The sequence below is a fragment of the Boleophthalmus pectinirostris genome, unplaced genomic scaffold, assembly GCF_026225935.1.
Source record: "Boleophthalmus pectinirostris isolate CB_2022bp ecotype Guang Dong unplaced genomic scaffold, ASM2622593v1 HiC_scaffold_16, whole genome shotgun sequence".
Classification (NCBI taxonomy): Eukaryota; Metazoa; Chordata; class Actinopteri; order Gobiiformes; family Gobiidae; genus Boleophthalmus; species Boleophthalmus pectinirostris.
In genome coordinates, this window is record NW_026571095.1 from 17,533,361 (window position 1) to 17,675,158 (window position 141,798).

A 141,798-nucleotide genomic window follows, 5' to 3' on the forward strand; every position below is an offset into this window, starting at 1 on the left:
TCAATTTGATATGAACAGCTCAATATTTCATGGGGCTTTGATGAAAGATGTTTGCAATCATCATTCAAACTAAGAATGAAACAAATGCTCACTCGATCCATTAAGTATCTGGCGAAGTGCACAGTTCTAAATGGTCACTGATTACATCACTTTCAACACGCCATTGTTATAGTGGCTACCAAACATCCCTGCTGTGTTTAGCAGTGATCTAAATTTGAACCAAAGCAGAATGAGAACAGGGATAATTGTTTTGTAGCTGATATCACAGTCTATATAAATCAGAGGAAGCATGTGCCAGAAGAGCTAGTGAATGTAGTCCAGAGCAGTGTATCATCAGCACAGCCAACAGTGTCTCCTGGACTGGCTCAGCAACAGTTCAGTGGTACCAAAGTTTTCTAATTACAGCCCTACCCTGTCCTATGGGGGTGTCTGACTTACAATAAGCAAGGGTAAATAATGAAGAACATACTGAAATCACTATTATTATAACTTTGACATAATCAGATAAAGCTGCAAGTTCCACCACAAGAGGAACTGCTTAACAAGAGAAGTATGACCTCTTACCTTTTTAACAGGTCACATCCAGATGAAGGTGATAAAACCTGGTCTGGCATCAGGTTGAGCCATCAAACAGCAAGATCCAGATCCATATTTATAAACCCTGAAATAATTTTTAAAAAGGCTTTAATTATTTGTACAATTAAGCACTTACACACCAAACTCGTTTATAATGATGTTTCCCCAAAGACTGTATGCGTGCCGCCTTAGATAAAGACCTACTCCAGTCAGTCATTTTATATCTTATGTAGAATTCATTATCCTAAATGACATGAAAGAGCAAGAAGATTTCCTTTTTTATTAATTAATTACAATTACAAAAAGTATAACTAATATTATTATATTTTTTTATTTTTTTATTTGTTTATTTTATGCGAACTTTTAACTACGGTAAAACAACATGGCACGTTAACTCACCAAGTTAAGTGTGATGGGCTTGTGCATAGTTGGTGCAAGGTTTCAAGGCCCAGCGAAGTTTAACAATTCGCCAAGGATTTTGAGCGGTGTAGTAGGTGTAAATCTTACATTAGATAGGCTCTGGCTACTCTAAACACGTGGAAGCGCCAAAGATACGGTCAGGAATTGGGTTGTTTACTTCTGGTTACTTTTGGTGCGTAAAGAGTTTTGCTCTTTGTCAAATGCCTGCAGAGAAATTAATCAACTAAAGTAATTGTTGGCTAACTCTTACATGCGCCTAACCTTGCCTACTGAATCCAAAAGGAAACGTGTTCTATATTGCAATTAGGCTATTTATCTTTACATATGGTCATGCTTATTACATAATGAGAGCAGAGCATCTGTTTCAACAGCATGGGACTTCTACAGTATTAAATCATATTGCCATTAACCTCGTTTTATAATAGGAGGGCTCGGCTCATCCCTTATTAATGTCTGCTCCACTGTATTTACTCTATTGGCCAATTGTTAAAGGAATCCATTCTTTAAAAAAAAAAAAAGGCAGGTTTATTACGCTCTGCTCTGGGATGTAGGCTATTTGTGAACCAGTACACACTGCTGCTATAAAAATCTATATTGTTCTTAAAAAGACTAACTCATGTAGATGGAAATTGACCCAGCAGTGGGACACTGACTTTAATTATCTTCCAAGATTGAATAATCACTTTCATGTCTTAAGTGTGCATTGTGTACATAAGTGCATTGAATGCAGTTCTTAATGAAAACGTGTTTCATAACATATCTTTAGATGTGTTGGAGAAGCCATTACTTTTTAAGTCTAATAAAGAAGAATGATGGGTTCTTCCAGCACAGACAGTTACTAGAAACATGGAAAAGTGGCTTGTTGGACAATTATTAAAAACAAAATATGTATGGTCTCCACAGAACAGAGCCCTGAAAGGTTATGGAAATGCCACATGTGTAAGCGCTGTAATAAATCACAATATGAGGCTGTGGAGAGCAGTGCGCCTTCATTAGAGGGACCCAGGCAGCAGCCCACAGAGAACAGGCTCTTTACGGATGAACTAGAGTCACAGATGCACTGTCCCAGGTGAGTCTATAATGGACACATGGGATAAAATATAGATGTAATATTGTGTTTTTATGTGTTTTTGTCTGTATTTATTTGCTATATATTACATTGTTATTAATCTGGCATAATCAAACAGGTCAGTATACTTCAGAACTTTGGGGGGCAGGAGTGCTACTTGGATATACAGAAATTGTGCTTTCGGTGCAAACCTTTGCCCTGATGAAGGCTGAAGGGCCGAAACCTGTTGGCATGATTTTTAACTTTATCTGCCATGTGGTACTGAAGGCTTTTAATTATTTTGTACTTTTTGAGTGTCTCAGTTTTTTCAGCTTTGTAGGTCAGCATTCTTTTCATTATTCCCTAATAGAAAAAAACATATAACATGTTGTATCTATATTGCACAATTAGCAAGGTTATTTGACTCTAATTACACTGGACTAAAATACTTTGGATGGCAAAATACTTTAATTTGACATGGCAGAGATATTAAGAAATATTAGCTACTATGATTTGTAATATACCTCTAAATTAAATCCTCACCAATCTTCCTTGAGTTTAAAGTGCTTCTTCTTTTGTGCTTCTTCAAGTCAAAAATTACAAGTGACAAGTTCTGTTATTTTTCAAGTGTGCAGTGGTTTCAAGTGCTTCTTGAAGTTGTTTATATCTTGGTTTGTACTCAGAGCATCTCCATGCACTGTTGCAATGGCCTATATTTGAAATGCATTTGCTTTGTAATAGATTTGACTGTTGAGACATCTTCTAAACAATATACCTTTCTACCTAATATTGGTGCTATCTACTTTTTTGAGTGGACGCTACTACAAGACCATCTGCACGTATGCCTTTATGTAAGTAATTGTTTCATTTGGTGTTACCTATTGATACTTTGCAATGATATCATGCTGGGGGGTACAGCATATATGTCTATGGTGGAATGTTTAGCAGCTACCAAGCTGTACACAATGCACACATTAGCAAACATTACCAAAAAGTTTTAAGAAAAAATATACAAAATGGATAAAAACAACACATTTTCAGAAGGAGTGTTTAGAAACTCATTTAGGTGTTAGATTGAGTGACTAACGCTGAAAAACATTTGGCTTGTGTGACTATAATGTCACACAAGCCAAATACTCTTAATTGTAAAAGGTGAGAGTTAATTTACTGTATATATGAAACCTGTCCAAAACCTGTAATTAAAATATGTTTGCTCATATGCATTCTTAAAGTGATTATATTTGGATAATAAGCAGCACAGGGTTATGCTCACACGGAGGACATGTGAGAGCATCTCAATTACATCTGGCCAAAAAGAGCCCTTATCTCCAAATGTCCCATATATGCAATCTCCAAAACTCATTTGGTTATGCAACTAATAACTGTTTAAAAACTGCAGTTCAGGGCACAAAAGTCGTCAACTTTGGAAATAATATATTCTGTTTGTGAATACAAGCTATCACGGTGCAGCCAGACAGGCTTTGAAATGAGCGGGCCAGGCTGGAAGTCATAAATGAGTCTGGGAAACAAATGAGAACAAATAGAAGATGTATGGAGGTGCTGCAAAAGGCAATTGTTGCTCTGAGCACATTTGTCATTATTTGGAGGTGCTCTGCCGCCACACAACACAGTGATTTGAATACTTAATGAAATTAGATTTTTTTACTGTATTACAGAGATCATGTCTGTTTCTATAAATGAATGATTTGTACCTAGATATAAAGATTAAATTGTACAGTGTACCATTTGAACTACTCAAATTAATTATATATAGGTTTGTGGAAATGCAAGCCTGATCAGAGTGGTGCCTGTTTTTCATACCAAAAAACAGCACCCTATTTTTTTGGTTAAAAAGTTACATACTTTGACTTTAATATAAAATGTAAACAGTATAGTTACCTTCCATGTCTTGGCAGATTGCTGTAGCATTTGGATTTGAAAATATGATCCATCTTGTACATAACACAGCTGGTTGTCCATCTGCTTATGGGACACCAAATTAAAATGTACTAAACCAATCATACCATGTCAAACATTAACCACCTGCAACTGTCAGTCCGTGAGTATAGGCTATTATCAACATGTGAAGGTTTATTGAGAATAGAAATGTTTGGCTGACATTGCAGTGACACTGGATTTTGTGTGTTAAAATAGACACCAGTGTTTCCATTTATCAAGCATTGGACAAGGACAACCGCAGTGGTCACTTTGACGTGGTTTGGCTCTTGGGGTGGGGGGTCAATAAAATGGACAGGACAAAAACCCCAAAACAGTGCACATTTGAGGTAAAGAAAACACCAAAGGGCTGCCTACTAGACAGATAGGGCTACACTGGTGAATTGTCTAGAGAATTTAGGATAATTAAAGAGTGAGGAGGGTCAGAACAGTGAGTATATAACTGGTGGCAATGGCGTGAAACACAGTAAGGTCTTTTGGTTCAACGGAGACTATAAATACATGTGTGACAGTGACAGCCATAAATATCTCATGACAGGTAATCAGCGCGGTTACCCACTCCCCTCCAAGGACAGCAGACATGTACCTATACCAACCCAGTCTGATGGATGAGCTGGAGTCCCCCCAGAGAGAGCGCCAACAACCAACAAAAGATGGGGTGACCTGTAACCTCTTGGTATGGGCCACAAGAGATCGAAGTCCTGAAATGATGGGTATTATCAATATAGTGTTGCAAAAGTATCGTGAAATATGGCACAGAGCAGATGAAGTCTATCAGAGGTAGAGGATTGATGGAGCAATGTTTGAATCCCCTGAGCAAAGTCTAAACTAACATGGTTAAATGGTAGGCCTATCTGGGCAGTGTTAGTGACTGATATAGGTATATTTTCTGACACTTGAGATACGTGATCTGGAAGCAGCCGATAAAGTTGATAGGTGAAAATTATGATTGATTTTAAGGGAGCAGTTAGTTATTTTTTGGCTCTATCTGGTGGTTACAAGGCAGATTGCAAAGTGGAGTGTTGGAATAAAACACACAAAGTTGTTTGATGAGTAGCAAACTCATCTCAGCCCATTTAGGATAAGATAAATTACTAATTTGATTATGTGCTTTCAAACCTATCCCCAAATGGAAAGGAACGTCATAAATCACATAATACAAAGTAGTGAAGCCGGTCCTTATTAGTTTCCTACCTGATCAGTGATGAGGGTGTAATAATTGGCAGACACTGCTCTAATTAACTTGAGAATAACTTAAATCAATCCGGGATCACTGAGTATGAGAATTTATCTCTATGAAACCAGACATGATCAAAAGAATTGTTACTGCTTTACTTAAAATATACACTGGCTGCTTTGTTGCAACGTACTGATATTGTTGTGAATATTCCAAATAGACTATTATAGTTGTATGCAAATAAAATATATTGTATTGCAGGTGTTAGATATAAAGACAAACACACAGGTCAATGAAAAGGTTTGGTGATAGTCACTGCAGTTTAGTGGCTCACCATCACCACCTGGTGGACAACCATGAATTTAGTTTAAGGCTAAAGAACTGGGACTCCCATTACAATGCCATCTCTCACCACAGCATTCTGCACACATTTTTTTCTATTAATAATTAAATTCAGGTCAAACAGGCAGTGTGGTATAATATTTATTCTCATATTTAATGGAATACAAAGCCCCCAATTGTTTCCCCTTCCCTCCCCAAAGTGTGCAGACAGCAAAAAGAAGAGCAGAGACTTAAGTGTATGAGTCAAATTTATATAAAAGCCTATCCCTAGTCGTACAGTTCAATAAATGGTTTCGGCCTATAAAGCTGAATTAATTATGTAAATCAAACAATAAGTCAATATTTTATTTTAGCTACAGTCTTTTCATCGATCTTTTGCATTCTGACTACGAGGACGTAATCAAGGTGTGCAACAATAATTCAAATGACTGCAAACTCAGTCACTTCTTTGAGAATCTCAGACAATCTCTTTCAAAGCTGCGCAAATGGAATGAAATTGATCTCCAATTTTCCTTGGAGAAAACAAAACAAAATGCGTGGATTAAGGTACATTGCTTTAAAACCAATATAACCTTATTTGTACTAACCAATGTAGGTCCAATGATGCTGAAGATTTGTAAAGTGGATTAAATATGACTAATCAAGACGCATTGTACAATTCAAGCACCAATGCAAAAATCTGATCTATGAGATTAACTAAAATATGTAAAACAAGTCTAGCCAAAGGCCTGCAATAATCTCGTGTGAAACACTTTAGAATAACCAATGATAAGTGAAGTGAGTAAAAAAAATATTAGTAACAATACTAGCATTCAACCAGTCCATTTCAATGCAAAACTTTGCACAGGTGTCCAAATTGCTCACGAGATGGTCCAGAAATCTTTTATGACAACTACACATCAAAACACACCAGAAAACAGGTAAACCCAGTACAATACACACGCAGTCCACGGTCCAAATGTATTCTGAAAAAACCCTTCAGGTCCACTGTATTCACTGGTAAAAATCCTCATGTCTCAATTCATGTGACAGGCAGTAGAAAAATGAACTTAAAATAAACAAAAATCTACAGGTTTAATGGGCTTTACTGTTCTGCATTGGGCTGAACAGGTTGTAGTCCGTACTTTGAGATCACTCTGATGCCTTTATCATAGCTCACATCTTCAGACCATAAAGGAGTTCTGGTTCTTAAGCTTCTCAAGCTCTTTGCTCTGTTGCCGTAGAAACAAAACTCTGAAAGAAAAATTATAGTTAAGTATATTATAAATGCATGAACTGTACTTTGTTTTAAAACCAAGGTGACTAACCTCTGTTCTCTGAGTGTAGCCTGGATTTCACACACACGAACTAGTGAGCGCAGGTTTTTCATCTCTGTGCACAGCTCAGACATATACAGACTGCCCATGTTGTACATGTCCTCCCGCAACCGTGACGCCTAACAAGAAAAATGTAAACTCTGCATTAGAGCTCACACCAAAGACGTGCATGCATTAAAAACTCTTACATGAAATATTTTAATCCATCAATAGTAATGCATACCTGTTTCTCTGTGTTCTCTGAAGGCCATCCTTGGATATGTTTGATAAGGTTCTCATCAAAATGAGTTGCCAGTGTGGGGGTGTAGGTGGAGGGGGCGTCAGCCTGGGACTGACCAGATGGAATGTGTGGTGATGCAGCAGTGGAAACATTTGATCCTGAGCCCTGAACATCTTGGCTGGGAGGGGACAGAACAAAAGTTAGTGTCACCCAGCATTTTTACAATTTTACAAACATCAAATGACAACACACCTCCTTTGTTGGAAAGTTCTGGGATCCTCAGGACGTTTGTCTCCTAACTGTGACATAGCTGAACCTGGTTTTCCTGAAGACAAAGTGCCCTGAAAATAGACAATAAGATTTTGTAGGTCACTAAAAATAAAAACAAGTTGAAAACATCTCCAGTTGGTGTCTTACTCTGCTTTGTGTAGCTGTAAGCGTGCCGGCAGGTGGGCCCATGGCAGATTTCTGGCTGCTCTGTGGAGTGCCATTACGAGGCGAGACGTAAGTCTGCGGTGAAGAGGCCTCAGATGTTAGAGAAACTGGGGACTGACCGGAGTGCTGAGCTGAAACTGGACAAGAGGACAAACATCATATTACATGTATCCAGCATCTTTAATGTACTGGCCATTTTCCACAAATGTTTATAAAAAGACTTGTCCTGACAGAAGTACAATAAAAATGAAAAAAAAAAAAACTTTACCAGCTTTAAGAGGTTTGTGTATTTTTTTTATCTGATTTAATTTAATCTGATCTAAATCACAACAGTGTCAACCCCATCAGTGTAACATTGTCAGACACAACACCTCCATCTGTCCAATTGTAAAAGCAAGAACTAAAACTCAGCTATCAATGTGTGTATGCATTTGCATCTGACACAAACTGCCACAACAATAATACATACAGTTGTCAAGATGTCATGCCATAGGTGTTACCAGAGAATATTATGTAGCACACAAATAACATTACAACATTACAACAACAGTATTAGTATATTTATGTACAAATTTGGATCGTCAAGACTAATTTATTCTTCTCTATGTTATTAGGGTTAGGGTTAGTATTTGCTCTTGTAGTTGTTGAACTGTAGGCATCACAGTAGCTCTGCTTTACTGAAAGGTTTTTTTTTTTCCCCCAGAGAAGTATGCATACGTGATGTCTGTGGGCATAGCCTCATATGCCAACTGTATCTATGCCACTTATTAATAGTGAATAAATCAGGTATGGAGAAACACTTTTGACCACTGGCAAGTCCACTGCATAACAAAGCCAACACAGACCAGATGTTTTTGTGTCAAAAGTGATTAGAATTAGATACATTAGTACAAATAACAATCTTTACACCCGGCCTTAAAAAGTAAAGTAAATTTCTAAATTTCAAACAGAGGCAGAAATCGCTAAATTTCAAACAGAGGCAGAAGCTCATTAGGCTCAGCAACTCCATGTGGGCCTTCAGACATATGCACTTGTAAATAAAGGACACAAGTGTCCTTTTGTAGTATTTTAGTACTTGTTGGCACAGTAGTAGTCACAGCAGGGTGAGAGACAGTGAGGAGGCCGTACCTGGGTTGGAGTGCTGAGCGGCTGAGAGCAGAGCAGTGATGTTGAAAGCAGGTCCAGCAGCGAGGAGCTTATGAAGCACAGACCGCAAGGAAGCTTGGGTGACGGCAGCTGCCAAGACTGAAGGGGAGAGCGAGAGGGGAATGGATTCACAAACAACATAGATGATCGGGCAAAGGCACACAATGGTGAGTGCACAAGCACACAGACATAAGTCAGAGCACTGGATGGAAAGACTATCATAGCCAAATTATTTCAATGAAAAAAGTTGCATTACTTATTACTACTACAACCACTACTTTCATTAAGTTTGAAAACAGACAAAATACCACACAGAAACTTAACACCAGTGGCCTAACAATTACAGCTGCACTAACACTACATTTAAGCACAAATCCATTCCAATTTAGTTACACACATTAACCAAAGAATATTACTTAGAACTGAGGTTGCTTTAAGGTAACAGTTTAAGATTAAGTAACAACACACAACTGTACACTATATGTAGAAATATATATTTTAAAAATGGCCAGCATTATATTTGAGTAGTGCCTCGTGTCAGTGCCACTGGATTATGTGACTAACAGTATAGCTTCAAAATGGCTTATTTTTGATATCATTTAAATAGAAGGTTTAACTTTAACAGACTGAATAGTGAGTTAGGTGTATGGCTTACTCTCATTGAGCTTTGCCCTGTCCATCCCCCCATTGTTCATCTGCAGGAGGAGCTGATGGAGAAGAGCTGGGTCCTGGAGAAGAGCCTGGGACTGAGCCAACTGCACCGCGGACAGAGACGAGGAAGAGGACGAGGACAGTGCAGCAGTAGCAGCGTTCACACTCTGACCAGAGGAGGAATGTCCAGAGTTGGATGGTGTGGACTGGTCTCCTGAAGGCTCTGCAGAAAAAGTATTTCATATGCAAGAGTGTTGAATAAAGTGAATATGATCTACAATAAATATTTTGTATTCTGCACAAGGTTAAGTAAAGATAAGGCATAAGAAATGGTGAATTTATTTTGGGGTCAAAGCTTATTAATATAAAATTATTAAAATCTGCTCAAAAGTTTATAGTACTCAAAACAAATTGGAAAACAGTTTTTACTGACATCTCTGGACAGAACAACCAGCCAAGCCTAACTCAGATTAACAATCAATTGAATTAGCTTTCATGATTGATCCATTTACTTTTGCAATACTTACTTGAAGTAGCTTTGTCCTGCAAAGCTTCTTGTCTGTAGTCCATGTCTCTGGGAAAACTGTTTGCCACAGCCTTGTCTTTTTGTCGTTGTTCCCTACGGTACAAGATTTAGTTACACAACTGTTACAAAATACAAGTGCATTCTACATAAAATGGTGAAGATTAACATGCTTCTTATAAAATATTCAGATCATCCTTGCCTCTCCAGCAGGTCTTTGGGCTTCTCCCACTGAGAGACCTCAGTCCTACAGTTGTAATAGTATTTTTTTCCAGAAGAACTGATGTGTTCTGTCCAGTCATCTGCTGGGTCCTGATGGTGTTCCAGAAAATAATTACATGATTTAAATACAAAGTATTATTGCAATAACAACCTAAATACTTCTAATCTAATATGAATATATTTAATCTATTTTGGTCATAAAAATAATCATGCAAATGTTTTAAACAGACATAAGAAAATAAGCGTTGCCTAATAAGACCAATAGATCATAAATGTCACACTGATCATAATTGTCTTACTCTTTCTGTGGGCTTGTTCTGAGTGACATGTGACTCAGAACTGTGATGGAAACTGTTGTGAGAATTCTCCTGAGGAGAGCCACTGGTTCCTTTCACAAAGACATGCACAATCTTTAGTAAGAAATGCTGTGGTACAAATTAAAATCTGAGAAGACAGAAAAAAGGTTTTCCCACCATTTTTTCCTCTAACTGCGTGGGAGAGTTTAGCCTTGTTATGGGCTGTGTTGTCCCCATGTCTACTAACAGGACTCTCGTCTGACCTGCGCAGCACCTTGTATGGAGGTGTGGGGTCTGATGAGCCATCACGTGTCTTGTCATAGCGGTGAAGGCTGCTGGATTGGCTCTTTGGCTGAGATTTGTGGGTCTAAAAACATTAAAGAAAAAATATGAATTTGGGGAATATTATAGCAATGCACTTCTGGTCAAAGATACTTACCACTATATCAGAAATAACAAGTATTTATTGGTAAAAAAGTAGCCTATATCTTGTGATGCTATGGCTCAACACATTGTGAACACTATTTCATAACCTAAACAGTTGACGTTTGTAAATAAAAATGTGGATTATGTCCTTTTTTTAATAATTAAGACGTAGCTCACTGCGCTTAATAATATTCTGACTCTTACCTGGTAGGATTGCGAATCCCTTCTGTCATTGCACCTGAAAATATATGACGACATTATGGTTAATACTTTATAATGTTCTGTCTGAGAAATAAAACGTATTTATAGCAACTAGCTTCCGGTGGCTACGATAGCTTTTCTGTCAACGAGCTGATTGTTTACTTTGCAGGTTATATGAGATCGTAAGTCAGCCAACTTCGGGTGAGCAAGAAGTAGCAGTTATCAGATTTCAGTTTTTTGGTGTTTCAGTTCGAGCTGTTGTTTTAACGTCGTGATGTGGTTTAAAAGACGCATATGGAAAAATGGCTAAATTGAAGCCAACTGTTAGCCGCTAGTGTTCGAAGCTAACAGCTAGCATACGGCATAACGAAACAGATCGCAAAGTGCAAATCTTGCTAGACAGCAGGTTCTATAAACTTAATTAACAGAGAGATTTACCCATCGCCGACTCTTATCGCTTTCCTTGCATACATCACCATGAAGGCCGCGGTGATGTGAGTATGTGTTTGGAAACCGTGGCCTCCTGTCTGCTCTGCAGTCGTCTAGCTTCCTCTTATTCACTTTCTCTACCCTCACAAACAGACACCTACACGCCTAGAATTAACGAGAAGCAATGCATAGCGGGTGGTCTTTACAAAAGCCACCCTCACAGCATCATCTGACATATAGATGTTCTAGTCGCTGGACTTGGCCGATGTAGGTCAAGAAAACGCAGCAGACTCGCAGAAGCGGAGACAGACAGGAGGAAGTGGATCTGGCTCATGTTCAGAGAGAGGAAACGACACTTCCGGTAACACTTCAAAGTAATATTCTTTAGTCTTTTGGTCTTCAAAATAATGGTGGACTACACCATGAGACTACACTCATGCATCTGTAATAAACTTCCATGACTAAACTAACATTACATTACTGTACAATTTCGGCACTATATACTACTGGCATACTAGTTAGGCCTAAATCGTATGAAATCGTCCTGGCTAAGGTAATTATTTCCTATTCTTCAAACTACCATTAGCTATTATTAAGGAACGCAGGGGTTTTACTCAAATGTCACGAAACAAAAACATTCAGCACTGATAAGTTTGGGTCTCTGTTTTTTCATTGATTCTGTCAGGAGGATGTATTCCGTTAACCTCAAATTGCTATTGATCACTCACTGGCTTGATTGAGGTCAGAGCTGACACATATTGACTAATTTATAGGCAGTTGTTGTTGTTTTTTTTTAAATCTCTTTTACAGTTCCGCCTTCATCCACTCTACACAAGTGGATGCTCAAATGCTGTTCATCCATTATTCTCTGGTAAGTGCAATCTTTTATTTTTATTGTTTAACATTAGAGTGTGGCTGGATTATAATAATAAGTATTATAATAAGTATTTTATTATTTTCTCTAAAAATAATTTTGAAACAATAAGTAAACATCAAGGAAGCAAATAATTTATCTAAAATACAAAATATTCCCTAAAGTCTGCCTTAGGGAGTAGTATAAGCTTGGCACATATAATAATTGCAATGCTCACAATCTGTTCTAGACCACGGAATGACCAGGCAGTAAAAGGGATATGATCTCCTCCATTTGTGTGTACATGTACATCACTCTGTTTTTAAATGTCAGGTTTAATCATGCTGTCGTCAGGCCTGGAGGCTCACCCTGACCAGGAGGAGGACTACAGGTTCCTCCACAGCATGCTGAGGGAGAAGAAGATTCACCTGCTCTTCAAGGTTACATTTATGTGACATAATCATGCTTCAAATGCCTTGTCATCTCTCTGCCCTTTGTATTAATACTAATTGCTAACCATTTAATTTCAAAACATTTCTTAAACACATTTTAAATATTAATCAATATTTCTCTCTTTAGATGTGCATCTTGTCTGTTATAATGTAACACATAGGTTTTAATCTGTGTACATACTAAACATATGCAATTTTTTAAACTAAGAACCAACATTTGATGCTATATTCTTACCTGACAGATCCATGAGCGATTGAAGCTTTTTGAGAAGAAAAGACCCATCCCAGTCCAGGAGCACGCAACAGACCTGGCTTCTAAAGTGAGTATCACTCCAAACATCTTTCACAGACTGACAGCTTAACAGCACAGGGAGCAGCAGCACCTCTGCACTGCTCTGTTTCCTCACAGATGTAGACAACTCTTTCTGTCACACAGAAGCAGGAAGAGAATGTGGCTATCTTTTTTAAATTTTATTTTTCAAATTCAGAAGGAAACTGTTTTAAAGAGAATATGATTTTATGAAAATTTGCCAGGGATAAGTTCATAAAGGACACAGTGGAGCAGCAGACTGCTAAAACTATTCTCAATTTGCTCTTGAATTTCAAGTTGAAACAGTGCACATTGTTTTAAAAAAGAAATGGACAGAATAAGATACTATTCACCATAATGCATCAAGTCTTTCTAATTTTTCCTCTCACCAAAGATTCAGAAGTGTATATATAAATGTAGATTTTTATGAATATCTTGTTCTGTGGCAAATGAAAACCATGCAGTTTTAAGTTTTGAGTTTCAAAAATGAATTAAGCTATGGTTTAGACTCTACTTAACATTACTTGCTAATTGACTGTCGTGTGTAAGGAATAGTTTCTGTGCCAGTCCCAAATCCAGATTAATTGCTCATATTGCGCTAGGAGATCTACCACACAATGAAAACCATGTTAAATCAATGTTCAAATCAGTGCATGTTGTTTTGACTCTAGAAATCTCCCTGCTCCTGTATGTTCTTTGTACAATGATATTGTATATCCTGATATGTTTCCATACTGTCCCCATGCGCTCCTCAGCACTCCCCTCCTTCACCGCCTCTACAGTAGATTTGGTGGGACAGCCACTCTTCGTCTGGCTTAAATCATCAAGACCTACTGCACGGGCCAAGCCTTGGTCTGCTTCCCTTCAGCCAGGCTTCTGTTTGCTCACAGTGGAAACTAATGACCTTCATGCATTGTGTCTCTGGAGTGTGGCTCGACATCTTGAAGCAGTACAAGTCATTACAGTAATATGCTTGACAAGACGACAACTGCTGCTCTGTCTGACAACGGTCAAGGCTGCACCCATTTAGCTGTCGCCACACTTGTCACATAGCTTTGAACTTTACAGAGTTTTTATCAATACCGGCTTAAAGAACTAAATTAAAAACAGCAAAAGAAACACCACAATAATATCCATAAAGTTAAGATATTAAATATGGATTTTTCTGTTTCAGTTGATGGAGGAACTGTTGCATCAAGGCTGCAGAGATGAAGTCACAGAGCTGGTGGCAATTTTGTCCAAACCCCACCTCAAGGTCTGCAAAATCTTTATAATGTTTATTTCTAAATATGTTCATCATTACTGCCCAACAACTGGAGAGAAAAAAGAGAACATTTTAGCATTGGATTTTGATTGATTGCTCTATCAAAAGTTGATCAGAGCTTTTGACTGTTACCTCCTTCTTATTCTATCCTCTGTATTCTTTAGTCTCACTATGTGTCTTATTTTATTTCACCCATTCTGTGGCCCTAAGTATTTTACTAGGTCAAATTTAAGTCCACAAGCAAAAGTTTAAAAAGAATATTTTTGTTTTCTGGTGACAATGGGGCTCCCAAAGTTTGTCTTTGGTAGATAGACCCACGTTTTAGTCACCCAAGTTTCTATGTCCAGTGTACATTTTTTGCCAATCTGTCCACGTCTTTCTAATTTAATGGCATAAAAACATAGACTGTTGCTTTTATTATTAAACCATGCACATTGTATAGTTGACTCCCAGTGTAGAAGTGGTGAGTCCTCTTAATGAGCAGGGGAGCAGCAGACTTGTTTAAAGAGTCTTAATGACCTGTTTGCTCTTGGCTCAAAGGCAGAGCCTCACACATACTTACCATAGGCAGTGTGGAATAGTCTGTGTTTATTTCTGTAAAATTATGATCCTAATTTAGCCAGACACTTACTACTCTGAGCAGGTCCTGGTGAACACATGGCTAACATTCCAACAAACAGACAGATTGAGGTAAAATTAACTTAATATGATCAAATTATCAAATGTCTCTCTAATAGATATGTAGGATTTTCTCACTGCCAACAAATACAGAGAATCCAAATGACCAGTCAAGTGTGTCTAGTTGTGGAATATCTGGCAACATAAATCACATCTATTACTTGACTGATGTTTTTGTAATTCAGGGCCAAAGACACCAAGATTATAAAGTTCTTACATGACACATTTTGTTCAGAACAGACTAACACTAACTCTTTGAACATATTTTTTTTCTTGCAAACACACAAGTTGTCACTGGTAAAGATCACATAATAACTCTTGGTTAAGGTAAATACAGATAATAAAAATAAAAGAATACAAATTTAAATTTAGCCATACTTGAGTATTTAACGTTCAGATTATATCGTTACCATGCAAAAGCTAAGTATGTCTAAGTAATATTAACCTTCATTCTAGAGCCTCCTGGCTGTTCATGATGCTGTGGCTCAAAGAGACTACGAGCCTATGTTGCTCCCTGTACCTGACGACTTTGTGGCAGATGAGGAAGATTCTGTCAAGATTGTCAGCATGGTAAAAACCAAAGAACCCTTAGTAAGTGTGATTTTATATTTATAATGTGCTAGATTCACATTTTCTTCTTTTATTTGGTAATAAATTAGGTCCATACTTATGAACCCCATTTGACCCCATTTGACCATATTAATGTAAACTTTGTAATATTTGTGTTGCTTGTGCATGTGCACTTGCTATGATCATGCTCAGTAAACTAAACTAAATTTAACTAACAAAACTGCTTACTTTTTCTTTGGTCCAGCCAAAGAGGTCAAAGGGCGCAGAGTTCAGCTTCCTCACCTCCTTTTCCATAATTATATAGTTTCAGGATAATTATGGTCATTCAGCTATCACCCACAGCAGACTTTCACTATTATTATAGGTGTCCAAATCTCCTGTTCTCATTAATTTCAGCCTGAAAGAAGTGGAATAATTCAGCTCTTTATGTAAATCAGCAGGTTAACCCGTGAGTACTATTTCCTGATATTGTCATTATTCCATGCTTTATTTTACATTTTCAGCTCATCACCTAAAAATTTCCTGGATCAAATCTCCTGAAAAAGTAATGAAACTACAAATGCATCAATCCTTCGCCAAGGACGCGAAATCCTCTAAAACTGTTATTTTAAATATTAAAAACATTTTTACATCTGGATCTAGTTCTTTCATTAAATACATTTCATGATGGACAGTAATAGGCTTGTGTGCCACATCATTTCCAGTAAGTGCGTCCAGTAGTCTTTTGGTCGCGTGCTTAAAAGTCTTACAACATAAAACAAGCAATTGAATCAGTATTAAACGCAAATGAAAATGTCGTCATTAATTTAGTGGTCAACTGTGGCCTCAGTGTTAAATGACAAACAAAGAACCATTACAACTGTACTCTGTGCAAATCATACATAGTTTCATATTTCTCCATAGATCACAGGATACAATATGGTTATACTTACACTGATTAGGGTCATTGTTATACTGTTTTGGTATTACAGCTTCAGTAATGGGGAACATGTTTTATTATTGATCCTAACACAACCCTGGCAATTACTGACCTTTTTCTGACACTGTCTCTGTCTTTGATGAAGCCAATATGCTCCATTTTTCCACAGCTACAGACCACTGTCTGATTGTAAGAACGCTACAGTACACGCTCATTTCAACGCAATTTGCTCCTCTGTGACATCTGGTCAAAATAATGCTGATTTGAGTGACCTTTGCCAGCTCTATTGTGTGTTAAGAAAGCAATATGATGCTTTGTCTAGACAAAGTTATTTTCTATGTTTATATCAGCTTTATGTTTATCTAAGGGTGCAACTATCAAAAGGGATGAATCCACTGGGGCCATTGTTGTTGCAAGGATAATGAAGGGAGGTGCTGCAGATAAAAGTGGTAAGTACGTATGTGTATAGAATTAAACAGTACTGTTTTATACTAACGGGTGTATTATGTAGTAGTATTCGTCTACCATGTTTGCAGTACAAAAGAAAGTATTTTTGTTCTTACCTGTTAATCTTCTTACCAATTAAAACAATTAAAAATGTACCACTATTTCACTTCTTTTGGCAATTTAATCCCAACCACAGTTTGTGTGTATCCCTATCCATGTCTTCTAACTAATCTATTTCTCATAATCTGTTATAATCTATATTCTATATTGAAGAGAGGGTATAACAGATCATGTCTCTAAATGTGTGAGTGAAGGCCTGATCCATGAAGGCGATGAGCTGAAGGAGGTGAACGGTGTCTCCATGGAGCACAGGAAACCAAAGGAAATTCTTCCTCTCCTGGTGTGTGTCTGCGCTGGCTCCTGATTGGCTGTTCTCAACTCTATCTGACTATATTGACCTTTCACAGGCTCGATCAAAAGGTGAGGTGACGTTTAAGATCATCCCTGCTTTCTACAAAGAAGAAGTGTCATCTCAGCGAAAGCAGGTACCGATGTAAGCAGTATGTGAAGAAGCACATCAAATCCACTGTAAAATAGCACCTGGTTTTAGTAAAACAAAATGAAGTCACAAATCTTGTATTTTTGCCACAGAATTGTCAAATTTAAAGTCAGACAGATAGGGAAGGCAATCAAATGCTATCAGACTTGGACGCACTGTATCATCTGGTTGTTTTTTTTATCATTTCATGCAAGTCACTTCTTCTGAGCCATAACTGTGCTTGATGGTATAATGACATTTAGACAAAGTGGAAAATTTGAGTCTGTGTTAAATAAGTTGCTCGAGTAAAGTCTATATAAAAATGAAGTCAGTGTCGAAGCTGGAAACTGTTAGTGAGCCCACCATTTGTGAGAGATTAATACAAATTATTGTCAGAGATTTTTGTAATTTCTCACAAATGACAAATGTGGACTCGTCACTGCCAGGAAGTGGAGACGGTTCACCAGTGTTAAAACTGACAGGTGTATTTTTCTTTGTCATGATTTGAAAGTTTAAATCCTAAAATAAATTTCCTCCCCAGCTATTTGTGAGGGCATTATTTGATTATAACCCTGAAGAAGACCCAACTGTCCCCTGTAAGGAGGCTGCTGTGGGTTTCAGAAGAGGGGACATATTACAGATTGTCAGTTTGGAGGACGAGACTTGGTGGCAGGCCCGTCACCATGGAGATGGACAGTCCCGCGCCGGACTCATCCCATCACAGCAGCTTCATGAGAGGTACATTTGTGCAGGGGCTTTCAACTTGTTCTTGTTCAGAAAATAGTTATAATGTGATCTGTGATTTGGTAATTCTTTTTACCTTGGATGCCATTCATATTGTTGAGTGGACATTGGGGTTAAGTGTCTTCTTCTTACCTAAGGACAACAGGAGTATGTAAAGTTTTAGTAATACACAGTAAAACAATGAACATGTGATAACAAAAAACATGAATTGAAACATGAATAATAACCTAAAAAATTGAATAATAAATAAATGCATTAATAAATTAATTAATTACAAATATTTACATATCTTAAGTTGATTGTGAATAGCTTTTTTTAACCTCTGTTCATTCTTTTTCATCTTGTGTTTCCTTCAGGAGGGTGGCCCTGCAGCGACCAAGAGCCCTGTTCAAGCCTCGCACACCCAAAGCACCAGGTGACCTTCAACATGTGTCTATAAACGCCCCAAACAGACCTCCCCTTTAACACTTTCCATTGTGCATGTTTGAGCAGTGTTTGGCGCTGCATCCCCACACCACACACCCAGAGGTGAAAGGTCATGGTCAAGAACAGTGCTGTGTCTAACTTCTTTCTTTACTCCACATGCTCTACAGATGAAGCGCAAGGTATGAACTTTTGATTTTTAAGACATTGTCTTAACATGGATACCATCTATTTTGGTTTGGTTTGTGGTTATACCAAAATAATAGACACAGTGATGTCAGTGACAGTCTAAACCGTATAAAAACTGTAGTGGTTTCCAGGGCCCACTTTGAAAGGGTGGTTATTAACATATTATGGTTGAACATTTTGGAATTAGTTTGTGTGTTCAAATGAAATATTGGTGCAGGTGGGTCAGAACCAGTAGTTGAAAGTAACTTTCAACTTTAAAACATATATTCCGTTAAACTGTAGGAGTTAATTGAAATGGCATAATATTATAACAATAAATTTGATATCTATATGTGAACATTATAGTTATAGCATAAGTAACCTTCCATAGCCCCATAGCAATAGTATTTTGAAAGCCCTAGTTTGATGATACCTACTCTCCACCCTTAGCATAACATAATAATTTTAATGTCCAGTGGTAAAGTTTGGGTAAAATTTGATACAACAACTTTTATCACAACCACTTGGGTGGAAAAAGTTTTCTTCTTCTTTCTTCTTTTCCAGTCTTGGAGGATGTGGACTACCGAGCCATAACTGGCTTTCATATTGGTAAGAGCACTGGAAAAATATGATACAATACAAATGTTTTATTTTATCATGACTTCTCAAATGAAGAGACATCAATTTACTTGTAGAACAAAGAAAACTGCCTTTGGTATAGTTCAAATCTGCTCATGAGATGATGTAGCTTTGTGGTTTGGACATTTTGGGCAAAGGACTTAAACAGGGCCATGGCTTTGGGCTTCAGTTTATCCCATTTGTCTTTATCTGGTGAATTGGAAACGATGTTCTTATGCCTTAAGGCAGTGGATCATAAAAAGGCCCTTATGTCTGGACAAAACAAGTTAATGATTAGATATGTTGTATTTCAACAGAGTCATATGTGTTTAATACAGTACATTTTCATCTTATCTTTGGCCAGATACCTGAGGACAATGTTTGAACTCTGGGTTTCTTCAAATTGTGACATGTAAACTTGCAAAAGGGAAGGGCAACATGCATAAGTGTTTACCTCTTCACGTGTAGACAGATATAATCAATACTCAAAGAAAATGAATTTAAGGCCACCTGGATGCACCGGAAAATATTGGGCAATAGGTTATGCGCACTGATAGGTGATGCAACCCAGATTATTTTTATGTTTGCTAGTGGATGCAATGTTTTGTTATAAGTGAACTTTTTAACGTGTGGAAATTTGGAACCATGAGTGCTTAGTTTACATGCACACCAAAATCCAATTATTATCTGATTCCTGGACCTTTAAGATTATTTAAATGATAAACAAACCTCAAAATTAGTTGTGAGTAACTAGAGGAACCATGATGAGAAAGAAATCAGATTATTTTGCCATTTATTTTAGTAGTCCTATAAATCAAAATATCGAATAATAAACAGAGCCATATATTGATTACTAGACAACTATCAGTCAGCTTTATGTTTCCAAAGAAAAAGTATACCACCAAGATTACTGGCATTTTAATGTGTTTTCAGACTTAAGTATGGTTTTTGCATTGGCCTCTCCTAAATCACTGAATGTCAAGAACATCTTTAATGGCAAATGTCTCTGTCATCTGTTTTGATGATGATATTTTCTGACTTTGTCTTTTGAGTGACAGGGCAGATGTAAAACTCTTTTATATGTCGCTCTAAAGAACTGACTATTTGAAAATGTATTACATTACTTAAGAATTTGATTTAGGTCATATGAACATAATTTCCACTCAAGTAAACATTTACAGTCTCCAGTACAAGGTGAAAAGCTGCGGTAGCAATAGCAATCTGCCAGTATGAATTGTATAAATATTAGCAATATATTTGGCAACATGTTTGAGGTTATATCAGTAACTGTTGTGACAATTCAAAATATGTCCTTTACAAATCTTTGCATTCAAACAATGTAACTTTCACTAGTATTCTTCTTTAGTTTATAATTTAAGCACCTAAAAACTATTTAATACTTTTAATGAAGAACATATTCTGAGCATTTCTTCTGCTGGTGTGTAAAGGTAGACTTTTTCAGCAGAAAGTGTTCTCATTTCTCTGTATTATGTCAAGCTTTGGCAGCACAACATTGAGTTCATATCGTCCCACTCATCTTAATGGGGACACCACAGACTGGGCTCACAACATGTGTTCCACTGCATCAGTCCTCTCTGTCCGAATCTTATCTCCGCTTTCACTAAAGACTCTCAAGAAAAGTGGAAAAAAACTTGTGCCAAAAATATTCCCAACTTTTACGACTGAGTGCATAAAGCTGACAATTACAGCATGTTTCCTTTCAGACCTAACCTGATTGTAGCAAATGCGATTTTCTCATTCATTTATGTATATGTTTGTTTTTGCACATGCATAACTCCCTTTTACACATTACTGCACATTGGTGAGTGAAGTCATCAGTTTGAACAGAAGCGTGCCAGTTTCCTTGTGTCTACGGAGAGGAAATGGACTGATTTGCTTACATGCTGAAATGATGGCTGACGTCAAAAAGGCCTGGCACCATCACTTAGCAGCAGTTAACATCATGAAAGAGCAAGAGTTAGCCTTGTGAGCTTTGCCAAACCACAGGCGCATGGCAGACAGTGGCTCTCAGACAGACAACAAACCATGCGTGACTGCGCTATTCTCAGATACTCATGTCTTTAATGTAACGCAGGGCATAAATCTGTTTTGTCAGTGGAGCTGTTGACATCCCGCTGGGTGGTGGCTGTGATGACCACCAGGGCTGTTGGTTCAACTGTGTTGGTTTGAATATATTTACGTTTGACTCATGGACCATGGTCTGCTTCAGCTGGGCAAACAATTTAGTCAAATGTTCTCCAAAACTGGTGCTCTTGAGTCATTTCCCAATTGCAGTAGTGTACATCTAAAGTGATCTGAGGGAGCAAGTGTAGTGAATGCTAGTGAAATTAATAGTTTCTGATCTCCATGAAGATCTTTTTGCCTATTTAGAATGTTCCAATTTAAACGTATCTATCTCCATTGAGACAGGCAAGTTACATGTCAGATCTGTGTTTTTTCAAGTTATTTGTGCATGAAAAGTTAGTTAGTTAGTAAAAGTTAGTGTACCTAGTGCTGGTGAATGGAAGGTGTTAAAATTCATTATACATCACATTGTTAATAATATAAATGATCACCAATTATAGATAGGAGGGTCTGATTAATAAACCCTTTAATCGTCTAACATTTTTCAGTGCATCTCTCGTTCTGTCCCAGCTGGTTTAAGAAGAAGTTTCCGTCTCGGGAGGAAAGGCAGTGTGGCCCGAGAAACAGCCCGCTCACGGAGGTGGAGTGCTGGGGTACATGGCACCATCAGGCCCCCTACCTACGTGGAGGTCTTCCCCTATCACAGACTCTCAACAGACAGGCACAGGCTGGTGGTCCTGGTTGGTATGTATTATGATGAGATATCAATGAATAGGTGAATTGATGCATCTTACTTGTAAAAATACTGAAAGATAAGTGTGTCAGCCATTGCAGACCTAAAGTTGCTAGTGATTTATGTCTATAAAGCTAAAAAAAAAAAAAAAAAAGCATACATTCCTTAACCCAGGTCAGCCGAGAGACATAGTCCCTCCAGCGCGTCCTGGGTCTTCCCCAGGGCCTCCTCCCATTGGGACATGCCCGGAACACCTCCCGAGGGAGGCGCCCAGGAGCTATCCGGAACAGATGCCCGAGCCACCTCAACTGGCTCCTCTTGATGTGGAGGAGCAGCGGCTCTTCTCCGAGCTCCTCCCGTGTGACTGAGCTCCTCATCCTATCTCTAAGGGACCTCCCAGCCACCCTGCGAAGGAAACTCATTTCGAGCGCTTGTATCCGTGATCTCGTCCTTTCGGTCATTACCCAGAGCTCATGACCATAGGTGAGAGTAGGAACGAAGACTGACCGGTAAATCGAGAGTTTCGCCTTTTGGCTCAGCTCCCTCTTCACCGCGACAGTCCGATACAGTGACTGCATCACTCGTGAACAAGACCCCGAGATACTTGAACTCCTCCACATGAGGCAAGGATTCTCCACCCACCTGGAGAGGGCAAGCCACCTTTTTCTGGTTGAGAACCATGGCCTCAGACTTAGAAGCACCCCCACAGGACATCACGAGGGACAAGGTCGAATGCCTTATCCAGATCCACAAAGCACATGTGGACTGGTCGGGCAAACTCCTATGAACCCTCGAGCACCTGATGGAGTTTGTAGAGCTGGTCCAGTGTTCCATGGCCAGGACGAAAACCACACTGCTCCTCCTGAATCCGAGGTTCGACTATTGGCCGGATTCTCCTCTCCAGTACCCTGGCATAGACCTTACCGGGAAGGCTGAGTAGTGTGATTCCCCTGTAATTGGAACACACCCTCCAGTCCCCCTTCTTATACAGAGGGACCACCACCCCGGTTTGCCAGTCCAGAGGAATTGTCCCCGACCGCCACACGATGTTGAAGACGCATGTCAGCCAAGACAGCCCCACAACATCCAGAGACTTAAGGTATTCAGGACGGATCTCATCCACCCTCGGAGCCTTGCCACCAAGGAGCTTGCCAACCACCTCAGTGATTTCAGCCAGGGTGATGGATGAGTCCGCCTCTGAGTCCCCAGCCTCGGTTTCCTCCTCAGAAGACATGACGGTGGGATTGAGGAGATCCTCAAAGTATTCCTTCCACCGCCGGACAACGTCCCCAGTTGAGGTCAACAGCTCTCCCCCTGCACTGTAAACAGTGTTGGTGAAGAACTGCTTCCCCCGCCTGAGGCGCTGGACAGTTTGCCAGAATCTCTTTGAGGCTGTCCGATAGTCCTCCTCTATGGCCTCCCCGAACTCCTCCCAGCTCTGAGTTTTTGCCTCTGCAACCGCACGGGCTGCAGCATGCTTGGCCCGCCGATACCCGTCAGCTGCCTTGGGAGTCCCACACGCCAACAAGGCCCGAAAGGACTCCTTTTTCAGCCTGATGGCATTCCTTACTTCCGGTGTCCACCACCAGGTTCGGGGATTACCACCGCGACAGGCACCACAGATTTTATGCCCACAGCTACAAGCGGCAATTGAGGCTGAGAACAAAGCCCACTCGGACTCCATGTCTCCAGCCTCCCCCGGAATCTTGGAGAAGTCCTCCCGGAGGTGCGAGTTGAAAGTCCCACTGACAGAGGGCTCTGCCAGACGTTCCCAACAGACCCTCACTACACGCTTGGGCCTGCCAGGTCTTTCCGGCTTCCTCCTCCGCCAGCGAACCCAACTCACAACCAGGTGGTGATCAGTTGACAGCTCAGCCCCTCTCTTCACCTGAGTGTCCAAGACACGCAGCCGGATGTCAGAGGACACGACTACAAAGTCGATCATCCGGCTTAGGGCGTCTTTGCTGCCACGTGCAGTTATGGACACCCTTGTGCTCAAACATGTTGTTTGTTATGGACAAACTGTGACTAGCACAGAAGTCCAGTAACAGAACACCGCTCGGGTTCAGATTATGAGGCCGTTCCTCTTAATCACCTCTCGCCAAGTGTCACTTGTCATTGCCCACATAAGCGTCGAAGTCCCCCCAGTACAACAACGGAGTCCCTAGTCAGTGTACTGGGGTGGCAGTAGCTCAGTTGGTAGAGCATTCGCCCACTGATCTGAAGGTTGGCAGTTCGATTCCAGCTCTTGACATAAAAAAAAAAAACATCACAGGTTGAGCAGTCAGATCCACTGACCCACAGGTTGGCTGGTGTGATTCCAGCTCCCACAGATGAATGCTGTCGTTGTGTCCTTGGGCAAGACACTTAACCCACCTTGCCCACAGTGTCTGCGTACACTGGTGTGTGAATGTGTATGTGTATGTGAATGGGTGAGTGGTTCCTTGTTGTAAAGCGCTTTGAGTGCCTTGAAGGTGGAAAAGCACTATAGAAAAATTTGACCGTTTAGTACCCTTCCCAAGGACTCCAAAAAGGCTGGGTACTCTGCACTGCTGTTTGCCTGTAGGCCAACACCACAGTGAGAGACCTGTCCCCAGAGCTAGTCTCCGTGTCCAGAGATCCAGTCGTCGAGCCACCGCCCAGATCTCCTTGCATCGGCCTCATATGGATCCTCCCACAGGTGGTGGGCCCACGGAAGGGCGGCCCCACGTCAGTCCTTCGGGCTGTGCCCGGCCGGGCCCCGTAGGGGAACGCCACCAGGCGCTTGCCGTCGAGTACCCACCCCAGGCCAGGGTGGGGCCCTGGTGACACCAATCCGGGCAACGTATTTGGACTCATTGGTGTACTCAGCATAGGGGCTTCTGAACCGTTCTTCATCTGACCCGTCCCCCAGGACCTGTTTGCCTTGGGTGACCCTACCAGGGGCATGAAGCCCCCGACAACATAGCTCCCAGGATCACCCTCCACCATAATAAGGTTCAAGGAGGGGATAATGATAATTCCATCCATCCATTTTCTTCCACTTATCCAGGGCCGGGTCGGGTTTTATAATGAAAATTTAAAAAATAAATTAATAATCATAATATATATGTTATTATAGGTACAGGAATTGATCCTTTGAAATGTCATAGAATGATTTTTATAAACAATAAAACTTCGCCACTGTAACAGGTCACTTTTATATTTCAATGTCTTCCCCCTAAAAATAAAACAAGCTGTCACACCCAAACAATATTTCAACAAGTACTTTTTCCATCATTCTTGCATTGTGGTATATTAACCGTGGTACTAGATATAGAGATCTGGTTTATGCCAAAATTACCTAAATCACTGCTAATCAAAAGAAAATGTAACGCACTGATGAAGATCTATGTTCATTCTGGTAAGTTCAGGTATAATCTTTTTCAAACACATGTAAACACAGTCAGAATAAATGGTGCTCTTCTGAATCACCTCGGAGCACTGGCCCTGCCTCTGCCAGCGCTGCAGGCCTGCTCTGTGTACTGGATTGGATTGTACTGTGGGGAATTGTAGTTCAGACCACGCCAAAAGTCTTTTTAATGTCGTCTCACAACAGGAGCGGAGGCCCTGTGCATTTAACAAATGAACACAATAAAGCACAAGTCAAAGTTTCAAAGTATCCATTGATAATTTGGATACTTAAATATAATTGTATCTAAGCCTCAATTTAATATCTAGTTGTAGTTGTACTTTTAGCAGTGATGGTGATAGTAAAGTAGAGTAGCACAAGAAGTAGTATTATTTATCAAAGTTTATTTTTAACATTCAAACTTTGTAATACATCTAAGTACATTTATTGGTATTATTTTGTCTTTTATGAGTATTAATATAAATTTTCAGTATGTTCTGTATATGGACAAGGTTCAAAACAGGGATGCCAGTAGATAACAGTGCACACATTGACAACTGTCAAGTGTCCCCGTTCTGTTTTTTAAAACTGTCCTGGAGCAGATGCAACAGCTTGAATTTGGATTTCTTTAATTGTCCCTTATGTGATTCAACTCAATTTTACTGTCCACTCTTCTCTGACCAGTGCTCATCATTAAGAATAAGGTTTATTGGCATTGTGGTTTGTAGACAGGAAAACCACAACCTGGATGGCTATAACAGCAGCAGACAGATCACCATGGACCCTATGTTATCTGTATTACTGTTTATGTTATAGGGTTTAATGGAAAGAGCATTTACTCCCTTATTTGGAAGGATTTTGAATCTGCGTCGATATCTTAACCATTCACTCGAACCTGTCCGAAACTATAGCACAGTAAAGTTTGCTTTCAGTGAAACAATAGCCATTCTTTCTCCAGAAAGTTGGTGAATGTTACAGAAAGAGAACACGCATGCATGTTTTTCTTATTTATTCCATCACTGGGGCCTCTGTAAAAGGCATCAGTTGTGCGTACATAAACCCAATATTTTGTAACGTATCAATCTCGTGCAACGCTGTGATGGAAATGGCAGCTATGTAAGGAATCCCTCTTTCATTGCTCCATTTGCGTCTGATGCAATCTGGACAATCCTACTCTGGAAGCAAAACCCAGATGCGACAGTTTTATGTACGTGCCCACCATCCTGTGCTTCCTACTCTATAGCGATACCGATACTGCTATGTCTTTTCCAGAGGGCATTTGAGCATTAAACATTTGATACTAAGACAAAATTTTTAAAAAGGGGCTTTTGGAGAATCACTTTTAGATGAAAAAACTGAATGAAATCAAAGCCCGTTCTGTCTGACTCCTTGTAGGTTTTGTAATGATAAAGACAGATGTGTCACCAGATCGCTGCACTCATTTGATGTTGGATGTTTTTCCCCAGGGCCAAGCGGCGTTGGCGTCAGCGAGCTGAAGAAGAGGCTGCTGATCTCCGACCCGGACCGCTATGCTGTCACTGTGCCCTGTGAGAGTCAATGAACGTCTTCTGTCATTCTATTAACAGAGTTAGGGCTAAGAGCTATTGTTTCTGTTATAGATACGACACGGGAGAGAAGGCAGCAAGAGACAGATGCAGTGGACTATCACTATGTGCCACTTCACAAGTTTGAGGAGGACATTCTCCATCACAGGTGAAGAATACAGGCCCTTCTAAAGACACAGTTTTACCTCTGAATAGACATCCGACATCTTTTTATGTGTGTGTAGGTTTATTGAATATGGACGCTACAAGGGCTATTACTATGGCTCAAGTCTAGAGTCAGTCAACAGAGTCCTGGCAGACGGCAAAGTGTGTCTTCTGGATATGCACCCAAGTGTATGTGTTTACAGTAGTAATAAATTTAAGGGATGGGTCACTAAAGGCAGCGGTGTAATGCAGGGGTGTCAAACTAATTTTGGTCCAGGGGCCGTATCCAAACTACTTTGATCCCAAAGGGGCCGGATCAGAAAACTCATGGCATATATATATATATATATATATATATATATATATATATACATACACAAATCTATACAGAAATCTTTTTTAATTGATGAACCTTTTCTTTTACAAAATATTATAATATTATGAACAACCTGAAACTTTAAGAAAAATGCAATTTCAACACAATGTTTTAATATTAACTTGTATGCAAATAGGAATAAGTCAATTTTTTGGAAAATCCTGCACTCGTGTCCACTTTTCTCATTTTTGACATTTTGCTGATGAGGGCATCACGGTCAACAGTCAAAACGGTAGTCCTTTAAGAGCATTTGGAAAGAGGCAAGTCTTCATTTGTGCCTGCTTTGGTGGGAGGCGTCCATGCAGAGGGGCGCTGGAGACGATGCTATGCTAAGTGGTGCAGAAAATTACCAATATTTTAATAGAAAATATAATTAAAATATTTTAGTGGAAAATCTGCTGAGGGACAGATTAAAGGTCTTGGAGGGCCGGATCCGGCCCCTGGGCCGTATGTTTGACACCCCTGGGGTAATGTCTGAAGGCTTTGTAGAGTATGACTTGTACAGTTTAGGTATACAGTACTGTTACATTCTTGATATCATTACAGAACATAAAGCGTGTGTACACAAGAGAGTACAGACCATTTGTGGTGTTTGTGAAGCCCCCGAGGATCGAGGAGCTGCGCCTGACCCGCCGCAGAGCCAAGTTCATCTGTGAAGAGGAGCACAAGAACCCAGTCCGCACATTTACAGTAAGGCACACGGTCCCACAGTATGCACATGTACATACATACCCAGAGCACAGGTGCCTGTCCATGCACACGTATGCATGAGAGGGGTCAGGTCAAATGCTCACACCCTGCTTTACATTCAGGGGTCAACTTCTGTCTGAGTTTAGGAGACATTTAAGAGAAAACAGGGTCATATGTCCTGGTGGGTGGTTTTAACAGAATACATAAGCTTAACTAATCAGGTTAAAGGATTCGTGTTGTTAAAAATTGATTCATATTGCATTAGAAAAAAAAAAAAAACACTTAGACTGACTGAATGAAAAGTCATAAATTATGAATTAATATATCAATATCAATAGAGCAAACAATAATTGCTGCTTTTGTAGGTAATTGCTGATTTTGATATGAATCCTAAATTATCAGCTACATTAAACATCAGAAGATGACTCTGCAATGATCCTGGGATGAGTGCAAAACATGAGGAGAAATAGCCCTGGTACATGTAGAAAAGAAAGATGCTGCACTGCCTCCATCTGCACCCCCTGTGCCCCCTCCATGTTTGAGCTCTGCCCTTATAAAACCCTCGAGGTCACACACCTGCACACCGGTCGACCCAGTCCCAAACATCACTTTACTGGGTTGTGTGAAAAGCACTCTTATACTTTCCTCTCTCACCATGTAATGACCGGTCGTGCTTTAGTCAGTCACTTTATAGTTTTCACATGTATGCTACAATATAATAGAAGTCCTAATTAACCTAATTGTAGGCCTATCACGATAACAGATTTCGCAGTACGATACATTTCTTAAGAAAATATAGACGATAAATGATATTACTGTATTGAAACTAATTTATGCCACTCACAAATAACTTTAAGGTAAAGGTATTCCCAAAAGAACTATTCTAAACATAAAATAGGCTAAAAAAAAAAAAAAAAAAAAACATGCAGAATGAAATACTTTTGTAGTTAGTTTGTATTTGTAATGACTGTAATAAAGTGATTTATTCAATCCTTTAAAGTTCCAATGTAATTGTAGTACTGGAAAAATAACAAGAAACTCCTCACTAATACAAAGAATAGTACACACACACAAATATTGACTCCCAAAAATTGTTTTTCTATCTAACATATATTGAAAGTCAATATATGTCAATATATAAGTAAGTCAGTATTTATCGTGACAGGCCTACTTGATCGGACTATGAATGCTACACTCCCTGCATACACGTCATAACAATATCATTTGGAAATAGGAGGAAGATTTTGAGGAGATGCTTGACTCGTGTGAGTCCATGGAGCGGGAGTATGGGCACCTGTTTGAGAAGGTGTTGGTGAACGGGGATATTGCGGTGGCGTTCCGAGAGCTGAAGTCTGTCGTGCTGCGGATGACTGAGGCAGAGGTGCAGTGGGTCCCGACAGAGTGGGTTTGTCCATCGCCAACAACTGCACGGAGGAGCTGCAGTCACTTGACAGGCTGGATCTGAACTCAAAGCATTCTTTCCACTTCAAGTTCAATCTTCACTGTTCTTTCACACAATCAAATATTTCAAAGACATAGATTTAGCTTTTAGAATGACCTGGGACCTTTTGTGAGGCCATTTGTGATTATGTTATTTTTTATCTTTTCTTTTTTATATAGTTTGGTTTGACTGAAAGTTTGGTGACATTTAAAATAAGTAATGTATGAAGTATGAAGAAAGGCTTGATTCATAATTAACCAAATAGTTTACTAATTATGATTTGGGCTTAGTAACGACTTAATTAATACCCCACCCTAACTTCTAACCCTTATTGATGCACAAGGGAAATAATGTGGACACAGTAGCTCATACATCACAATATTTTGGACAAACAAAGAGCAGAAATATAAATTGTAAAAGTTAACATAAGTAGCAAAAATAAACTAGACTGGTGTCAAATGCATAATTATATAAATGTTATGTACAACTAAAATAATACTATATAGTACATACTAAGATTGAATAATTTTTAATAAACAATTTGTTCTTTATAAATTAAGTATCATGCTTTATTCAGTTGTAAATGGTGCAAATGTTACAGTTATGTTACAGTTTTTCCCTTACATGATTTTGTTTATAAGACAACCAGACCATTGTTGCTCATTTTTACCTTTAAGGCACTGTCCCTTAGTGTTTTGCTAATTAGACGAAAAGAAACAATCCCTTTTTTGCTGTCTTAGTTCCAGTTTCTTTGTTGGCTCTTGGCAGAGAAAAAAAATGTCTCACAGACTGAAAGTTAAAAAAAAAAAAAAAAAAGCGGAAACTCTCCAGCGCTTGTGGTCAAACGTAATCCTTCTCTGCCAAGTCACAAACATCGCCATGTAATTATTCTGACAGCTGCTGCACTTCAATTAAGTGTAATGCACACCAGAGCAGTAATATTAGCAGCAGTCGCTAATGTCTCACAAAATGGGGACACAAGTATGATAACAGTCTGTTAAAAGCCCTGGGTGAACTATATTGAAAATGGCAGCATATTTGGAAAAGTTATTATAGACTATTGACATTGTAGGTCATAAACTAGACCTATATATCCCCTATATTGCTTTGGTCTACTGTTTCGCCACTATAAGAGTCATATTTTTCAGTGACTACATTCTTTCACATTCTTGGGGTTTCCATCTTCTTGAGTTGCTGAGCTCAATTGGGTGTGAAGGAGTGTTAATGTGTCAATCATGTGAAGTTTAGAGGAAGCCTGAGCAGAGCGTTGTGCTTGTACAAGGATAATAATGGCTTTCAGGGGACCCAGGTCTTCACAGAGGTACACAGGCCGAGTTATGACTGCACATAAAAGTTACAGTAAAAGCTCACTAAATAGGCCTTGTTATGTGGGATGTATTTGACTGGGAAATAGACTTCTAAGCAGATGTGGTAATCAAATATATGCCATATACCATAACATGACATCTTAAGGTGGAACAGAGCATTTTGAGCTTTGGAGGTGTAGACAGACCAATATTGCATGATTACTCAAACATGTGTGAATGAAACAAAACACAACTCCAGGTTTGTTTTTGAACATTATAACATGACTTAAACGTCAGTATAATATTCACAGTATCCACAGTATAATAAACAGCTCTACCTTACATTTATTAAATTACATTACTCTGATCTGACCTATAATTTGATATGGTTAGTCTCCATGAAGATAAATGGGTCTAATATCATACTGTGAAACATTCATGACAAAGCAATAATATCTCCATGAAGTGTAGTACACAGTGGAAGCCCACACAGACACGCAGACACCATGCCAACTAATGCACTAATTTCATCCACCTCATCTCATTTCAAAGACAATAAACTAGTTGGAGATGCGTTAGTGAGAAACTATTTTGTCAGGTGTCAATCCAAAAGTCGCAGTGTTTACTCTGGTGCCAGACCCGGATCCCGCCCTAGTCCAGGGGCTGCACTTTAACTTCATGTTGCCTCTGAGAATCTGCAGGCTCTCTGAGATCATAATGATGCCTTTAAAGACACCTCTGCCGTCCAGTAAAAACAAGAACTCTGCTGCTCCCACTTCAAACATCACTCTGAAAAATGACGTCTATTGGTAACGGATAATTTGGCTCAATCATGTACCTGTTTATATAGTACATTAAAATAAATATGCCCACCTATTTTAATGCATTTCCATAGAGTAAAATATACAGTATATTTGGGCCATTTTAAAGTCAATTTTTGGTAATGAGCTAAAAGCAATTAACTTAAATCAAAATAGAAATGGCCAAAAATGTCTTATCTTGTTGAACAGAGGTTAAAGGGGTTGTAGTGATGCAATACAAAAATAGAACAAAAATATTTAATCTGCTTTTACTGCTGACATATACTTGAGCAGTATTTTGAACAGTGAAAAATGACAGTATATCTCACACTGACACACTTGCTCTGTAAGTACTATTTAGTGTCATGAATACTTCCTTCTTTCAAGAGGCATTAACAAAAATTAGGAGAAAAGTTAGCTTTGGTTTTAGCCCAACACTAACATTTGTGGTTTTATGTCCTGAGTGGGGACTTCCAGGTAGTATGTTCCATGCCCAGAAAATACAGTTATCCCACTATACTTACTTTTTCCACTATATTACTTTAATACTTTAAAATCGTATTTTGATCCAAATATTTTAGTGATTTAACAATGACTAATTTACCTTGGGGATTCCCCGTTTTGACATTGCAAACCACCTACATCCTACTTTGCATATTTGTTTATGATTTTTGTTTTATTGCTGACTTACTGTATATTGTTTTTTTTTTTTTTTTTCTTGGCCCATGGGGCATTTTATTTTAAGATGGTGGTGATATTAGACATAAGATCATCACATGTCATTACTGTTAGTTCAATCTACCAATAGATTTTAATCAAAAAGACAGAGTATTATGCACTGTTTTTTGTGTGTTTGTTTGTTTTGTTTTTTTTGTTTCATTTTGTTTAGTTTAGTTTTTTTTATTAAAGGGTTTGCCTCCTCATCTGATAAAAGTTTGGAATAAAGAGCCAACAAACCAAGATAACTTGATAAATGATAAATAAGCTTTGGATTTAGCTCGAACATAATTGCTTTGTGTCATATTATAATTTTGGGTATAGTCAAGAGTATATAGCATACATATCAAACTACCAACTACATATGTCTGTTTGGCTTCTTTAACATGTCCCCTGGCTGTCAGGGTGACTGTGTCTCTGTAGTGTCAACAGTGCAGACGGTGAGCTCTGGGACAGGGTTAAATGGTGTGTGTTAGCATGTAGCATTCTCCAACCTCTCCTTCAGGAATGTGCGCCAGGAATTTATGGCACCTGAAGGGGACGCATGTGTTTTTCAGCTCCCAAACTCAACCTCCCCACTGATATCTGTAAATTATGTACAGGGGTGAGACTTATGGGCTCTTTAATATGTTTAACAGTTGAACACGATCAGCAATCGCGGTCTAAATGAGAGCTAAAGGGACATTTTATCAGACGTTTGGTGTCCCTGAAGATGATAAAGAGACTGGATATGAAAAAGTTATTATTGTACAATATCTGCAGATTTACAGAAGAAAATATGGATAGACAAAAGAGACACATATTCAAATGTGGCCCTATCTTGTAACATTGAAGAGGCAACACACAGATCGGTGATTAGACTGCATGGTTAAATATTTTATTGATGGATTACTGAGAATTTTTTTTTCCTTTTACTGCGGTGGATGGAGTTCTATTTATTTTAGCCATATATATTTCTATATTGGATAAGTATGGTGTTTTGATATTTCTTTAAGTGTTCTCAAAACAGTAGCAAGCTGAAACAGATGTTTATTTAATCAGACCATGTCACGCCGAGTATTTCAGCTTAATACACATGTATAGAAAATAGTGCTGATATACTGTATGTTTAACTAGACAGGCAAGCTGTATCAACTTTTGGGTTATTTGACTGGAAAAGAAAAAGCTTCTGTTCAATTTAAGGGAGGGTTCATGCTTGATCTGGTTTGGTCCTGGTTTGAGCCCAGCTGAATCCTGATGGAGACATGGTTTGAGCCTGTTCAAGTTCCGGGTTCAGGCCTGGTTTAGTCCAAGTTTAGTTCCAGGTTTATTATTCTAATCCCAGGTGTGTGTTGAGGTGGTGTGTGTGCAATTGTGTTATTTCATAAATACTCTAATGCGTAGGCTACTGAATGCAGACAAGAAATAAGAGTTCTAGCTTATATTACACTATGTTTATACCTGGACTTGTTTCATTTCATTCACACATTTTGAGTAGCCCTACCATCTACATCTCTCAAGCTCGAAATGCTCTGTTTCATCTTGTGATTTTATGTGGTGGTAGTTTTCAAATTAACAGCTACCTTTTACCTTGCATTGAGTAGAGATTGGCAATTCAAGGGATGAAATTATCCAAATGATTGTAGTCAAAGTGTATGAAGTTTAATAACACAATGTAACACAGTGGAGTGTTTTCTTTTTGAGAGAAGAATACAGCCTAAATATGCAGGGTTTGTGTGTTAAACATGTGCAAAGGAAACAAAACACAACTACAGGTATGTCTGTGATGAGGAAAATCATTATAAAATAGATCAGAAAATAGTGTAATATGGGCCCTTTAATCTGACCTGTATATCTGTACCTATCTTTATTATTTGACAAATTTTCTTACATTGCGATTTGGATTTCTCTCACAATGACAAATGAATATGATCATAGTTAACTCAAATCTGGTCCCAGTTTTGTCTGTCTTTATATTTTTTGATTTTTGTCAGTGTAAAAATGTTATAATATTTTCCAGATTTAAAAGACTTCCAAACATCTGTGAATTTATTCCATCTTCAGACCGTCTCTGTTATCCACCAATTTGTATGGAGATCAGCCCGAGCCCTGGAGGATTCTCTTCTGTCTAGCACTGGGCACCATTCTGTGGTTTTCCCGATTATTAGGCCCTCTGTAATTACACCATCCATTTCCAAAGTCCCCACTAAAACATGTATTATTATTTGCTGACACGATTTTTGGTTCAAACCTCAACATCCACAAAATCTGTCGACCTCATGTTGAAAAAATGTGAGTGTGGTGAATTGCTTAGCGTTGGCAGCAGTCACATCAGGCCAAATGTTACTTGTAAATCCTCTGACCGCATTTGCTGATATACATGTGTTATAGTTTTCATATTGCGGGGTGCTACTGCTGCTCCACAAGCTTGCACGTGATTGGATGGTGGGAGGGCCAATCGGCAGAAGTGCAGAAGTTTAGGTGGGCTCTCCTCACTCTAGACTCACAATATCTTTGGACCTTTTCAAACACAACTAACTGAAGCTGCTGGGAGTATCATCTTTTTGACCAAGATACAATTTTTCTCTCCTTTTTCCCTTTTTTACAAGTATGGAAACATATTTTTTTCTTATTTGAGGACATTTTGGTATGCACCTGTTGACGCTGGAAAGAATGGACAAACTTGACATAAAATCTACAGTGCTAGAATTTGGAGACAGAAGAGGAGAGGCAAGTAGACTGAACAGTGAAGACACATCTCCAGGTTGTTTAAGTGAGATGTCAAGAGGCCACTTCAAATGGATCACCAAAATATAGGAAATATGGGTATGTACAGGTTTGCATATGTAAATAAACTATTCAGATTTAGTTTGTAGTTTAAAATGAATTTTGTGATTCTGTCTCCCTTAGGTCTCGTCTTGGTGGGGTCAAAGTTCGCCATAAGAGGCAGGTGTTGCAGGATATGGCAAGGCCACTCAAGCACTGGCTTTACAAACACCGGGACAACCCTTATCCCACCAAAACTGAGAAGGTTCTATTGGCTCTGGGATCACACATGACACTAGTGCAGGTGAGAGTGGGTTTTAAAACACTACAATAACTATTTTTTAAATTATTATTTTAAAGCTTTTATTTAGTTTGAGAAGATTTTTGAAAACTTGCTTTTTGATGACCAAACAGATTTGTGAGTTTGACAAAATAAAATCAAATATGAAAAATGTATGGTAAATATTAAAATATATTATACTATAGCAGTTATAAAATGGCTTATCAACCCACTGTTGTAAAAGGAATAAAATCACTGTTGGGAACTATTACTGTTTACTTTGAGCTTGTCTACTGTAATGATTATGTTACCTTGTGTCAAATGTGAGCATGTTTCTTTCAAGGAAAAAGACTGGATTTTCAGGTGCTTATTTTTTACAACTCTAAATGTGCACAGGTTTCAAACTGGTTTGCCAATGCCCGGCGGAGGCTGAAGAACACAGTGAGGCAGCCTGACCTGAGCTGGGCCCTGAGGATCAAACTGTACAACCAGTACATCCAGGGCAACGCCGAGAGACTGAGTGTGTGCAGCGATGATACAGACACAGACACAGGTAAGAGCTTTAAACACACCTGCATCTATTGTTGGCTTCTTGTGTCACACCAATCTCATTTCCACAGACGAATGCCCACTACAGGCCCAGATTCGACCCTCAGATTTTGGCAGGATGTCCTCCCACCAGAGCACCCTACAATCCCAGAGCAGAGTCCTCTCCAGCGGGGATGATGGGGTGTCAGGCCCCTCCAAATACAAGAGCAGTTTACTGAACCGCTACCTGAACGACACGCTGCGTCACATGATGGGGGCGGAGCGAGTGGCGGGCACAGGCAGGAAGCGGAGGAGCCACTCCGAGTCCTTCAGCTCCAACGACTGTGAGCGGGATGTGGCGTCGCCAGCATCATCATACAGCACAGAGGCCAACTACGTCTACCACATGGGTGAGAGAGCTTTCTGCAAACTTACAAGAGAACAAAAAATGCAAGCAGGAGTTGGTGGTTTTCAGACTGTAGAATGCGGTGATGTCATGCTTCCTGATTCCTGATGTGATTACATTGTACTTTCCTATGAAATATCCAAAAGGCAAATTCACATATGTTGTACCTGATCATTTCCATCAGTGACTAGACCCTAGAACTTGCTATATTACAACATAATTCTCAATTTTATCAATATTCATTTAAGCTGTCCCCATCTCTGTTAAATATTAGGTCCTATGGATGTTTTTTTTAATGTAGTCTGAAACCCAACAAAAAGAGGGTATTATTGGTTTTCTTTTGCACTGCAGACTTATCCCACAAACAAACACATGTGTTGGCTCGACTTGTGTATCTTGCTTCTGTTGACCAAATGTAAAAGTTTTTGTCATTTACTGTCAGTCCTGTCTTGCATATACCACATCTAAGGCCCACATGTTGAAGTATTAGGAACAACCGAATGAATAGATGATCTAAATGTTACAGTAAAAGTAACTTCAGTCAATTAGTCTGTCTTCAGTTTATATAGTTGTCATATGTCATAGATTGATGCAATGAGAGAATCTGTGCCAGGACTACTCACTTACTTATGCATTAATTCTGGATTTATGCTGAATATGTGTTAAGATGACAGTTTAACTATGCTCTTTTCCTTACTTTAATATTTACTACACCATCGTGTACAGTAAAACTAGAACTGAGTGAACCAAAACTTCCATGCAAGTCCTCAGAGAACCTAGACATCAATAAATCCCTGGCATTCCCTGTAAGCAAGCAGCTAAACTTAATTCAGTTTGAAAGTTACTACAAAAAGTGTGTACATTTGTGTGCCCTATCAGACCTTCAGTGGCTTGCATACTATGACAAGCTCAAAATCCAGATCAATCTGAGAGCCAAATCTTTTACAAACATATCTAATAAAGACTCAGACAAACGACAAAATCCCTGGTTTTATAAACTGGAAGGCCTCAGTTACTGCACACCACAAATATCATTTCCATATATTTGAATGTGCCGTTTGTTCCGCTGCAGCCGCTTTGCCATGGACGTGGAAATGTCCCGTCCAGTCTCGAGGACAATTACAGCATGTCTGAGACTTTATACATCCCAGGGTGACAAGAGCACAGCCCAGCCAAACATAGTTAAGGGGATGGTCAGTTAAAGAGCTACTGTATGACATATAGGTTTGCTTTTAATAGATCTGATGCTTCCAAATACACATTTTGATTAAAAGTTGATAGGATATTTTTCAGTTACTATTATTTAATTTTTATTGTTTCCTCTAAATAAACTGCAGTGGTTAGATTTGCAGTCATATATCAGTAATTATCAGTTAATAAATATATATATATATATATATATATATATATATATATATATATATATATATATATATATATATATATATATATATCACATTTTCGTGAATTCCCCTCCAAAAATGTTGAAGATTTATGATAGAAAATATTTGTTTCACTATAACACAGACAAGGGCCTTTCCCACTTGGGCTGCCAAACATTAGACATTATATGTCCTTAGGCAGTGGACATTTCATACACAGTGCTGTATTACTTTTTATATAATTTATAGACATAGAAAGTTATATATAGTTTGGTATGATATTTTGTCAAATCAGGGACTTTTCAAAAAAAAAAAAAAAAAAAAATGTTAAAATGTATGTTAAATGTATGGTCTGAAACAGGTCTATCACTTCACATTGCTAATAATAAACTAAAGAATTAACTTTTTGGGTTATTTTCACATTTTTAGAATAAAAAATGCCCTTCTATCTGGCCTGGTAAAGGTTACTCTCAGTGCACTTTTTTTTTATATATATATAATTTAAATGCATTACTTTTAAAATAGTAAAGATGTATATATGGTGATTTTTAGTCAAACTGTGTAACCTTGTTAAATGTTTGTCCAAGCACCTAACATGCTTCTGTAGGTCGTATTTGTGGAGGAGGTAAAGTGGAAAGAGTCAGTGCCAGATCCATGATGTGCTCTCAGCTCATTAACACCTCAGTACTTGTCCCTAGAGACGCCTAAAGCACCTCTGAACTGCACTGATGGGCTCATAACCCACAACACACTGTCCCACATTCACCAAATATGTCCATTTATGTCCTAATAAAATGCTATGTTATTTGCTGACTGTTAGCGTGGCTTTTACTGTTAGCTTTGGTTCTTAAATCAGGTGCAGTGTTTCCCAGAGAAAGTTTAGAGAGCTATAAAAGTGACTCCAGTTGTGTTTTATTGGGCACATTTAAAGTGAAAACATAACCACTACAAACATACCTGGACCAATGTTGCATTTTCATCCCATTTTATAACAAATGAAAACAGTGGTGCTGAGTGGGGACTGCTCACGAGGATATAAAGTATTGGTATTTTCTGAGCACTTAGTTGTTTTCCAGAGAACATTACAATGGCACACCTGTTTGACTGGAGCAGAGCATTGTGGGAAAAACACGATGCGTAGGGGAAGAACACCCAAGGTATAAATCCACTCGTAATGTTGGCTCTATGAATCAGAAATGGGAAAGCTCCAGTCCATAATAAATACATAAAGACTCCCCATAGGCGACCCAAGGGACCCTTGAGTGAGTCATTTGCATGGGTAGGTTTATATAGGATGCCCTTCCTAAAACAACTATCCCTTCATTTATTCTGGCCTGTGGCATATATAAGGGACTGGAGTCCATCAGTTCATCCCATCTGTAAATCCTAGCCCCTTGACATAGCACACATGTTTCAAGAGAATAAAATACAGAGCTGAGAACAGTTATTGGCAAACAATGTGAAGCTGAAGTGGATACTCAGTAGCAAAGAGTATAAAATATCTGAATGATTTACTATCAGTGAGTAGTTGCTTTTGGCTGGAGCATGGCTCAGGGAACCAGAGACGGAGATGTTTCGGGCTGTTAGCACCAAAGGACTGTGTTGCACAGCGGGCCTCTAATTTCCCTGTCTATTGCTCTGAGCTTCAGCCAAAATCTCTGATATCTCCAAAACAGCAATATTCCCAAACTGAAATGGAAACGTGTTGTGCACATAATACATGCTTTAGCAGACCACTGTCGAGCAGTATGGCATTACTGCCTTATTTTGGGAAGAATGACTCTGCAACTGATTATTGTTCAGATGTTGTGGACAAAGAGAAATGAAAATATAGAACATGGGAAGGTAAAGTGGTACAACACACAGACCAGTTACTGTCTGTTCCTCCATTATAAACAAAATGAGAACAACAGTTTCTCTGACATAAAATACAGTTTGGGGTGCACTCCTTTGTACTGCGGTGTCTTCTCTTTTTTGTTTTTTAATTTAGATAATGTTGGTGAGAAAACCAAATATCTCTTATCATTTTGCCTTTGTATTTTATTACAGACCCTGTCGACTACACCTCTACTAAGTCTGGCAGGTCAGTTAGAATGCACATATTAATATCAGACAAGACTGTACAAGCACAGTCAGTCATAATAGTGAATGTTGTCTCTTCAGTGAGCCACAGCATGGAGGCGACCCTGGCTGGAGAGAGTTGCACGCTGCAGTGGCCCTGACCAGCCTGGCCCAGGGACAGAGCAGTGGAGTGTCCAGAGAGCCCCTTGCTGTCTGCAGGACCCCTCCTTTGGACAGACCGTGTGCCAAACCCCACCCCTCTTGCCCCGCCCTCACCAGCCGCATCATCCAGAAGTCCTCTCACATCGCTGAAGTCCAGACTGTCAGGGTGGCTCTGGCAAACTGTGTGTAGGCATTAGCACATTATTCCATATGGGGATACCAGATGCTAAAATAGCCAGTGCCCTGTTATGTCTGTAAAACTCAATGTTATGTTTCACTTATGATTAACTCTGACATCTGAAAAAGCACCAAACACTAATGTATATTGTGTAACTTTTCATTTTGATGTTATTGACTTACCATTGCCTTCTGTTCTTCTAAGTTATATTAACTTTCATGAGACTGGATTGTCGTCCAATGTTTTGAGTCTGACAGCAGCTATTTGAATAAACCCAATGTGAAATCTTCTGGCCTGTGCCATTCCTTAAATCACTGCTTGGAATGTCATGAGCAGTGTTTGACTGTAATGTAGTTAGTGGTATATTTCATGTAGTGATTGTTCCTAAATTATTGTCAAATCTTTTCAAATGTCTTATTCAATGGTTGTAGTCTGGGCAGGACTGTGGTATTAGCACAGCTACAATTTGTCCACGTGATTAGTCAATAGTCCTCAAGGTTTCTGAAACTGTCTTCCCTATTTTCAGTCGACCTGTCAAAAGTTGGTAAAATTGAGCGCATTATAAGCGTTAGCAGTGCGTTGACTGCTGTTCCACTCATTGGAGATTTGTGGGGAGCGTCTTGTTCCATGTGGGGACATCCTGACACCAAACATAAGCTTGTAATCATAGCCTCGCTTCAGGCGCTATTCTGCAAAACATGATTAACTAGATCTTTCCACTCGCCTTTTGGTCGGCTTTCTGACATTTTCTTCGAACTATACTTCAGTTTTGCGTGTGTAGCAAAGTCAACATTAGTTACATTTTATGGAAAGAGCACCTCACGCAGGGTTTCCATTGTAAACCTGTTTTTGATTAGTTGGGCTGTGAGACAACACGGAAAGTTAATGGCACGTCTCAAATAGCAATTAAACAACAGTTAGTGACAGATCGAGGTTGTCCTTTATTTAAGATTGCAACAAAACAACACAGGAATTGTAGTCAGTTTACATTAAGGCAGATTTCATTTTTAACTATTGCTTAAAATGACGCAGACAGATGCACATCAAAAAACAAGGATAAAATGGCCAAGGACAATGATAAGGGCATCAGAAAAAGATAGAGCGCAACAAATAAAAACTATTGCATATTAACGATATAGAAATGTTCAGGAATGTCCTCAGACCATTATGTTCGATTATTGTCTTCATTGGCCAAAACAGCACACAGGTAGAGCAACTATGAGGAAATGTATAATCTACTTCAAAATCTACATACTGTATTGTAAACGCCGCCACCATTGTAACTTAACAAGATATGGTCCAACCTAGAAAAACTTAATAAAGACATATATTTATTCATTAATATACGTTGGAAGTGAGGTCTCCACATTCTGTATAGGTACTAATTGTTTTAAAGATTAAATAAAAGATAAATATATTGGAACCAATTAACTTCTTTGGGGATATTTGCTGTGATCTTACACATGAAATCTAATAAAATAGTTTTATACACTAAATCAACAATGTGTACTGGTTATACTTAGTTACATAGAGTGACGGATTTTTAAATAAAGCAAAACCAGAACTTGCGCCTGGAAGCACTGGATTTAAGAGACATCTGTTCTGATTATGACTGATCATCGACAATACAATTTGACAAGCTACGCATGTGCTGTAACCAACAAACTGGTTCAAGTTATAGGCACTACTCCATTAACCTGATTCGATCATGTACAGCTGGATCTCTCTCACCAAAATAATTAATTCAAACCAGATGTACATTCAGGGTTCGTTAGGTCAAATACTATATCTCCTTTCTCTCAAAAGGGGGTCTACTTTTCATAATGCTCTCATTCATGTTTTTAAAGAAAGTAGTGAACTGATGGTGGCTTAAGAGAAGTGTGCAAACAGCAAAGTCCACTCGGCCAACAGAAGTTTAACCTAAACCGTAGTGTCTGTCTGTGGTCTGTAGCCATTGGGTCAGATTGCACTGAGGTGTCCTTTTCATGGTATGGAGCAGTAGCCTCCACATGCACCGCCCTGGCTTTGCTCCTGCACCCCTAGGGTCACCTTCTGACCCTGGTGGTCACTCTCCCACAGGCCTGGAGTCTGCAGGATCTTCTCCACCAGCTCCTCGAAGGCACACTGGACTCCGTCTTTGGTTTTTGCACTGGCCTCTGAACAAAGAGGAGGGACACCAAGATTTATGAGATCAGTGAAAATATAGAGACCTGTCCAAAATGTTACAAAACTGAAAAACAATGAGACACACAGGGTTACAAATTTAAAACAGAGTCTTTCTCCAAAGTAATGAAGGAGGGTTTAAAATAACTTTGACTTGACAAAGATGACATACAAATGGAGTACAAGATAACTTCATTACTTTAAGACAGGAGGATGAAGATGTCCTTGCAGTGGATAAACTTCATGACATCTTCTACCCAACCCTTTTTAAAATGCCTTAAATTTGCCATTTAAGATGGAAACTTTACAAAATACTAACCTAATTTCAAGAGAGGAGCAAGTGAAGATGAGAATCAAAAACATGTGCAGACGTGGACTCGATAAATGAAATCCCAGATTTTAATCATAATGTATTTCTGCTGCGGAGGCTGCATCTTTCAACAGAGGTTTAGCCTGCTCAAGTGGTATACACTAGGCTACAGAGCTTAACTCCATATAGTGGTTTGTGACGCAATGTCTTGATCATCACCAACTATGAAATAAGTATTCTGATGTTCAAGTCCACCATGTTTAGTTTTCAAGACCACAACTTCCTTCAGGATATTTCACATCAAACAGCATACAAACCAATAAACAGCATGGAGTGTTTTCTTGCAAATTTCAGTCCTTCATTTCTGTCCACTTCATGATCTTCCTGCAAAAATTGTTAAATTATTAAAAAGTTTTGATGCAATTTTCTATTTTTAAATCTACAACATATAGAATAAGAACAGGAATTATACCAACTCACTCTGTCAATTTTATTCCCAACAAGCATTTTCACAATGTCATTCCGTGTTGTGTAGGTCTCCAGTTCATTCAACCAGTTGTCAAGTCTTGTAAAAGTGTCACGCTTGGTGACATCATACACTGTAAAAACGATAATAATAATATTCAATAAATAAAGAAGGAATGGTGTAGATATTGTAAATACATTAAATTAATTGACAGTTTTAAATGAATAATACCTAAAATGACACCCTGTGCACCACGGTAGTAGCTGGGAGTCAGGGTCCGAAATCTTTCCTGTCCCGCTGTGTCCTGGTTAAGACAAGACACACTTCACTTAAGTCGCCAAACCAAAATCACATTCTAATGTAATGAGTGAAGGTTTTCTAAAACATCTCAGACATAAGGAACATTTGATGTTTGATGGTGATGTTTTAATGAACGATGTCGCCCCCATCTGGACAAACAGTGATCTACATTATATTTTTAACACAAAGCATAAGTACACAATGATCTACTGTGTATTCTTACCCATATAGCGAGTTTGGCTCTGTTTCCATCTATGGCAATAGTCTTTACTTTAAAGTCCACACCTGTGAGTGAAAGGAGAAGGACGTACTCAGGTGTGTTTGGGCTTTACAGTGGATAGGCTGTGTTATTGTGTACAGTGGACACTACAAACCTATTGTGGCAGTCTGCTCTGGATCAAAAGTGTCATCTGTGAACCTCAGAAGAAGGCTGTAAAATATACAAACATATTCAGAGCATGTCTGAATAGCAGCGATGAGGAAAGACTAAAATACACTTGAAATAAGATCAGATTAACAAGACAATAATAAACTTAATAAACACAATAGCACATAAAGTTTAAAAAAAAAAATGTCCCTGTGGTGCTGTACGTTTAGTTATGCTTTCCATCATACAATAACACTAATAAAAGATGAGTTAATTTGAGAGAACAAAATGGACCTCCAAGGCTCAGCACCTAAGCAGCAATAAACTTACATAACAAACAAGAATGTCAACATTACAACAGGCTAGCTACAGGCTCCGCTAATGCAAAAATCCACAAACCTGGACTTTCCGACCCCACTTTCACCGATTATCAATAGTTTCAGAGTCGTCAACACGTCTTCATCCATATCCCTGTGATAATAGTCCGGATCTTGACTTGTGGATGTCTATGGAAATGTTTAACTTGTTTTTAGAGCCGTAGCAGCAGCAGTAGCACCTAGCAGGCTCCGCTGACAGTTTGTTCAGCTCGCGCAACTTCCGCACCGTGAGTGACGTCACCAGTAAATAATGTAATGGTCATTTTTTATGTTTTATTTTTAATGTTATTTTTAATGTTTTATTACTTTGACCCCCAAATACAGAGGTGGGTAAAGTACAATGCATGCATATAGACTATGGTTTAGCCAAGATCTCCACTCAAATAAAAGTAATAATAATAATTTAATGTTACTCAAGTAGGAATAAAAAAAAGTCCAAAATAGGACTCAAGTAGCCTAAGTAAAAAAAAAAAAAAAAGAAGAAGAAGAAGTTTAGGTTAAAAAGAATATAAACCTATGTGACTGATGTGTGACAGGACATAAAGTGTAATTAAAATCCGAACAGTGGGTAGAGTAACAAGTACATTTAGTAAGCGTAGCCTCTTGTGGAGAAGTCAGAAAACTTCTATGAAAAATACAATTTCTTCAAAAAAGTCTATCCGTTTATGTAACAGCTACCCACATCTGCCAAAATATAATCCTTTAAAAACATAACAAATTTCAAAAGGTGACTGTTTATGTAGCCTACTAGTTGAAAGGATAGACTATAGAGTGTGTTGTTACAGTAAAAGCCAATTTATTTAATTTTGTGTTTAATTTAATTTATATGTTTTATTTGGACTGTATTGAGAATTTTTATGGTGTATCTCCCAAAGCCAGGTTACAGAACAATAGCACTAGGCATCTTTGTGTGTGTTACCTCAACCATAAAAAGCACTTGGTGCTAAACTTAAAGAGGTAACTATTCTTAAATAACAATTAAGATACAACTAGCCTCTGTCTGTTAAGTCAGAGTCTGTAATCATGCAAATTTGAGCTCAGGAGGGAACCCTTATAAAGACAGGTAACTAGATGTCAGCAACTAGTCCATAACTCTGAGTGACCGGCTTCAGTTTTGGGCAGTCTTTTGATTCTATAATGGGCAGCTTCTATACAGACTGCATTGAGAGAAACTTCAGAGCAGGTTATAAATCCTTGGGATACTTCATTGGCAGACATCCTTGGTGGTTCTTGTTCACTCCAATCTTTTTTTCCATTGGTCTCGGAAGTGGGTTTTACTTTCTCAAGACCCGGACATCAAACAATATTGAAGAGCAATTTACACCTTTAAATGGACATGCTAAGATGGAGAGAAAATACATGCAAGAAACTTTTCCAAGAAACAGCACAGGGTTTTCAAGTTTGAGAATGACCACAGATGGAACCTATGCTACTTTTATTGCTGCAACTGATACTAATATTTTGTCAATTAAATCACTAGAGGAAGTAATTGAGTTGGACTTTCAAATTAAAAGCATGAAGGTGCAATTGGCCAATGGCACTTCTGATTATTCTGATGTTTGTGCTCTCGTAAATGGACGTTGCAGTTCAAACAATATCCTAGAGCTTATCAACTACAATGCCCATAATATAGACTCAGTTAACTTGACTTTTCCATGGTACAACTCTGAAAATGGAAGTCTACCTTTGTTTACAATTCTGGGAAATGTAGACTTAAACATAAATAGCTCGATAGTTCAAAGTGCTGAAGCAATACACCTGATTTACTATTTAGAAACTGACAAAGCAACAGCTGATATCTGGTTGGAAAATTTTCTAACTTTACTCTCAAATCAGTCAACCTCTGTCCAGGTAAGCTTTTTTTTCATACAAACCTTTTCAATTTTGTTTTGCATATAATGTATTAATAGTCTGATTCTGTTTTAGGTATCTTACGCTACTTCCATGTCAATGCAATGGGAATTCGAGAAATCCTCAGATTCAGTCATCTTTCTGTTCTCTATCACGTACACCATAGCCATCATCTTTTCAACTGGATCTTGCTGGAGGTAAGTATTAACAGTTTTCACAATATAATCCTACCAGTATCTCATCATATCTTACTGCAGATTGGATAATGTCAGGACAAAGGTGTGGGTGGCCCTCTGTGGGGTACTCTCCACTGGTCTGGCCATCCTCAGCGGGTTTGGGGCACTGCTGTTACTGGGACAACCATTTGTGATGACAGCTGCATCCTGTCCTTTCATGTTATTAGGTATGGCTGAACATTTTATGGCTGGACATTTGGTTTTGTTTTATGTCTTGCATTACTTACATTTACATAACTTTAGTATCTAGGTCCTTCTTAAATGTACTCTATGTGGCTTTTCTGATAGCAAAATAGAAGTTATTTATTGTTTAGCAATAAAAGTAACACCTGTGGACCTCTGGTCCTTCCCTCTTCCCCATGCAGGTACTGGCCTTGATGATATGTTCATCATGACCTCGTGCTGGCAGAGGACGCGTGTTTTAGACAGTGTCCCTAGACGATTATCCCAAACCTACAGTGAAGCAGCAGTGTCCATAACCATAACCTCCATCACCGACGCTCTGGCTCTCTTTCTTGGCTACACCTCTCCGTTTGGCTCAGTCCAGTCCTTCTGCCTGTACGCTGGGGTCTCTGTCGTATTCTGCTACCTGTACAGCATCACATTTTTAGGGGCATGCATGGCTTTGAATGGCCAAAGGGAAGCAGGCAATAGACACTGGTTTACCTGTATGAAAGTGCCTGAAGATCTGCCGTCAAGTAGTTCAAAAGTATTTAGTCTTTGCTGCATTGGAGGAGGTTATAATCGGATGACTGAAAAGGAACCAGGAGAGCCCGTGAGTTCTTTCTTTCAGAGATTTTATGGGCCATTTTTGACCCACAAGTTCATAAAAGCATTTGTTTTTGTCATCTATGCTGCCTATTTAGCTGTAAGTGTGTTTGGATGCCTGACCATTAAAGAAGGACTAGACATAAGGAATCTCGCATTAGATAACTCTTACATTTTAGATTTCTACCAAAGCCAAAAAGAGTACTTTTCAGATTATAGCTGTAATGTCATGGTAGCTGTGAAGCAGCCTTTTCCATACTGGGATGAAGAGGAATATGAAAAACTCCACAGTTGTATTTTGACATTTGAAAACCTACCTTATGTCAATAGTACTCAGGCATGGTTCCTTGCATTTCAAGAATACGCAAATGAAACTAATCTGAACCTAACCACCCATGAGTTTTATAAAAGCAGCTTAAGCCAATTCTTGGACCTATATCCTGAGTTTAAACAAGACATCAACTTGACAGAAAACTATGAAATTCAAGCATCTCGTTTCTTCATACAGACTCTAGATAGAACAATAGTGAAAGATGCAATGGTTGGACTAAGGACAACAGCAGACACATGTCCTATTGAGCTACTAGTCTACCACCCTTTATTTATCTATTATGACCAGTACACAGTGGTAACAGACAATGCAATTCAAACCATAATGATAGCAGTAGTAGCAATGCTGGTTATAGCATTTCTCTTCATCCCTAACCTGATTTGTTGCATTTGGGTAGCTTTTGCCATTGGCTCAGTAGTAGTTGGTGTGGCTGGTTTTATGTCACTATGGGGTGTAAGTCTAGACTCAATATCTCTCATTAACCTAGTCATGTGCATTGGATTTTCTGTGGACTTTTCAACACATATTACTTATGCCTTTGTCTCCAGCCCCAAGTCGGATGCCAATAAGAAAGCTATTGACTCTTTGGCCCATTTAGGTTTTCCAATATTACAAGGAGCACTGTCCACCATCTTAGGAGTGGTCGTGCTGTCCATGTCTGGGAGTTACATATTTAGGACCTTCTTTAAAATTGTATTTCTTGTCATCTCATTTGGTCTGGTGCATGGTCTGGTGTTCTTACCTGTGTTTCTCTCTCTTGTGGGGTCACTGGCTTAAATTTTAAAATAATTTACAATATTAGATGTGTGTTTTTTTGCATAGTAAAATAAAAAAAATATACATAATAATACAATTCTTGTCATTATCTTCTGAAAAATTCACTGCATTTATTTCTAAATAAAATACAAATGAGGAATACGTTTTTTTCTATACTATCCTACCTCCTGAATCCTTGAAGAGAACTTGTTTTATATAAAGTATGATCCATCAACACACCCTTTATGTTTTCATCAAATTTATTCACACTTGACCCAGTTTAAACATTACCATAAAAATGATAAAGCCGTAGCCACATCATGAAGGAAATACACAGCTTCAGTTCACCAACCATCATCTCTCCTACAATAATTCACATATTGTCAGCAATTTTGACAACAAAGTATAGGGCTCTAAATGTGAGAATCCATTTCTTTTGTACTGTTTTGAGGAGCCAAATTGACAATTGAACAGTTTTGAGTCTGGGTAACATTTTAATTAACAAATATCTGTACACACAACTTTAAAATACACTATTGACATTAGAGTGCATAAGTGCATATCCACAAACATTTCCCACATCTGATGCAGACAGCAGTTTATCCATTTTGTGGCTACTTAATAAAATTAAGTACGAGTTCAATGCAGCAAGATTTGGAATTTGAACAGCGAGAATGTAAGATTTTTGTGACATCCAGTTGGACACCTGTTCTGATGTCAATAAGCACCTACATGTCACAACTGGATTCCACAGACCCAAACTTAACATTTGTGTAAATGTACATTCACTATTTTCTAACACTTACTAAGTGACCTGAGAAAGACAGAAGAATATTCTTTCATCTTCAGTGACAGCATTAAATAGTTTGAGCACTGACTGACTTGAGATGGTGTGTGGTATTGTTTTCTGCTGTCCCATCAGTAGTGTCTGGTCTTATCTGCTCTCCAGAGCCTTGCCGTCCAAGACCATTTTAATTTCTTTGGCATCTAGTGTCTCATACATGAGCAGGGCATCTGCCAGACTTTTGTGCTCTTTAGTGCGAGATTTCAAAAGAGCTTTGGCACGTTCATAAGATTCCTAAAAATAACAAAAACAATATAAAATGTGCATGCATGTACATGTCTTTCTCTCATATGTAAATATACAGGACACAGACCTTCAGAAGCTGTCTGACTTCTTGCTCCACAGCAGCCTGTGTCTCTGGGCTTTGCTCCGTCATGTCTCTATAGGTCATTACTCCCAACTGAAAAAGAGGCAGAAAGTCTGTATGAACAAACTAGGGTATGCACTTGTATAGTTAAGCTTTTTTTCTGTTTGCTAACCTTGTCACACATTCCATATCTGGTCACCATCATCCTTGCAATCCTGGTGGCAGCATCAAAGTCACTAGATGCTCCTGAAATTAAGACACATTTTTACATTACATTTTTTTAAGACCAACTAAGACACCTGTTGTATTGCTCGTCATAGTCTTTCTAACCTGTTGTGATGTTTTCTGGTCCAAACTGCATCTCCTCTGCCACACGCCCACCCATACTCACATCCATCTGGGCCAACAGCTGGGAGCGGGTCTCACTCCAGCGGTCATTCTCAGGGAGCATGGACACCTAAATAATCCACATTAACTCATAATACATTGTGATGTAAAGGGTCATACTGAATTCTGACCGTGGGATTTCTTACATGTCCCAGGCTGGGTCCTCTTGGCATGATGGTAGCCTTATTGATTGGCATAGCATCTTTGGTGTAATATGCTACAATTGCATGGCCTGATTCGTGATATGCAGTTATTTCCTTGTTTTTCTTGTCAATTTCTGCACTCCTTCTTTCAGGACCTAAAATATATATGCAGTAAGCATACACATCAGGGTTGTTGTAACTTGTACAGTAAAACATGAACAAGACAATGATCGCTTTGTGTTTTGTCCCACACTTTTAGCTCACCCATGAGAATTTTGTCTTTAGCAAACTCCAGCTCTTTCAATGTAACCATATCTTTCTCATCAACAGCTGCCTTCAGGGCTGCCTGGTTCACCAGATTTTCCAGGTCAGCACCTGAGAAGCCCACTGTGCCTCGGGCAATAATACTGGCCTCAATGGCTGTGAAAACAATGCACAATATAGCCTGTATCCTGTAACACTGAGGTAAACAATAGCAAAATATATGTTTGGGTCATTACCTGGGTCCACTTTAATCTTTTTGAGATACCAGTTGAGGATTTCTGTGCGACCTTTGACATCTGGTTTGGGAACAGTCACTTGCATATCAAAGCGTCCTGGTCTGATCAGGGCACTAAAAATAGATGACAAATGTTGTTAGAATAGTCATTTAACAATAACCAACAATGAAACAACACAGTTTTATAAAGCTAAACTTACTTATCCAAAGCCTCAGGAAAGTTTGTAGCTCCAATGATAATCACACCTTCATTTGTTTTGAATCTTCAATAACACAAACAGTATTTGACATTAGCAACAGCTGATCACATTGTACATTTCCTTAAGTTATCTAATTTAGGCTATTACCCATCCATTTCAGCAAGTAGTTGGTTGATTGTCTGTCTGGAATATGGGTGCATAGGAGATTCAATCCTTTTCCCTCCAACACTGTCCAACTCATCAATAAATATCACACAGGGTGCATTGGCTTTGGCCTCCCCTAGAAAATAAACATGTTTTTAAAAGTGTTTTTTTTTTTTTTTTTTTTTAAGCTTTAACTACCATATTATTAAAACATTTAAAATACACACTGAAAAGATTCCTGATGCGACTGGCTCCCACTCCAACAAACATTTCATCAAACTCTGACCCAGAAGCATAATAGAATGGCACCTCAGCCTCTCCAGCTACTGCTCTGGCCAAGAGAGTCTTTCCTGTCCCCGGGGGTCCAACAAGCAGCACACCTGAAGGCACGCAAAAGCACATGTATGATTTAAATACAATTGTTTTTATGCCACTATATTGAGTGAATTATCAGTGAGGCCCACCTTTAGGAAGTTTTCCTCCCAGTGCTGTGAACTTCTGCGGGTTTTTCAGGAACTCCACCACTTCCTGAAGTTCGTTTTTAGCTTCCTCGACTCCTTTAACATGTTCAAAGGTCACATTTTTCATCTGCACTGGGTCCACAGCAGAGTCCAGTCCTGATGTGGTTCGGAACCGTACTGTCAAGAATGGTTAGATTACAGTTCGAAATCACACCACACAATGCAATCACTTGTAATCACTACAGGCCTCTTTTAATTTGCATTTCATAAACACACACAAAGATATAAAAGGAAAGGAGCCTTTACCCGATAAAAATGGTGTCTTTGAGATGCCATAAATCCCAACAAGAAGCAGCACCAGTAAGATGAGGCGAGTCCTCCTTAAAGAATCTACACGTTTGCATACAAAAGACAAAACACTGACTGCTGGGCAAATGAAAACACTATTCGACTAGCTACGCAAGATAAAGTGTATAAAGTATACAGTCCCTGACAAAAGTCTTGTCGCTTATCCATTTTGTACAAACAAAAGCTTATAACCTGACTTTAAATTAATCGATTGGTTTTAGAAATGTCTCATATGAAAGCTAAAACCCTCCCAAATTATGCTCAATATACTAAAATAAATTTGCTTCACTGAAGAAAGATTGATCATTTAATGAACACAGAAAGGTCAGATTTTGGCAAGACAAAAGTTTTGTCGCCTACAGAAAATTTAACAAATAATTTACTTCAAATACGAAAATATGTTGCATAACGTCAGTGAATTAAGTAGTGGTGCTGTGAGATCCATATTTAATATCTTGTATGACTTCCATGAGCTTGAAGGACTGCATCCATGCGGTTCGACCATGATTCATACAATTTGTTGATGAAGTCATCAGGAATAGCAAAGAAAGCAGTCTTACATGCCTCCCAGAGTTCATCAAGATTCTTTGGTTTTGCCTTCCATGCTTCCTCTTTCATTCTACCCCAGACATGCTCAATGATGTTCATGTCTGGTGACTGGACTGGCCAGTCCTGGAGCACCTTGATCTTCTTCGCCTTGAGAAACTTTGATGTCGAGATAGAAGTATGCGATGGAGCACCATCCTGCTGCAAAATTTGACCCCTTTTATGGTTGGGAATGTAAGAGGTAGTTAATACTTCTTGATATTTTAGGCTATTATCCACACCCCCATACTGGATGTAACACCCAGACCATGATTTTTCCACCACCAAACTTAACTGTTTTCTGGGTGAATCTTGGATCCATGCGGGCTCCAGTATGTCTCCTGCAATATTTGCGGCGGCTGTGATGTAATTAAACCAAGGATTCATCTGAGAAATCCACCTTCTGTCACTTTTCCAGTGTCCATCCTTTTAGCAGGCTGTGGGCCTTGGCAAATGCCACACATTTTTTTAATTGCCTTTTGTTTAGTGCTGGTTTCTGTGCACTGATTTGACCATGGAGGCCATTTCGAGACAGAATTCTACAAACTGTTTTGGTTGACACAGGGACTTGAGGTGACCAGGCCTGGTGGAGCTCTGCTGCAGTGGAAAAGGGGCTGGCCTTGGATTTTCGAATCAACAAACAGTCCTCCCGAGCAGTTGTCTTGCGGGGTCTGCCGGATCTGGGCTTGTCAAAAACATCTCCAGTCATTTCAGATCTTTTTCTTATTCTTTGTACTTGATGCTGAGACACATTGAAGGTGTCAGACACCTCAGCAGTGTATCTGTTCTTCAGCCTCTTGATAATTAACGCTTTGGTCTCAGGGTGGATCTTAGGCATGTTGTCAGAGGTCAAGTTGCAGTTGATGTGAAGGTCTGGTGTGCTGGGGTTCTTTTTATACACACCCACTAATTGCTTGATCAGTAACTGATCACAGGTGAGGCTGTAATCTAGGATTGGGTGCATCATATGACAAGGCAACAAGACTTTTGTCTTGCCAAAATCTGACCTTTCTGTGTTCATTAAATTATCAATCTTTCTTCAGTGAAGCAAATTTATTTTAGTATATTGAGCATAATTTGGGAGGGTTTTAGCTTTCATATGAGACATTTCCAAAACCAATCGATTAATTTAAAGTCAGGTTATAAGCTTTTGTTTCTACAAAATGGATAAGTGACAAGACTTTTGTCAGGGACTGTAATTGAAAAAATACTGCAGCCTGCCTTGGGTGCGCTGTGTTAGGGCTTGTGCTTTGAGGAACCCTTCGGCAAACCCCCTTTTGAAAGAATCCTGCTGCCCATCTGGGATGTTCTTGTTCTTTAACAGGCTGTCCAGACTCTCCACATCTGCCACTTTATCCCGGGTTAGGAAGCCCTGCAGAACAACATAATCGTTAAATACTCAAATAAAATAAAAAAAAAATTCATTAGTTGTAGTTGCGTCAGTATTTTGTGAAAGAGAGCACTGACCTTCATAAAAGATGGGGTAAATCCCTCTGGCTCAATTGGTCGATCCAGACTGGACTGCAGTCGTCTGGTTTTGTTCCTTAAGGTCTTAAAGCCTCTGTTCTGGACCCATACTTGAATGAAACAAGCATTAAAAACACACATTAGTCAGCCATACTGCATCTGATATATTAAACCTTTTTTTTTTTACCTGGCCAGTTCTCTTAGCTCTAACTGAAAAGGAGAGGAATGCTTGGCAAAAAATGACATTGATCCAGGAACATGTGGAAAGCCTGGTACGAGAGAAGACACACATACTGAAGCAAAGTTAAAAAAGATTAGCTTATTTGATCTACCCAAGCTTACCGTGCTTATTGTGGTAAAAGGAGTGTGTTGAGAGATGAGAGGTCCTCCATGCACTTTGACCCATGTGACCTAAGGACAGAGACCCTTCTTGGGGTCTAATGTGTGGAAAAACGCCATTCACCAATTCATCCAATTGCTGCTTCCCAAGATCTGACAAGCCCAAGTCACGCAGGTTCCACAGTGGCTATAATTCCAAATATGTGTCAATAGGGGTCTTAAATATAGAACAGGGACATTATGTAATTTTATTAAGCAAATACCTCTTTATGGGGCTGCTCTGTGTCTTTAGCATACTCTGTGTTATTTATTGTTTTACTTGTAGCAAATGTGCGGGTACCCACTGAGCCGTTCAACGACTGGAGAACATTTATCAAGTGGCTGAGGGGTACAGTCACCTGCAAAACACAGGAGTGGATATGATTAAATGCACTATTGAAAAAACGAAAATACAATATAAATATAATAATGAACATTTATAATATATAGGACATTCAATAGCATACAAAGGGGCAAAACGGCTTCGCATTAACTACATGTCATCAGTCACCACAAATGTGAGTGACGCAGTAAACGCCAAAGGTTACACAAACTGATCTGAGCCTTGTCTCCATCAATTTTATAAAAGATAGTAACTAAGGTAGGAGCAAATATAAGTTCTACTGTTATAATGCAAAATGTATAATGGTTGAACTTGCAATAGATGAAACCAAAACAAGAAGCGTGGGGCCTTCGTGTAGATTCCTACCTGTGGTTGAACGGACATTAACAAGGAAAACATAACGGGTCACTGCGATAATACGGTGTTAGTTGTGGCTTAAAGATCTTGATTAGGTTTATTTCATCCTTATATCGCTGATATAACACGCTATGCGAACTTGCATTGAAATTACTGCAACAGCTGACCCAAACCGGAAATAACATTGACGTAATTGCAGGACTCACAGTGAAATATGTCCCCATTTGCAAATACCGTAATTCGTTCCGCTTTACGTTCTGTTGTTCCTTTTGTTGACTTCGTTCTCAAATTTTACTCAAATCATATCTGATTTGCAAATAAATAAATAAATAAATAATAATAATAATAAAAACTTATAACAGCAGTGATGTTTTTAAGGTAACTAAAAATACAATAGTCCACCTTGGTCAGTTATAGGTCACAAAATTGTTTATTCCATCCTAATGAGAAATGTAGCATTGAATGTTATTTGCAATACACATGTAAATAGTAAAGACACACACAATAGTATGTAAGCTTTAATAGAAGTAAACTATAAGATAAGCTAAATGTTCTACATAAATAGTCTGTACCTATGCATTTCTGCCCCTTTATTATTCTTTTTAAAGAATATTTTCTGTCCTGAGTTCTTAATTGTTTCTGCGTCCCCACAAACTGGACTGATCTTTTTTTCAGCAGACAGATGCTATAATACTTTTTCTGTTTCTTTTCTTTGGAACTTCATCTTAGGTTTATAACGCCATCTAGGTTGTTTGTTTTAACATTTATTCCTCATGGTGCAAGTAGAAGGTCACATCACATAATTCTCCTGAAGAGATAATATGTGCAAGTTATTATTAGAGGAAACCCATCTTGAAACAATCATATTGGTGTTGACCTCACCTCCTTCTCTGCAAGTACAAAATGACAAGCCAGTGTGCAAACACAGGCCAGATCACAGTGAAAAACACAGTGAAAGAAAAGGACTGTGAAGGCCACCAAGACGGTTTGATGAACTGTAAAATTTAAACAAAAGAAAATGCATTTACATGAAAATATGTATTTATATATTTACCACTTTTATTTAGATGAAATACCTTTAGGGCAGCAGCCAGGGGATGTTGGTCTGGTGTAGGTGATGGTGGCTAAAATGTCAAATATACAAATGAAATAACACCTTTGATGAAAACATCATTGATCTCTGGTCATTGTATTTCACCTGTGATGTTTGGAGGACCTCTAGAGTATGCAGTTTGCGCAGCACATTCTCCATGTCTTGATGGAGTCTTAGCAGAGCGGAAGCTATGTGTTCATTCATGTTTTCCCTTGAATTACACATAGACTGTGTGCTCTGTGACACACAACAACATGCCACACTGACATTTTGACCTGACTGGGTGCCATAGGTTGGTCCAAAAGTCTCTAAAATGTTACATTTGTCAAAAGAATTATCCAATTATTAAAGAATCTATTCAATTTAAAAATGCTTCATTTTACCCATACCTCTTCTTGACATGGCACTTTTGAAGTCAGACGTTCTTATCCCATCTGTAAGACCAGGTTGATTTTCACTGTGTAGAGCTAGAAAGCCATTGAACCTTGGGTCATTATGCCTTTTAGAGAGGGATCTTGATTCATGTAACTGCAAATTTGAGGTGGAAACACTAAATACAGGCATCATAATAATAATAACTTTTGTAGTAGCATAATACGCTTGTACCTCATCAATTGCAAGATGTTCCATTGAATCACAGAATTCTTCATTATCTGAATCTGTAGATCTAACATTGATTACAGCAGGCACATTGTGATCTATGTAAAGCATGGACGATTAGCAAACTACTCCAAAGGTTTACATGTCATTATAATTTATTACACATTAGTATCTTACCACTCAGGTGTCCATTGTATATATAGGGATTGCATTGGATAGCTGGGTCTAATGAAAATGCTAGCTCTTCTTCTTCTACCTCACTGTTGAGAGAACTGTGTGTCCCATTGGTGAAAGAAGACACACTTGGCTCCATGCTGCTGTGGTTAGACCCCTGAAAGTCCGATCTCCATCTCTTGTTCTCAACCATCAAATGCATTTGGTCTGAATCCCATTCTTAAACATATAAATTGCATGTATATAGATCAGAAATAGATTTGAGATGTGATACTTTCCAAAGCACAATACATCTTAAAGGAATACACAGTATGCACTTATTTCAAGCTAATATGTTTTTTTTGTAATTTCATGGACACATGATGGATTTTTAAAAGTAGCTGTAATTGTGTATGAACATGTTTGTGTTTGTTGTATTATATTGTATCGTCATTAACATTCAGTATAATATTATGTAATGTACTATAAAATACTTGTAATACTTGTATTCATTCGGACAAAAAAAATCTGTAAATATTGTAAACTAAAGGCGAAAGTCAATTTTCTGTCATAAGCTTGAAATAAAATCAATGACAACATCAGGCACATAACATAAGTTAAGTTGTACCTCTTTCCTCCATCTCCTCTTCTTCCTTGTATTCACCATCAGAAATGTCCTCTGCACCATTTGCCTCATCTTCACTGGGTTTATGTTCACAATTGAGTCTGAAGCTCTTAGAATCCTCACTATTCACACTTTGGTCAACCACAATGCCATCATTTTCAGTTTCTGGAAGATTCTGTATATCAGCCCAAAAATCTCCAAAGCCTGAAAAATGACACAAATACTTATTATTATAATCGTCATACAGTTGATATCATCAAAGAACAAATAGCATGGACCTGTCTACATGTATTTATTTTTATTATTAGTGGTTTTAGACAAAACAATTAAATACTTGCCTTGAACAGTGGGTTTCATGGCTTGCTCATCTAGTAACAAAAGGACATCAATAATAATCTATTGGAAACGTTATCTGTGCCTACAGTTTGAAATTCTAGTTTACTATACCTGTATGGTTTGCAAATGGTCTTGTAAAATGTCTTTTGTCTATTTCATTTTCTTCAGCATCTTCATTATTGCTTTCCACCTCTGTAAAGAAGTTACCAAGCTTTTGTACCAAGTCAGTCACTTCTGTGGAAATTGGGATGGCTTCCAAGATCTAGAAGTAAACAACACAAAATCAGAGGTTTGTTAAAGTACCAGCACTGTATGATTGTATTTTGTCATAAAAGACTATTGCATCCATGGGTAGATCTTTAAGCTATATGAATATTCTGCATGCATTGGGCTTTCAATTTTGTGAATGGCCTACCAGCTGGATGTCTTCAACATAATTTTTCATCGCTTCTTCCCTTGTCATATTTCCCAAAGCACTCCATGCATCCCTGGAAACACAAATGGTCCAGCACAGACACTTCACATAAGCCCACAATAATGTTATTAAACCATAAATTCATTCTAAATCCAAATTTATTATAAAAAAAAATAAAAAAATACCATTTAGCTTTCCCCCTTGTGTCCCAGAAGCCAGTTGGTCGAGCGACGTTGCAGGGCCCTAATGTTGCCTGTTTGTAGTAACTGTAGAACATCAACATCATGTCATCTGATGGTTGGAAAGGGCCTGAAAACCCAGAAAAGGTAATATAAGAAGGACTAGAATCCAAACATTCTTTACAGTACCAACTCAAGTGTTATCTCAGTGCATTAAGTAGGTTACAGGAAATTTCTGTAAATCAAATCAGAACAAAATTACCAATATTATCATTCATGTAAAGGAAGTAGCCTAACCTACACAACATCCAATTCACAGCTAGTACACTAGCTCCAGCTTCATCTTTACTGCAGCTGTATCATTGCAGGTTCAGCCAAGAGTTGCAACTCTTCAGAGCTGAATGTAGGTCAATCACCGTCTGTTTACTCATGAGCAGGTCTAAGCCTAGACTGACTTACCATCCTCTGGCAAAGTCCAGATCACTTTTACTGCAGCATCAAATTTTTCCTCTAGGCTGTATTCGTCCTCCTCTTCTGGTGTCATGTTAATTATCAGCAAGGATGACAATAGACAAGAATTTAAATTAGGCATCTATGCTGATGAAAAAGAATTTCATTCACTGAAGGACAGTCTTTCTGATCAGAGAGGTTTGCTGGCAAATTGTAGCCTTTCCTGTCAAAACTATTTAGTTGCCATAGAACATTTTCATTCGTTTATTTTACATCTGTCCATACAGAAATAATTTAAGCTAATTATGCCTCTCTGCAGTGTAACTAAAGCCAATCTGGTCTCTGATAAAGGACGAGCAAGGGATGAGTCCAGACGGCAACGGCCGACTTGTTCTGGTTTTGGGAAACGTAGTTTTTTGTCGGCTCAAACCGCGGCAAACGCTCAGCAAGCGTCCACAGCTCCGTGCAGCAGTTCTCCTTCAAATCCCACAAACGCCTTGGAGAAGGGGATTTAAACCGAAGTGGCGTATGGGAAGTGTAGTCTTGTACTGTTCAGTCATTTTAAAGTAAATTCAAATGAGCTTTATTTAGGATTTACATTTATAAATAAAAATCCATTAAATGACAGTCTTTGGTGGGTAAATCAATGAGTTAAAGACAATTAATTATATGTTTTAGTTACATTATAATCTACCATTAACAATAAATTACAACGGCTTGTGCCATGATTTGATGAATATTTATTGTCCCATATCGCGCTTACATTTTACTGTAACATAATGAAGTCTTGACATGATTGGTTAACCACTCTGGGGAGCCAATGAGCGTTCAGTGTTTTTCGCGTAGATTTGTCACGGGCTGTTGTGAATCGGAGGCCTACCGCCCCACAAAGCCAGGCGGGGGAGCCCCTTTCACAGCTACCCAGCGCAGCAGCATCACCGCCTCGCTCCGCTGAAAAGGACAGAGAGGAGAGAAATGCAAAGGGATGTAAGATGGCAGAGCTACAAATGCTACTAGAGGAGGAAATCCCCGCTGGCAAACGAGCGCTTGTGGAGAGCTACCAGAACCTTTCCCGTGTCGCTGAATACTGCGAAAACAATTATGTTCAGGTAAGAAAAACGTGATCGAAAGGCGCTTTGATTCAGACTATTTGGCCGCTATCTTCCGTCGTGTCTGCGGAGTGAAACCACAGGGCAGGAAACGCTGGTTTGACCGAAACAGATCCTTAAACCGCTATTTCCTCCCAGATAAACCATCCCTCCACCGATCGGTTCCGTGGCTGGCTCGGCTGTGACGGGTTATATCGAGTTTATGCGCCCGGCCCGGTGAACCAGAGCCGGGGTAGCAGTCATAAGCTACACTCGCCCTGCTGAAATAGCCTCTGGGAGTGTTTAGAGAGGGTGTGTCGTGCTACGGCCAAGTGGTTTGTCAATGATTGAATCCGTTTTGTGAGAAGGCTCTGGCAGTGCAAAATGCTCCATTTATGAAAAACACTTCAGTAGGAGCCAGATCAGAGAATTGAAATTCAAAGCTTGCAACTCTACCGACCACAGTAGCCTATGACTTACTGACGGTTCATAATGGGAATATGGCATGTTTTCATCATATATTCTAACAGGGATTAAAGAAAGCGTTTGTATTAATGGTCAATAGTTGAGGCGATTTGTCTCAAATTAATTGCCTGATTCATGAATCATGTAGTTCCTGTAAATTAAGCCCTTTATAAAATAAAGAAATAGCCATACACGTACAAGTCCAGTTCATTACATCATGTGCAATATGAAGTTCCATGTACCATTTGCTTGTTGTTTAATTACATTGTCATTGCAAATCACTTGAAGTCCAGCTCCAGTATATACTAACATGTGGTCAAAATTACTTTCTATTTCTATTTCTTTCTGATAAAAGAAAAAATAATAATAATAACTGACCACTGACTATTCTGACACATAATGAACTGAAAATTGGACTCCCCATGTGCTTTTGGGGGTCACATGATGCGTTGTGAAATCATAGCTCCTCAGATAATGACTCATGGGGTTCAGTCTGATATTACACAAATCATACCCATAAGGTTGTGTTTGTTATAATGTTGTGTCCTCATCAAAAACATACCCAGAGTTTGGTTTTGTTTCATTCACACATGTTTACAACTCAAGCCCTGCATATTAAGGCTGACTTTCTCAAACAGAAAACCAGCTTGTGAGGTTGTGTAGTAATACATTACGTGCTCCACTGCGTTTTGAAACTCCATCCAACCTTACTAAAATAATTTCTTTGACAATGTGAAACAGCATTTTGAGTTTTGGAGTTGTGGACAGACTAATAATAAAGGGTTACTCAAACATGTGTGAATGAACCAAAATGCAACTCCAGGTATGCTTTGATTAGGTAACATCAGTCTTAATAAGGCTTAAAGCTCACCAGAGTCAATTTTTGCATAATATAGGACCTTTAAGGCCCGTATAGTAAAAATTACAGTCTGCAGTGAAAACATTTATAAATTGTTGGTGACCAATTCATTAAAGTTGTTAATAGTAATGAGCACGTCCTCTCGTGCATGCATTGTAGTTGGTCTGTTTAGGCCCAGTGAGTACAAAAAAATCCCCGAAAAAACAAACAAACACTAAACACTATGCAACAAATACTGCAAAGTTAGATAGCAGAACATATTTAGCATGGTTATAAGCAGTGCACAACCATATCAAAGGCAAGCAAAAACTCTTAACCCCTAAATATAAACATAACCACAATAATATTAAATATTAGCCTAATTACTGTCAGAGGCATTTGACTATATAATTATTACATTTAAATGCATCAGCATAAGGGAGCAAAATCTCCACTGTACGAGTCATTTATTTGTTTTTGGTGCTGCTATATTTCATGAATAATTCAGATGAATTACTATGGCTTGGTTTGGGGATATCAACAATTTATTGCACAGCACTCATACATGTTACATGTTATAACTGTTATTGTTTTGCTTGTATTTTGTTTTGTTTTGCCCATCTACTTATTTTACTATAGTTGATGAGAAGTACACTCCATCACAATAATGTTAGACTTTTTATACAGGTTTTGATGTTAAACTATAAATAAGCCTATCCGGAGCAGTCACTATTTAAAGGCTTCCAGAAACAGATGGTTTGCCAGCCGGTGGAGAGTTGGGATCATACAAAGTGTCTTGGCATTCCTATTCACTGGTCGTCTATCCCACAAGCACCTGTCCTACTGCCATGTTCATCCAACACAGCTATTGTTGTCCTCTGGTTCACTGCCCTCCAAGGCTGCTGTCCTTTACTCAAAATTGTGGATTCAGTTAGCTGAAAAATGTCATGTTTACACAATTTCTTGTAAATGAGCACTGAAATTGCTTGTTTCCTCTTTTAGTTTTTCTACCTTACTTCCTTTTGCCAACTTCTGTGTCTCCTCCTCCACATCCTGTGCTGATTTGACTGACCCTGTCTTTGCTTTTCTGCCAGGCTCAAGATAAGAAAAAGGCCCTGGAGGAGACTAAAGCCTACACCACTCAGTCTCTGGCCAGCGTAGCCTATCAGATCAATGCCTTAGCCAACAATGTGCTGCAGCTACTGGACATCCAGGCCTCGCAACTGCGCCGCATGGAGTCTTCAATTAACCACATTTCTCAGGTATAAATCTACAATTCAGTTATGGGAAACCTTCTTATGCTGTTCATCAAATCAAATGTATGCTTTGTGGCTCTTTGGATAGAGCTGCATGGTGGGTATCATTTCACCCAAACTCTTTTTCCAGGTATCATGCTGCTAGTTCCTAAGCACAAAGCCAGGACCTGAAAATAAAAAGAAAATAGAAATAAAGAAATAATCCTTGTACTTGTAGTTTCAGAAATTGTATTCAAAAGACAGTTTGTGTGTCCTAAGATAACTATCATAATAAATTGATGGTGAAGAGAGCCCATTGCCAATTCCCCAAGCCCATGGCACATTAGCTGCAATATTTTGTTCCTAAATTTTGCTGATATTTTTCATCTTTTCAACAAAAAAATGTTGTCTTACAGTATGTTCCCAGCTCACCAGTGTTCCCAGTATTAAAACTGACACGTGACATTTGGCTCCATGGACCTGGCAGCCCTCACAGTGCTCTGATGACACCTCATGCTTCATCAGCAGTCCTCTTATTCCCCTCTGTCCCGTGTTGTTCTGTTCTTGCCCGGGCCACCCTGTCTGTCAGCCTCTGACTGTCCCAGTCCCCTCGCTGTGCGCTTCATTAAACCTGTCAGGATCAACTCCAGCTCTGACGCCTGCACCCTCCACTGTGTGGCTCTTTAGAGTTTAGACTTTACACCAACGGCCGCTGGAAAAACCTCTATTAATGTTGGCTTAATGAAGATCAAGTTAACTCCTTTTACTCCTTTTAAATTATCACCTGCTTTTTAAAATATTTTATTCCTTCGCCGAAATGATCCACAGTATTGCATTTCATATTTAAATTAATTTAATTGTGAGTGTTTTCAATGCCAAATACCTTGAAAAACATGCATTTCACCATGAGCAGGGTCACCCTTCCATAGATCTGATGTCAGACTAGAGGTGTTGCTTGCTTGTTTCTATGAAGATGGGTTAGTTTAATCAAATTGTGAAACAGGAAAAGCAATGATGATGACATGGAGACAAGGAAATAGGGTAAACTGCATAAGCAAAGTTACCTAGGGCACCTTTAATTTAGCTTGTTTAAAGAATTATAATCATTGTTATTATTGTCAAATAATAGTCTGGAGGGTCTCTTATATGTTTACATTTCTTGTGCCTGGTCCAGATAAAAGTATTTTAGCAAAATCAGTTCCTCATGCTTTTCTATTTGCTGCTCCTCTGTTGCTGTAAGTTGTAAACCTGGCATTTTTCCAAGAATCCATCAATCCATGAAAGTTAAACTTTAAATGACGACTTACCTTTTTGGTATTATGTAATTTTGAAGAGAATAGCTGTTAAATCTGCATAAATTACGTAAACGCAATGTATTTATTCAAAGAAGAACTGTGCCAAACTCTTCCCTATCTGTCTGTGTTTGTTTTAATTATGTGCCCCGAACACAACAACGATAATGGTAATTCTGTTGTGCTGTAGAAAATTAAGGGCTTTGAAAACCTTTCAGCCATTATTTGTGTAATTTGCCTCAAGATCTTATTATTATTTATCTATATGTTTAACAATACTGTCTACTGCCACAGCTCTTTTATTTTTATAATATTTTACTTAACTGAATATGAAAGTTAGTTGTAGATTTTTGACTGTGTTGCATTGTGTTGCACTGCTGTGAGTCGTCATGGCGATAGCACAGAATTATTAGGCTGAGTGTACATCCGACTGTGCTCTCTACAGCTGTGCCATCTGTGAGAATGGGGCGACAGAGCTGCACCGTGTCCACATGTTTATTAAGGATTACAAACTAAATGAGATCAGACATGTGCACAGCAAGGCCACACACAGGTCTGCTGTCAGTGATTAGGTAATAGGTAATACAAAATGTTAAATTATTTCACCATTACTTTGTAACATCTGCCAGTGGTCTAAGTGCTGTACTCCAACAAATGACTCAATTTGTCCCATGCAGATGGCTCACACATTTGACTTTTGGAGCAAAGATATTCAAAAATGGTCACAATCAGTGAAATAAAACAGATTTTCTTATCTTTACCTGCTTATTTGTGTTAGGTGTTCAGTAGATTCAAACTGAAACTACTAGAAATTAAGCAAGTATAGGATTTGATGTAGTTCTGATCTGATCATCTGAATATCTACTGCACTCATTATTGAGATTCAAAGAGATTCCACAACCTCTTTTTGATATCCGGGTCAAGAAGCAGCACTACATTTACAACACATATTATACACAAGAAATGATAATAAGGAAGAAGTGTTTTCAGTTCGGATATAAAGGCATTTCTACGTATTTATTATTCTCTACTGAAATGTGCTCTCAGTTGTTGCTTGCTTGTCAGTAACAGGAAAAAGGCGGGGATCTCTTCTTACTTCCAGTTGAAATGGGGTGTCACCCTTTAGCTTCCTCTCCTAAAGATGGCACTATAAATATCTCAGCTTCAGCCAAATGCAGAAATACACAGTTAAACCTGACAAGGGACTGCCGTTAACTCCACAAAACCATTGACTCCCATCAGACTTCAGTTTCTCTGTGTCATCTGTATCTTTAGACTCAGAGGGAGACAGATGCAGCAGTGGAGCTGTCAAGGCGGATGTCTGACTGGTGACCTTGTACTTTAGTGCTTTCTGATTATTGCATTGGCTGTAGGTTTAACTGAAAGCAAATAAAAAACAATTCTATAGTCATTTTTATTACCTGTTTGAATTATATTCTCTACATGGACAGTCACATCACTTGGCTTGAAATAGGAATATATATCTTGAAACAGACTAAACAGGCTAAACAAATTTAACTAGGAACTTACTGAAACACTATTTAAATTAATACTGAATCCAATTCATTTGATGTAATTTATTGTTTGTAGTGCACTGATACTGATGCTTACATAAAATTGTCAGTACATTAACAGACCTATTACAAATACATAATTACCATTTCATTAAACAATTTTCTCTTTCTTGCAACATTTTGCTGAACTTTTTATTACACTGTTAATTTCAAAATACTCTCTCTAGGATTTCTATCAAGAGATTTATTTAAGTATATGTAAATATTGCTATTCAAGCTATTGTAACCTACATATGACTCAAATTAGTGCCCCAAACCATCTTAAATGTATAAGCACCATTGATTCTCCATCCATCCTTATTGTGCTTTACCTTGCCCTGTCTTCGCATTGACTTGTCCCATTTCATTCATCATTCATAAACTATAGTGGGGGTTTAGGCCTGCTGTGTAGGTGCTGAGAGCCATAGTGACTTTAATTAAGAAGTAGGAGACCACTGTTACACGAGATGCACGTCAAATATGCTCATCAAATATGTGTGAGGGTGGAGTAGTATAAGATGGACACTGAAGAGTGCATCATAGTATTCCAAAAGCCTGCCATGGTCTTTTTTTCACTAACTGCTTTACTGGAAAATAATATGAATTTATTTTCTTGGCTTTTGGTTCTAGTAATACAGCTATTGCATAGTACCTGTGTCCTGTGTTATTTTGATGTAATTACTCCACTGTCTGATTACATTTGCAATTAATCTACTAGTTGTTTTATCAGTTGTCCATATGATTACAAATGGAAGCCCTTTATAATGAAAAATGCACATTCTAAAGATTAAAGATCTAGTGGATAGAATTGAAAGGTGTCTTTAAATATAATCAGTGGAAAAGGCACTTTCTTGGAGAAGGTCAGGTGATAAAAGTCTACCCTAATATTACGATAAGAAGTAGATTTTATTCATTTATTCATTGAAAGCTGGAATTTTCTTGCAATCTAATTAATATTATATGCCATTCTCTCTCTCTCATCTGTTCCATTCTTTTTATTGATAATGCAGACTGTGGACATTCACAAGGAGAAGGTGGCTCGCCGAGAGATTGGGATCCTGACCACAAACAAAAACACGTCCCGCACCCACAAAATCATCGCCCCAGGCAACATGGAGCGGCCTGTGCGTTACATTCGAAAGCCCATCGACTACACTCTGTTGGACGACGTGGGACATGGGGTCAAAGTGAGAAGAACACCATTACATTTTCTATTTGAAAACTCAATCAAAGTACAGAACTCTTTGAAGACACTGTAAAACACTATGTTATATCCTCCCCACAATCAAAACTATCTCAAGTCATTATTTTGATACATGATCCCGATTGCACGGTTAATCGATTTTTCAGGACAGGAAAAGTGATTTTAGTGGAGTTCACACCTCTCCCATGTAACTGCCTGCTCTCATATATCACTTACACTGATGCACACTCACACTTCTGCCAGTCGATACTGTGGCCTTTTAAGTAATCACTCCCCATCACATGCATGGAAATGTTACATTGACTTGTACATGGAGGATTCTTCATGGCTTATGGCAAAACCTTCCCATATAAAACCAAATAGCACTTAGGAAGTGGCTGTTGCACGGCTGCCTTAGCTGAACCAAGTATTCTCCTCGCTCTGCTTAATTTTAGTGTTTTCTCCTCTCTGCATGATCCATCCGCTTTCCCACAGCCTTTGATTCACTAAACCACTGTGCGTTTGAATGTGTGTGAGGCTTTCATTGTATTACAGTATTCTGTATTTCTGCACCAGTCTCTTCTCTCCTCTTTTTGTTAAGACAGAGGCTGTCTGTCGATTTCAGACATGCACTGATTCAAATTCAAAAGCTGGTGTTTCCTTCTCAGAGGAGCATCTCACACAGATTTGGCACAGCCCTCTATGCAAATGCAGCTACAGATGCAGAGATGAATGATGGCTGCTCACAAACACATAATAGATGGACCCTGCACTTGGCTACACCACTAAGACTGCATTCAGAGCAGCTAAAATCAGATATTTTGCTCACATTTGACCCAAATCCAAAAAGCACAATTTTATATATGACAGCGCTTTTAGTTATTTATGAACAAAGTTTAGTGAGAATACAAAACTGTAGGACAAATTGTCTGTTTTTATTACCCATTCATATGTTTACTGGTTTAAGGGAGAGCTAGTCTGAGTAGTACTTCATATACAGACAGAGCTGAGCTCCAATAACCTCCAGAGGCCTAACTGGCAGTACGGCAGTAGTTAACACAGTCACAGAACAGCAGTTATTTATGACCTCTCTTTATGGCCCGTTTGTTTAAAGCTACAAGCCTTGTTTATTATTTCTATATGTGAGTTAAAGTGGATGTGATCATGATTGTAGCATCAGCATCAACATAAGGTCTAGATTCATGCAACACAATGTGCACCAACACTCTCTTTCTCTCTTTCTCTCTGTTTCTCTCAAACAGAGCTTTAGATGTTTTCTCTGAAATGTTATAAATAGCACTCACTGGCTATGTTTAAAATTGCACATTCTTGATTCGTTTACTAATACATAATTTTCTAAAATTAGATTCGCATAAACTGTTTATAGGCACAGTCGCACATATTTGCAGGTTAGACTCTATATAGATATTTCTGTAATAACTAAAATGTCACTGACTGTCACTGTCACCTGTCATCACCTTAACCTGAACCTGTATTCTCTGTCCTGTTTTTTGCTGCTTTTTCTCAGTGGCTTAAAGCCAAGGTAAGACACAATAGTGTTTTTGTAAAGTTTTTATTTTTAAAATACAAGTGCATGAAACGTTTGAAAGACAGTTTAAGAGAAGACAATCGGTAAAATAGTCTTTTGTATTTTTAAATGATGGAAGGCCATGGAAATGTTTAGCTGAAAACTCACTACCTAATAAAGACTGGATTACTCTTAAATCTTAATGTCATTTTCTTAAGGAAACACCATTGTCAGGCAATTTAGTGCAAACAAAGCAGTGTGTTCATTTATCTTTGCTTCTCCAGCAACATGGAAACAATGCAGCAGGACGAGGAGGAGGTACACTGTCTCGGACCAATCCCCCGACACAGAAACCTCCAAGCCCCCCCATGGCGGGCCGTGGCACACTAGGGTAAAGTCATATACATGAAAAATATTACAAACCTTCAGTTTTGAACAAAAGATGTCACTTCTAAAACTAACTATAACTTACTATAAACAGACGTAATACTCCATATAAGACACTGGAACCAGTGAAGCCTCCAGTGGTGCCTAACGACTACATGACGAGCCCTGCCCGCCTCGGCAACCAGCACAGCCCTGCACGCACTGCCTCCCTCAACCAGAGACCCAGGACTCACAGGTACAGCCTTTACTAGTACATTTATGTAATGACATTTTATGCACTCTTCAGATGTCCCATTTAAAATAAATTATATTTAATTATATTAAATAGCAATTTCATTTCTTCCAGCAATTACTGTTAATTTTACAGAATATCATGTAGAAAACGTCAAAAGCCTGAAATGTTTATGTGAGGGCTGGTAGATGCTACAGTTTTCGCACACGTCTGTTGCTGTAGAGATGCAGCGATGACAGGGCAGATGTAATAATGGGTTGTCAAACACAGTCGTCTAATTATACTGTGTGTGGCTCATCCTGTGGCCACACTCTCATGCTTTTTTTCTTCTCTTCCTCTTTTGTCTGCAGTGGGAGTAGTGGTGGAAGTGGGGGCAGAGAAAACAGTGGCAGTAGTGGAGTGGGGATGCCTCTGGCCGTTCCTACCCCATCCCCTCCTAGTATGGGCCAAGGTGAGCAGACATACAACAAAGAGGAGACTGATTTTTGTAAGTTGAAGGACGTGAGAGTATATAGGCTCCCATCTTTGCAACAACATTTATAAGAGTTTACCCACCACTGGCCTGTGGATTAACTACCCTATTTGTAATGAGCCATGTCACTCTATACAATCCCACTTCTCACAGTGATATTTTCCCTGTAACAGTTGCCACCTCTGCTGCCTCAGTGCCACAGGGCCCAGGTTTGGGTCCGATCCCCATGTCACAGTTTGGCACCATTTCGCGGCAGATTTCCCGCCACAACTCGTCAACCACATCGTCCGCCTCAATGGTGTCAGCTACTGGCACTTACCGCCGCGCGCCCTCTGTCTCCTCCCAACAGCCACACATCAACGGAGGACCAGGCTACCAACAGAACTCAGGTAATTGTTGTGGTACTCAGATGTGAATATACTAATTTTAATGTTCTCATCTTTAGGTTTGAAATTATCACACTACTTCAGTGTTTTTCGTTTTGTGCATATATCCCATGTGACACAATCTACTTACTTTTTACAATTTTACTCTTTTAACTTTTTAATTATTGTATTTTATTTTATTTTTTTTTACAAAACTAGAAGTAGTTAATTCGTAGTGGTCCAAAGGTATTGTCATGGTAAATATAACAATTAACATGCTAATGCCTGATTATCAGACAATATAACGCTTCATAAATTAATCAAGACAGGCAGTGGACATATTCTGACCTCAAGAGCTGCTTATACAATATAGCTTTACTGGAGCAAGACAAATTCTGCTAAAATACATGAGTAACAGGTATATATTGTATTTTGTATATGTAGTGCTCCAATAGATAAACCACTTGCCCATTTTGTTTTTTTGGTGTAATAATTGCTGATTTGTAGCTGTCCTTTTTTGACATTATTGCCAGAGAAAATATTTGTTTACTAGAATAGGCAGAAAGACAAAGGGCTTTTATGGGCAATGTGGGAATAAATATGTTTTTGATAAGGGGAAACCCAAGATATATGCATGTGCTGTTTGAGACTAGGATTTATTTTGGCACACTGCAGTGCTCTGAGCTCCTTTGCTCTAATGGCCCCTCTCTCAGGACAGCCGTTTTCAGACAGAGGAGGTTTATTGTCTGCAAGGGAAAGACAATAAAGCCATGCTCACAACATTAAAATCAGCAAGGGATCTAAACTGGGACATCATATGAGCTTTGTGATGGATAATATTTAACATAGGCTCTGAATTATACTAGTCTGATAATGAATAAAAAAGGAACATGATGTTTTATTGATTTAAGATTAATTGGACCTTGTCTGCAATATAAAAATAAATAAACCGTAAGAAAGTAATATGCAATGAGAAGAACACTCCATTAGGTTCATAAGCAGGAAGAAGAAAGGGCCTTTGAAGGTACCATTTGTAAGTTTATTAGATTTTTACCTGTAGATGATAGAGGTGCTATGTGAGAATACAATCTAGATGGGTTGCCCAATCTAATTACAAAGGGAAGCTTTAAGGGAGGTGAAGACAAGAGGAAATATAGGATATATGAATTTGTGATGTCATAATACACAGGGGGTTAACATTTACCATAGTTAGGTATAAGTTAGAACTAAACTACATATTTTGGGTTTTATATTAGATTTTAAGTGCATAATTTTAATTTGGACACGCACACTGTTTAAATTTGAAGACAGTTGTATTGTACAGTCCCTACACTGCTGTTTCTGCGTTAATAGGCACCAGTAATAATGAGACCTATGTTTCCAGGGACATGTAATTTCTGAGTCATAGCTGGCTTACATTTGAGCTGGAATAATTATGTCATCTCTGGGTGTAGCATGTGTAAGACATAAGTGACAAGTGAAACTACACATGTGATCCTGTGAAGGATGTTTTGTACACTGAAACTCAGCAATAGCGCATTAGTCTATTTTAAAATCCAGATTACAACAAAACATTCTATAGGACTGTAATTTTTAATAGAGAAGGGGGTCATGTCAATTGATGATTTGTAATGTATGAAGTCCAGGGGACTAATATCAATAATCTGGTTATTTCATTGTTTATTTGTGGATATGAAAATTACATGTAATTAATAGAGACAACTGGCTCTTGCTCCACATCAGGGGAGCATGACATTATCTCATTCTAGAGTCTGAAAACCACCAATAAACAAGCTCTGCAGTTATAAGTTACCTATGCTTGATGTTTCCGTATGTTGCCAGCTCTTTTGTACAGTGCCTTGTATTTTCTCCTTTCGTTTTGTCTCATGCTCCGCTTCTCCTTGCTGCTGCTGCTGCTTCAGTGTCTGTGGCTCCTCCACCTCCTCCCATGGTGCAGCTGACCCCACAGATCCCCCTCACCGGCTTTGTGGCCAGAATGCAGGAGAGCAGTAAGTCAAATGCATGACTTTCACTGTAATACTGTAATGTGGAATTGCAGACACATTTATGACTGATGAAAATCATGGCTCTATTTTTCCTCCAAATCATATAATCTCTGCGTTCACTTTTTGTAATTTTTTTTTTTATATTAATATTCTGCAATGATATGTTCTTGATATATTAATAGTTAATACTACTGATATTGATAACTTTGGTCTTTTCATAATTTGTGTGATTATTTTTAACTCAGCCAAATTACCTGAAACTTTTTTATTATGCCAAACAGTAGTGCATTTTAGAATTATTTCATTACAAACAATAAACCTTTTCATGGGTTTCAGCTTTGTGATATTTTGAGATATTTTTAATTGTTAATTACCACAATTACAACAGTGCATATTTTTCACCTCTTTAAAACCCATGGACTTAGAGTTTGGAGTATCATTCTATGAGCAAGCTTAAAATCATGCACAATCAGCCATGCCTCATCACTGTAAAATGCCATGATTTGCCCCTCTGCTCCTCTGTGACTCACTACACTCTGCACACTTTCTGGCGATGGGCACGCCTTTTGAATGTCTGTCTGTTGCCATGGTGATGGATCACAGAAAGCTCAAGTCGAACTCTCGCTCTGACGAAGAGAAAGAAATGTGAGCTGATTGTGCACTTGGCCAGTCTAGAAACTCTACAGGATACAAAACCTATGAGTCATGCAGTCAAATGCAGGGTTTTAGCCACAGTTTTTAGCTAACCTTGTTTAAGTCTTCTGTAACTTCAAATTAAAAGAGGTATTTGTTACATCTCCTGCCGCATTAACACAGTTTTATTCTGTTGGATCAGAGCAAAATATCTTTAGAGAGTGGGGTGAACATGTCTACCAGTGTTTTGTGTATTAATTTACCAATCATCAGTTTTGTAAAGACCATGGTATCATAACAAAATTGATTCTAGTTGGTTCTTTTCCCTCAAAAATAATAACACAGTGCCCTCTAGTGGGCCTGTCGCTTATATTATAATGAGGTAGCTACATTGTATTATGCCATTTCATTAAATGCATTAGATTGGAAATTGGATAAGGAATGAAAAGTGTCATTAGGGCAGTTAGAATAACAGTAACTGACTGGAGAGCTGGGGCATCCAGTCCTTCACCTGGATGAAGATGAGATACTGGACAATTCAATGAATATAAAAAGATAATAAACTCTGTGCAATCAAATAGAGTATAAAACTGATTAGTTTCCATTTGTGAATAAACATCTGCATATCACATGTAGTGGTTGTTGATTATGATTGGTTTTGTGTGTTTACAGTCACAGACAGCCCTGCCCCACCTCCTCCTCCCCCTCCAGAGGACCTGTCTGTGTTTGAGGAGCCCTCCCCCCCTCCACCCCCTCCCCCGGTGGATTACGAAGAAGACGAGGCTGCTGTGGTTCACTACAGCGACCCATACGCAGATGGAGATCCGCACTGGGCACCTAAGAGCTATCTAGAGAAAGGTTAGGAAAAACTCCCTCACTAAGATCACCTTTACTTAGACCAGACACAATAACAGATTTTGAAAAGTAAGTGTGGTTCGGGATCACTTTATGCAACTGATGCAATGAAAATACTCATATATACCCTAGGTAAATTAACTTGTTTTATTTAAATATTTGTTTTTTTTAACATTAGATAAACCAAAGCAGCAACACATATACATAGTACTATAAGTATTATACATATATATATATATAGTACTATTGTAGTACTATATATATAGTACTACAATATTTATCATTATTAATCTCTGATATCATTACATTTAACTTCTTGGGTTCTTTTTAAAGACAATGCAGTAAGTGTATTTACCTTGTTGACATGTTTCGGCTGCTACCTGCAAGCCATCCTCAGAACTGTCACCGGTGTTGTTGGTGACGTGTCGTATATCAGCTGTTGTTACTTCCTGTAGGCGTGGTCAGCCTGATGGACCTGGCAGGTCGCTCAGACTGACCACGCCTCCCGTCGCCCGATGTTCTCTGGAGGAGGGTGTCCCAGGTGTGTGAAAGGAGGAACGCGCCATCATCACGGTTAATGCTGTTCATGTCTCGTTTTCTGATTTCAATGGCCTCCCTGATCCAGCATTTGAACTTGTTGACACGTGACACGTCACCACCAACACCGGTGACAGTTCAGAAGATGGCTTGCAGCTAGCAGCCGAAACATGTCAACAAGGTAAATACACTTACTGCATTGTCTTTAAAAAGAACCCAAGCAGTTAAAGTATATAAGAAGACAAAATGAACATCTTTGGCTCATTACATTTAAGTTGATGCAATTAAACTTAGCACCACCCTACATGTGCTTTGTACTAAATGTTGTCTGCCTCTTCACAGTTGTGGCTATCTACGACTACACCAAGGACAAAGAGGATGAGCTTTCTTTCATGGAAGGAGCCATCATCTACATCATCAAGAAAAACGACGACGGCTGGTTTGAAGGAGTCTGTAATGGCGTCACTGGACTCTTCCCTGGAAACTATGTTGAGTCTATCATGCACTACGCTGACTAAAAACACACAACCCAACGTACTGCCATTTTGAACTCAAATTTGGAAGATATGTACAGAGGTGAATGCAGTGTAGCGATATGTACAGCTCAGTCTGAATGAAGTGCCATGGTGAAATCTTAGCAGTTTACACGTTGGTTTATTTTTGAAAGATTGATAAGGGACCAGTCCAAAAACTTGTCGCACAAGAAGGAGGGTTGACAAGCCATGGATAGTGGTGTATGTTTACACTGTTTTGATCAGAAATAGGGAAAGTCTAAACAAAATAACACTGATCAAATTTAGCCAAAATCTGTAATGTACAGATTTCTTGTCTCCCAATTCCAAATTCAGAAGCTTCCTATCCATCATTTGCACTGTGAATGAGAAAGAGACCTACTACACAAAATATTTAAGTATTGGGATATGAATTGATTGTGTGCCACTGTTGATGTTCAGATTGCAGAAAAGTGACAAGTGTGTAAAGAATGCATTGAAACTTAAAAAAAGAGAAATTGTTCTTGTTCCTGGTGATGTTTCTTTCCTTCTTGTAAATATTCTGTAACGTGCGAAGCTGCCAGTGCGTTGTCCGTCTGTGCTTCACCGTGAGTCTCCATCAGTGGGAAGTGGTGGTGCCAGCATCTGAAGGCCTGTGTTACATTTGATATGTACTTGAAAATTCATTTGCCCTCATCACTTTGTGCCATTTCAAGTCATGAATGAACATAATTTTGCATTTTGTTGTCACCTGAATTTATAATACTATTGTCCAGCTACTGTAGCAGAAAGAGGGACTCAAATCTAGTTACAATGAAGGACAGGCGGTTTATTTTGTTGCTTCTATATCTGTTTCCTTTGCACTGATAAGTAAAAACTGTGACTATGTTTAAATTCTAATTCAAATTATTGTTGACATTAGAAAAATTAAAAGTCCTTTATTGAGACATGGTCCAGCTTAAGCGTGTAGACTGTCTCAATAAAGGACAATACATTTTCTACACAAGAGTGCCTCGGGTTCTTTCAGCTCCGCTACCACTCACATTTTAATGTTATGTGCTAATCTAAATCTTCATTGAAGCACTCGCGTCCTGTTTTTTTGTTTGTTTGTTTTGATGAAAACACATGCCAGTGGTCAAGTTTTTTATTATTACTTTTGTGAATGTGGTGCTTACATTGGTGCTCACAAGCTCCCATCCACAACCGCCCCCTTAATGAGTCCATTGTTATTTTTAAGGGTAATAATCAGATTGTAATTTCCAGTATTTTAGTGAATGTAGGTGTATTCATCTGTTTACAATCTGTTCCTAATCAGGCAAAACAATATGGCCTCTGTCAGGTTAATAACAGAACTTCATCTTAATCATTCCATTGTGTGAGACGTTGAAGAACTGCAGTAATTAGTATTTATCCAAAATGGTCCCAAGGGAGGAGCTGGGCTGTGGTTATAATGTTCTGCTTGATTAGTGTAAATGGTATTGAAGGAAATATTAACAGTCCAGGCATCTCAAAAATACATTGTCAACATGCAGTCATCAGTATTATAGCCTTTGTGCATGAAAGTATCATTGATTACAGAGAATGATTTGCCACTACATCCTGTTTTGATTGTATTTTCTCCATCGTATTTATAATAACGTTTTCTACTTAATGTATTTCTATCAGTTTTTACATGTCTCTGGAAACTGCTGAAGAAGCAGTTGTGTCTGTAAAGGATTAATTTATACTTTTTTCATAGTGAATGAATCATGTGACAACCACTGAACCGTGTAATGTTTACCACTTTCAGGGCATCACAAGTCAAGGCGCCTTCCTACATCTATGTGTTGCAGAAAGGGGAAAAAATTAACTTAAATGTGGAACAGAAATTGGTGTCTGTCTCCTCTCAGTTTGTACATAGGATGTGTTCACTGAAATTTATGTACAGTCCTTTTGTAATAAACAGTGGATCAAACCAACAAATATTTGAATGTATTTTTTTATTTCTCAAAGTATTGCCATGTATCCAGGGGGAGGAGGGGGAATGAAGTCTGGTGGAGGCTCATCTTGTTCTATGCATTCATCCGGAGTAGGAGCAGACTGGCCGATTTGACTATTGAGGTTGTCTGTAAGAATAGTTAGCGTTAAAGTATTTATATTTTAAAGGGCTTATATTACTTAATTCTCTGATCTAGTATTTTAAAATGTTTTTTCCTCATCAAAAACACACCTGGAGTTGTATTTTGTTTCATTCACACATGTTTGACACACAAACTCTGCATATTTAGTCTGTGTTCTTCTCAGACAGAAAAACACATCCACCTTGTGTTGTGGTAATACCATATTTATACTGTCTATGTGTAATACAGGAAGTGCTCCACTGTATTTTTAAACTTCACACACCTTCACTAGAATCATTTGGATGATTTCAGCCTTGGAATTGTCAGTTTCTACTGAACAAAAAAAAGGAAGCTGTTCACTTGAAAACGATCACATCATAACATCACAACAGAGGTGAAACAGAGCATTTTGAACATTTTTGGAGACTGACAAATAATAAAGGGTTGCTCATGTGTGCTGAAAACAAAACACCTCCAGATATGTTTTTGATTAAGTAATATTATAACATGGCTACAATCTCACAAGAGTCAATTTTGCGCAATGTTGGGACATTAATGGCAAAGTGTGTTATAAAATGACAGTACCTGAGCTGGTGGAGCATCGATCTGGTGGATGCTGTGCTCTTTTTAGTGCAGTCTTGTAGTTCTCATAGAGGACTGTCCCATACTAGACATAAATATTACATAAGAGCTCATTTAATATGTGAGTTTGTTACTGTTATATTAATATTATGGGTTTATGTCTGTTTCAGACCTTGGCTATCCTTATGGAATTGACCCAAAGCAGCACAGTGTCTTCATTTTCACAACAAAGGAACTTAACATACTGAGACTCTTTCTGGATGCAAGGATGCTGGAAGATAAGAAATCAGATCTGTGATACAATGTGTCTAACTTCCAAACCATATGCCTTTTCTATGGAGCATGTTAGGAAAACCATACACTTTTTTAAAATTCATTATTATTTATTTCAATTTGTTCGACCACTAGATCGTTACTGATAACTACAACTGAGCGTGAAGCTACTGTTTTTATTATTATAGGCAAGTCTTTAGATTACAGTTTGCAGAGTGTCCAGCAGAGGGAGTTTTGTACTAGGTAAAGTTGACTGTAGAGTTTAATGGTTTACAATCATCAGTGATCCAGTCTAGACAAGAAACAGCCACGACCTTTATACTGGCTTCTTAAAACAACTTCAGGAGTTTTCAATACTTTGAGAAAATACCCGTGAAGCTTGTTCTACTTCTATGCTCTAACTTGACACTGACCCGAAATTTCCACGGCAGAAATATGAGTTCGTTCGGAGGCACACGCCCTGGTGACTCCTGACCCTTGGCCCCTGTTGTGCACCTTGTTCCAGTCTGCGGTCTGGAGCTAAACTGTCTGGACGGTGATAAACTGCCACCAGCGTGTCTAGTATCATCAAACCCAACTTTTCCTCCGCACATCTGGACATTTCCATCGGATCTCCTCTTTCAACCTGTCTTCAAAGCGCTGTGTGTATGAGCACTCACCTTCAGTACAAAGCAGTAGTCTGTGGGGGCTCTGTATCTGATTCTGTGGCCGTCAGCTGAGTACACGTTCACTTGTTCAAAACGGACGAAGCAGGCCAAGTCACTGGAAGACTGGGAAAGAGCAAATAATTATAGCCTAATAATAATATATACTGTTTTGTTTGTTTGTTTGTTTGTTTGTTTGTTTGTTTTGGCGTTTTTTTTTTTTTTCTTTTTGTTATTTAGATTTTTTAGATGTTGGGGCAAAGAAAAGTACACTATGTATCTGTTCTAGTGGAGGAACCTCAACTGCTTGTGTACATGGAGATGTTGTTGCTTTGTTCCTCAGTATAGCTTTAAACCTATCTATCTTGATGGAGAGAAATAGATGACACCACCAGGTCAAGTTATAGATCAGATCTGGAGAAACAACCCTGCTCTCTGTTAGAATGCATGTATTTTTGAGATTTTTAAGACAAATTAATGTCATACTATTTATCATTCCAGGAAAAGCAATGACATGTCCATGGAGACAAGCAGGTGGTGGAAAAGTTGCATAGTGCATATTTAAATTACCAGTTTTACGGCCTATTTTTCTGTTTGCTATGGGTGTCAGATGTCTTGCCCAAGGACAATGTCTTGATGGTGCAGTCCCCAGAAAAAGTGACATTTGCAATATTTATGTGTTTTGATACTATTCCAACACTAAATATAAAGGCCTTGATTTTCATCTTCGAGGAAAACTGTGCATTTGAAGTAGACAGTTATAGGCTGCCTAATGGACTGTAACCCCTTAAATGTATCTCTTTGGTATACAAATCCTGTTTTCCTTCCAGAATCCTTCAGTTTTTCCACATTAGGAAGAAACAAAGCGGTCACTCCAAAGCACTTTTCCACCGAAAGCATCTCCAAACTGTAAGCATCTCGTGCTGTTTGTATTTGTCTAAAACAGTAGCATGTGCTGAAGATAGTTCCCACTACCCCTCCTGTTTACCATTCACACATCTGCCTTGCATACTTCTCTTGTGTCCTGTATCTCCCCTCTCTTTCTGTCTTTCTATGACATCACTGTTGGCATTTAAAAGATCTACTTAAACCCCAAGTATGTAGGACAAAGGCATATTCAGTCTATTTTGGTAATATGTCAGTTGGCCATTACTCAAACTAAAAACACAATTTAGAACAGGTTAATTTCTTTAATAATTGAAGTGAGTTCTTTTTTAAGAGCTTCTCATGTATTCATAGGTTTCAGCTACATTTTGAAGACCTTTCACAATTCAACAGATGCAGTATTTTGGCTTAAACTGTCAGTTGAGACAGCAATGGTCCAAATTTTTCATCAATTGAAACTCATGGATAAGTACATTCTTTTTTGTATAACGTAGCCTCTTACTGTTACTGACTGACATAACAATGAGATAATTTAGCCACTATAAAAGTCAGCCTATATTAAATATACAATGACTATACCTTGGTCTTTCCTTTGGGCACATAGTAGAGCCCTGATGCTCTGAGCACAAAGTAACGTGGCTTCCACACTTTCCTCCCATCATCCTTTAGGTACAACCAGCCTTCAAGATCAGGAACTACAGCTGTCAAACCTCCAAAGTTCTCCTTTAGAAAATCACATCCAATAGTTAAAGATGACCAAATTAACTGGACATTTGTGATGTTGACTGACCTTAAGTAAAAGTTGTTGCTCTTGCTCAGATATGGCTTTCAAACTTGACCTCTTCCACATGTAAAAGAACTAGAGGAAGCATAAAAATGATTAAATACTGACTTAAACCAAAGTTAAAGTGAATTTTGTGACACTAACTTGGGGCTGTGTAAAGATCACATATTTCTGAGGTCTTTTCAGGAAATACAGTTTGTTGTCAGTCACACTTGACCACATTGAGAGAGACTCCACAAAACACTCATGGTCCTCCAAAATCCTCTCTGAAAACACAAGATTTTAGAAAAAAAAAAAAAAAAATAAAAAAATAATATATATATATATATATATATATATATATATATATATATATATATATATATATATATATATATATATATATGTATGTATGTATACACCCAAAAAAATATTGTTCTAGCTTTGAACAATAAGTCACTAAATGAATTATCGTGACAGGCCTAAATTGAAAACAAAATATCTTTTGAACAGTCAAAAAGTCAACTATAAACAGGACACTGAAACAAACATAAAGAGAGGTTAGTATGTTGCTGATTAATTGTCTTCATTATATTCATGTTATATTTTTCTTGAGTGTATTTTGATCTGACCGACGTGCAGTTCCTGGTTGATTTCACACAGGCTCCATTCTGTGGCGCAGTCACAGTAAGTTTTCTCAAACAGTTTGTCCAGAACGTCTCTTACTGTCTGTGTCCCCTCCACCATCAAGGTCTTGGTACTGCCATCTGACATCCACACCTTTATAATTGTCTATGACACAGGAAACAGTTTAAATACAAATATGAATACATCTGTAGTTATGTTATTTGAACTTACTTGGGGTGGCTTTTCATTGTTTGCTGTTTGCGGCATTGTGAGTTTTGGTGCTGGCGATTCATTTTGAACTTCCATTGGTTCAAGTTTGAGCATTGCAAGAGTTGTTGGTGATGCTAATGTAACAGACGATGCTGAAGGAAGAGGTGGGTCAGATGGAGCAGTTTGGTTGTCTACTGGCAGAGTTTCTTCTGGTTGAGCCAAAAGATGATCTGACTCTGATTTATCCAAGTTATTCAGAGGCTCTGCAAATATGAGACAAGATTAGATATTTTTTGTATATTTTATATTTTTTACCTTTAGAAATGTGTATGTAAGTAGACAAAATATTAAGGGGCTACATCAAAGTTCAAATTGCATTGTTCAAGATTATATCAGTTTGCGGGAAGAATCTGTTAGCATAATGAGAAGTCTTACATTTAATTGGGCTGGATTGAAACCATACAGACGTCTACATCAAAATAAACAGATTCTGATGAGTGTCAAGGTTGGGATGACTTTTTGGAACCACAATGATCATTCACTTACTAAACCTTGGGACCCAAGAATGTGTTTATGGTTTAAGAGTGAATCCTCTCCCTGCAGAATAGTGTGAAGTCTCACCATTGAGATCTGAAGCTCCAGAGGAGTTAGTCTGTGCATCAGCGGCAGTGTCCGCCGACTGGACCAGGCTCTGCAGACAGACATTGTACAGTAACACACTGTGTGCTTAATTATGAAGCAAGTTGTATTTATGTGGATTAATTTTAGAATTGAACAACTGTAGTGCTCTCAGTCAATCCAAATTGTTAATAAACCTCAAACCTAAATATTTAAGAATGTAAAAGTGAAGTTTTGGCTTTCTTAGGAGAAAATCTAGAAATCAGTGTGCACAGTTATTGGGCAACAAAAAATTTGCAGAATTATTAAGCAAAAACTAACATTTACCATCCTCACTTGTTTATTTTCATCTATAAGAATAGTAAACAACTCAAAATTTACAAATAAACATTTACCAGCTCTACCAGTACCCCACCCCCTCCTTGTTGGTGTCTGAGTCAAAATGGAGCTCTGTGCCCATTACTGATTCAGCAATGAGCCCATCCATTTGGTCCATTAAGAATCACTCTCATCTCATCAGCTCATAAAACCTTTTTCCTCAGATAAAATGAGCCAAAAAAGAGATTTCACTGACTCTGAAAAGTAAAAGATTGTAAAAAGTGTTTCAGAGGGATGCAGCACTCTTGAAATTGCAAAGATATTGGAGAGTGACAAAGATATTGGTGCGTGATCACAGAACCATCAAACGTTTTGTTGCAAATAGTCAACAGTGTCGCAAGAAAAAGGTGCAAATTAACTGCAAGGGATTTGAGAAGAATCAAACATGAAGCTACCAGGAAACCATCGTCCTCCAGCTCTGTCATATTACAGAACTGCAACTCACCTGGAGAGCTCAGAAGTACAAGGTGTTCAGTACCCAGAGACATGGCCAAGATGAGGAAGGCTGAAACCTGACCACCACTGAACAAGAAACATGAGCTGAAATGTCAAGACTGGTCCAAGAAATACCTAAAGACAGATTTTTCAAAGGTTTTATGAACTGATGAGATGAGAATAACTTTTGATGGGCCAGATGGATGGGCTTGTGGTTGGCACAGATCTCCACTTCGACTCAGAAGCCAGCAAGGTGGAGATGGTACTGGTATGGGCTGATATTATTAAAGATGAGCTTGTTGGTCCTTTTCAGGTTGAATATGGACTCAAAATGAACTTCAAAACCTACTGCCAGTTATTAGAAGACACTTTCTTCAAGCAGTGGTCATCTTTCAAGAGGACCATGATTTTTATGCAGGACAATGCCCTATCACATGCATCAAAGTACTCCACTGCATGACTACCCAGTAACGCCCTTAAGGATGAAACGCCCTTAAGGATGAAAATGGCCCCATTTCTTACCTGACCAAAACCTTACTTACTGAGAACTTGTAGGCTCTTCTTAAACAGGAGATTTACAGTGAAGGAAAACAGTCCACCTCTCTGAACAGTGTCTGGGAGGCTGTGGTTGCTGCTGTTCAAAAAGTTGATCGCCAACAGACCAAGACGCTGTCAGACTCCATGAGTGGAAGACTTATGACCATTATTGACAAGAAGGGTGGCTATATTGGTCACAGAAATGTTTATTTGTAAATTTTTAGTTGTTTACTATTCTGGCAGATGAAAATAAACAAGTGAGAATGGAAATTTTTCATTTAGTTGCATAATAATTTTGCACATTAATGTTGCCCAATAAATGTGCAAACGTAGATTTTCTTCTAAGAAAGCCAAAATTTCACTTTTACTTTCTTAAATATTCCAGCTTGAGGTTTATTAACATTCTGGATTGACCGAGAACACTATAGTTGTTCAATTCTAAAATGAATCCTTATAAATACAACTTGACTAATAATTATGCACACTGTATATGGGTCTTGAGGCATGGGTATACAATTTAAGAGAGACTTTATTTTACGTCTTGTCATACACATTTATAGTCTCAATGTCAAATGACTGCAATTATTCACAATTATTAATGCCATGATCCAATAATAAACAAATAACTAGGTCCACTATGTCACTCACTGGTATTGCTGCACCTAAAAAGCTACACAACATAACATTAAACTTATTTAGCTCCATGGAGACTAGCAGGTGATGGCATCAGGCCAATTACAGTTGGAGAATATATGTTTTTCAAGTCAAGTGGAAAATGTAAAATAGAGATGTTTAATGCCATTCTGTGGAACATTCGTGAAAAGCAATTACATCACCATGGAGACAATCAAGCGGACAACTCCGCACCCTCAGTAGAAAAGTTACATAGTATAGCTTTAATTCTATGAAAAAATGAAATTAAAATGTGTTGCCAATGTTATATATTTACTGATTTCGGTATTATTGTCAATCCTTTTTATACAGGGCACCCACAATATAGATTTTTTTTGTTTGTTTGTTTGTTTTTGCTATTATAGATTACAATTTTGCTTCTAAAATTCTTATCTTGATCTGTTTGTCTATAATACTTTGTGAAATCACTAAACATCACGAGATGTGAACGTGGCCAAATGTGTGAGTGAACGCAACTGTTCAATCAAGCCTGCTATTTATAATACTCTAGCTCTCCTTCTTCAACATTGTTCTCAAGTTGCTTCTTTTATAGAGAACATCTTGGCCATTTGACTTGCTTCCATTACATGAGAATAAATCACTTGTCTTGTAATTTACACAAAACTTTCTCACAACTGATGAAGTGACTGCAGAACAACAAGCATGTTACAAAACACAGCAGTCCAAAAGTAGGCTGTTAAACATGGCTGTCAAAGTGGTCTAAAGAGCTATATAAGATCATGATCACTTCCTGGAACCCAATGCATTTTTCCCTCAGAGAAAGAGCCAATCTGGATTTAATGAGAGCAGAATATTTATTCATCAGCATGACGTTAGTGATCAGAGAAATTCAATTTAAAATTTTAGCAAGTAATCCAGGTTACACATCTAGCATAAACAACATATTTTGACCAGAGACAATCTTTGCTCCCTATTCAATATCTGTCACTGATTCCCAAATCAAGTACCATCTTAAAAAATATTTAGCCTTCCAGGTATGGCCAGATCTAAAACTGGTACAAAACTATTCCCAGTCTAATTAGTGCTACCAAATAGGACTAAACACTTGCTATAACAGGCTACTGGACTAACCCAAGAGTGGACAGAAATGTGCATTAAATTGACTCTAAATTCAAGCAAACATGATCAGCAGCTCACATGTACAACAGTTCTGTTGAGAACCACAGCCTGAGAATGTGTATTCAATTAATCCTGCTTCCTGTTACATTCTCTATTTATGGAGGAAAGAAATGAATGCATTTCTTTTTCTCAATATTTGATTTAATGCCACTTTGTGAATGTGGACCGTGCAGCGCCAACAATCTGCCTGAAATATGTGGCTCCCACATCAGTGTGTTTAAACTCTGAGTAGAAAACATGATGAATGGACTCAATCAGCACGATAAGTAAGTTCACCATTAAATATTTTGAATACTCAAAAATCAACATTTAAATGTTTTTCTCCTAATTTACCCTGTGAAGTTTGAGCCAAAGTGACACTCATGAACTATTGTAAAGTTGTATAGGCTCATACTCTTACATTCGTGACTACAGAGATTTGAGATAAACTGTCCCTGAGGCTGGCCTTGGATCACTTGGGTTTGTAATGTTTTCATTACCGTGTGCTGAGATGGCAAGCGGCTTATGTGTGCTTAAAGGGAACCAACCAAACTCAGTGACATAATGTTACTTTTAAAACATACTCACCTTGTGCAATTAGTCTGTAGTGCAGACTTAAACTGAGATTTGGCTGATCTGACTTTATGACCTGTTTAAAAATGGGATGCCTTGCTGGACTGTTGTGAGGGTGCTATAGACATGTTAGGCAAGTGACCAAAGTCAAAGGTTTTTTGGTGAAGGGTCCACCGCCCGCTTGTCCCCTTGGAGATGTTGTTGTTTTGCCTGGAATGTTCCACAGTAAGGCACAAAACCTCTCCATGGTCACCACCAAAAGTATTTTATGGCAATAAAAATACCTGTAATTGAATGAATGCGTGATAGATAATCTAATGCCATAGAAAACTCACATGATGATTGGTGAGCAATTCAGTTTCATTGACTTGCTAATGATCATGTTATTGCCATAAAACCCTAAAGAATCATCTAAAGCTAAGCATTTGATTCATGTATTGACAGGTTTGTAGCAAAGGGAGGTATATTTATTTAAATATGCATGCTTTTGTTAGTTGTAGGTCTAGATCTCAAAATTTACGTACCATCTAAAAGCAGTATAGTAGATACGCAAGTACCTGTTTCAGTAACCACAAAGCAAACTCTTCACTCCTCACACAGTAAGTATCTGTGAACTGTGTGAGACTTCACTTTACAGCTGTTGGCTTTTTTTATTTATTATTCAACCATGATCTGAATCTACACACATGATCATAAATATACCACAATATTATGGCCTCACCTGAGTCAGATCATCCATCTCCTCGAGCAAGTGACTGAACATCACGTCTATGTCATCCATCTGAAACACAGATTCAGTAACATATTTGTCATTTAACATAAACACATTATCTCATTGTACATGCTGCATACAACAGCCATGCCCCTATAGTATATAGTAAAATGGTTTCATAAAAGCCACTACCTTGTCTGAGTTTTCACTTCCCATGTAACTTTCAGGAAAGTTTTCTAAAGGATCACAGAAGCAATTACTAACTCTTTTGATACTTTTACCCCTAAAACTTGAGTATTCCTAATGCGAATGCAGAATAAATTGATTTGAATAGTATGGCACAAATGGCAATGATTCTCACCCCAGTGCTCGAAAGTACTAGATCAGGGTTCTCCAAGCTTTTCCTCCAGTGGGCTCCTTTACAGAATAAAAATGTCAGAGAGTTACTGATTTTAGTGGCTGCATGAGATTGAGTAAATAAGAGCCACGGCCTTAGATGGGATACAGGTAGATGCCTATGAAACATATTCTTTTACAATGGTGTTTTATCAAATTTTAGTTAGTCAGCATAACACGTATGATTCAGAAATCCCTTGGGGAGCTACTTAGAAGGGGGCAGAGAGCTACTGGAATCTCCTGAGCTACCACTTGGCAATCCCTGTACTTGATTTTTTCCAAAGTTTGATAGGATTTCTGTGCAGCATTTGCATGTCCTCCTTGTGTGTGGGTGGGTTTCCTCCAGGATAATCATGGTTTCTGTTAATCAAAGGCATAACAGGTTAAGTTTCTCCATTGGCATTAAAGGATGTGTGAAATGCAGAGGGCCAACCTTTTGTCAGAAGTTCCCACTATTTGATTTGTACCAAGCAACAATGTGACCTAAATGTCATGAGAATTCTTTATAACATTTTTTAACAGAATCACAACTTTTCTTTTCTTCACCCTCATTTTGTAGGTTTCTGTATCTTTGATTCATCCATATGGGTTCCAGGATCTTGCCAGAGCTCAGGTCAAAAATACATCTGGCATATGGAGCAGCTTAAAAGGCCTGGAGAATGAGCCCAGGATCTGTGCCAACTCTGTGATACACCACTATGAGTACTTATCATTTTATCACTAACAACACTTAAGCATCGCTGTAAGTGGGGATGCACAAACAACATCAGATGTGTACCCTTTAAGATGGAGATTAAGTGGTCACATTTGCATAGAGTTGTGTTTTGAAAAGACAACTGGAAACCAAATGAAACTTTGTGTGAAGTCAATAAAAGTACTTCATGAACTTCATCTTGAACCAGACAGAATGTGGTCATATAAATTACTAAAACAAAACATCAGCGTAACAAACATGACTTTATTTTCAAGGTTTTCAGTTATACTTTGGAATACCCAATGTTATAGTTGTTTGGGTCAGTTAAAAGTAGAGCTATATATACTTAGAAGCGTTAAATATAGACTTGTCACGACACTATATTAACTTATCATTCAGTACATAATGACTAGAATAATATTTATGGGGGTTCTAGTGGGATATTTTTATTATTCACAATTTGAGCTGTAAAGGGCAAAAAGATAACTCATACTGTATGACTAATAGATACCAATATTAAACTTCTAAAGTGTTTCATTATGTTATTCATTTATTGCATGTTTTTTTTACTGAGGTTTTGAGTTATTGTAACAGGGGCATACTGTTTTTCTTTCTTTCTTTTTTTTTGGTCAATATATATTTTTAAGCAAAAGATAACATGAACAACTCCACCCAACAAAAACAACTGAGTACAAATAAATAAAAGATCAGTATACAGTACACAATTATACAATGCATACATAATAAGTCAAATAATATAGTAAAAAACCTTAAATGGGAAGAGAAAGAAAAACATATCACAGTTTTAACAGATATTGTACTTCCAATTTTATTATTGTGACAGGTCTAACTGAATATGCCTTTTCTGGATATTAGACCATTAAATATACACAGTACAACATTATAGTTATTTCTTAATGTTTCTTTCCTCTATATTGTCTAACACTGTAATGAAGCATGGCAGACATATTGAGTGCATCAATGCTGCACCAGTATAATGCAGTTGTACAGTTCTTCCAGTGCTTCTCTCTTATGCTGTGTTTATGTTGAGTGTAAACAGACGTCCAGTGAAACCTAATGAGCTGAAAGGAGAACGGTCAGCAGCCGCGCAGATCTCAGTCTGTATCATTTCCATATGAAAGTGAAAATTTGGATACAAGAAACTTCACCTTTATGGCTCCTCTACAACCCTGCATCACTTCAGCAACAGATAAAACTTAATAAATCTTGATCAATCAGTTTGGATAAGGGAGTGTTCGCTGGCTTGCACCCAAAGACACAGAACATTTGTAGAAATTGCTTTGCTTTTCATGTCGAAACCACATTTGCTTATGAATACCAGCCTCATTCAAGTTTGTTCCGCTGCCTCGCAATGTGGTCCAACATCAACCGAACAAACATCAAGCAGCAAGAGTGCAGAGGCCAAACCAAAACCCAAAACACAAAAGCCTTAATGGAGACTTAAAATCCTGGATCTGAACACTTTTGTCAACATGTTTCACTTTTTTCTTTTCACAGCTGTTGTAATTTCCACTAATCCTAAATGAGACGTTTCTTTTAAGCAACACTGATGCAACTGAGGATATTGGAATCAAACAACAAAAACAAATATCTTATCCAGATTAAATGGTTATACTGAGTCACAATATCAGTAAATTCTAAAAATCATGAGAGTTTTAGAACCAAATAAGTAATTTCAATTCAGTCCATTCTCCATACTCTATTAGGCCTTTTTTATTCTTGGGTGAATGAAGCTATACTTTTGATTCATGCTATTTCAAAATGTCTTACCTTTTTGAATTCTTCTCACATTGTGCACTGTGATCATTGTAAGAGCCTGGTCATAAGGCACAGGTCTTTACAGTGTAGTTTCCTGTGAAAGCAGGAAGTGGATACTTAAAGAAAGGTTATCTAAATTTATAAGACACTGAGAGACAGGTTAAACCCCAATGAACTCTACAGAAACCCTTATGAAAAAATATGAATACTTTGATTAGACATGGCATGGTTACAATTTATTATTCATAAATTATTGTTAAGTTGTGTGTTTAATAGAGGAAGTTGTATGTCTGTGACTATATTTCAATGGAAAGAAGTAGATGGAGGCCCTTCTCCAGGCCAGTCAGTTTTGTTGAGATGCAAGTTTCCTCAGAGTAAAGACACATGCTTTAAGTGCAATAAGCACAAAATTAAAAACAAACAAAACAAAAACTAGCTTTAATTTTAGTCTATTATTTTACCTAAAAATGCACATACTGTGGCTTTAAATGCTTTGACCACTGACAGGCAAGACAGCTACACTTTAAACTGGAAAATGTTTCACACTGACATGTTGCTGCATCTTGATAAATCCTACTGACAACTTTCGATACAGTAATCCACATATCCTTATGTTCCCCGTTCTTGATATGCTCACAGGGAAATGCATTAACTTGCACTTAAATGACTAATGGTGACAATTAGTTTGTTAGTTGTCTCTCTGTGAGTCTGTGAGTGGTTACAGGCCTGTGTCATGTGGTAAATGAAAGCACCTGTGTTTGTGGGGCCCTGGGTACACCGGGTCACTGCAGGCAGATATCTAGAACCAGAAGAAAAATGATTATCTAACAGAAACACAAAATTACTTTCAACCTTTGGCCTACTCCATTTAGATTTTTCAATTTAGATGCTAGTGAGCCCAGGTTCATTGAAATGCATTTTTATTCATTTATCTTTGTGTATGAGCAAATGTAAGGATATAAATAAAGAACATATTATTACACAATATATTTTTAAACCTGCATTGGGTTTCATTATGACTCAAGGCTGGCGAATTTGAGAAAGCAGGTAAGCCTATCTTTGTTCATGTTTTATGTGGTGGGTGTTATTTTGGTTAAACTGAAACCAGCAATGGTCTTTACTATTTCTGGTAAACTGCTGTGTATCGATCTCAGCTTTACTCAACTAACTATTCCTATTAAAATGTGGAATACTTACTGACGCTAAGGATAACAATTATTTGACCTTGAGTGGCCCTAAGCTTAAATACAGGAGAGCATACCAATGTCAGATTGTGCGTAATGGGAGTAAATGCTTTAATTAGAGCCAGGCGGGGTCCTACAGGGAAATAAACGTGTAATAAAGTTTAGGTTTTACTGGAGGTGGTACTCTGCTCCTGTCTTTCTTTATCTGTGACTTCAAAGTCGTGATGCCACATTAAACAGAAGGTCTGATTCTGACAGGGCCAATTAAAAATCTACCAAAGTGGGACTATCATCAGAGGAAAACTGCGGGAAAGGACTAAAACGCGTTTAATTAATTACATGGGTGTTACAGTCAAAATAAACGGTTAAGTCCAGGGCTGTGCACACGCCCAGTTCCATTGAAGATGGAGTGAGTGCGTAGAGAGGTATGTCCGGGAAAGCTACGGGTTAATTTAAGACTAGGAGCAAAACCTGCTGCCAATTAGGAGCAGTGAGCCACATGTTACGAGATGAGGCACAGTGAGGCGCAGGGGGCAGAGCGCGCTCAGCTCAGCCCCGCGAAGGATGGACACGAGCTGATGTCTGTGGAGCTGCACACTGTGTCCGTGAGAGCGCCTCTAGTGCGAGGAAAGATAGATAAACGGAGAGGCGAACAGTCTCTGCAGTTGGATTTATTGTAACCTATCAAAATGGGACGGACTTTAGTGACGTTTTGTCTGATTGTGGGTGCACTAAGCAGGACGCAGAGTGCTTCTGATCTCTGTCGAGGTCCGCGCTGTTTCCCGGCTCAGGACTGGAGCAGGTCTTGCGTGGGCACGCACTGTCAAGGGCACGTGGAGACGAGACGTCAGATCCCAAATTCAGCCCAAAGCAGACACGGGCCAGTGTACCCCGTGCCCGGAGGTTACCAACAGGATTACAACCAGCCGTACGCCCTGCACCAATCTCCGGGGGGCTACGATGGCACTAGGAGAACCAACCCCAGGACCATCACGGCAGAGGTGTTCCATCCTGGCTGCACAGGGGGCATTTGCCCCACCAGTGTGTCCCAGCGGACCGCAGGGGAGGACAGCGCACGAGAGTGCAAAGGAATTGGGTGTAAACTTCCCCACCTTATGCGCCAAAAGCCCAAGGTGTGCGTCGGGGAAGGCTGCAGTCCGCATGGAGAAGAAGTGTCTCCTGTGCGCGTGACTGACAGGGCTGCGCAGTTTCTCGATGAGTTTCCAGACTTTGGAGCAGAGCGAGGCGCATGGATACAACTCAACTGTGACATGAAGCCAAGTAAGTTCAAGTGCTGTGGGATCTACTTTAAAGCCCGTCAAAACAAAAAAAGACATGCATTGCTGCTTCCTGGGGTTTCGTCTATGAAATCTAGAAACCACGTTCAAAGAGACACATGATAATAATACAAATAATAATGTAAATAGGCTATATCATGTGCAGTTGTTGTTGTAGAACAAATAGCCCCTAAAGAGTAAACACGGTTTGTTTCAGCGACAGGGGGCAATGAGGTCCCCTCTGAGGACGCGCTCGTGCTGCAGCTGCAGCTGAGTAAGGGCCAAGAGAAGCTGGTTGAGGCCCTCAGGGGCCAACAGGACGAGGTGCGAGAACTGCAGAGGCTCCTCACTGAGCAGCAGGGGGCACTTCTCAACCAGCAAAGAGAGATCTTGGAGCAACAGAGAAGAATGTTTGAGCAAATGGAGCAAGTAAGCTTCAGATACATTTTCAGATACAACCATAGAACAACATATACACCATAAACACCAGGCTTCCAGCTTTCATTATTATATCAGTGACTTTTGGGAGATGTTCTGATCATGTGCAATTTGCTCTTGAATCCTGGGGTCTTATAAAACTGACTTTTTAAATGTTGATGTGTTATTGTGAAAATGTTATAAATACAAGTATAGATAAAAGTACTAACATTTAGCCTACATTTCAGGTGAAAGCCCAGTACAATTTACTGATCGACAGTATCAAGCACACATCACTGCAGAATTTCCAAGGGGATCTGAACAATCCCATGGAGACAATGGGGGGACAGTTCAGGGCTCACCAGGCCCAACAGGCTCTGTCCCTGCACAAAGTGGATATGGATGCTAATGTCATGGAGGTAAGACTATCCACAGAAGACCTACATTACTGTACATTAGTGAGGAATTGTTGTCAGAATTGTATTGTACATAATGGATCCCTGAGCAGGTGAGTCAGCCTCTGTTGGCCTGTGGCAGCTGTGGCTCAGACGAGTACTGCTCCTTCAGTAATGGACAGCCTCACTGTGAAGCTTGCACTGTGTGTCCCCCTGGCTTCTTCCTCATCGCACAGTGCTCAGTTCATGCAGACAGGATCTGTCAGGTGTGCTCTGCATTTGAACCTCATCCTTTAACAGGCCGTTGATACATCTGGGTTTTAATATATACAACAATATGTTAATACAGCTTTTATTTGTTGCAGGACAGAGATGAGTGTCTTGAAATTGCAGATCTTTGTGGTGATTCTCATAAATGCCTCAACACTCCAGGTATGACTTTGATATGGTTGCCATGAAATGTGTACTCTTTGTGCCCAGTTCGGGCAAATGCATAGAGAGAATCATAGATAGAAACTTAAATCTTAAATCTTTTTCAAACCAGGATGCATGTCACTCCTCTAGGAGAATGGCACTGTAGTATCATTGTATTAATATTGTATTATGACATCTATTATAAATAGAAACAAGTCATTCAACCTTTTAAATATTTCTAAAAAATAAAATAAAATAAAATGTTTTATTGTGAATATTTTGGTGTTCCATGCAGGTGGATTCAGGTGCCAGGGCATGTCAGAAAGAGATGCTAACTCTGGGATGTGTACTCATGGTTACTTCTTTAATGCGGACATGGACGAGTGTCAGGCGTGTAGCGAGTGTGACGGAGAGCCCATCGCCGCCCCCTGCAGCTTCACCACAGATAGTGTCTGCTCTAGTCCTCTTTCCGGAGCCTCTGCTCTGTCTCTGTCTCTGTCCTGGGCTGGGGACATCAGCCTGTCCACTGAGAAAGGCCACATCCTCACACATGTCCCCACTCTACAGCTGCAAATCCAGGGGCGCAGTGAGGCAGGACTCCTTTCTGCAGAGGCAGGGCATCTGATCTTTAGGCAACATGGCCTGGTGTGGCTGGACCAGAATCTCCCTGTGAGTCACGGTTGTCGCAGCTTTATCCAGGTGTGTCTGAGGATGAACAGCAGTGATGGAGCTGAGAGCAGTGAGCTGAGCGGTATCAGGGTGGAACAGAGAGAAGGACGCTCCCTTCAAAGTGTCAGCATCAGCGGGGTGGCCGAGGTCGCTCCAGGTCACATGATCTCCCTCTTCCTCCGGAGCGCCAGTCACCACTGTAACCAGAGCAGTGATGGTCTGCAGCTGTACAACCCATCGGCTGCCTCTTTTAGCCTGTTATGGTTGTCCCACGACACTGGGGCTGTGGCCATGTCAGCACAGGCAGTGGTCTCCACTCATTACCACACAAACTATCGACCTGTGTTCAGGGTGAGCACTACATCAGATCCTTATGTGGTGGGCCTGACCCATGACGGCAGAGGGGTGCGGTTTGCAGAGAGTGGCACAGTGCGCTTTGTATTCCAGCAGGCACTGTACTCTATGGGCCAGGCCTGTGTGAGCGAGGGCTTCCAGGTATTAGCCTATCTCAGTCAGAATGGGACAGGAGTGGAGCTGTGCCGTAGCTTTAAGCCTGGAGTCCACTACAGGGACACCTCCATATCTGTGTCAGGGGCTGCTAAGGTGGGTCCTGGGGACACTCTGGCGTTTGAGATCCTGTCTCCTGCTCAGTGCAATGTGCGCTTCTTTGGTGATGAGACCAGCATCAGTAAGCTGAGCCTGGTGTGGGTCCCTGCGGCCATCTCGTCTTCTCTGTTTGCAGCGGTGTCTCACACGGGGCTCCCTTCTGGAGCTGTCCGAAACAAGCCCTTATTCTTCCACCAGACCAGCGCCCGAGTGCCCCAGATCGGGATGGTCTCTAAGGGAACAACCGAACAGAAAAGAGACATAGTCTTCAAAGAGAGTGGCACTGCCAGTATAGCACTGGACCTCAAACTTATTCACTCATGCAACCTGATCAAGATAACTCTCCTGAGGAGGAGTGATCCAGAGGGGGGCCAGGGGGGCAAAGAGGCAGAAGGGGTGCGCCCTGTGCCCCTGGCCCAGCAGGTTGGGGGGCAGATGCCAGACGGCAGCCAGTGGGCCAGTGTGAGCCTAAGGTCGTCTTTCCGGGTTCATAACGGGACATCGGTGTACTTCACTCTGGACTGTGTGCGTGGGCGGGTCAACCAGATCAGCCATCACACAGGCAGTGCTGTGTCTGTCCTCTGGGTGGCAGAGTAGAAAAAACTAACTTTTGACTTTTACGCTTGGAGTATTTTTGATTTTCAATGTTGATCAACTTTTTTGGGTGCATTGACTTGTCTTTATACTCCTTACTTGTTTGGTCTGTGATAAACACTTTATGCAAAGGACTATTTTCCTCACAATCTTAACTCATGCTCGAACATGGCGTTGACTCATTGTGTGGCTGTCTCTGTTACTCAGTCTGTTTTGTGTGTGTGTAAATAATTCCCATATTCGTGTGCTGCCTTCAGTTACTGGAAATGGTTTGTTCAGGCCTGTTTAGGGGCATATGTTTCATGTTAAGCACCATTCTTGCTGCATGCCTTGTTTATTGACCATTTTTTACATATAATGTTCAAAATTATGGTTCCTTTGAAGTATGTCATAAAATGTATATTGGTTGTTTATAGTTAATCCTCAAATGTATTTTTCTTGTAAAATAAGCTATAGGTTAGAGATGTCTGTTATGGAAAATCTAAACTCAGAATCCTCAGAATCCTACCTGACCAAAAGATTATTTATGTTGATTAAATTTGTTCAAATGAAAGAATAGCTTGCTTGTATCTTTTTTTGTTATAATGGCAGTATTAGCGCCATAAACATCATAAGATTTTCTTCCTCTTCATGGTATTTCCAATCAAATTTTTCTGGTGGGAGTTAGATAGTTGGTTTAATGCCATTCTGAAAAGTTACATAGTGCACCTTTAAGTTATTCAGTTAGACCCCCTAATCTGTCTTTCACAAAACATTTTTGTTCTTGACATTCTTCACTCCTCTGTCACAGATGAAAAAGCTTATGTGCATATGTTTTCTGAAAAGACTAGTTCATTTGACTTCATCTCCCTTTGAAGTCATGACCTTCCCATAATGTTGCACAGAAGATGGTAGAATAAATCCTATTTTTTAGGATCAGTTAGTTAGTGGGACATAAACTACTGGGGGCAGAAGCAGAACTATTTCCTAAAGACACTTCCAAATTTGCTCCCATTCAAGGTTGTCCCTCAAGAAATAATGCATGTGGAACAAAATGACCTGTGTCAAACTTAAACAGTAAAACAAGAACAGTGAACAAACATAAGTCTGGAGACAAATTAAAACGACTGAAGGCAGATGGCTCACTGAGTTATGGAGGTCTGTGAAAAAACAAGGTCAAAGTCCTTAAGATTAGTAAAAGGAGTCTTGGCTCACACAGCTCATACAGCAGCATAGCACATGTGAAGAACAGTGTGTTACAATTGTAGATGAATCATTCAATTATATTATAAGTAAAAAGTGTCATAATGTATTTTCTGTTAAGCTAGTAAAATTTACTCACATCTATTATATTGAAGATAAAGCACAACAATGTTTTGAGAAAGACCTGTATAGTCTATACCTCCCACATTTGTTTTGCATTAAACAGTAAAGTCCATAGAGACAGACAGTGTATGTGGCCTCATATGGTGCACAGACTGTTATAGGAGAGGAAGAATGTGTAGAAACAGGTGTAGCCCAAACCTTGCCCTTGATATTGAAACAACGTGAAACAGCACAAAAGGAGAAAAATGGAGGAAAAAGTTCGAAAGAAGGAGCAAGATAGTGAAAAGTCATCTGGAAGTAGTTTGGTCGTGTTTTCTACTCACTTTGAAGTCCTCCAGAGGCGTCACTAAGTCCTTTTTCAGTTTTTAGGCACTGTTTTGAATGAATAAAAAATGATAATGTGATAACTGGATAGAGGATCACATTAACAGTGCAAAACTAAAGTTTAAAGTTTAAAAACCAAAATTTCCCAATTGTGTCTATTGGAGTTGTTGCAATTAATTTATTAGGTTTTCTATGTGACAGCAATACATCACAGTGCTGTATGTATTACAATATATTACTTTGACACAAAAGCATAATAAAGTATGTGAGCATAGACAGTGATGGGACTTGAGGTTATTTGTTTTTAACAGTACTTGTCCTTTATGATATTAAAAGCAGTCATAGTGTTTATCTAAGTAGAAACAACAGCATTAGCTAAGATTAAAAACAAGACAAGGGGCAGTCTTCATTAAAAATCTCTAAAAACATTTAGCTACCAAAGACTTCACTGAGTGTAATTGAAGTGTTACAGTGATAGTGGATATTGGGCACTTGTGTGTTCTATGCTGCTGCAGATTTGCATTGCTAAATTACTATTAAAGGCATTGGGTGGTCAAAATCTGATGTACACAAAAAGAAGCTGTACTGTATATGATAAGCAAGTTTTCTGCATTAGCCATACATATGAAAGCAGCAGTAATGACATATTTACTTCAAATGTACACTGGCATAAATACTGAGAATAGTTGTTAATAGTAGTATAATAGTGACATTGAGGGAGTGAACAGATGTTGTGGTGCTGTAAAGGCCAGCAGGGGGCAGTGTGGTGTTTCAGTGCAGAATCTCAATGAGGAGGCGTTTGAAGTCTCCACCACACTCGGAGTCCAGGGCATCTTTGAGAGTCACGTCATACTTCTCCAGATACAGGTCCTTCACTGTCTCCAGATCAATCTGTGACACAAAACATAGCCTACTGTTACAATTTAGCAAAATTTAATTCAGCAACTTCTTGAAAATGATCTCACCATAATATTAGGTTACATTTATCAGAGATCACATAGAATCCCTACAATATGTTTGAAATGTGTGGGCCTATCCATATGTAACAATAAAATGGCATATCCATCCAAGATTAACATGGGAAGTTTGTGGAGTCAATCCCTAAAATATAATGAGAGGGTCCAACATTTCATCACTGAAATCATCATCAAATTTTAGATCACAAACTATACTTTGTTTCTAAGAGTGCAATAACTGGCAATTATTGATTATATAACTGTCATCAATCAATAATCAAGTACTGGCTTGCTTACTTTAAAAAAAAACTCAGAAAATATAAGACAAAGTGGGTTTTGACCCCCTGTGGTAGAATCATAGACTATGTGTATGGTAAATGGCCATAGCTAGCCTGTCAGCAGTCACGTTCCAAATAGTAAGTGTTCATGGGGGCGCTTCCAGCTCCATCCAATTGACTTTATATTGGAAAATTGTCTCCCTTCTCTGTAACTGCTGCAGTGAGGTTCATCATTTTGGTCTTAAAATATTCGTATTAACTCACTCTGTGTGATCCTGGTGATTTATTTATCTATCTTGTCTGTAAATGCAAATTTACCCCTACAACTGCTAGAATTGTGAGCTCCATTTGACTCAAGCTGAACACTATGGGTAGGTAGTCTATGGGCAGAATCTTATAACTTTGGAAGGCCTACCTAAAATTTCTTGCACCTGAAACCCACATCTTTGAGTAGAAGTTATTCCAATACATTTCATAGACAGCCACTTGCCTCAGAGCGCCCTACAATGACCCGGATCAGAGTATCTTCATCTGTTCCCAGTCCCTTCATAGCTGCATTAAGGCGTCGAGCGAAGTACAGTTGTGGGTTTTTTGCACACCTCACTTTAAAAACACACAGACAGACATGTTATGAAAGCACAGCATCCATGATTCATTAACCTTGTGTAAGATCATATTTCCTCATAGTACCTAGGGTAATGTAGCAGTCTTTGAGCGTCCCGGTAGCCTCAGCATCAATAGTGTCCAATATGTCTGTGCCTGAGAGCTGTTAGAGGAATACTCTGTAACATGGATACTATGAAACTCTTCCAGGAAATCTATAAAAAGTACCTACATTCTCATAGGTTTTAAACGTGGCTTGCAGTTGCATGTAGTTTCTGTGGGTGAGTATATAGCTGAAGGTGGATTCATCAGTACCAAATCTGCCCTCGCCTGCCTGGAAAACAAATGCACACAACCTGTTTGCATATGGCTTTTGTGGGTAGTGAGTAGGGAGTGTGTTGTGGACATAGAGCACCTCTATAAGAATGGCATGTTGTTTAGTTTGTTAATGGTTTTATTATAAGTAAGACAGTTTAGGTAAGATCCATGTTGTGCTCACCAATACTGTCTGATATTAGTTAAAGGTGCATTGTGTTACTTGCTTGTCTCCATGGAAATTTAGTTGTATATAAATATAGACAGTCATTAAAAGGGTTACAGATGGTTTTACATGTTTTTGTTCATAGTTACAGACACCAAACATTACATATTATTATAGGATAAGACATGTGATATGTGTACTGTAATGTAAATGTATATGGTAATACATGAATTATGGCCAAATAGGGCACAGGGGACATGCTGAAACACTTAACACTTTGGTTGAGAATTCTCACACAGATCTCAAAATCCCATGTTGAAACCTAAGCCAGGCCACAAAAACTAAACCAGACCTGACCAAAGCTTAGCTAATACAATGGATTTACCACTCAACCCGCGACACGTGCAATCATTTAGGAAGAGGATATTTTGACTTTAAAGTGGTATTTAAAAGGAAGAATATATCTGATTTAACAGAAGCACACCCACCTCAAACAAAGCCGTGGCATCCTGTTCAGCTAAGTCATCGTCAACTTCATAGCCCTCGTCCCGACTGGCCTGTGGAGAAAAACAGGGTGGATTTGGAAAAGGGATTGGCTTTAAGTGGGTGCTGATAAGACAAAATGTATAGATAGTAATGCAGTTTATGGTCTTAGGTCAAAAAAGTTTTAGAGAATAACATTGTGGGATAAATCTCATGTGGCACATATTAAAAGCAAACATTTTGGCTTTGTGAAGAATTGAGTGGCAGGAGTGAGTTACAATGCAAGTCTTTTATTTCAGAGGAAAGGATGAAGGAGAGGGAGGAAGGAGAGAGAGAGATTGGAAGCGGTTGAGGGTGGGAGAGCTCTGGGACATGGTTGGCATAAGGACACAACAAAACAATGAAGTTGTGTGTGAACAATGTCCCAGTGGGGGAATCACAAACAATAGAGTCACTGCTGAAATTTGTCAAAACTGGGCTTTGTTTTTGCTCCCAGTCTGTAATCATGAGTGAATACACATCAAATAAAGGTTCTGTACTGATTTAAAATGATAGACAGAAGTTTTCAACACTGTTAGTGAGTGCAGCTGCTTGTTACTAATGCCTCCAGCGATTAGAAGCCATCTCTATATAGCAGCATATTCCTGAACTACAATGTGAAGTCTGTTTAGGAATTTTGCCTAATCATCTTTAGTGATGCAAGATATGGATAAAGGAACTAGAGATCGTCTCATATGGATTTTTTCAACCAATTTGACTTGCTGTTGTGGTTGATGATTTCTGTGTGTCAATATCTATCTATCAAAATTAACTACAAAAATTATAACACAATGTATTTGTTATGACCTAACATAATTTATTTTAGTTTTATGTTGATTGTGTAAACAGCCTTTAGCTTCAAGGTTCTGTAGTGAGATCTTTTACTCAGTGTATTATTTATAAGTCAAATCACTGAGTAGTTACCTGTAGTAAGGAAATCAGCAGGTTCCTCACGTCTCCACTAGTGTCATCCTCAATATCTGCCTCCAGCTCTCGCTCATGAACTGAAACATTTAATGCACAAAAACATAAAAAAAAAACCCACTGTATTCATTCATCCTCATCCATCCATATTATTATGGTTTAGCTGCAGTATAAGACAGTTATCTAATTTCTAAATATATATCTTGGTTAAATGAAGGATTGACTGAATAAATGTGGCTGAAGAAAATTCACCTTGAGCATATGCCTCTTTGTAGCTTATGATATCCTAAAAAATGAAAACAGATCAAATATTATAGCTCTTACTTGAACTGCACACAACACTCATACACAACTAAATTAAGTGGCAGACCTCGTTAGATGCAGTACAGAGGATCTCCACCAGTACGGCCTCGTCAGTCCCTGCTCCTTTCATGGCTTTTCTCAGCTCTTTGGCAAAGAACACGTGAGGAGGGTCCAGCATGGCCACCACTGCATTCTCAAAACTTCCTGTAAGCTCCTTCTTCAAGACCTCCTCCAGTTCCTAACACAAAACTATATTACTGTAGCGATATTTAGTGTGAGTGTGCCTGCAAATACAAGGAGTAGGAAGCATATACAATGGTGGGAAGTAGCATGTGCCGAGAATACGTATTCAGAAAGCAAATTTTGAGTAATTGCATTCCAGTACAGTTACTAATCTTTACTACTTTATTAATAAAACATTTGAAGGGATACATTTTGGTATCACACAGGCTTTAAACTCCACAGTGTTATTGAGCAAAGTAGAAAACACAGCTCTTGTGGTAGGTGCATGTGTAGTTTTTCCTTTTCCAATTAGATACAGGAAATGCATAACAAACAGTGAAAAAAATATAAAGCTGTTTTTATTGTATGTTGCATCTTTACACTACAATTTAAATGCAACTCTGTGTGAAAGTATTTTTGCATTCAGAATATAGTACTCTGGCTGCACCATGTAACTAAATACATTATCAAAGTATTTTTCCCATCACTGACCATAGACTGTTTAAAGAAGTCTATCATAGGAATACACACTTACGTCATCATATTTCTCAAAATAAGCCTGCTTGATTTCAATACGCTGAGCTGAGGAGCGATTGGCCAGGATCTGAATTATGGTTTCCTCATCAGTGCCTATTAAGGAGTAGGAGAGAGGCAAAGGAGTGAATTAATGCAATACCAAAAACATGAAGGAAGTAGTCCAATAAAAAGTTATATATTAATATTATTGTTGTTAATTTACATTTACATTAAGCCTTATCCCAACAAAATTCAAATTGCTCTGTTTGTCTGAGACTTACCTAAACCTTTGCAGGCTTTTCTGATCTCCTTGATATCAGCAGTAACATCAAAGTCCTCATAAGGGACAACGGTGGGCTGTGCAAGAACAATTTCAAAGTCATCACTGATTGAAAGATATTAAACATTATATTAACCACAGTAAATTATGGTCAGGCTTCAGCTACATAAATTATGCATGGATGGGAATAATAGAGCAATGTCCCGCAGGAAAAGGGCGCTGCCGTGAAGTGCTGCTGACTCATGGGCCGGTCCTGCTCCAGCCCACCCCTCTTTCTCAAACACAATGCGGCCTTATTGATCAGCTGTTCTCAGAAATAACATTTTTGACCTGCTACTGCCTCTTCTTTCTTCATTTTTCTGCTACCCACTGAATAGGCAACATAAACCATACATTTTTACACTTTTTAAATTTTTTGAAACAATAAAACTGATGTAAAATCCCTATAGTAATCATGGGAAATTCAACTTGATCTACATTGAATAAGTAAAGAAAAAAATAGCAGTAGCCGACTATTTCAGCATGTAAAAGCCTAATTGTCTGACAGCTGTTTTAGTCTGCTTTGGCTGTTCGGTATTTGCCCACTTCATAGTAGACTACATTTAATTAATAGGAAGGACACCACCCATACTGTAAACAGGAAATTTAAAGTGACATCGCTAAAGAAGTAATTTTAACCTTACCTGCACGTTTCCCATTAGGATTTGAATGGGTTTTTTTTTGTAGATGTAACAATTTCAATGTTGATTTTAGGTTGATGAGAGAAGCGCAGTTTGCAGCAAAAGTGATGCGTGCGTGTCCCGCTGCCTCTCGCGTCCTGCAGATGTGACGTCAAGGCGTTTTATTCATTTAGTACGGGACATGCAGTGGGCGGATTATTATATATTTATATTATTATATTATTCAAGCATTTCGAAAATACATGAGCTATTTTCATTCATTAGCTGCGTGTTTGCCCTGACTTTAGAACTTGGATCTTAAACTAGAGTCCCGGAAATGCCCCTCATGCTTACTGCGCCACTGTAGTTTTTTTTTTTTTATCAGTACAGCCTTCTGTACATGGAAATGACATAAATGCACATGTTTTTTTTTTGGTCAATTAATATTTTCGTAAACGTAAATAGTATGTTTTATTTGCTTTTGACTGAATCTGACAAACCATCTGGATAAATACATTTCCCAAATGCGTTATTTATCCACATGATGGCAGTGTTGCATAGTTTTATTTTCCTTACGGTAAAACGTGTACCTGTTTGAAGAAGCAGGTATGAAGTGACCAGCTTTTCAAAATCAAAAACCGGTTTGGGGTGGCTAGTAATACTAAAACTGTGAAACGAGTGCGTAATTAAGGAAAATTGTTACGCACTCGGCCCATTCATAACTAACATGTCAGCCAGTATAGTCACTTTTTTTTTTAGAGTTTTGGTCATTTTTAAGCTGCTTTTCTGTATTTTACTTAAAGAAATGACAATGTATGCTTCGCTTTACTGTTGGCACTTATCAAATTTGTCAAAAATTGGGACACCTGGGCCATTTCTTGTATAAAACTGGGACAAATCACTGGTTTTGGATAAATCTGCTGGGACAGGGGACACAGGGATCAAAACTGGGACTTTCTTGGGTAAATAGGTACATCTGGTTACCCTAAGCAGGTAGTCAAAAGCCAGACGTAATAATGAAATACATTTCCAGAATCAAAAAATAAAATGAATCCGATCTTACTGTAAAAGAAAATTTGAGGTCAATACAAAACAGTAGCCTATACTTTTATACAAACATTTAATTCAGAACTGTAGCATTGACTCTTATGTACATGCAACACAACATGATGTACAATAGAAACGTTCTCATGTGGACGCTACAATCATTTGCAACTTTCAGTAATAACACAATGAACAAGCATAAAATACATATATTTGTGCACAGTTTTCCATTCGAAAGGTCCAACAAAACCTGGTACAAAACTGAAATATTATAAATGTGTTTTTTTTTTTTTGTTTTTTTTTTTTGTCTTCACATTCTTTGAGACACATTTTTAAAAGTGGTTTTCCCTCTGTAGGCCCTTAACTTTTTGTTTTGTTTTTTGTTTACAAAGCCCAGTATGATCATGCACATCAGGATGCAGCTTCACACAGACGTAGGTGGTTACATTGCACTGTATTCATTATTAATAGTGGGTGGTCAAAGGATAGAAATACTGTTGTTATTGAAGTGTAGATAGAAATTAAATTAATGACTTTTGCAATGAAATATGTGGTTGGGTTTACTTGGTCATGCATATGTGCATGGTTATCTGTCTGAAAACCTGCAGTGCATCAGAACTAACAAGGCAAGCTTAAACTGAGGGCTAAAAGTGTTCTACTTTGTAATGTGGGTTTATCTTAATTAAAAATGCAAAACAAAGAAGGTGTGGTGAGCCTCCATATTCTTGTGTAAGTACTAAACCTTATTAAAAGCATGGTTATCCAACTAGGAAGGGCATCTGATGTATGTACCCAGGCCAAATCAATAAGTAAATCATAAGCATTTCCATAAAGATGATTTGTATTGAAACCCCAGAGGAGACTGACCAAAGCAAAAGCATAAATAAAGATATAAGTAATTAGTTATGTGATTTTCTAGATAAAATTAATAAACAGCATCAAATCAACTAATGGCATTAACCTATATGACAAAACCTCCCCAAATGTTGACTAAATAAATCAATTATGACTGTATCATGAGCTTCATATCAGGAGGATTAACAATAGCAATCCCCAGGTTCCTCTGATCAAACACAATGTCTTTCTAATATGAATTACATTTGCCTAAAGATTTGGCTTCACTGATGTGTCTAGAAACCTCACAGCTCATTCTGCCTTTTTTCACAACTTTATTCCCCACTGCCTTTCATCATCAAATGTAATAGTGTCAGTCTCTGCTGATTTATCACATAATCTAAATTTAAACCTAATCAGAGTACACCAAGGGACATGCATGTCGAGTAGTGGAGACGACTGTATGCTAATAAGTGATTGTCAGGTCTACTTTAATTAAAACTGTTATTTGGTGAAAAAAGAGTGGAATACTTATTATTACAGTGACCTGAAGGTTGTATTCCCTGTCATGTTGTGCTTGAGTTGCAAGAAAGAAAGAATAAATGTTTTCCATCAGCATAAAAAGAGACTGAAAAAAATAATAATCTTAACTCTCAGCCTAACCTGTCTGAGTCTTTTTTGTTTTTGTGAATGAAAAATGACATGGTTTTCCTCACACCTTCCCTCCAGAGTCTGGATTGGGAAAGTCCCAGGGGCAGACGTCAGCCATGTTGGGTGCACTGATGACAGCAGCTCTCTTCCTCTCTCCGGAGGGTTTAGTCTGTAAGAGACTGCTGCGAGGTGCTTCACTGTCCCGGTACACCACCTCAGGGTCCCTGGACGAGCTCCTCCGCCTCTCTGACCCCACTACCCCAGGACAATCCGAGGACTGGCTCACCCTCCTCCTCTCTGAAGATGGCTTACTGGAGGAGCTGCGTCTCTCCCTGCTCTTCTCCCGTCCCTTTTCTTTCTCTGCTTTGTGATTGGATGAGCATGAGCCTTTCCTCTTCTTCTTGTGTGTGCTGGGACTGTTGCACCCTCGCTCCTGTTTGGGAGATGGGGGGCTGGAATAATCCCACGGGCAAATCTCCACCATGAGTGATGGAGGCTGCAGCAGACTCCCTGTGGACTTGGAGTGGTCCGAATGTAGAGTTTTGGGTTTGCCATCGGTGGGTGTGACACTTTTCTTTCGTCGCATTCGGTCTGGAGAAATGGTCTCAGGTCCCATGATTGGCTGCTCCTCAAATTCCCATGGACATACATCTGGTTTTAAAGGCAGAGGAGATTTTTGTGGTCTGGATTTTCGTGACTCCCTCATTTCGTCTTTTTCTGCTCCTTTATCCCTGCTTCTTCGTCTATTGCCCGGTGATTGTCCAGTTTTGTGTCTTGGCTGCGAGCGCACACCTTTGGTGGTCCCAGAACTGCTGCCACGGCGACCACAAGCTGTGGTTTCTCCTGGTGCGATGGAGACATGTTTTTGAGGTTTGACTTCAGATGTGGGGGTCTGACTCTCCTCCATCTCCCAAGGACACACCTCTGAAACATCGTACAGGCTCCTCCCAGTCTCAGAACAGATGGAGGGCTGGCTGCCACTCACCTGTCAGTTACAAATACAGTTTATTCATGTAAATACACAAGATTTGCTAAGATGTTGCTGAAATAAATATCAAGATGCTGTTTGTGTGTGGACAACATCACAGACATTGCTGATGTCTGTGATGCTGTGTTTCTTTTAGCCACCAAAATGTCAACCTAATTCATGAGTTAATGAGTTCTGTAATGAAGTAATGAAATTCTTATGTGAGGACCTCAGTACTTTTAAAACTTTAGTACATTCTGAAAGGCATACCTGCTGTTTCATGATGCCCATCTTGAGTGGTGTTTTGGAGTACTCCACAGACTGGCTCACAATCATCTTTGGATATTGTTCTGGGGTCTCATCCACCTCTGCTAGGGTACTCCCCTCATTCCCTTTCGGACCCCTCTTATTGGCGTCCTCCACACTCTTGTTGGCTAGACTGGGCATCTTCTCTTTGGCGCTGGAAATGACACTCAGAGACTTCTGCATGATGGTGGTGCGCAGGTGGACTGGTTTCTTCTCGTGCGTCAGGTTGTGGGCACTGGCAGATTTCCAAAAGAGTGGGACAGACTCTGTGGATTCGGCAGGCTGAAGGGTCTGGGTGGTCACAGGTGAGTCCATTGGTTTCTTGGTGTGTCTTCGACCAATTAGTGAGCCCAAAAACGATCCCTCGCCCCCTCCCACAGGGGTCATTTTCTCTCCTCCAGCTGAGCCACTGGGGCTGGGAGCGGCCCCCTCCTGGTCACAGACATGGTCATAGCTCAGGGACTTCTTTAAAGCCATGACTTTGTTCCTTAGAGAGTCGTCTCGAGATTTACCTGAACATAAATACAAATATACAGAAAATTTTAATGGTTTCTTACATAAACTTTTTAAAAACAAAACAAGAATAATCTTTTTAGCAGTCCCAAGGCTTCAATTGTAGGGTTTGAAGTGCACTAAAAGCAGAGTACATTAGGTTTTAAAACAGAAATGGAGTTCTACATTGTTCTTTGCCTCTGGATGGAAACCTCAAGAAAAGAAAGTAGTTCCGTTTACATAAAGGTAGTATTAGTCTCACCATGGTGCCCTGGGTGGTCAAAAGCCCCCCTCCTGAGGGTGCTGCGGTTGCTCCCGTGCTCGCTGCCCTCCTCGCGGCTGCCCTGTCGGTGCAGGTGCATAGTTTCTGGGATCTCTGTGATGCGCTTCATCAGGGTGCGGCCCAGGCCCTTCTTGGAGTTGCGTTTTTTCTGGAGGTGAGGGTTATTGGCAAGCATCTTCTTTCGCTTATGGATCTCAAGCTGGGCATACAGCTTCTTCAGCTCATCCTGAAACACAGCACGAAGAATACAGTAGATGTGGCTAAAACAAATTGGTTTGTTATGTTCTTGTGAACTTGAACAATTCTCATTACATTTTTACTATTTATTACTATTATAAAGTATTTTAGATATTAAAAACTGAAGAGGAATTTAAACCTCTTTAAGCCCAAATGTAATCAATTTATTCACTGTTTGTCTTTAAACCACTTTATTCGAAAAAGCAACAATTACAAGCATCAATTCATTTTAACATTAATAACATTAACAGTGAAACTTCATTTGTGGCATGTATATTTTATTTTATTTTGAAGTTGTTGTTTTTTTTTTAATTTTGTATCCTCTGGCAGAACAAGTATTTATGTATAGCCATAGACATGCATTCAAAATCCTAAATACATAGTCATTCATAGGATACTATATAGTGAATATTAAATTCCCAAATGTCTGTGTACCCGTATGTCCTCGGGGTCCAGACTGTGCTCACTCCAGGCTGAGGTAATGCTGTTGTTTAAATAGGAGCCGGAGCGTCCCATGTCCAGCTCCTCCTCATATGCCTCTGTGGCAATGTCATCCCTGGCCTGAGTCCCTTTGGACAAAAACTACAAACAAAGAAACACAAGTTATATTTACAACCACCAAGCATGCAGGAAGTATATCCAAATGTAAATGTGTTGAGCTCATTATTTGGCAGGCTAATTGTGTATGATAGCAAACAAGCTGAGTATGCTGATTTTGACATAATGACCAAACGTAAAACTCTGTCTAAATATAATATTGGATATAGAGGCTCAAGCAAATATTTGTCTCATATTGTGGACCAGACGCTGGGAGATTAGTATGCTCTCTTAATTATCCCCGTGTACTCAGCTGACTCACTCTACAAGTATAATGAAAATCAAAACAAAGAACTGACTCAGCTGGAATAGTGATACAGCCCACACAGAGCAGGTTCACAGTTAAGTGACAATCTGATCTGATTTTTTCACAATGAAACCAAAACAACCTTCTCCTGTATGAATCACAATTTTCATAAAAAATGAGCACAGACACTGTCTTATTACTGTTTTAACTTTGCTTTACTTGATTGAATAGATCGAAGTTTGCCAAAATAATTCTTGGGACTTGGGACAAAATATTAGACCTACTCCAACTATGGTTTATTAGAATTATAAGAGTGCATCTCCTCATTTCTGATCAGACACATGCTTTTCTGATTTAATTTGTTAAAACTGTTAAGAAAAGTATGAAATGTTTATCACCTTTGGGACAAGCAGTAAACACAGACTGACAGTGACACTCAGATGAGTGTGAGCGAAGAACAACATGAACATCCAGTCAGGATGGAGTCCTGGGACCAGGGAAAATCTGTGGGTAAATAAATACATATTATTTAAAAATACCAACAAGACTTTGATTACAGAATTAGACAATGACCTAAGTCATAGTGTTTGGTCCACAAAAACAAAGGGACAGTGTCAGCAGTCACCTCCAGTCTCTCTCTAAAACATTCAAATCAGGCAAGAAATCTAGGGGTAATAATGACTCAGACTTGAACTTTAACAGCCACATCAAATCAATAACATCTGCAGCCTTTTACCATCTAAAAAACATAGCAAAAATCAAAGGTTTACTGTCTAAAGCAGACTTGGAGAAACTTATCCATGTGTTTGTCTCCAGTAGGTTAGACTACTGTAATGGTCTGCTCACTGGTCTCTCCAAACGAGCTGTGAGACAGCTGCAGAACATCCAGAACGCTGCAGCTCGGGTCCTGACTCAAACTAGGAAGTACGAGCACATAAGTCCTGTGCTCAGGTCTCTGCACTGGCTTCCTGTGCCTCAGAGAATAGACTTTAAAGCAGCTCTGCTTGTGTACAAGTCTCTCCATGGCCGAGCACCAAAGTACATCTGTGACATGTTAGTGTCGTATGAACCATCTCGCACTCTGAGGACCTCAGGGACTGGCCTCCTGCTGGTGCCCAGAGTCAGGACTAAACAAGGGGAGTCAGCGTTTCAGGTTCATGCAGCTAAAACCTGGAACAGTCTGAACATGTGAGACAGACTCTTCTGTGATGCTGTTTAAATCCAGGCTCAAAACATTTCTGTTTAACTGTGCATATAACTGAAAGGTTTTCATTCCGCACTCTTCTCTCCAATTTATGTCTCTCTTTTTTAATTTTAATCTTCATGATTATTTATGTTTTGATTTGTTTTTATTATGATTTTAATGTATTTCTTATTCTGTAAAGCACTTTGAATTACTTTGTGTACGAATTGTGCTATACAAATAAACTTGCCTTGCCTTGCCTTGCCTAACAACTGTGCACCTAATGTTGTTACTTTGTTCTAACTGTTTTTGTCACTTGCAGAAAACAACTGAGATGGGCTCCAGATACCTGCAGTGTGGGAAAATATGTGGGGGAATGTGGCTTAACCATCACATTTTCTCCTTTATGTGCAATACAGACTGCTTTAAAATATCTTTGTTTATGCAAACAATGCCATTTTTCCATGCTCTGTTCCATTTTGTACTTTAAAATCTTCAGATGAGTTCTCCATGAGCTCTGCTGTATGAAGATGCTGAATTAGCACTCAGCCTGCTCTGTGCACATGTCTTATCTGAGAAACAGCAGCAGACTCACAAACCCCTAATGTTTCAGTCCCAGACGACAGCTGAAAATGAAAATGCGCCAGTGGGCTGCTCCACTCAGATTAACTCAGTGTGACCTTTCTATTGTCCCACGAAGCACCACACCACAGGCCACTGCACAAATTACACAACTTTTACCTTCTCTTTTATCTAGTTAGCTCTGATACAACACACATTTTATGCCTTTGGCATTCACTGGAAGCTATTTCTGGTCTAAATTACACTATTGTCTAATCTTTGTTATAATGTTGTTTCCTCATCAAAAACATATCTGGAGTTGTGTTTTGTTTCATTCACACGTTTAACACACAAACCCTACATATTTAGGCTGAGTTCTTTTCTCAGACTGAAAACACCTTGTAATGTCATTTTCTTGCAGGAAGTGCTCCACGGTGTTTTTAAACTCATTACACATTCACTGGAATCATTTGGATAATTAAAGCCCTGGAGTAATCTCTACTAAACCAAGTGAAAACATGTAGCTACCACTACATGACATCACATCATCAAGGTGCAAGTATTTTGAGCTCTGGGAACTGTAGACAAACTAATAAAACAGGGTTCCTAAAACATCTGTGAATGAGACATGTTTTTGAGTAGGTAACATTCTAACATGGCCTATAGCACACAAGAGTCAATTTTGTGCAATATAGGACCAATAATAATTTTATTTAGCCTATTTACATATATAAACCTAACATTTATAATAACACGTGCTCCTCCCTCTATCCCACTCTTACCAGATACTGACCTGAGGATTTGAAAGATGGCCGACACCACAAGCTCATTGTAGATGGCCACAGCAATGTAGCGAGGCTCGTGGAATGCTGAGGGCACGGTCCGAACGGCATAGCACAGGTACACGCCCCAAAGCAGGAACAGGAACTCAGCTACACAATGAAAAGACAAGACATAGCATTATTGATTAACTCTCTTCTGTGTCAGTGAGCGCCCATATTTATCAGATCTTCATAGTGAAGCTTTGATTTGAAGAGGTCTCACACTTTATAGCTGGCAGTAGAAGTCATTATCACATAAATTGCTATTGTAATAGAATAAAATATGGGCCTGCAAGAGGGAATCAATAGCCATTTTAAAACTCATTAATAGAACTTCTTCGGTCAGACTGTATTGGAGAAATGAAATTATGTCTGGCTCTTCTAAGTTTACTGCTTCATGCTCCTCAATAATAGGCCTATAAAAGCTCGTGTACCAAGAGCAAACAACATTTATTCATTTAATATAATATAGTGTATCTTTCTCTAAGCCCATGACCACTTCAAATACAATTGTTTCTGCTGTATTCCAGGAACAATAACAAACACACGAGTCGGGCTATTCATATGAACGGTGCATTAATATTCATGGAGATATCTTGTCCATAAATCAGAGGTAATTACATGGCACTTAGCGTCTGGGAAAGGTTGCTTAGAGAGTGTTTTGTAAGTGCAGAAGAACAAGTGTTGCAGCTAATGCAAACAAATAGTGCAATAAGTGCATTCAAATGAATAGCTCCTTTTACACAGTAATGAGAAAAAGGCTTAGGTTGTTTTTTTCCTATCATGCACTTTCCAGGCTTTTAAAACTACTTTTTGGACAACCTAGTTCTGCAGGTAAAGGACAGGGCATTGTCCAGCAGAGGGCACAGGGAATGCACCTGATCAGACACTGAAAAGTGAATGTGAATACGTTATTGAATGTACCACAATCTGGCATTCAACTCATTTATATCAATGTTGACAAGCAGGTGATGTCACTGAGCTCAGATCTCTGGAGAGGTGAGTCTTCACACAGCAAGAATGCATGCTTTTCGGGCTATTGTTAGCAATAAAACTCCTGCAATTGAATGCAGCATGGGTAAATATGATACCATTGTAGAACATTCCAGGCAAAGCAATAACATCCATGGAGATGTTGGCTCACCATCCACCAGAAAAGTTACATAATGTAACTTTAAGAGACACACATACATATATTTGACAATATACTGATATTGACTATAACAATATATAGCAAAAGTGTGATCGCTATCGACCGCACCTGCCTCTCACTCTATCCACTGGTTTTTGGTTCCCCCAGAAAGAAAAAAGTGCACAAGCTGTGCATGATGTGCGTGTGCGAAGCGATGGCAGAATTATTGAAACATGCATGAAACAGAACACAAATCTATGTTTTTTTATGGAGAGACACAATATTAACATAATAACTACATCTACTATTATTCCTTGGCAAATGTGGCTCAAGAACTAATTTCTGACTTGTAAGAGTGAAAAACAGATATAGCAATGAAAGCTGTTACATTAATTTCCACATTTTCGACACACAAATTCAGACAGTATGCAAAATCTCTTCCCATCATCTAATCCCAATAGGGGACTTCTGTCCTTCAGATCACCCGTTTCTTATAGGTTCTCAGCGTGAGCAGCTGGACTCCCTCATTTTACAGCTCAAGTGAAAGACACAGAGATTACAGTCCTGCACACATTCATTTGGAGATTTTCTTTCCCTTCTCTTCTCTCTCTGCATCATTGCCCATGTTGCCTAAAAGCTTCAGACTTCACAGCTTCCCTCTTCAGCTTTTGGAGTTTGGCTTGTCCGTCATATTTTCAGGGATGTGGCGAGTATCTCTGAGGGAAGCCTTCTCTTCTTCTTCATCTCCAAACAGGATTACGCTCTCCTGCTGTCAGAGCTGGTTCACTGTGGTGCCCATCACTGCCTGCTGTGGCCGGCCAGTGTCTTTAAAGAAGCTCAGCAATTGTATACAGGCACATGACAGGAGAACCTACACATACTCAGACTAAAGGTGTGAACATTATTACTCAGATTCTAATCGATTTCAAAACTAGAATTTAGAAAGTGTTATGGCCCTTATTGGTATCAAACCTGTTACATATTTTTAAACTGACGAAATATTAATGATAAATAACACAAAAAACACTGGCATATCAAAATTAGAAAAGCTGTCTACTCAAAATCTTTTCACCTTAGAAATGCACATCCCTAAAATAATAACTATTATTACAATAATTATAACAATGCAACTTCCAACTAGCACTAATAAATTCCTTAGCTGAATAAAAATATGTTTAAGAAAATTTACTGAAAATGAAAGATTAGATGAAATGACTGTGGATATCTGTGAGGTATACCTCTGCCTCTGTGTGTATACTCTGATAACATATGTGGAGCCTAATCAATAACATTAGCCCTGTGCATGGTCTGACCTTTCAGCTGATGTAAAATAATGGACCACAACAAATATAATGCCATTTATTGCCTTGTGTACAATTCATGACACCAGACAGAACTGACCGGACTCTTAAGTGACTCTGCTACTGTGAGAGAAAGGGTCAAATTACAAAATCATCTGAAAAGATTCATTATCATAATTTATTACTGTTAGCATTTCTTACCACAGCCTATTGCCTTGACGATGATATAACTATAGTTGTATCATAACAAGCCACAAGATATGTATGGAGTAAGGAAGGCCAATATATTGATTTCTTTGTATGCAAGAAGCTAATGACACTCCACGTAACAGCCTCAGTATCAGACTATTGATACTTTGCAGTGACATCACACTGAGGGTGTTCTACATGTATCCCAGTGGTGAAATGTTCAGTAATTACCATGGAGACACAATTCACAGATTAGTAATCAGAGACAAAAAAGTAAAAAAAAAAAAACATAAAAGGATTTAAATAACTATTTTAACAAGTAGATTGTGATAAATATGAGCCCATGGTCCTGTTTAGGTGTTTTTCAACAAAAAAGGTGAAAGTGACTCTAATGCAAACTTGTTTATGTCCGTAACTATGACTGTTGTAGTTCCAACTAAACCAGCTCTTTCTGGTCAGATTGTGTTAAAAAAAAAAAAAAAAAAGATCAGACAAAGCAGAGCCTACAGTTAGCATCACACCCCCAGGGATTGTTGATAACATCAGCTGCAAAGTCTCAATATTTTGTGTTTAGTGTAAAGCTGTGGACACACATACTTCTCTGTGTTCAATAACTGACACTAGGCACTGTTATTGTAGTTTCATATCAAATGTAGGTCTACACAAACTTTTACCTGGTTCATCTTGCTATTAAGGACATTGAAAATAAATGACATTAATATTTTGCATTTTGAATGGAAGACAGACATTGTAGCTTCAAGTTCAAGCCAAAAATAAACAGAGATAGCTTTCCTGCTTTTCTTTGCATGTTCAGACTGCAAACTATTTAAAAACACATGTTTCTATCAAAGCAAGATACAAAAAGAGGATGGGGTTTTCTTTGTGGAAGCCAGACTGAATTGTGTTACATTGTTTTGATATTTCAGCGGTGCGGTGGAGCAGGCGGTCTACCTTTTGACCCCAGCGTTCAGTGGAGCCTGAGGACATTTCTTACACTAGAGCCAGCACACTGCAGCCAATATTTCTGACAAACTCACACTTCCTTTGGACCAGACAGACTGCTCCAAAGATTTACACACTATATTACATTGCAATTGGCTATACACCAGTTTCACATTTTTACTGTCACTTTAAATCGAGTTTTGAAAGTTCTCTCATTGCTGCCCTTGCCCTACCCAATAACGTTCATAATATCTGTGGATATGATGAGAGTCATTTATAATAATTCAATAGTCATTCAGAGATAATTATTGAACAGATTTCCATGTGACAAACAACCAAATTTGTCAAATAAGATTTGAAAAAGCAAACATGTTTTCTGTGCAAGATTAGTAGGAATAATATAGGTTTAATTAATTTAACTAAGATGAACATCGGGGTAACAACAGTTATAATATACTGTAGGTGTCAGATGCACTCACAATCCGTTATATTCTTTGGATAAAAATATATTAGTTGAGTTGAAGGAGGATTAAACATAAATATTATTCAGTCTTCAGTATTTTTACATGAATTGCCATAGAGGAGACATTATGTATTCTGGAGCCTTACCAACAGCCATCATGTAGTCCCAGCGGTCCAGCAGACACATACTGAACTGGAGCCCATCCACGGTGAGGCCGGCACTGATCAGGACTTGGTTCAGATCCGGTTTCTGACACACGGCCGAGGTCCAGGCTACGAGGAACCACAGCACCACCAACAGGATGACCAGGAGAAGACGCAGCACCCGCCAGCTCGTCATGTAGGGCGTCCTCTGGGCCGTGCGGGACAGGAACACCTTCAACACCCTGAAACATACATACACTATGAGTTAAGGGTTTTGTTGATAACTAGCCTTATTTATAAATTCCAAACTTCCATTCACTCAACATGTATAGAGCCTAGGTGTAGGCCAACTTAATAAATTATGGCTAATGTCATACTAATGTCATATTGGAACATTCTGGGAGCTATAACATCTACTGAAAGACAAGCAGGTGGCGCACCCTAACACATAGCCAATTAGGAAATAATCAGTTAAATCTGACTTCTTGAAAAGTTTCTTGAATGATAATTTGCTTTAGTTTCTTTTTGATGTGTGGCACTTTCTCACTATGACTTATAGAATAACACATTTCCATCCAAAAAACCTCTCAGAGCCAGGCTGTGACAAATCTCCCTCTTCCTAGACATAATGAGACAGACTGGTCTGCAGGAGCTGGCCCCTGGGGCACAGCTCATAACCACAGAGATATGGAAAAATCTGATTGGTAATTTTGCCAAAGGAACACTTGTACGCCCTCTGACCCCCTCTGTCATCTCAGAAACACTTGTTCTGAGCTGAAGGAGGCTTCTGTTGGAGACTGAATACATACTCGACAAGGGCCTACTCAAAAACTGATGTGAATTTCAAATGTGAAACCATGCTACTGTGGGCGGCATGAGATTAATAACTGAAATGTAGAAGATAATAATGCTGTAAACCTTAGTATTTTTAATTACTTTATCATAACATTTTAAAAGTTAAAAAAATGGACCCCAAAACAACAAGAAATTAATAACTTAACATTAAAGTTGCTATGTTCTGCTTGTGAATCTCATTCAATTTAAGACTTTAATTGTTAGATTGGGTCCATGAGAACAAGACAAGATGAGATTTTGACATAATTTATCAGAACTATATTGTGCAGATGAGTTTACAATGTTGGTCTTATAGTTTTATTTATTTTAGCAGTAATTTTCCAACTGCTTTTTTGATGTTCAGAGCACTGAACATATTTATAAATTTATTTATTTTTGCTTGAGCCAAATATAAACAAATGGAAATTATGCTTACCAATATGTGCATAATCTTGTAACAATTGTAACATGTGGCACAATATGTTGCCCTACCCCTACTATTGAGTATTTTGTGATATTACACAAAAGCACACATAAACAGTGATACAAAGGACAATAGAAGCGCTTTGGTACCTGTAGAGTTTGAGAACAATGGTGCCGTACATAATGGCAAACCCCAGCAGACGAACCCAGCGCAGGAGGATACAGCGAAACACACTGGGGTTGAAGAACAGGATCATCACCTGGAGAAAGAGGCACACACTTTTGAACGCACACACACACATATCCAGCCTACAGCAAGCAGCAGACTGGCCCCACAGCACCAGCGCCCCCCATAGACCCCTTACAGCAGTGCGTACTTCATATGTCACAGAAGCCTTCACAAGATAAATGATAAAGGTTAGCTCCCATATCTCCTCACTGTATAATCCCACGTTGAGCGATCATACAGCATGAATTTCTCTGTGTGAAAGAATGGAAATGTCCCTGTAAGAAGCCACAAGACCCCCTATATTCTCGGTATGTCTTCTAACAATTCATTCAAAGTCAAGGACAACGTGAAAGAGGATATCTATAAGGGCTACATGTGACTCATTAGTGTAAGAACCTTATCAAAGCAGTGCATTTTTTTAAAGAGCAAACCATCACTAGATTGACTAAATCATATTTTCACCTGTAGGTTAGAGGTAATCAATACATACAAAATAGATATTAAAATAAAATTTGAAACATCAGCTTGGCCCCATTTCACACTGGTACCAATTATTGACTGTACATATAACTGGACATAGCTAACCCACTAGCAATCACATTTCAAATAGGATGTGGGCGCTTCTGGCTCCATTGACTCTGGCTCCAATTGACTTTACATTAAAGTCTTTCTGTAACTGCTGCAGTGAGCCTTGTCATTTTGGTCTTAAAATGTTCTTATTAACCCGCTTTACATGACCCTTATCATTTTAGAGGGTATGGAAATTTAAAATTGCCCAAGGTTTGAACTACCCATAAAAGTTTCTGCATGTCTATATGTGGTGTAAAACTCTGCAACAGTTTGGATATACATCTCTAGCAATGCCAAAATATCCTTAAATTCAAGTTGCTGTATAAAAATATGGTCTATTCACAGTATATAGAGAATGGGTCATAATATTAGAACAATACTGCCTTCTGTAGTGCTGGTTTACGTTTGTTGTTTCCTTACCATTGCTGGTATGTGCCGTCCATTGCATTATTTGTATCTGTTCTCTGTTACCATTGTCTGTATCTTTAACTTTACCATTGTTGGTATGATTATGTTATACTATCAAGTTATAACATGCTTGGTCCGCACTTGTAAATACCTCATATAGTTTAATGCAAATGTCTGAAAAATGCGAAAGATCGCTCATTGTGTTAGATTAGAAGAGTGGGGGTGGGATTAAATAAATTTTCTATTCCTTTTTGGGCAATATTTTTTCTTGTTATTATGATTTCAGTTATGTTATATGTTCCATTATATAAGTATGTAAATCTGTACATGCCCAAAATAAATACATAAATAAATACCATGGTGTTTTTATTTAGCTGTTTTGTCCGTAAATAAATTCCTACTCCTTATATGGAACTCACCTCCAAATTTGCCCCTATAATAGCCAGCGTTGTGAGTTTCATTTGAGTGGAGCTGAATGCTATAGGTGAGGTCACACTCCCTTAGTCCATTTCTTTATACAGTCTATGGTACCAACACATTGTTCAGACCTGATGCTTAGTCTATTGGAATTTCATCACATCTACTGCATTTCCCCTTGATAGTGGCCATTATTTATGGAGTCTCCCAGTGTTGTTCTCAAACATGCATGCCAAATTCATAATTTCAAAATGCCTCTAGTTGAAAGAGTACAGTCTTTAATATTGAATGCTATGTTTGTACTTTTAATCACTCCTTCCTTGTGGCAAATTTGGGCAGATTAGCACTTGCTTTCATAATGAGTGATCCTGCTAGCCTTTGTCACTTTTCCACAGCCACTTTTAGCAAGTTAAAGTGACAATTTCATCTTAATTTGCTTAATTTCTTTTAAACCCTCATTATAAACCAGCTGCTGTGCCCATTGCTCTGTAACTAATTAAGACCTGCGATGGACTACATGAGGAGATCAAACTGACATATCCCGGCAGTTATTCTGAGCGCTCGATCATTTATGTGTCTTTAAAACAGGTGGATCTAGTTCAACAGCCACACTCATTACACAGTGAGAGAGGGTCCCTAAGGTGCAGTGGCTGTCATTTCGTCATTTGGGTGCTCCTCCGGGAGACATGCAGCTATCTGGGGTAATTAAGCTTAAATAACAACACCACTTTTCACCTGCTATCTTTTTTTATCACCCGCAAAAACAGCAACTCCTCAGCGCCTAGCTCACCTCAGCGGCATAACAACTTCTTCAAGATAAACACAAGTGCATTATGGGTAAAAAGAGGCTGGAAGTGAACACAGTTACATTTTTGGTTTCTTTAAATGACAAACTAATTGTGAGAAAGTTGTAACTGTCATGTTGCTGTCGTGAGCATGTTTCAGCTATGTGCAATGTAATCAAGATTATATAATACACCATTTTGGAAATTAATCAGTAGACAAGAAAGGTTGGTTTTGATGAATATTTGAAATAATTAACTGTACTATTGTAGCCTGTTCCCTGAATAGGTTATGATCAGAATTTGATAATGTCATAGTTTCAGTTGGAGGTCTATATAATTCTAAGGGAGATGTATTGTTTTTGTAAGTAATATCCACAAATATTGAACCATATTTGTTCAGAAATGGCAACACAAATTTACCATATTAATCTTATGTTTTAAAGTCCTTTCAACTCACAACAAGCACGTCTTTAGTGTTGATTCATGACACCACTGGATGAAGTGTAAAATTGTAAAAATGAATTGTAAAAATAAAATGTCATTTATATAGATTCTCGAACATGATCTATTACAGGTTGGGGTTACTGTTACTTCTAAGACTGCATGCATATCCCCTTGTATTTAGTATTTTCCCTACCCAACATCCCCCTAACGATTCCACTACACAACAAATAATAAATCACATGAGCAGAACCATTTTTAGGCCAGGATAGCACTTACTCCCACATACCCACAAAACGCCACTTACAACACCCAAACTTTATCCTATTTGCAGACAGACACATCTAAACAGCAGTCTATGAGCCACGGGGGATAGAAACAATAATAAAACAGTATAAAGAAGGTGGCTCTCCGGCTGCGCCTCCCTTGCCTCAGCCATCAATTAATCAGTAGATGTATTTTTAAAACAACTTGTGCTAGAACTTGATGGAGTGTTTAAAAATGCATTGAGCAGCTGAGCGGGGAGGAGAGGGGCTGAGCAGTCATGTGGTGGCAAACAGAAGAGAAGAGAGAGACTGCAGATAGAGGGACAAGAGGGAATATGGAAATGCATACAAGCAGAAATACATATTCAGGAAAAAAAATAATTGTCATACAGGGCATTATTGTTGGAGTTAAAACAGCTATTTTTACTCAGATACAAAGATTAGATTTTAATATGGAGCTTGAGCTTTTCAGAAGTACACAAAATAGTAATAATTAGGCCTGTCACAATAAATACTATATCAATATATGATAACTAGAACAATATATTCTGGAGATCAATATTCATTGTGTGTATATTTGCTTTGCAGTAATGGGGAGATTTTGTTATTTTAGTTGAGTTGAACTATAGAGGGTTATAATAAGTAACTTCTTTGACTAATTATTGCTTCATTCTGCTGTTTATTTGTTGAAGCTCAGGCCTTTTAATGATACTGTCTATTTAAAAATGGTTTACTGGGATAATCTTGTTTTGTCTCAGTGGCATAAAATATTTTCAATATTCAAATTTTTCATTATATTTCTCTGTAGCAGTATATTGTGCTTCTAAATTTGTTTTCATGATAAGCCTGGTAATAACTGAATTAACTATATGGTGAGATTTGGATGTCTGACATTAATTATAAAAACACAAAATGAATATGACATTTTGTAAAACTTGAAAACCCTTTACATTCAACAAAACCCTTCCAAAATGCAGAGAGAACATTGAGGAGAAAAAATCATAATGAAGTAACACTGAATAAAGACTACACTGGTTTGAACAGCTATGAGCATAAAGAAGGAATTAACTTATAAACACACTATAAAAGTGAGGGTATTGTATTTATTTAAAGGTGCACCATGTAACTTTTTGGTAGGAGGTAAGTCACCTGCTTGTTTCTGCAGATATGTCCTTGCTCTGCCTGGAATGTTCCACAGTATGATATTAAACAGCTCTACCTTACATTTATTCAATTACAGGTGGTTTTTGCTCAAAAAATACCAAGAAAAACAGGCATTCTGACCATGAGCGGGGTTGTCTCTCCACAGATCTGACCTGTAACTTGGTCTCCATGAAGATAGAAAGGTTTAATACCACACTGAAAACTTTCCAAACAAAGCAATACATTTCCACAGACATTTGACAAATCCTTCACCTGGAAAGTTACACAACACACCTTTAAAACTGAATCTATAAAGCAAGACAAATACAAATTATTCAAACTAACATTTCATGGTTGTTTCACCATGGGCTAGTGATTAGAGTAACTATGCACCCGAAATTATTTCAATGATGTCTGTTACTTCAGTTTGACTCACTTCTATTTTGAGCAGAGCTTTCATAGGAGCACAGATTTGGTCTACTCTACGAATCACTAAAAGAGAAAAGATGAAGAGTGGAGGCGCTAAGGGAGGAAAAAGCCCTTAAGTGTGTTCAAGTGTGTGTAAGTCAAAAAGAGTGGCAGCACATTTTAGGGGAGCTATTTTTGGTCCTTGGGCTGGATGGAGCAGTGGGTGGTTGGCTGCAAAATACAAAATCCATTTAGAGCAGAAATGTGTGCGAGCCAAGGTGTGGTCACATGAGGTGAGAGCAGCAACTACAAGGGTCATAAATCTCCCCGTTCTCATCAGGTTTTAGGACTGGCAGTAAAACGTCTCTGTCGCCAATTTCATCACTGCTCCAACAAAATGTTTATGGTAAATAGATATAAAATGAAATGTCAGTTTGAAAAGTTGAAGCCATAACACCATCAACAGCCAAGAGAGAATAAAATGCCACATTGAACTGTAGTATTATGGAATAAAATTACATCTGGGTCACTATGTTTTAATGCATTTATGCCTAAATTGGACTATGTGTGGTTCATGTTATCTGTAGGTTTACAATGTCTTAGTGAGAAAACACATGGATTTTTAAAGAATCAACAATCAAAGCACCAAAACATATTTCTCAGGTAAAATAAGTTATATATTTTATTCTGAATTTTAACAGAATTTTGGAGAGTAGATGCATTAGAGAGACGTGCTACAAATTAGCAACTGTGGTTGGATCATCTCAAGTTTGGACAGAGGATTTTCACGTCTGTTGTCCGATTCCAGTAGCTTCTTATAGGGACATTTGTCCTATTAAGCATGTTGAGTGCCCAGAGGAAGCCCATTCAGACACAGGGCGAAACATGCAAACTCTATAGAGAAACCAGGGAGTTGAACCCAAGATATAGATTTAAATGCTTTAAATACCTTCCATGCAAAAACTGGTCACTTTGACTTAACAAATGTCTGATTCCTTTGTAAATATATCTATGATGGTAGCATTGACTCCAGGAAGAACAAAACCCTCTCATCCCCAGAGTCAGATTGTTCTTTGAAGATCGTCCTCCATTTTCCTGCTCTCATATTTTTTAACAAATGGCAGGAATCCACCCAGGCCTTTGTCTTTGGCAGTCTGAGCGGGTATTTGAGGAGAGCGAATTCCCCCGCTACATCACATATCTCCCGACATGGCATACAGGTTTCATCCATCTGTTTGTGGGCTAAAGTTGGACTTCTGATGCAGCCCACCAGGTGCAGCGTGGGCTGTGTGCACATACACAAGAGTACAATGCAAACTCCCATAGAAGCACATATATAAACTAATGTGTAGGCCTGACCCAATAACACATTCTGAAGCATGATATATTGCTACAGAGATATACCGCAATAAACGATAATACTGAAACTACTTTATGGCACATGACATAATAACCTCAAAGCAAGATAATTCCAGTAAACACATTTTTAAATATGCATTATTATTAAAAGGTATGAGCAGAAAGAAAGCAGAATAAAGCAATATTTAACCACAGAAGTCACTTATTCAACTTTTGGCAGCTCAAATCTTTTCATGTTACATCTAAAATAAGACAAATTTCCCCATCACTGTGTTGCACAAAAACTGTACACCAGATAAATACTGAGCCCCAAAATATATTGTTCCAGGTTTAATTTTTTTTGAACAATAAGTCGATATAGTAATTATTGTGACAGGTCTACGAATGTGTGCACAATGACGCCAACTACACAAGCGATTAACTCTATAATATAAATAATATAAATAACACCCATAATATAAATAACATCCAATTTTGACTTCTGATTTGTATGGGATGTTCTGGCTCAAATTCAAATGTGTTTTTACCATAAACAAAGTCAAATAAATTAATTATATTGAAATCTCTGGTGGAAAAATGATTGCATTAGAGTTCACCAAGTCACGAGCGAGGGGTTAGGGACTAGGGTGGATTCAGCCTTTGAGTTATTTTTAAAACTTCTTAATAGTTTGCTAAGTATTAAAAAAAGTTTTACAAAAGAAAATTATGTACAACAAAAAATAAATAAATTAAACAAAACTGGGCAACAAGATCTAAAAAACCCTGGGCTAGCTATACAGAGAGAGGACATTGAGTAAAGCCAAGTTCATAGTGGCAGAACCCTCTCACCCTCTGACTCTGTTGTCTGAGCCTCTTTTTTTCCTTTTTGTAATGTATTTAGTGTATTTTTCCAGGGCTGCTGCTTTCATCTTGTCTTGTGCTGTATTATGTGGAGAGCAAAAGATGAATTTCAATTATACAGTAGAGCGTAAAGATATTCTATTGTGCTACTAATCTGTTTCTAAACAATAATCCCACAAACTATTATTACAGCTTGTTAAATAAAATCTGCCCATGGGTCTAAAGGTAGTTTGTCGATACGCTTCTCTGCCACTTCTAAAGCTAATGTGTTTTGATGATGCTGGATAAGACCTGGGGGTAGAGTGATCTACAGCTGGTGGTTGTGTGTGGCTCATATTTCTACTGCAATCTTGTCACGTGTATTGGAAAGATAAAGTGCACTTTAACCTTACACAAGATGACATAGAGAGACAGCAAATACATATAAAAAAACAACCAACCATAGAAGATAGTGAATAAGGTAGTGAATGAAAACAAAGTCCTCCCCTCACCCCTCATTTTTTATGATAGCTCTGTGAGACATGCTTAGAATACACCATAAAATTATACTTACTGGAAAGTAGAGCAGCAGAGCCCCAAATAAGATGGCCTCCAGCAGAATCAGTCCAGATGTGCGGATGCTCTGTATGAGAGGAAACTTCAGTCAGTCTATTGAAAAAAAAAATAAAGTCTTCAATCTATTCTCTTTTAGCCCCATGATAAATGAATTCAGATAAATGAGTGAATTTTTCTGAACATGTTTTGAGGCAACTTACTGAATAACAATCTGTCACATGGTTCAGGGCAAGCACACCACAGCATTGTTAAATTGGTGTTTCTCTGATATTGCCTAAAGTGAGTGACAGCACCATGTTTCTGGGGTTCATTTAATTACCGTGTTATATTCCACATGAAAATGTTGGGTGTTTTATGTAAATTCACAACTCTCTCAGGACATTCCTTGTGAACTGAAAAATGTGGGAAAGAGCAAGGCAGTGTGAAAATCTATAAATGGAAACTGGAAAATTCAAGCCAATTTTGCCCATGGATTTTGAGGGTAATTATCGGACAGTGATTCTCAGGGGCTCACACAGAGCTCACCCCCCACGCCCCTTATAACACTAACCATACAACTCTCTCTCATAGTCTATTGTTGTCTATGATAGAAGACAGTCATATTTAGGTTTAACTCAGATTATCAAAAACATTCACCTTATTTCTGCGGAGGTGATACAGGGCCACCATGCAAGCCAGGTCCAGCAGCATGCAGAGCCCCTGCAGAGTGGCCACAGAGAGCCTGAGCGCGCCGTCCTCCTGCACCACACACGGGGTATCGTCCTGACAGAAGGGGCATCCCTCTCGACATGGCAGGCACCTGGTGGAGCCCTCCGATGGGTCCTCTCTGTCTTTACCTAACAGAAATACATTGGATATTATATACTTAAGGTTAGTTAAAGGGGGCATATAATGTACAAAAAGACTTTTAAACTTTACGCAAAATTGTATTTTGAGTGATATATCTCCACCCACTGTTCTGTACTTACAAGTCTCAGACTCCTGGTCATAAATGCTAGGTTCGAAAAGTCACAGAGCCATTCTTCAACTATAAATATATGTAATGTGTTGTTTGCCAGAGATATGATCTATGTATGTTATGTATGTTATGTTAAATAATGTTTCTTCTTTGAGGAGTTCTCAAATGCTCTGAGTCTGGGATTTGTGAGGATTTGTCAGTGTAATTAATTCAAATGTATAGATGCACTCGTGTCTCCTTTAAAGGCTCAGCTGATCAGCAAGACGACATCATCATCTTAATCACACTGAGTTGGAGAGATAATGACAAAAACAACCTGCAATTATGAAGCGTCGATGAACAAAAGGGAATCTGATACAGCCTGATAGCAGCATAATCATGTCAATTCCCTTCAGACTGTAGTAACACAAAGTTTAGTATCAGAAAAGAATTTGATTATTGGTGCTGAATTATGAATTCATACAATTGTTAGTGCTGCTATTCATATTAATCCTACTATCACTGATGTACTTGCTAAAACCACAGTGATTCACCTTCTACTAAGGAATGATTTTGTATTGTTATTCACGGTGAAAATAATGAGCTAAAGCCAATGCATAACTATTTTTATAATAATACTCCTGGTCGATTACACAACTCTCAAGACTAATCTGACGGGGGCTGCTTTCTAAACACCACTATGGTGTATTTATAATCCTGCTATTCTTTATTTTTGGAGAAATATTGTGAGCAGCTTGTTGTGGATTCGTGCTTGATAAGCTGTAACCCCAGTTAAATCCCGGGGCTCATACAATATGCACACACAGCACCAGCCACGTCACCATTTTTCCACCAAGAAATACTAAAAGAAAGAGTGATATGGCCAAGAGGTCGGGTCTGATTTGTTATTTCAGTTTGTTGTGTCATTAATGTTCTTGATCTAATGGTTAAAATCTACAAATAGAACTAGTTAACTATTCAACTATGCTTTGGGGGGCTATTCACTCTTACATAACTTCTATAACGTTTTAATATTGAGTAATTGCGCCTCTATCCACAAAGAGGCAAACTCTTATTGGGTTTATGCCATTTTATAAATCAATATGTTTAATGGAAACATATATTACACCATAATTCAGCGAAAACACATCCCTCAATGCAATAAAAGCATTTATTGCATTTTGATACCCTTAATTATTTCATGAAGTTATTATTGATCATATAAAAGAAATAATGAACTTGTGTGGTACAAGTCAATCAATATATTTTATGTTTGAACTGAATTGCTTTGAGTGCCTTGAAGGTGGAAAAGCACTATATAAAAATGTGACCATTTACTATTAGCTACAATAAACAGAATCTAACCCTAACCCTAAATCCCTCACCACTGTATGACTGGCTTTACAATGTGAGGTTTTACAGACCCAGTCAATTTAAATTATAAAAACCATTAAGTTTAATATGAATAATAAAGAAGCAAATAGAGCAGTCTTGTATTTAGGATAGACTAATCAAAGTCTAGCAAGTGTTGGATACATTACAAAGTCAACTAGAAAAGCACTCAGAGAGCGCAGACCTCCGCCAAGGACTACCCCCATTTTTTATATAAATTGCGATAAAATCAGTCTTCTGGATCAGATCCGGATCAGCCTTTGGAATATGAAAGAGGATCCCATTGTCCATCCCTGAGTCAAATTTCATGGGGTTTGGTCAATAATTAACCGAGATATTGAGAAACAAAATTTTTGGCCCCATTTACCACAATGTTAACTAAAATTTCAAAGTGATCCAGAATCCAGGATTTCTTCCAGATCACCCCCAAAATGAAATCAGTTCTTCCTTTTCACATTTCCAACAAATCCTGAAAATTTCATCAAAATCGGTCCATAACTTTTTGAGTTATGTTGCTAACAGACAAACAAACAAACAAACAAACAAACAGTCAAACGCCGGCAAAAACATAACCTCCTTGGCGGAGGTAATGAACCTACATTTAGGGACTTGACTGAACCAGGACATTGCTTTATTTTAAACGATACAAACAGTGAATTGAAGTCTGAGATAAAAATAGTATAAATTGTTTTCACTTGACTCCAGAGTGAGAGAAGTGTTAGAGGTGTGAAGCCAGTGTGAACCCTGATAGAGCAGCCCTTTGGCGTCACACTCAACATGATATTACACAGTAGAACCCAGTACATTTAAACACACTGAAATCATATACTGTCTATACACCCACATTCATACAGTAGGAACAATAATGAAGTTTTTCAAATATCTCTTAATTAGTAAAGCCTTGGGGCCAAAAGACTGGTCACTAAATGTCACTAGGGGTCTCTGGGGTTGAGCATATCTCAGAAACAGCAATGGAGATAGGAAGTAATTAAGAAAAGCCTTAAGTACATGAGGATCTCCAACTTTGTAAATCAGCCCAATATATTGTAAATGAATCCAAATTTGAAAAGGGGAATTTATCAAATCACAAAGGCAATTATTTAGAATGTCCTCTGTATACAACAAAATTTCCCATTTATTGAAAAATGTCTTGTTGTTTATCAGATCATATTTCAATCTCTCAAACAATGATGCTCCTGAAGTTGTTAACAATGTGCACTCTGAACAAAATCCTACTTTTTCCAACATAATCACAAATCAAATAACGATCACAATACTTGTCAGAAAAATCACAATAGTTGTTTTTTTTCCCCCAAAAATCATGATGCCGTATTTGGAAGTGTGTGTGGCTTCACTGCGGTGGTGAATGCTCTTTCCGTCACAGGTTGTTACCCAAACTATGGCTTCTCCAAGTTTATGAATACTGCTCCTCTAAGTACTCCTATACAATCTATATGTACGCACTGTCAGATTAATGTAGTAGAAAAGTCAATGGCACATTTTATAGACATTTGCGGCACATTCCTAGAGTTCATTTGTTGTTGTTCCAGCTTCCTGCTTCTAGTCTGCGTTCTTTGATACCTCTGTCCTTTTGGCCCGTTGTTATGGAAACGTCACTAAATTGTTTTCCTGGATTGTATTCACTGATGCCGACCACAGATTGACTACTTTCACTTCTGGCCTCACCGTGCTGCACCACAATAAAGCTGATTGTCTCATTCCCCCGGGCGGCCATATTGGAGCAGTCAGGGCTAGAGCTATGTGGTTTTCTGATGTCTTCTTCATGAGAGTTTTTTACCTAAAGACACTGCAGGATCCTCAGTCAAGGTGTCAAAACTCCACTGTCTGAATCTAACACACCCACAATATGCAAAATATGACATGTATCACTTTGTAGTGAAGAAAAATCTAGCAACTGTGTTTGAGCTGTATTTTAAAGTAAAATTGGCAATTTGTGAGATGATGTACACTACCGGTCAAAAGTTTTAGAACACCCTAATTTTTCCAGTTATTTATTGCAATTCAAGTCGTGTAAGCCAAATGAAGAGCTTGAAATGGTACAAAGGTAAGTAGTGAACAGCCAGAGGTTAAAAAAAGATAAAAGATAACAAAAAAAAGTCTAAGCTCTGCCAAAACTACCACAGGAAAAAAGAACATGGTGAGCTTGAAAACATGAAGTGACTAACACAGTCTCCAGATTTAAACCCCATCGAGCTGGTTTGGGATGAAATGAACAGAAGAGTGAAAGCCAAGCAACCAAGAAGTGCCATACATTTATGGGAACTTCTGCAACAGACTTGGGAAGAACTTTTTGAAGAATATTTGAATATTTTCTATTGTAAAAAGAAAGAGCTACAAGTGTGTTCAGCTGTTATATCTGCCAAAGGTGGACACTTTCATGAATCAAAAGTTTAGAATATGTTTTGGTCAACAGTAAACAGTAAAAAACTGGAAAAAGTGTGGTGTTCTAAAATTTTTGACTGCTAGTGTAGATAAAATAAATGGTTCCATTTTGCAGGTTAAAATCATCTAAATCCAGAGATCCAGAAACCAGTGTCAACAAACTGGAGGGTTGCCGGTACAAGTCCACGAAGGCACAATATTGTTGTATCATCAACCACATTGCCCACTTAAGCCATTGTAATTTAGCTGGTGGCAATTGAAAGGGCATTTGGTTTAAAAATCTGCCAGTATGCCTCTGGTGATCCCATACGCTACTATGAGTTATGAATATGTCTGATGATAAGGTATGTAGAATTTTTAAAGCGCTTTTTACTGTAGCTACATTTGATTTGCATAATAACTTTTATCAATGTGCTATTTATTTCCTAATGGGTTTATTTAATTGTGATCCAGACCTCTTTTGTTCTAATGTGGTGAATGTGAAAAATAACTCCTGAGTTTTTAAAAAGTTTTTAAAAATGAGATTTAAAATACTTTCTTGAAAACACATTTTTGCACTTCTATCCAAAAAATCTAGCTTTTCTTAGTAAATCTCTACAGCGGGCTTTTAAAAGATTCAAGCTATGTTATCTGACAGTACAATCCGCTCTGTATTTTTGTACCCCACAAGGGGATTTGTAACCTACTTCTGTATCCATTGAGAGCCACTCGACTGGGATGGTAGAACCCGCGGCGACACTGGCACTTGTACTTGTCCAACACAAAGCCGTGGCCCTCGATGGGGGTGCACTGGGGAGAAAAGAGAAACATTATAAACAAGGATATGGTAAAGTCTATGACAGGGGATTGTGAAGATAGAAGAGGTGATAGGATGAGGAGGAGGATTCAGTGCAGATTATAGAGGGAACATTTTAGATTAAAAGCTAAATAAGGAACATTAAAATCTCATAATGTAAAACAACTTTCAATTCTGTGGTGGATGAATTTTATTTTATTTTTTTTGAAAAAAAAAAAAGATTCAGAGTTGGATTTTAAAGAAGTGGTTCAAAAGGACTATTTATTAATGAACGCTTCTCAGTCGCCTTTGTGTCTCAGTCAAAGGTCTCAGTGTAGCATAACAGGAGGACTGGTCAGGTAGGGTCAGCAGATCCTGTGTCAGAGGAGAGGAACAGTCATCTGGACGTAAGTGTCCTTTCTCTGTGTCCTGCAGAGACACTATTTTTTCAGCACTTTAGTTTTTAGTATAGATGACATACTTGGTATTCTAATTTTGCATAATCTCCAAAACAACTATTTAAATATTATATCCCACTATGAGAAGAAACACTATTACAGGACGATCAGCAGCAAATGCTTTATAGCCCATACATACACTGTGTGATGAAAAAGCCAGTGTAAAGAATATCTCCAAGGACCTTACGCAATCTATACATTCATAAATAATTCATGGTAAATTGTGTATCCAAGAAAGCAGGTAAAATGCTAACCAACCAAACAAGCTGCTTTTATTGTTTACTGTGAAACACTAATGATCCTATCTCCACCTTGTTATAAGCTCCACCACAATACATCTAGAGCCCACTTTAAACTGTGCAGGGCATCATGGGAAATCACAGGGTTTTGTCAACTAACACATAGACTAATTAATGTCCAAATTAGGTATTAAGTCTTGTTTGGTTAATCTAGGGATCCCTGCATTGATCATAGAGCTGTTTACATCTGTGGCCATACACACACACACAGATACAGGAAGAATAAAGCAGCAATGAATTTGACATGAATTCTCATAAATAGTGAATACATCGCATGCTTATACAGTGGAAACACTCACTCCACTGGGACTACTGCTGCTGCGGTGGAGGAGTTCACAGGAAACAGGCCTTGGATATTTGCTGAAAATTAGTTTCTATTTGTGAACATAAATATCACTTGTCAATTTAAGAAGTATTTGGATTCTTAACGATTACAGTAAATAGTGTTTTCACTGGCATATATACTGTAAGGTAAAAAAAAAAACTAATAAATCTTCCTATCATATTAGATACAACAACAATTCTCAACAAAACTCAACAAATAAAACAGAAAAGAACAGAAACTTGGTGAATAAAACTGAAAAAATTAAAAGTGCATTGTGTACCTTCTCTGGTGTTCTGCAGTATGACATCAAACAGCTCTACCAAATTACAGGTGGTTTTATAGCTCAAAAATACCTAGAAAAACAGGTATTCTGACTGTGAGCGGGGTTGCCTCTCCACAGATCTGACCTGTAACTTGGTCTGGTTTGGTCTCCGTGTAGATAGAAAGTTTTATTACCATACAGTGAAATCTTCGAGTCAGAGCAATGACATTTTCAGGGTGAAAAGCATTTGATGGGCCCTCCACCAGAAATGTTACACAATGCACCTTTAACTAAAAGGTCTTAGTAGATCAACTTGTAGATTAACAGTCTAATTTTATTGTATCTTATAGTACTGTATAGTTTGGATAGTATAGTATAGTGTAGCATAGCATAGCATAGCATAGTATAGCATAGCATAGTATAGTATAGTATAGTATAGTATAGTATAGTATAGCACAGTACAGTAAGGCAAGGCAAGGCAAGGCAAGTTTATTTGTATAGCACAATTCGTACACAAAGTAATTCAAAGTGCTTTACAGAATAAGAAATACATTAAAATCATAATAAAAACAAATCAAAACATAAATAATCATGAAGATTAAAATTAAAAAAGAGAGAAGAGTGCGGAATGAAAACCTTTCAGTTATATGCACAGTTAAACAGAAATGTTTTGAGTCTGGATTTAAACAGCGTCACAGAAGAGGCCTGTCTCACATGTTCAGGAAGACTGTTCCAGGTTTTAGCTGCATGAAAGTACAGTACAGTATAGTATAGTATAGTATAGTATAGTAGTATAGTATAGTATAGTATAGTATAGTATAGTATAGTATAGTACAGTATAGTACAGTATAGTATAGTATAGTATAGTATAGTATAGTACAGTATAGTACAGTATAGTATAGTATAGTATAGTATAGTATAGTATAGTATAGTATAGTACAGTATAGTATATAGTATAGTATAGTATACAGTATAGTACAGTATAGTACAGTATAGTATAGTACAGTATAGTACAGTATAGTACAGTATAGTATTAGTATAGTATAGTATAGTATAGTATAGTATAGTATAGTACAGTATAGTATAGTATAGTATAGTATAGTATAGTATAGTATAGTATAGTATAGTATAGTACAGTATAGTATAGTATAGTATAGTACAGTATAGTACAGTATAGTACAGTATAGTATAGTATAGTATAGTATAGTATAGTACAGTATAGTATAGTACAGTATAGTACAGTATAGTATAGTACAGTATAGTACAGTATAGTATAGTATAGTATAGTATAGTATAGTATAGTACAGTATAGTATAGTATAGTATAGTACAGTATAGTACAGTATAGTACAGTATAGTATAGTATGATATATATGGTTTGATTTATTTAGACTTCAGACACAGTGTTTTCTATTTAACTGATAACAATAATCCATAAATGCTGATGTAGCTACCATGGACAGTTCATTTAAGAGAAAATGAGAATAGACAAGAATACAGCAGACAGCACTAAAAATCTTGGTGACAATCTAAATCCTCACGTCTACAGTCAGTCATGTGGACGGACAAACAGAAAAACAAGTCAAAAGAAACAGTAGCTGTAACTGTGTTATTCTGGCAGCAGAGTGAGGACAGATGGACCACACCAGTGAATCACATCTCCACAGCTCAACACTTATCGGACTAAAGCAGGCAAAGTAGAAACTGATGTCCACATTTTCTTCAATAGTGCATCAGTATTTTGTTCAAGACACTACAAAAACTAGTATCATAATTTTAAAAAAGCATAGAAAACATTACACCTGAATATTGTATTTACTTACTGTGATGTTTTTAAGGGAATAAATTAGTTGTTAGTTTGTTATAATGGACACATCTTTTTGAATAGTCTTGATCAGAACTAGACCACATAGAAGAAAAGTAGAAAAGAAAAAGTTGGAGAATTTCTGAGTTGTGAAGTAGAGACCCTCTGCTTATGTCATCAGGAAAAGTCCATCCAGAATGCAGAGGCAATTCATGCACAAGGAAGGACTTTTTCTGACATTTTGAGCCTTCGTTTCACTAAATGACACTGTGTTTTATTTGTATAAGTCTGATCAGATTATAAGTATTATAGTATTAGTATTACGTATTGTCATTTTGGTGTTTTGGCCCTTGTTTACGTTATGGTTACTAGGTTACACGACTCTCCACGTGTCATATCTGCTGCGGTGTCCAACCAGGAAGTATTTTATATTTAATTTTGTCACATGCCCTCCCTTCTGTAGTATGTTCTGGACTTTGTTTTCATTGATCATTCTGAAAATTGTACAATAGTTCATTAAAATGTTCATTAGACTTAAAAAAGACTTTGTTGAAAATGTCAGTCTCTATATAATTGAAATCTATGTTTTACATTTTTGTATTGTGACACAAATTTGGACCTCTTTCCACCTACGATATAATCTTCTAAATGTGAATGAGAGACTATGAGATTCATGAACATCCTTTTTGTGGGTCCTTAGCATTTTAATGTAGAAAATCTTCACTAATGTATAACCTTGAACAGTCAAAGGATATTATTTCTCTTCCTATTTGGCCACATGTCTCTGCACACAGCCATAAATAACAGCTAGAGATAAAACCTGTAGTTATAAATATTCTTTATCTCCAATCCAACGCATCTTATTACCACAGCATCTCACAAAGTCAACACGGATTAGGATCTCCACAATGCACAAATGTCAACTAAATCAGTAAAGCCTTGTCCATCGAAAATACATCTTCTGACATACAAACTCTGAACTCTTTTTCAAACACAGGGTCAAGTTCTTGATACAATAATATGCTATGATAGCAAACCCAGGAACTATAGAGTAAAACTAACTAAACCAACAAAACACTAAAATAACTGAGAGATGCCATTATGGTTAGTGCATAGTCCTTCTTAGCCACTGGCAAGAGGCGGAGAAGATAAAGTGATTAAAAAGGCTGATGGTTTTGCTGCTGTGGTGGGTCTAAGGGCAGGGTTTGGTTTGGTTCCTGCATATGTTTGTTTATCTGCTTGTGTGTTAAAGGTCCCATATTACTCAAAATTCATTCTTTTTAAGTCATTTTATAATGCTGTTGCCTCCTTAAAAAATACCTGGAGTAATGTTTTGTTTCATTCACACATGTTTGAATAACCCTTTATCATTAGTGTGTCTACATCGCCAAAGCTCAAAATGCTCTGTTCCACCTTGTGATGTCATGTAGTGGTACTTTTCAAGTTAACAGGTACCATTTACATTTTTCTCAGTAGAGATTCACTATTCCAGGGCTGAAATTATCCAGGCAATTCCAGTGAAGGTGTATGGAGTTTAAAAACACAGTGAAGCAATTCCTGTATTACCACATGACATCACAAGGTGAAACAGAGTGTTTTTCGTTTGAGGGAAGAACTTAGCCTAATTATGCCAAGGTTGTGTGTTAAACATGTGAATGAAACAAAACTCATCTCCAGGTATGTTTTTGATGAGGAAACAATATTATAACATAGATCAGTAAATAGTGTAATATAGGCCATTTAATGACCATGTTTCACTGTTTGATATTTGTAACTTGAGAAATAACTTGCTGAAAGAGGAAGATACAAGCTTAGAATGTCTATCAGCAATAGACAGGTAGGGGACTTCATTATGTTGCTTCTAATCTAATCCATGCAAACAGCAAAATGCTGCTCCAACAAAACAGAAAATGGGGTCACGAAGAGTTCGGGAGTTCGGTGAAATGCTTCCACTTAAAAGTTTGTGAAACCCCTCCTCTTATTGACTCCTGAGAGCCCATGAGCCCCATTACAGCCCAATCCTCTAAACTTCACAAACAAGAATTATAAAGGCACAGTATAGCAGCATACACACACACACACACACACACACATACACACACACACACTACTGTGTTACTGTGCTAGCAGTCATTAAGGTAACCCATATCAGGGGACACTGGAGTGGGCCTGAAATATGAGTGCTATTTAAAACGTATATGAGGTGCACGTCTCAGATGTGTCATGATTTTATTTGTAATAAAACTGCAGCACTGTTTTTACCTTAATGTGCTCTAAATCTATTCTATTCTATCTATTATCTATTGAGCTCACCTTCATTTGTGTTTATCTTGTAAAAATAATTAAGTAAAGATTTATTTGCAACACTCAGATATACTTCCTAGATAAATATAAAAGTACTAACATTGATCTAACCATGCAGGGAAAGGCTAAATTAGCTCTAAACTAAAATGTAACATTGTTAAAATGTATGAGATACAATTATTTAGAACAAATTGAATTTGGGTTATATTGTGCAGTGTGTTATCTCAATCTGCCGCTAGCACAAAGAAAACTGGCTCTGAAAGTTGGTGCAACCAGGTCTGTGTTTGATGGATCACTCTCATCAGACTGTTGGCCCAAAGTGAAAAGGGTCTTATATTTCTAAGTGCTTTGGATTCAGAGCTGTATTTTAATTCCACTTTTGAAACACTGAACTGACAGGGTTCAAGGTTGTACTGTCAATCACAGAAAATGCCAGGGAGTTTTTGGATGGGTGGACAAAATATCCACAAATTGTTAGAAAAACTATAAATACTATAAATAACACTCCAACACATTATGGTATAATGTTGTATTTAAGTTAGAATTTTTTATAATCTCTGACAATGCAAGTCAGAATCATCAGGAATATGAGCGCAACTATATAATGTTATGCTTCTATTAAGTATATAGAATACAATTTCTGATAAATAAACATTTTTAACATCAGTGAATTTGATTTCCTAAAACAACAATTACTCTTTCATAGTGTTGCTACTACTGAACAGAGTTCTACACATGAGTCTGGGATGGCTCTTGTTAAATGGCTGAATGCGGAACCAGTGATTAACCAAATACACACTGATTGGTCTAAGCATCACAACAGCGAAACATGCCAAAAAGTTAAATCCAGATGAGAGAAAAGCAGAAAAAACAGGTGTTTTACCCATCCACAAATGCACAAAGCAAAATAGTCAGTATTTCTGCTAAAATAAGCTGAAGCAGCCATATTTGTTTTGGTTTGTTGGGAGCTGGCTTCTGCCTAAACCCCTGTTCTGCCCTGTGATTGGTCAGTTTTGACCTATCACACGCAGACGCTTCAGCTGGAAGAGTCTGCTAACTAGACGGACTCTCAAGACTTTGAACTCACAAAAAACATGAGACTTCATCTTGCTGGCAAGGCTAACTAACACCCAGATAAGACAAAAACTGTGAACTGTATAAATGTAAAGGTTTGTAAATTGTGTTTGGTCAAATGTAACCCCTTCATTAATAAGTCATTATCATCAATGTCCTTTAATTTTGGATAATACTTTACGCAGAGCTGCTATGTCTTATTAACAAAATGACAGTTATTCTTATGTGTACACAAGAAACACAACATAACACATCTTTGAGAAAATTGTTTTACTGCTAGTTTTGTAAAATAGAAAATGTGACAAGCACCTAGACTAAGACTAAACAGCAATATCCTATACTGTAACTGAGCATCTCAAATTGTTCTGTCAAAAATCCAATTATATTACCACCCCTGCAGCATTTCAACTGAATCATACTATAGACTGGAAAGGCTCACATGACCTACATGGTATAGATATAAAGTAGAGCATAAGACGAGAAAGAAGAAGAAAGAATTTGTGGCTTTTAAATTAAAACAAACCTCCACCAAGGTCCTATTTTTCAAAGCTCAAGACACAGAAGCACCAGAACTTAACCAAATAATCTTTTAGAGGGCACAGATCTTTAAAAGGCAAATTAAGGACCATAGAGATTTACAGTGATTCATGCGCATCCATTCATATTGCTCAAATTAGATTCATCAAGTCTATTGTGTGGAGGGAAGTCATAAAGAACCCACAGAAAGGACAAGCACTCTCCATACTGTCAGTGGTAGAAAGAAAGAAAGTGGAAGAAATTGTTGGTTACATTGTTGATATATAAGAATTGTGCACTAAAAAACATTATGGATAAAAAGTGAAAAGATAGATTTAATGGTCTAGTCACTCCCAAATATCCAGTTAGCTCACTCCATGCATTCTGTCCCATCCTTTCTGTTGTTATATAAATTAATTTAATCTTAATCTTGTCTATAATTGAATCTTATACTAATGAAAACAGGTTTGACTAAGAAGCTCATGGTCAGTTTATTAACCCTAGACAGTGGTGGTAAGAACTGTTGGGTTATAGACCTACCTGTATGTTTCAGCAAGTTACAGACTCATTTGAGAGCGGCAATACTGACACAACCATGGACCACGATGTATCTAAGCAGTTTGTGTGTTTCTTGATTGATATTTGATTGAGGAGCCTTGTGGTTCCTTAGCAGATGATAATTATACTATGAGAGGATTATGACGAAACTTATGATGAAATGCTCAATGGTTTGTGAATATACTGATGATATAATGTAGTGAGAAAAATGTAATCTCATATTTAATGTATGTTTCATAAATCCATTTAAAGGTGCATTTAAAGAAGTAACTTTTTGTTGGTGTCTCCATAAAGATTTATTTAATCTATCTTGCATTTTTTTAAGTTACAGATGTTTTTACTGCAAAAAATAAAGATAAATAAAAAAATACATAAATAAAAAAATAAATAAACTCTCCATAGGCCTGGTCTGTAACTTGCCTGATGGTGCCACTTGCTTGTCTCCATAAAGACTGATGTTTAATGCCATACTGTGGAACATCTAGGCAAACGAAAACAACCATGGGGACAAGAAAGTGGTGGATACATTGTTCACTGTATTGGTACAGTTGAGTTATGAAATAGTAATAAAAATATGGAAGAACATGATTGAGTAAAGCATGCTACGTATTCAGCACCTCGATAAAAAAAAGGCTCCTCTTGTAATTCAGCCGGAGCTAATGGTCCGTGACATTGACATTCTGGCTGTGTGCGTTTGGACTCCAGTACCTGATTCTCACTGTGCAATTTGATAAAACAGAGAACACAACACCAAGATGGGAGCAGGCATGAGAGAAGCACGCAGAAGAGGAGGAGAGCACTCTGCGTCCCTCTAGATCTATAAATACACTGGACGCATTACACCCTAAAAGCATCACAATCGTCCCAGGAGTGTCCGATGTGCTTTTCACTGAGACCCTGATGTCTGAGAGCAGAGGACCTTGGACTCATGCCGAGCTGGCATTTCTCCACAGCTTTAAGACACACATTAAAGATGTTTATTGATTGTCACACCAGAGAGGCTAGAGACGAGTCTAGACTAGCTTATGTGTTTTTACTTTATCTGGCTGGCGCTGCTAATTACCTGTGTGCCAGCAAGACCACATGCTTTTACAACCATCGTACACGGTATACACAATTTCTGATGGGTGTGATTGCCAGGAGGATTAACCAATCAGAGAAACGGATGATTTGTTTGTGTTAAAACAACCATGGTGGTTTATGAGTAAAAGAGTAAAGGATTTGGGAAACAGGTTAGATTTCTACAAGATCAACAAGCAAAGCACTAAACTCAAGTATCTGAATCACAAAAAATATTAAATGAAATATGAAAAAACAAAGACTAGAATTAATCAGATCAATCACTACTCACTTGATTGAAAATTGTTCACCTAAAACTATTGAATCACTTTATCTGTCTCCAAGAGGTAAAAGAGAGTGCACATGGTACCTTGTTATAATAAATGTTATGATACTTAAATACCTACTCAAAGAAAACATTACTGAATTCCAATGCACACTTTCACACTAATGTATGCATAATCAGCACCATATCTGTAGTTATAGCACGTTGGCCTGATCAATTATTTCTGCTGGCTGATTTTCTTTCATTAAAAAAACAATACAGTAATGCCCTTTTGCCCGTTTGAAGACTGATAATGTATACATGTGGGTGCTGGAGGTCTCTCAGACCAAATCCAATAGTGACTGTTGGGCCTATACACTGATTTGAAGCACAGAGTGAATGTTTTAGTTTTTGCAGAGGGTGACCCGTTTCTCTGTTACTTTTGCTCCTGTCAGCTCCTGCATCTCTCCCACAACACCCTAAACAAACATGCACCTCTTTCTCCAATATCAGACAGCACAAATCCAAATGGGACATGAACAATAGTACTAGGGTTTTACTTACATTTTCTTCCTCTTAACTTAGAAGTTGGGACCACAGTTCCCTCTCGCATGTATACTTGCAATAACATTGTAATGGAAATGTTACTGTTTTTTTTCCTGTGGCAATGCCTGTTTCCATTGAAATAAACCATTTTAATGCCATATTGTGGAACATTCAAAGCAAAGCAAAAACATGTCTGCAGAGGCAAACATGGAGATGTTATGGTCGTGCATACACTACACCAGAGGAGTCACATAGAATACAGATACAGAGAATGTTATGTTCTGTTTACCAACATTTAAAAGACTTTTTTTCATCTAAGGCCTAAATATTCACAATAAATTGCTAGTTCAATCAGATCAACAGAAAGAAATCCCATATTTATTCAGCTAGGCTACAATTGTTCTTTTCTTCAAACATTTATTCAGTTTTCAATCAAAGAAAAATTTCTCTATAGTAAATCTGTATTGTTAGAAGAAGAAAATAACACTGTATAGTTTGCTGTACCACAGACTAAAATGGAAACATGCCCATCTTGTGGGAGGACTTCATTTACAAGAACATGCAGTATACATTAGGAGATTAAGCTGTCTAAAATGAAAGCTAGCATACATGAAGGCAACGCTTGTCAGTCTTAATTTTCAGAGGCTTGGTACAGGTGGAGAGCATATTTACAAAGAAAAATCAATATTTGAGTAAAACATGTCCAACTGTCCTCCTCCACTTCACAGCGTAGGCTTCAGTAACATTTTTAAATTCACCATTGCAGGCCAGTGACCTCATTGCATCATTATGTTTGTTTTTAGATTATGTTGAAAACACAGGCAATATATTATGAAACATCCCACATAAAGTCATCGTACAATTATGCATTGTAAATGTATCGCAAATATACTATACTACAACTAATGTGTGGAGCACAGGGGCCACTGCCAAGGCACTGTTCCAAACCTACAACAGTTAAGAAAAAGTCTGAAGAAGAACTGAGTAAGGTGACGTTACAAATCCAAGATGTCAACTAAAAAGGCAAATATTTTTGGTGATAGTGGTACCTGGTGTCTGAAGTTAGAAAACCACTGAGAGTCTCTAGCTCTAAACAGGTAATAACCTTCTACTCTATTCTACTGCTTATTGTTTTTGTTTTTTTGTTTGTTTTTTTTACAAAGAATTAGTCTTATTAAGCTTTTGGAATTAAATTCCTTTTAGAACATAAGGAAGTGGGCCCTTACTGGGTCCTGTTTTAAAACAGTTTTGAATGCACACTGCTAACGGTCTCTTTGATGATGAAAAGGGTAAAGGGACCTTAAACACATACGCGTGCAGCGCAGCACCACTGCACTAAGACTTAAAAAAACTTCAGCTCTAAAATCCCCAGTCGAGCCTCAAAAAGCCTCTGGCAGAACACAACAGAGCAGAGTGAGAAGATTCAGAAGAGACTGGCTGTTTTCTGTCTCCTCCAAAATATTTCTATACACTTAGGCCTGTCATGATAACACATTTTAAAGCACGATAAATTGTTACAGAGAAATACTGTGATAAATGATAATATTCAAAATACTTCATGTCACTAACACAAAGCAGGATAATCCTAGTAAACCATTTAAAATAGACTGTATTAAAAGACATAAATATCCGAATTAAACTAATTATTTTAAGTTATTTAATCTCCCCTCTACAGCTTCCATTACTACATAAAAATGACAACAACAAAAAATCCTGACTTTAGCAAGGAAATTGTACCCATGATAAATATTGAGCCCTAAAATTATTGTTTCAGCTGATAAATCAATATAGTAATTATTGTGACAGGCATATAAACAGTATACGCTGATACATTACCAGCATGTCATAAACAGAGCTTACTACAACCAATATTGATCTAACAGTCTTTTTAAAAACAATTAATATATATGTTAGCAGTGTGCCCTCTGCCCCTCTGTGCAGCAGAACTAACATCCACCTCTTTGGCAGTTTGTATAAGAAGATGGTTTCTCTGAATGCTATTCTGCTTTCACTGCATCACAAAGTTGTCACCTGTGGGGGTCTAAGTGCCAAATCCAACTATTTATGGCACTCATCAGCTTGCAGAAATCTGATGAATACTAATCAACTCAAGGACAAAACCATGACTAGATTTTCTCAATATAAAACAAATACTCAAACCAGTGGAGTGTATACCACAGTTTGAAAAACACTATCATAGATACTCCTGATCCCTGTGTAATGTGGCCTGGAGCAGAATGGCCCTGTACAGACAGATGGAGTTATGAGTGTCCCTGTGCCCTCCTCCTCTTCCTCCTCCTCACCACACAAACACACACCAGTAAATTGTCTCATCGGGGAACATGGACGAAGCTCTGAGTCAGGCCAGAGTGGACAAGAGCCTCACTGGAGATGAAAAAGGATTGATTGCCAATGATACAGTGGGCCGTGAGACAGAAGTGACAGAAGAAGAGCGTGTGATTGAGAGGGGAAGCGAAGGAGGGTTTAAACCATCCAGCCAGTTTATGCTCATTAGTCCATCTTAGCCTTTGAAGCTATGCAATTCTGACACAGGAACCGACAAATCACCCACTAATGATTTCATGTTACAATTTCTCCAAACCAAAGTATGCTGTAATAAATAAATAAATAAATAACCACAATAGGACAGCTCAATTGCAAAAGGATTGTATTTTGTGAATAATGACACATCTTTCCAGCCCCAACTGCTCCTCTCTAACCAGCAGAGCTCATTAAAAGGGATAGAGAACAACTAAAATCAAGGTTTCCTAAAGTTATGATAATAAAATTGAAGACAAAAAAAAAGAAACATCTTCAAAAACAGCAAATTCAAAGAGGCTTGTTTAATCCTTGCCTGTTTCCCATATAAATACATTATTATTAAACAATGAAAGGACTGTAACAGGAAAATAGTTTGAAATCCCTAACTCTTGAACAGCAATAATGTAAAAAGAAGACATTTGATTTCAATTGTACATTCAGATGAAGAGTTTTTAGAGCATGGTAAATTGGTCACAATGGCATACTGGCCAGCATTCTTGAGTTCTTGGAGTTTGCATGTTCTCCATGTGCCTGCTCCAGTTTTCCCTACCACTAAACACATGTACAAGAGGCTCCTCCCCTCTGGGGCCAGGACTCCCCTGAAAAGACATTCTTAATCTCAGATGAATTATGCTGGTTAAAGCAAACATTTTTAAAAAGTGTAAATATCCATACATTTGTATCACAAAAGTTATATGGAAAGTTATAGGATTTTACTTTACTCAGCAGGTAAAATGTAAGTAGCAATAGGTCTACCTATAGCTACTTACATTTTACCTGCTAGCAGGCTAAGCAGGGAATCTCAAACACTACAGGTTATCTGGCATGTGTTTTAGAGTCTGTATGGTCCAATCATCAAAACTATCAAAATACAATAACCTTTGCTTTAACTAGTCATGCTTAATTTTAATGACTGCAATCTTTTGTTGATTTACCTTATATGAATATGGAAAAATCAACAACCCTATATCACAGAAAAATCATAAAACATCTGTAGTCACATTTTCAAAGTGTTCAAATAAAACTTTTGTGTACTAAATGTATTTCCTTCTGTCAGGCGGTCAGCCAGTCCAACACATATTGTCACAATAGTTGGCTAGTCCAATGTCTGTGGTCACCTACAGGAACACTTCACAAATCTACTATTTCTACTCCACTGAAGTGAATGGATCAATAAAAACAGTCACAGAAGACAAATGGTCAGGAAAGACACGCTTCCGCTCAAAGACAGTGTCAGCTCCTCTTATATAATCAGAGATGGGTATCATAGTTACATAACAGGGATGAATGACAGATATTTCTAACACCATCAGAAAACTGTCTTACACCCGGTCGGCAAATTAAAGGATGCCAGCTCAGGAAATGTAACTTGATGCTTCTCTGAGCCAAAGTCTGTGATTCACTTGGCTTTAAATTCAATTAGATGAACAATGTTGTACACTATAATAAGCTCATTAGTCAATACAATTGAATAGGATGGATAGCATTGGAATGAAGCTGTGACTCCTACAATGCTAGTTTTGTTCTTCTGAGAGTTTGACTGCTATGAGTCTGTTTTTATAATGCTGCCACTGACAGTTTGTTGCTTTATGGACAAGAAACACTGCACATTAAATTAAACTGTGATTATTTTGTAAGTGGCTGTGAAGCAGGAGATGTTACAACAATACTTATAAGGTAAAGTAAGAGTGGTTATAATGTTATTATGTTTATATCAATATCAATGATTTTTTTTTACTCTAATGAAAGTAAAATGACTACATATATTCTGGGTGACCACTTGCCAATAACAATAACAAAACATGTATCTCTAAGCATAACTTAGTTAAAAAAAAAAAAAAAAGATGACACTTTTGGATTCTGAAACCAAAATAATTGTAAAGTTAATTTTGTTTTAATTGAAAACATAATTCCTGCATCAAATGTTGAACCACATTTGTGTTACCTTGAAGAAATCCACATTTACATAACTCTAATAACTGTATTAAATGAATTGCAATTGTATAAGCTTTTAATAAATGGTGAAATGAACATTAACATAAGAAATAAGACCTCTTTCTTATTAAATAAAATAAGTAATAAAACTCATTCATAAAGAAAGTTGAAAAACATTTGGTCTCCACCTCACTGCTGAATATAAAATGCTTTCAGAGACATTTAATGCACATTTGAAGTGACAAACGCGCAATCACCACACATTTCTATGGACAGACACGGAAAGGTGATTGTGGAGAAAAATCGCACAACACATAGATCTACACTAAAATAGCATGTTATGTCGATGCCATGTATTTTCCCCAAAAGAGCGAGGAACCAGACAAAGAGCACACTCAATAATTTACCACTGCTGAAATCCATTACTCTGCATTTATTATACATCGTGTGGCCAGAGACAAGCCACGCAAGCGTGAGCACAAAATCTCCCCCTGTCTGACTCACAACTCATACTTGCAGTACATCACGTAAAACTAACAGGCTGGCAACTGCGGGAGTGAGAGGGGGCCCACACAGAGAAACACTGGAGATCGATGCACGACTCCTTCTCACC

The 141,798-nt window shown here is 38.3% G+C and overlaps 12 protein-coding genes across 20 annotated transcripts in view; 5 read left to right on the forward strand and 7 right to left on the reverse strand.

Annotated features, from left to right (window-relative positions):
• Positions 1-5,646: 5,646 nt before the first annotated feature.
• On the reverse strand, positions 5,647-11,725 carry LOC110173455 (WW domain-containing adapter protein with coiled-coil-like). 2 transcript variants are annotated; one of them, XM_020939457.2, is made up of 13 exons: positions 11,394-11,724; positions 10,959-10,992; positions 10,506-10,695; positions 10,332-10,420; positions 10,013-10,122; positions 9,815-9,906; positions 9,292-9,510; positions 8,619-8,735; positions 7,473-7,627; positions 7,308-7,396; positions 7,059-7,233; positions 6,827-6,954; positions 5,647-6,752 (listed from the first exon to the last, which is right to left on the reverse strand). In XM_020939457.2, the coding sequence occupies exons 1-13, from the start codon at positions 11,432-11,434 to the stop codon at positions 6,683-6,685; spliced, it is 1,509 nt and encodes a 502-aa protein (XP_020795116.1). In that variant the 5' UTR covers positions 11,435-11,724; the 3' UTR covers positions 5,647-6,682. The 2 variants fall into 2 exon arrangements, with proteins under 2 accessions (XP_020795116.1, XP_020795117.1); XM_020939458.2 differs by lacking the exon at positions 8,619-8,735 and having other exon boundaries at positions 11,394-11,725.
• Positions 11,726-12,054: 329 nt separating this feature from the next.
• Positions 12,055-30,204, forward strand: LOC110173426 (MAGUK p55 subfamily member 7-like). The gene is made up of 18 exons (XM_020939425.2): positions 12,055-12,255; positions 12,571-12,677; positions 12,932-13,009; positions 14,174-14,254; positions 15,398-15,532; positions 16,798-16,879; positions 17,192-17,277; positions 17,345-17,422; positions 17,957-18,153; positions 18,516-18,590; positions 18,998-19,005; positions 19,315-19,359; positions 22,024-22,197; positions 27,023-27,103; positions 27,176-27,269; positions 27,346-27,454; positions 28,188-28,331; positions 29,566-30,204. Exons 2-18 carry the CDS (start codon positions 12,579-12,581, stop codon positions 29,794-29,796), a joined length of 1,797 nt encoding a protein of 598 aa, XP_020795084.1. The 5' UTR covers positions 12,055-12,255; positions 12,571-12,578; the 3' UTR covers positions 29,797-30,204.
• A 1,592-nt stretch (positions 30,205-31,796) lies between these two features.
• On the forward strand, positions 31,797-40,350 carry LOC110173427 (homeobox protein Mohawk-like). The gene is made up of 8 exons (XM_055151939.1): positions 31,797-31,888; positions 33,020-33,036; positions 35,350-35,401; positions 35,486-35,645; positions 36,018-36,174; positions 36,242-36,559; positions 39,987-40,020; positions 40,101-40,350. Exons 1-8 carry the CDS (start codon positions 31,797-31,799, stop codon positions 40,348-40,350), a joined length of 1,080 nt encoding a protein of 359 aa, XP_055007914.1.
• Positions 40,351-41,259: 909 nt separating this feature from the next.
• LOC110173486 (ras-related protein Rab-18-B) lies at positions 41,260-44,550 on the reverse strand. The gene is made up of 7 exons (XM_020939503.2): positions 44,344-44,550; positions 43,952-44,007; positions 43,801-43,862; positions 43,509-43,581; positions 43,292-43,410; positions 43,129-43,195; positions 41,260-42,494 (listed from the first exon to the last, which is right to left on the reverse strand). Exons 1-7 carry the CDS (start codon positions 44,409-44,411, stop codon positions 42,322-42,324), a joined length of 618 nt encoding a protein of 205 aa, XP_020795162.1. The 5' UTR covers positions 44,412-44,550; the 3' UTR covers positions 41,260-42,321.
• A 765-nt stretch (positions 44,551-45,315) lies between these two features.
• Positions 45,316-48,284, forward strand: LOC110173428 (patched domain-containing protein 3). The gene is made up of 4 exons (XM_055151940.1): positions 45,316-46,172; positions 46,248-46,369; positions 46,430-46,575; positions 46,774-48,284. The coding sequence occupies exons 1-4, from the start codon at positions 45,459-45,461 to the stop codon at positions 48,282-48,284; spliced, it is 2,493 nt and encodes an 830-aa protein (XP_055007915.1). The 5' UTR covers positions 45,316-45,458.
• Positions 48,285-48,505: 221 nt separating this feature from the next.
• LOC110173465 (ATP-dependent zinc metalloprotease YME1L1-like) lies at positions 48,506-54,920 on the reverse strand. The gene is given in 18 exon segments (XM_055151339.1): positions 48,506-49,341; positions 49,421-49,507; positions 49,587-49,660; positions 49,745-49,871; positions 49,948-50,099; positions 50,209-50,364; positions 50,445-50,557; positions 50,644-50,706; positions 50,791-50,923; positions 51,015-51,167; positions 51,252-51,425; positions 51,555-51,638; positions 53,403-53,553; positions 53,649-53,758; positions 53,836-53,845; positions 53,893-54,174; positions 54,251-54,385; positions 54,736-54,920. Coding segments are annotated over 18 exon segments (2,181 nt in total). The 5' UTR covers positions 54,769-54,920; the 3' UTR covers positions 48,506-49,197.
• Positions 54,921-54,944: 24 nt separating this feature from the next.
• LOC110173429 (acyl-CoA-binding domain-containing protein 5A-like) lies at positions 54,945-58,694 on the reverse strand. Its single transcript, XM_055151338.1, has 14 exons — positions 58,587-58,694; positions 58,134-58,257; positions 57,949-58,021; positions 57,645-57,795; positions 57,536-57,565; positions 57,201-57,401; positions 56,597-56,812; positions 56,426-56,517; positions 56,209-56,347; positions 55,925-56,127; positions 55,803-55,850; positions 55,609-55,721; positions 55,129-55,534; positions 54,945-55,032 (listed from the first exon to the last, which is right to left on the reverse strand). The coding sequence occupies exons 1-13, from the start codon at positions 58,669-58,671 to the stop codon at positions 55,522-55,524; spliced, it is 1,488 nt and encodes a 495-aa protein (XP_055007313.1). The 5' UTR covers positions 58,672-58,694; the 3' UTR covers positions 54,945-55,032; positions 55,129-55,521.
• An 857-nt stretch (positions 58,695-59,551) lies between these two features.
• On the forward strand, positions 59,552-74,476 carry LOC110173490 (abl interactor 1-like). 6 transcript variants are annotated; one of them, XM_055151336.1, is made up of 11 exons: positions 59,552-59,686; positions 62,063-62,230; positions 66,059-66,235; positions 67,760-67,774; positions 68,044-68,150; positions 68,241-68,381; positions 68,729-68,865; positions 69,024-69,239; positions 71,138-71,224; positions 72,527-72,712; positions 73,589-74,476. In XM_055151336.1, exons 1-11 carry the CDS (start codon positions 59,570-59,572, stop codon positions 73,762-73,764), a joined length of 1,527 nt encoding a protein of 508 aa, XP_055007311.1. In that variant the 5' UTR covers positions 59,552-59,569; the 3' UTR covers positions 73,765-74,476. The 6 variants fall into 6 exon arrangements, with proteins under 6 accessions (XP_055007311.1, XP_055007308.1, XP_055007309.1 ...); XM_055151333.1 differs by having other exon boundaries at positions 68,729-68,829; XM_055151334.1 differs by lacking the exon at positions 71,138-71,224.
• Positions 74,477-75,699: 1,223 nt separating this feature from the next.
• LOC110173430 (amyloid beta A4 precursor protein-binding family B member 1-interacting protein-like) lies at positions 75,700-87,808 on the reverse strand. 3 transcript variants are annotated; one of them, XM_055151342.1, is made up of 14 exons: positions 87,746-87,808; positions 85,226-85,281; positions 85,057-85,100; positions 84,874-84,933; positions 80,442-80,511; positions 79,842-80,083; positions 79,616-79,775; positions 79,149-79,270; positions 79,011-79,079; positions 78,800-78,943; positions 77,351-77,461; positions 76,591-76,689; positions 76,422-76,503; positions 75,700-75,842 (listed from the first exon to the last, which is right to left on the reverse strand). In XM_055151342.1, the coding sequence occupies exons 3-14, from the start codon at positions 85,078-85,080 to the stop codon at positions 75,724-75,726; spliced, it is 1,302 nt and encodes a 433-aa protein (XP_055007317.1). In that variant the 5' UTR covers positions 85,081-85,100; positions 85,226-85,281; positions 87,746-87,808; the 3' UTR covers positions 75,700-75,723. The 3 variants fall into 3 exon arrangements, with proteins under 3 accessions (XP_055007317.1, XP_020795088.1, XP_055007316.1); XM_020939429.2 differs by lacking the exons at positions 85,057-85,100; positions 85,226-85,281 and having other exon boundaries at positions 87,746-87,794; XM_055151341.1 differs by lacking the exons at positions 85,057-85,100; positions 87,746-87,808 and having other exon boundaries at positions 85,226-85,687.
• Positions 87,809-91,356: 3,548 nt separating this feature from the next.
• Positions 91,357-93,746, forward strand: si:ch211-252f13.5 (uncharacterized). Its single transcript, XM_055152044.1, has 2 exons — positions 91,357-91,438; positions 91,716-93,746. Exon 2 carries the CDS (start codon positions 91,736-91,738, stop codon positions 93,290-93,292), a length of 1,557 nt encoding a protein of 518 aa, XP_055008019.1. The 5' UTR covers positions 91,357-91,438; positions 91,716-91,735; the 3' UTR covers positions 93,293-93,746.
• Positions 93,747-95,083: 1,337 nt separating this feature from the next.
• anxa13l (annexin A13, like) lies at positions 95,084-100,814 on the reverse strand. Its single transcript, XM_020939524.2, has 11 exons — positions 100,687-100,814; positions 100,005-100,080; positions 99,743-99,837; positions 99,053-99,223; positions 98,935-98,968; positions 98,683-98,762; positions 97,725-97,793; positions 96,988-97,089; positions 96,843-96,918; positions 96,643-96,755; positions 95,084-95,809 (listed from the first exon to the last, which is right to left on the reverse strand). The coding sequence occupies exons 1-11, from the start codon at positions 100,699-100,701 to the stop codon at positions 95,690-95,692; spliced, it is 951 nt and encodes a 316-aa protein (XP_020795183.1). The 5' UTR covers positions 100,702-100,814; the 3' UTR covers positions 95,084-95,689.
• A 2,438-nt stretch (positions 100,815-103,252) lies between these two features.
• The window catches only part of gpr158b (G protein-coupled receptor 158b), a 46,787-nt gene continuing 8,241 nt past the window's right edge, over positions 103,253-141,798 (reverse strand). The window contains exons 4-14 of the mRNA XM_055151942.1: positions 127,152-127,254; positions 122,370-122,569; positions 121,732-121,800; positions 114,463-114,572; positions 113,059-113,297; positions 108,858-108,996; positions 106,719-106,824; positions 105,912-106,058; positions 105,219-105,465; positions 104,429-104,976; positions 103,253-104,176 (exon numbers count right to left, since the gene is read on the reverse strand). Coding sequence (XP_055007917.1) covers positions 103,253-104,176; positions 104,429-104,976; positions 105,219-105,465; positions 105,912-106,058; positions 106,719-106,824; positions 108,858-108,996; positions 113,059-113,297; positions 114,463-114,572; positions 121,732-121,800; positions 122,370-122,569; positions 127,152-127,254 — 2,832 coding nt within the window. The remainder of the gene's footprint in view (positions 104,177-104,428; positions 104,977-105,218; positions 105,466-105,911; positions 106,059-106,718; positions 106,825-108,857; positions 108,997-113,058; positions 113,298-114,462; positions 114,573-121,731; positions 121,801-122,369; positions 122,570-127,151; positions 127,255-141,798) is intronic.

What these genes read in the sequence shown, in the direction of transcription:
- LOC110173455 (XM_020939457.2), bottom strand. Translation starts at nt 11,434, where the DNA reads ATGGTGATGTATGCAAGGAAAGCGATAAGAGTCGGCGATGG. An exon ending in CAGGGCAAAGCTCAATGAGA is followed by an intron (nt 8,736 to 9,291) that starts GTAAGCCATACA and finishes TCTCCCCTTCAG; the next exon opens with TCTTGGCAGCTGCCGTCACC. An exon ending in TTACAGCTACACAAAGCAGA is followed by an intron (nt 7,397 to 7,472) that starts GTAAGACACCAA and finishes GTCTATTTTCAG; the next exon opens with GGCACTTTGTCTTCAGGAAA.
- LOC110173426 (XM_020939425.2), top strand. Translation starts at nt 12,579, where the DNA reads ATGCTGTCGTCAGGCCTGGAGGCTCACCCTGACCAGGAGGAGGACTAC. An exon ending in CAGGCTGGTGGTCCTGGTTG is followed by an intron (nt 22,198 to 27,022) that starts GTATGTATTATG and finishes GTTTTTCCCCAG; the next exon opens with GGCCAAGCGGCGTTGGCGTC. An exon ending in ACCCAGTCCGCACATTTACA is followed by an intron (nt 28,332 to 29,565) that starts GTAAGGCACACG and finishes ATTTGGAAATAG; the next exon opens with GAGGAAGATTTTGAGGAGAT.
- LOC110173427 (XM_055151939.1), top strand. Translation starts at nt 31,797, where the DNA reads ATGATGCCTTTAAAGACACCTCTGCCGTCCAGTAAAAACAAGAACTCT. An exon ending in CCAAAATATAGGAAATATGG is followed by an intron (nt 35,402 to 35,485) that starts GTATGTACAGGT and finishes TGTCTCCCTTAG; the next exon opens with GTCTCGTCTTGGTGGGGTCA. An exon ending in ACCTCTACTAAGTCTGGCAG is followed by an intron (nt 40,021 to 40,100) that starts GTCAGTTAGAAT and finishes TTGTCTCTTCAG; the next exon opens with TGAGCCACAGCATGGAGGCG.
- LOC110173486 (XM_020939503.2), bottom strand. Translation starts at nt 44,411, where the DNA reads ATGGATGAAGACGTGTTGACGACTCTGAAACTATTGATAATCGGTGAA. An exon ending in GAGCCAAACTCGCTATATGG is followed by an intron (nt 43,582 to 43,800) that starts GTAAGAATACAC and finishes TGTCTTAACCAG; the next exon opens with GACACAGCGGGACAGGAAAG. An exon ending in ACACTCCATGCTGTTTATTG is followed by an intron (nt 42,495 to 43,128) that starts GTTTGTATGCTG and finishes CTCTTTGTTCAG; the next exon opens with AGGCCAGTGCAAAAACCAAA.
- LOC110173428 (XM_055151940.1), top strand. Translation starts at nt 45,459, where the DNA reads ATGGGCAGCTTCTATACAGACTGCATTGAGAGAAACTTCAGAGCAGGT. An exon ending in TCAACTGGATCTTGCTGGAG is followed by an intron (nt 46,370 to 46,429) that starts GTAAGTATTAAC and finishes ATCTTACTGCAG; the next exon opens with ATTGGATAATGTCAGGACAA. An exon ending in CTGTCCTTTCATGTTATTAG is followed by an intron (nt 46,576 to 46,773) that starts GTATGGCTGAAC and finishes TTCCCCATGCAG; the next exon opens with GTACTGGCCTTGATGATATG.
- LOC110173429 (XM_055151338.1), bottom strand. Translation starts at nt 58,671, where the DNA reads ATGACACCAGAAGAGGAGGACGAATACAGCCTAGAGGAAAAATTTGAT. An exon ending in CTGGACTTTGCCAGAGGATG is followed by an intron (nt 58,258 to 58,586) that starts GTAAGTCAGTCT and finishes CTGGGTTTTCAG; the next exon opens with GCCCTTTCCAACCATCAGAT. An exon ending in AACATCTTGCAATTGATGAG is followed by an intron (nt 56,348 to 56,425) that starts GTACAAGCGTAT and finishes TCAAATTTGCAG; the next exon opens with TTACATGAATCAAGATCCCT.
- LOC110173490 (XM_055151336.1), top strand. Translation starts at nt 59,570, where the DNA reads ATGGCAGAGCTACAAATGCTACTAGAGGAGGAAATCCCCGCTGGCAAA. An exon ending in GCGAAAACAATTATGTTCAG is followed by an intron (nt 59,687 to 62,062) that starts GTAAGAAAAACG and finishes CTTTTCTGCCAG; the next exon opens with GCTCAAGATAAGAAAAAGGC. An exon ending in CAAAGAGGAGACTGATTTTT is followed by an intron (nt 68,866 to 69,023) that starts GTAAGTTGAAGG and finishes TCCCTGTAACAG; the next exon opens with TTGCCACCTCTGCTGCCTCA.
- LOC110173430 (XM_055151341.1), bottom strand. Translation starts at nt 85,390, where the DNA reads ATGTTTCATAGGCATCTACCTGTATCCCATCTAAGGCCGTGGCTCTTA. An exon ending in TGCCCAAAGGAAAGACCAAG is followed by an intron (nt 77,462 to 78,799) that starts GTATAGTCATTG and finishes GCTCTTTCCCAG; the next exon opens with TCTTCCAGTGACTTGGCCTG. An exon ending in TCGATGCTCCACCAGCTCAG is followed by an intron (nt 75,843 to 76,421) that starts GTACTGTCATTT and finishes CTATTCTTACAG; the next exon opens with ACAACCTCAATAGTCAAATC.
- si:ch211-252f13.5 (XM_055152044.1), top strand. Translation starts at nt 91,736, where the DNA reads ATGTCAGAAAGAGATGCTAACTCTGGGATGTGTACTCATGGTTACTTC.
- anxa13l (XM_020939524.2), bottom strand. An exon ending in CAAAGAGGCATATGCTCAAG is followed by an intron (nt 98,763 to 98,934) that starts GTGAATTTTCTT and finishes TAAATGTTTCAG; the next exon opens with TTCATGAGCGAGAGCTGGAG. An exon ending in ATGCCACGGCTTTGTTTGAG is followed by an intron (nt 97,090 to 97,724) that starts GTGGGTGTGCTT and finishes TTTGTTTTCCAG; the next exon opens with GCAGGCGAGGGCAGATTTGG.